Here is a 144179-nt window from a genome sequence, read left to right as displayed (position 1 = left end):
CCTGATGCTCGGGGACTTTCTAATTCTCTGCTTCTCCTCCTAGTCTCTGTCGCCCTGAATGTGGAAACTGGGCATCCGAAGCTTGAGGTGTCTGACGATAGGAAGAGTGTGAGATGGACTGGGATACGAAGGGATCTCGCTGACACCGAGAAGAGATTCACACCTGGCCTTGTATTCTGGGATCGGAGGGGTTCAGATCAGGCAGACATTACTGGGAGGTGGAGGTGGTGGGGAATGGGGACTGGAGTCTGGGAGTCGCCGCAGAGTCTGTGGACAGGAAGGGAGGTATCGGTCTGAGCCCCGAGACCGGATTCTGGGTCATCGAGCGGGTTTATGACGTGATCCAGTGGGTAGACGACGTAATGAAAGTTCGCACCTCCCCTGTGTCCCGTCTTCCTGCCAGTTACATCTCCGGTAGGGTGGGAATTTATCTCAATTACGAGTCCGGGACAGTTTCATTTTACAATGCGGAGACCAAGTCCTATCTCCACGCCTTCATTGGGAATAAATTCACGGAGAAACGTTATCCTTTCTTTTGGACTTGGGATGATAACTACTGGCTCAGAATCTGCTCCGGTTCCACTCCTGGTTTGTAAACGGATCGAGTTCCCCGTCCGACGTCAGGTCCAGAGTTTTTGCAAATATAAATGTGCGGAGAGTGAAATAAACACGACATTGGAATTATAGATCTATTGATTTAACTCGTTCACCGCGTCCGTCAACGGAACAGAAACATTGCGAATTCAGCACTGGGCCGCGGGGCGACGGGTCCTGAGCTTCCCCAGGTCCGAAAGTCCACACGCACTGAATCAGGTTATGTGGGACAATTTGGGGTGTTGCAGACGGAAAAGGGAGGTCAAGATGAATCTTGGAAGGACCGTAATTCATAAGAGCAGAATTAGACCATTCATCCCATCGTATCTGTTCCGCCATTCCATCATGGCTGATATCGGATACCACTGAACTCGATACATTTGTATTCTTGCCATATCCTTTGATGGCCGAATCGATCAGGAAACTATCAACTTCCTACTTAAATATACCCATGGGCTTCGCCTCCACCGCAGTGTGCGCCAGAGTATCCCACAGATTCACCGTTGTCTGTTTAAACATATTCCTCTTTGCCTCTGTGTTGAGGCTGTGCCCTCCCCACGTCGACGCTATCTCTGTACTTCTAATGTATGAATTTTCTCCCCACTTTGATAATAGTCCACGCTATTTTTCCTTTTACCAAAATGTATGTCATCTGCCCCGTTTTGTAGATTCTTCTAATTTCTCTAGTTCCTTTCAGTATCATATTCCAGTGGTCCAATATCAACCCTCATCTCCTTTTTACTCTTTATGTAACTGAAAAAAAAACTTTTAGTATTTTGCTTTATATTATTGTCTTTTTTTGCCCTGATACTTCATCTTTTCCATTATTATATCTTTCATTTGTCTTCTGTTGGATTTTGAAAGCTTTCAAATCATCCTAATTCCCACTCACTTTTGTTAAGTTATATGACCTTTCCTTCGCTTTTATGCAGAACTAAATTTTCCTCGGTTGTTACGGGTGCCTAGCCCTGCCATTTGTGAACTTCTTCTGTGGGACATGTCTATCTTGTGCCTTGTAAAGTATTCCCAGATACTTCAACAACCTCTGTTCAGACGTCATCCCCGCAGTATCTTCCTCCAATCAACCTGGGGAAGCTCCTCTCTCATGCCTCTGTAATTCCCTTTATTCCATTGCAATACTGATACATGAGAGTTAGTCTTCTCCCTCTGAAATTGCAGTACTAATTCAATTATATTATTATCTCTGCCTTCTGACGGTTGTCTTACTTTAAGCTCGCTCATAAGATCAGGGTATTTACACAACACCCAATCTAAGATAGCCTAGTAGGCCCAAGCACAAACTGCTAAAAAAGGCATTCAACAAATTCCAGTGCAATATTATGAATTAACTTAAAATCACTGCCATAACTTAATGAAGTATATTCATGAAAACTATCAACCCCCAAATATTGTAATAAAGCCTGCATTTGATTTCGTTCAGCCTTACATGCTTCACACTTAAGTTGTATGTGTTTAATTTTTTCAGAATGACAAAACATACAGGACACAGAATGTAATTAATCCACTTTATTAGTTACATCCTTCATATGCATGAGGGTTTAAAATGTTTACGTTACGTCCACGTCTTCAAAGTCCATTTGTAGTAATTTATAATAAATACCATGTAGAACAGGACAGTGAATATAAAATATAAATACAATTGTATCACTATGAATTAGTCAGCCTGATGGCTGGCAGAAGAAGCTGTCCCGGAGACCGTTAATCCTTGCTTTTATGCTGTTGTACCGTTACCCGGATGGTACCAGTTGGAACAGCTTGCGGTTGGGGTGACACGGATCCCCAATGAACCTTCGGGCCTTTTTACACACCTGCCTTTGTAAATATCCTGAATAGTGGGAAGTTCACATCGAGAGATTCGCTGGGCTGTCCATACCACTCTCTGTGGGGTGCTGCGGCTGAGGGAAGTACAGTTCCCTTACCAGCCAGTGATTCAGCCAGTCAGGATGATCTCAATTGTGCTCTTATGATATGGGGGCTCACAACAAACTTCCTCAACAGTCTGAGGTGAAAGAGGAGCGGTTGTGCCTTTTTCACCACACAGCTGATATGTACAGACCACGCAGATCCTCGGTGATATTTATGCCGAGGAACCTAAAGTTGTTCACCCTTTCAACCCCAGATCCATTGATGTCAATAGGCTTTAGCCTGACTCCATTCCTCCTGTAGTCCACAACCAGTTCCTTTGTTTTTGCGACATTGAGGGGTTTCTCAATAAATAAGCAGAGGTGGGTAATTCTAAATTGTGTCCATATAATTCCTTCCATTCTTGTTTTAATCCCTTCTTCCATAAACCCAACAGGTAGGTAGGGATCCGGCTGTTTTAGCTCAACTGGCCCGGGAAACGGCCAAATGCATACCGCAAAGACAGCTCCGACTACCGATAGCAAGGCTCCAAGAAGCGATGGCTCTCCAACGCGGCCCAAAGATGGCAGTTCTAGCCTTCCACCGGCAGGTTGCTCCCAGGGGATCTTGACAAGACATACCAGCAGCCCACACTCCACCCTAAGGCCACGTATATTCCAAGCCCCGAGATGGGAATCAGGTGCTTATGATTAACCCAACCAAAACAAAGGACAGCTGGAAGACCCGGAGTCCTGTGTCCCCGGACCGGACCGTGAACCGGAATGCGGACTTCACGGACCGGACCATGAGAACCTCAGGTTGTCCTCTTGGAAACTTATCCCTACATTGTTTAAATTCTTCACTGAAATTAACTTGATTATGAATCACAGCAAATGACCCAGGCAGTAACACAACCTTACCTGTTTCCGTAACAATCATTTTGCCCTCATTAATCAATATTGAAATATTATGATGCCAACAAATTACCAAATTTCCTTAATCATACCCCAAACATCTCCAAGTTTTATATCCCTTCAGATATTATCTCAATACGATCTCCAGTAAATCACGGCCTTCTTCACCACAGCTTGTGCCCTTTTACTCTAAATATTGTCGCTCGGAGACTGATATATCATCACATAAAACCTTAAATTCCTCCCAATTTGCTTTACCAAAAATTTCACCTCCTACAAGTGGTTTCCTGTCCGCGATATAAATGCAGATTCAAACTTATAAAAATAGGAAAATGATCACTCCCTCATGTTTTGTCACCAATAACATCTCACAGACTCACTCCAGCCAGTATGTTCGAAACTAAAGTTAAATCGAGAGCCGTTTCAGAATTATTATGAACGTTAAATCTCGTGGAGTCCTGTATCCATAAAATAGGGAGATTTATAGATAGACAGATGGATAGATAGATAGATAGATAGACATGCTTTATTGATCCCAAGGGAAATTGGGTTTCGTTGCAGATACACCAACCAGGAAGAGAGCATAAATATAGCAATACAAAAACCACAACCGATTTAACAACAATATGCAAACTATGTTGAGTATAAGAGCTGGAATGTTATGTTGAGGTTGTATAAGGCATTGGTGAGGCCGAATCTGGAGTATTGTGTTCAGTTTTGGTCACCAAATTACAGGAAGGATATAAATAAGGTTGAAAGAGTGCAGAGAAGGTTTACAAGGATGTTGCCGGGACTTGAGAAACTCAGTTACAGAGAAAGGTTGAATAGGTTAGGACTTTATTCCCTGGAGCGTAGAAGAATGAGGGGAGATTTGATAGAGGTATATAAAATTATGATGGGTATAGATAGAGTGAATGCAAGCAGGCTTTTTCCACTGAGGCAAGGGGAGAAAAAAAAACAGAGTACATGGGTTAAAGGTGAGGGGGGGAGTTTAAAGGGAACATTAGAGGGGGCTTCTTCACACAGAGAGTGGTGGGAGTATGGAATGAGCTGCCAGACGAGGTGGTAAATGCGGGTTCTCTTTTAATATTTAGGAATAAATTGGACAGATACATGGATGGGAGGTGTATGGAGGGATATGGTCCGTGTGCACGTCTGTGGGCCTAGGCAGAAAATGGTTCGGCACAGCCAAGAAGGGCCAAAGGGGCTGTTTCTGTGCTGTAGATTCTATGGTTCTATGGTTCTATGGTTCTACGCCAGATGGAAATAAGTCCAGGATAAATCTAAATAAATTTCAAATAAACTTTGAAAGTCTTGACCCTTAGAAATCAGGCCTTTTTGCAATCTACTGTAATATTTTAATCCCATTAGGTACCTTCACAAGTAGACTGGGATACAGATACCCCCACCCATTAGAGCTTCAATTAGTATTTCTACACAACGCCAGTTACACCAAGCCACCTTTCTGCAGGGGGAGATGCGTTTGAGAGCAAAGTTTATGGTAGAGGAATGAAGTCCCTTTCTTTAAAAAAGGAGGACATCTCCCTAGTCCTGGAATGAAAAGCCTCATCCTGAGAACAGATGCAGCGGAGACGGAGGAATTGCGAGAAGGGGATGGCATTTTTGCAAGAGACAGGGTGAGAAGAGGAATAGTTCAGGTAGCTATGAGAGTCCGTAGGATTATAGTAGACATTAGAAGATAAGCTGACTCCAGAGATCGAGACAGAAGGATCTAGAAAGTGGAGGGAGGTGTCGGAAATGGACCAGGTGAACTTGAGTGCTGGGTGAAGTTTGGAGGCAAAGTTAATAAAGTCAACGAGCTCGGCATGTGTGCAGGAAGCAGCGCCAATGCAGTCGTCGATGTAGTGAAGGAAAAGTGGGGGACAGATACCAGAATAGGTTCGGGACATAGATTGTTCCACAAACCCAACAAAAAGGCAGGCATAAGTCCGACCCATATGGGTGCCCATAGCTACACCTTTAGTTTGGAGTAAGTGGGAAGAGCCAAAGGAGAAATTATTAAGAATACGGACTAATTCCGCTAGACGGAGCAGAGTGGTGGTAGAGGGGAACTGGTTAGGTTTGGAATCCAAAAATAAGCGGAGAGCTTTGAAATCTCCTTGATGGGGGATGGAAGCATACAAAGACTGGACATCCATAGTGAAAATAAACCGGTGGGGGCCAGGGAACTTAAAATCATGGAAAAGTTTTAGAGCGTGAGAAGTGTCACGAACAAAGGTAGGAAGGGATTGAAAAAGGTGGGATAAAACTGTGTCGAGGTATGCAGACACGAGTTCGGTGGGGCAGGAGCAGGCTGAGACAATAGGTCTGCCAGGGCAGGCAGGTTTTGGGATCTTGGGTAGGAGGTAGAAACGGGAAGTGCGAGGTGTGGGAACTATAAAGTTGGTAGCAGCGGATAGGAAATCTCCTCAGCCGATAACGTCGGTGATGGTGTGGGAAAACCATCCCCCTTCTTTTTTAAAGAAAGGGGCTTCCCTTTCTCCACCATCAAATCTGCTCTCAAACGCATCTCCTCCATTTCACGCACTACTGCTCTCACTCCATCCTCCCGCCACCCCACTAGGAATAGGGTTACCCTGGTCCTCACCTACCACCCCACCAGCCTCCGGGTCCAACATGTTATTCTCCATAACTTCCGCCACCTCCAACGGGATCCCACCATTAAGCACATCTTTCCCTCCCCACCGCTCTGCTTTCCGCAGAGATCGCTCCCTACGCGACTCCCTTGTCCAATTGATACCCCCATTCCTCCCCACTGATCTCCCTCCTGGCACTTATCATTGCAAGCGTAACAAGTGCAACACCTGCCCTTACACTTCCTCCCATACCACCATTCAGGGCCCCAGGCAGTCCTTCCAGGTGAGGCGACACTTCAGCTGTGGGTCGGCTGGGGTGATATACTGCGTCCGGTGCTCCCGATGTGGTCTTCTATATATTGTCGAGACCCGACGCAGACTGGGAGTTCGTTTTGCCGAACATCTACGCTCTGTCCGCCAGAGAAAGCAAGATCTCCCAATGGTCACACATTTTAATTCCACATCCCATTCCCATTCTGAAATGTCTATCCACGGCTTCCGCTACTGTAAAGATGAAACCACACTCAGGTTGGAGGAACAACACCTTATATTCCGTCTGGGTATCCTCCAACCTGATGGCATGAACATTGACGTCTCTAACTTCCGCTAATGCCCCACCTCCCCCTCGTACCCCATCCGTTGTTTCTCTCACTCTCATTTTTCTCCCTCTGTCCCTCTGACTACACCGCTTGCCCATCCTCTGAGTTTCCCTCCCTCCCCCTTTTTCCTTCACCCTGGGCCTCCTGTCCCATATCTCTCATATCCTTTTGCTAATCACCTGTCCAGCTCTTGGCTCCATCCCTCCCCTTCCTGTCTTCTCCTATCATTTTTGGATATCCCCTCCCCCTCCCACTTTCAAATCTCTTACTAGCTCTTCCTTCAGTTAGTCCTGACGAAGGGTCTCGGCCTGAAACGTCGACTGTACCTCTTCCGAGAGATGTTGCTGACCTGCTGCGTTCACCAGCAACTTTGATCTGTGTTGCATATCCTTCTTGAAGTATGGAGACCAGAACTGCACACAGTACTCCAGGTGCGGCCTCACCAGTACCCTGTATAGTTGCGCAATGACCTCCCAGCTCTTGAATTTAATCCCTTTAACAATGAAGGCCAGCATTCTGTTTGCCTTCCTAATAATCTGCTGTTCCTGCAAGCCAACTTTTTGCGATTCATGCACAAGTATTTCCAAGTCGCTCTGCACAATAACATTCTGCAATCTTTCACAATTTAATTAATAATCTGCTCTTTTATTACTCCGTCCAAAGTGGATGATCTCAAATTTACCGACGTTGTATTCCATCTGCCAGACCTTATCCCACTCACTTAACCTATCTATATCACTCTGCAGACTCTCCCCATACGCTGGACAGTTTGCTTTTGCACTCAGTTTAACGTCATCAGACCTGCCCTTTCTGAATCCATGCTGCGAATGACTAATGGACCCACTCCTTTCTAAATGTTTCGCTGTTTCTTCCTTAATGACAGCTTCAAGCATTTTCCCGACTACAGACGTTAAGCTAACTGGCCTATAGTTGTCCGTCTTTTGCCTACATCCTTTTTTTAAAAAAAAGCGGCGTGACATTTGCTGTCTTCAAATCCGCCGGGACCTGCCTCAGAGAGTTTTGATAAATGATTACCAACGCGTCTACTATAGCCTCAGCCAATTCCTTCAGCACCCTGGGATTCATCCCATCAGGACCAGGGGACTTATCTACCGTCAGGCCCTCTAGTTTGCTCATCACTATCTCTTTAATGACATTGATTTTATCGACGTCCTCACCTCCCATTTCATCCAAAAGGTGAAACGGTTATCGAAATCCACACAACTTCAAAGTGGGTGCATATAATATCGCAAAATTAGCGGGAAGTTGGAGGATTGGGAAGCTAATAAAAAACAACAGAAGACAGCTAAGAACTCGCAAAGCAGGAAAAGATGTAATATGAAGCGCATGTTCATGCCCTTTGTTTGAAGAAATAAAGGGGATGATTATTTTCTAAATGCAGAGAAAATTAAAAATCTGAGGCGCAATGAGATTCCCGAAAGATTAGTTTCCAGGTTGAGTCTGGGGTAATAAAGGCAAATGATATTTTTGCATTGATTTCAACAAGACGATACTATAAACGTAAGGATATAAAGTTTATTCTTTATAAATCACTGGTGAGGCCCAACGGGGTGTATTGCGACCTATTTGGAGTCCTATTTCAGAAAGGATGTTGTGAAACTGGAGTGAGTTGAAAGGCAGTTCACGAAAATAATTTGAAGATTGTATGGCTTGTCATATAGAGAACGTTCGATGTCTTGTATTCACTGGAATTCTAAAGAATAAGGGGTGGATGCATTTCAAATGATTGTTTATTGAAAGGCATTGTGGAGTGGATGTTCTCTATGGGCTGTCTAGTACCAGAGCACACAACCTCAGAATAGAAGCTAGTCTTTTCAGAACGGATATGAGGATGACTTTCTTATCCACAGAACCGTAAATCTGTGGATTTTCTTTTAGTGACGGATCTTTCTTTGAAGCCTTTGTATATATTTATGACAGCTCTTGATAAATTCTTGACTGTTCAGGGAATGAAAGGATACTGAGAGAAGACAGGAATGTGAGTTAGGAGAAAAATAGATCAGCCATGGTGAAATGGCGGGCAGACCTGATGGGCAAAATGCCGTACTTCTGCTCCAGTATCTAATCGTTTTATGGTCTTACATATAGCAGACTGTTGCAAGAAAGATAAGGATGGTTAAAGTAGGTAATTTTAACTTTTCAGAAATTGATTGGGACACCCATAGAGTAAGCAAAAACTAGATGGCATGGAACACTCACAACACGCTGGAAGAACTCAGCAGGTAGGCAGCATCCGTGGAAACGATGAGTCGACGTTTCGGGTCGGAACTCTTCGTCATGACTGTAGAGGGAAGTGGCAGAGGCCCTATAAAGAAGGTTCGGGGAGGGTGGGAAGGAGAAGGCTGGTCGGTTCCAGGTGAAAAACCAGTAAGGGGAAAGATAAAGGAGTGGGGGAGGGGAAGCAGGGAGATGATAGGCAGGAAAGGTGAAGGAGGAATAGGGGAAAACACAATGGGTAGTAGAAGGGGGTGGAACCATGAGGGAAGTGACAGGCAGTTGGGGGTGGGGCAGAGAGTAATGGGGATAGAGGGAGGGAATTACTGGAAGTTGCAGAATTCTATGTTCATACCAAGGGGCTGGAGACTACCTAGACGGTTGAGGTGTTGCTCTCCAACCTGAGTTTAGCCTCATAATAGCAGTAGAGGAGGCCTTGTATGGACGTATCTGAATGGGAATAGGAAGCAGAGTTGAGTGCCTACTGAGAGATCCTGTCTGTTGTGGCGCGACGAAGCGGTCCCCAATCTGCGTTGGGTTTCACCGATGTAGAAGAGGCCGCACCGGGAGCACCGAATGCAATAGATGACCCCAACAGACTCACACGTGAAGTGTTGCCTCACCTGGAAGGACTGTTTGGGGCCCTGAATGGTGGCAAGAGAGGAGGTGTAGGGACTGGTGTAGCACTTACGCTTACAGGGATAAGTGCCGGGTTGGCGATCCGTCGGGCAGGCCCTGTGGATCAGGGAGTCGCGGAGGGACCGTTCCCAGTGGAAAGCAGAGAGTGGTGGAGAGGAAAAGATGTGCTTAGTGGTGGGGGTCCTGTTAAAGTTGGCGAAAGTTGCGGAGGATAATGTGCTGGATCAGAAGGCTGGTGGGGTGGGAGGTGAGGACAAGGGGAACTCTGTCCTTGTTGTAGTGGCGGGAGGATGGGGTGAGGGCCGAAGTGCGGGAAATAGTGGAGATGTAGGTGAGGGCATCATTGATGACGGCAGACGGGAACCGCGATCCTTAAAGAAAGAGGACATTTGAGATGTCCTGGAACGGAAAGCCTCATCCTGGGAGCAGATGCACCGGAGACGGAGGAACTGGGAATAGGGAATGGCAATTTTGCACGTGGCGGGGTGGGAAGAGGTATAGTCGAGGTAGTTATGTGAGTCAGTGCGCTTGTAGAAGATGTTAGCGGACAGTCTGTCTCCAGAAATGGAGACCGAGAGATCGAGTAAGGGGAAAGAAGTGTTCGAGATAGACAAAGTGAATCTGATGGCTGGGTGGAAGTTTGAAGTAAAGTCGATGAAATTGATGAGCTCAGCATGGCTGCCGGAAGCAGCCCCAATGTCGTCGTCAGTGTAGCGAAGGAAAAGTTGGGGAGCAGTACCAGGATAGGTTTGGAGCACAGATTGTTCCACATAACCACCGAAGAGGCAGGCATACCTGGGGCCCATGCGAGGTTCCCATTGCTACACCCTTAGTCTGAAGAAATTGGGAAGAGCCAAACAGAAGTTATTATGTGTGAGGACCAGTTCCGCCAACCGGAGGACGGTAGTGGTGGTGGGGAACTGGTGAGGTCTATTATCCAGAAAGTAGCGGAGGGCTTTGAGGCCTTCTTGATGGAGAATGGAAGTGTACAAGGATTGGACATCCATAGTGAAAATGAAGAGGTTGGGACCGGGGAATTAGAAGTTATTGAAGAGGTGGAGGGCATGGGATGTATCCCGGATGTAAGTGGGGAGGGACTGAACTATGGGTGGCAAAGTGGAGACCAGGTGGACAGATACAAGTTCGGTGGGACAGAAGCTGACAGAAACTATGGGTCTACCGGAACGGTCAGGCTTGTGGATCTTGGGGAGGAGGTAAAAGATAGCGGTAGGGAGTGTGGGAATTATGAGTTCAGCGGCTGAGGATGGAAGGTCTCCGGAGTTGATAAAGGCGGTGATGGTACGGGCGGCAATGGTTTGATGTTTTTTTTTGCGGGGTCCTGTTCCAGAAGTAAGTAAGAGGAGGTGTCAGGGAGCTGTTGTTTGGCCTAGGTGAGGTAGAGTTCCGTCCGCCAGACCTCTACGGCATCACCTTTGTCAGCGGGTTGGATGGTGAGGTTGGGATTAGTGCGGAGAGGGTGGAGGGGGTGCGTTCAGATGCAGTGAGGTTGGAACAGGAGAGAGGAGTAGTGAAGTTCAGTCTGTTGATGTCTCAGCGACAGTTGGAGATGAAAAGATCGAGTGCAGGTAGAAGGCCTGGGCGGAGTGTAGAATGAACATCACACTCCAACAGTGTACCAGAGACTAGGAGACACTGGAGAAACAGCACCATCCTGCAATCTATGCATCTGTTGTTGGCTGTCTTTCTGCCTGCTTGACTTATAATTTGTCCGTTTGCCAATCGGCTTCTCTCTCTCTCTCTCTCTCTCTCTCCCCCCCTCTTTCCCTCTCTCTCTTCCCCTCTCTCTATCCCTTCCTCTCTCTCTCTTCCCCCTCTCTCTTTCTCTTGCCCTCTCTCTCCTCTTCCCCCCTCTCTCCCTCTCTCTTTTCCCCTCTCTCTCTCCCTGTTCCTCTCTCCCCTGCTCTCCTAACAATTAACGTCACTCTTGTCTTTCTCTCGTTCATTTCCAGCCGGCATGGATCGATTCATGTGACGATTTCCAGTACGTTTTGTATAATTTAGTAGCCTGCTGTCATGGTCCCTTCTGGCAATGCCCCACCTTGCCATTTGCTTCAAGAGTTGGGTCTCAATCACCTCATTTTGATTCCAATCATTCCCAGGGTCCACTAACTCCACGCACCTGCTTTCCATCAGAAACGGCAGGATGAAAACCCTGTGACCACGGCAATAAGCTGCTAGTTCGTTGGTCGACTCTAGTGAGGGTAACCTTGTTTCCTGATTCCTGAGAACCGCTAGTTCTAAGCTCCGCATCGTCTCCTGGACACCGGCTCCCCGTTCACGGTGGTGCCTCTGCGACTCTAACGACTCTGCCCCAGCACTTCTGTCCTGCACTTGGGTTCGTCTCCAGCCACGTCCTTGCAACAGAAATAACTGATCAAGCATGAATCCAGCGGACACGGACCCTGTGCAACAGGCCCTGGCCAGCCTGGGCTACCTATTGGGTGCCACCGACCAACTACTTCGGGAGATCACGGAAAACCTTCGTATGCTGTCGACGAATGTGAGGAAGATCAGTGAACAAGTAGAGCGGTTATCCGCTTCCCTTACTCGGTCCCCTCCAAGAATCTCAACTGCCCAAGTTGCACCGCCAGGGATGACTACGCCCCTGGGATCGGCAACACAATCCCCTGGAGAGCAGTACGTACCTGAGGCGGAACCCTACGCTGGGGTCCTAGGGGGATGCCGGACGTTTTTATTACAATGCTCTTTGGTCTTTGAGCTACAGCTTCGATTCGATCAAAGATCGCGTACATCGTGGGGCTGTTACGTGAAGATGCCCTGGCATGGGCCACGGCGATATGGGATAACCGACCAGAGGTTTGTTCAACATATCCCTCCATCGTCTCTGAAATGAGAAAGGTCTTCAAACAGCCCAGTCGCGGTAAGGACGCCGCAGGGCGCTTGCTGACTCTTTGTTAGGGATTGCGGAGCATAAGGAAGTACCCCATCGAGTTTCCAACTTTAGCGGCCGACTCAGGTTGGAATGACGAGGCCCTACGGGACGTGTTCCGACAGGGGCTCTCAGAGAAGATAAAAGATGAACTTGCAGCGATTGATCTGTTTTGGATCGGGACTACAGAGCGTCGTGGGAGCTGAATTCTGAAGGAAGGTAGTTTTTCAAAAAACTTCTTCGACTGCTGATTACGCAGGCCCATGACGTCAACAGGACAGCGCGGAGAGTTTAAAAAGGAGACCACCCTATACAGCGGGCAGCGGAGTGAGTGGGAGCAGAGTGTAGGGCTTTGGTTTCAACGGCTTCGGCGGTAAACGGGAAGAGGCGAGAGCGAAGCACCAACTCTTTTTTTCTCCTCCCCCCCCCCGCCTTTCGCTAATCGGCCCGGACAGACAGGAACAGCAGGTCTCTCACAGCTAACGGTTTAAAAAGTTCGTACCTTTGGCGAGGTAATTGGCTGAGTAGACTTATTTTTCCTGTTTCAGAATTAGATAGCATGCCTGCAGAGTTAGTGCTTTGTTCAGGGTGTCAGATGTGGGGATCCTGGGGGACTTCCAGCCTCCCTGATGGCCACATCTGCGCCAGGTGCACCGAGATGGATCTGGAGCTGCAGCTTGATGACCAACTGCTTATCAGGGAAAGTGAAGAGGTGATAGACAGGAGCTACAGGGAGGTTGTCATCCCTAGGCTACAGGGGTCATAAAACTGTGTCACTGTCAAGAAAAGGAGGGGAAATGCCCGGATAGTGGAGAGCACGCCTGTGGCTGTCCCCTCAGCAACAAATATTTTGAGCTGGATGCTGTTGAGGGGGATAACCTGGCAGGGGACGCACACGCTGACCGGGTCTCTGGCACTGAGTCTGGCGCTGTTGTCCAGGAGAGAAGGAGAGAGAAGAAAAATACGCTAGTCGTAGGAGATTCTATAGTCAGGGGAACGGACATGAGATTCTGTGAGCCTGATAGAGATACCCGCATGGTGTGTTGGGTACGGGATGTCTCGGATTGTGTCCTGATATTCTGAAGGAGGAGGGTGAGCTTGTCATGTACCAGCTGTCTTGGTACATGTTGGTACCAATGACATAGATAGGACAAAGGAGGAGGTCCTGAAGGGAAATTTCCAGGAGCTAGGAAGGAAGCTGAGAAGCAGGACCTCCAGGGTAGTAATCTTGGGATTGCTACCTGTTCCACGTGCTAGCGAGGGCAAAATAGTAGGATCAGGCAGATGAATAAGTGGCTGAGAGACTGGTGTAGGGGACAGGGCTTCAGATTCTTGGATAATTGGGATGTCTTCTGGGGGAAGTATGACCTGTTCCAAAAGGATAGGCTACACCTGAACCCGAAGGGGAGGGTTTAAACTAATTTGGCAGGGGAATGGGAACCGGAATGAAAGAGCGGAGGAAGGGGAAAACAGAAATAAATCTAAGATAGTGAGCAATAAAGATGTCAGGAAAAGCAGGCAGGTGATGGGACAAATTTGGACCATTGGGATAAGTTGCAGTGCAATAAAGTTGCAGTGAAATCAAAGCGAAAAGTATCAAATACTGGTCTTAAGGAATAAGGTAGATGATCTTGCTGTACAGCTTCAGATTGGCAGGTATGATATTGTGGCCGTCACTGAGACCTGGCTAAAGAAAAGGGAGCATGAAGGCAGCTGAATTGTAATACCTTACGGCATTTATTTCGAACGTTTCATAAGTTACAAAATCCGAATCCGTAGTTATTTCACCGCATTCTTCAGTTCCTCTCGGAATTTGCTCTGGTGCAGGAACGAAGAAACTGCAACATTCCCGATAAATGTGTTCTGGGATGTAACGGGGATCCGTGACAGAGAAAAAAAAATCATTGAAATCGGCACACAGAAATAAAATAGCAGAAATGTTTCCCACAACAATATGAAACTACCGGTTATGCTGAAGAACAAAACGATGGATTTGCGTTGGTTCTCCATCTCCCGGTCCTTGTCATTCTCTCCACTGTTTTATCCCCGGAGCCCCCTGCGGGCTCGACTGGCCGCTAGAATCCGCCTGGCAGTCAGAATATGGATCAGTAAAATCAGAAGAATGGGGGATAAGGTGTTAAAATGAGGTCAGACATGTCAAATGCCGCTCATGAGGGAGATTTTGTGAAGTTCGGAGTAAGCAAACAATACCAGGGAATATCACCATTTATTCCTCTAGGCCCGAGTACAAAGCTCCAAGGGACGCTCTCCAAATAGGCCCGCACACTCACTGTCCCGACAACCACAGCCGCCGTTCTCTCGGTGCAATATTTTGTTTTCAACTTCTCACAGCAAATAGCCACAAATCGATCGATGGTGACAGCGACTGTCAGCCAGACTGAGGCCGCAGTGCTCGCAAAAATCAACCATTAATGGAGGCTGCACACAGGAGTGATGAACACAGAATGATCCGGGAACATACAGCTCCGCAGTCCCCCTCAGTAATGGATCCGAGAAAACGACCGGGAGATCAGTCCTTGCCGGTCGCACCAGGTAGGGAGTGATACATTTACAGAGACCACAATTTCCCCGGGATAGGATCACAATCGCTAGCAAGTTCGCCGGCAGAGACACAGGGAAGAGCAAGTTGAGAAAACACTAAGCAAAAAACAATGCAGCAGTTTGAAGGGATTCTGTAACACAAACATAGAAAACATAGACAAACCTACAGAACTATACAGGCCCATCGGCCTACAAAGTTGTTCCGAACATGTTCTTACCTTAGAACTACCTTCGCTTTACCCATAGCCCTCTATTTTTCTCAGCTTCATGTTCCTATCGAGGAGTGTGTTAAAACAGCCTATCGTTTCCGCCTCCACCGCTGTCGCCGGCAGTCCATTCCACACCCTCACCATTCTCTGTGAAAAAAAAACATACCCCTGACATCTCCTCTACATCTACTTTCAAGCACCTTAAAACTGTACCCACTTGTGCTAGCGATTTCAGCACTGCGGAAATGTGTCTAACTATCCACATAATCATGCCTCTTATCATCTTGTATACCACTATCGGGTCACCTCTCATCTTCCATTGCACCAGGAGAAAAGGCCGATTTCACTCAAATTATTCTCATAAGGCATGCTCTCCAATCCAGACAGTATCCTTGTAAATCTCCTCTGCACCCTTTCTACGGTTTCCACATCCTTCTTGTAGTGAGGTGACCAGAACTGAGCACAGTACTCCAAGTGGGGTCTAACCAGAGTCCTATGTAGCTGCAACATTACCTGCCGGATCTTAAACTCAATCCCGCGGTTGATGAACGCCAATTCACCATAGCCCTTCTTAACCACAGAGTCAAATTGAGCAGGAGCTTTGAGTGTCCTATGGATTCGGACCCAAATATCCCTCAGACCCTCTACACTGCCAAGAGTCTTACCATTAATACTATACTCTGTCATTATATTTGACCTACCAAAATGAAGCTCCTCACACTTATCTGATTTGAACACCATCGGCCACTTCTCAGCCCAGTCTTGCATTCTATCAATGTCCCGCTGTAACCCCTGACAGCCCTATGCATAACAACCCCAACCTTTGTTTTGTTTCATCAGCGAATATACTAACCCATCCCTGCATTCCTTCAACAAGTCACTTATGAAAATCAAAAGAAGTAGGGGTGGCAGAAGAGATGCTTAAGGCACACCTCTGGTCAGCGGCCTCCATGCAGATTATGACCCATCTACAACCACGATTTGCTTTCTGTGTGTCAGCCAGTTCTGAATCCACAAATCTATGAAGCCTTGGATCCCATGCCCCCCTTACTTTCTAATAAGCCTTGCATGACGTACCTTATCAAATGCCTTGCTGAAATTCTTATGCAGTACATCTATGGCTCTACCTTCATCAATATGTTTAGTCACATTCTCAAAACATTCAATCTGGCTCTTTAGGCACGACCTGCCTTTCACAAAACCATGCTGACTATTCCTAATCACATTATGCCTCTCCAAATGTTCATAAATCCCGCCTCCAATCCTTCGAAACCTCCCCCATCCTCAATGATGATGCAAAGATCATCGCCAGAGGCGCAGCAATCTCCTCCCTCGCGCCCGACGGTAGCCTGGGGTACATGCCGTACGGTCCCGGTGACTTATCCAACTTGATGCTTTCCAAAATTTCCAGCATATCCTCTTCCTTAATATTAACATGCTCAGTCATTTCAGTTCGCTGCGTCAACCCTAAAATCACCAAGGTCGTTTTCTGTAGTGAATACTAAAGCAAAGTATTCATTAAGTAACCTCTACTATCTCCTCCGGTTCCATACACACTTTTCCACTGTCACACTTGATTGGTCCTATTCTCTCACGTCTTACCCTCTTGCTGTTCACATATTTATAGAATGCCTTGGGGTTTTCCTTAATCCTGTCCGCCAAGTTCTTCTTATGGCCCCTTCAGGGTCTCCTAATTTCATTCTTAAGCTCCTTCTTGCTAGCATTATAGTCTTCTAGATCTCTATCATTTCCTAGCTTTTTGAAACTTCCGTAAGCTCTTCTTTTCTTCTTGACTAGCTTTACAACAGCTTTTGAACACCATTGTTCCTGCACCCTACCATCCTTCCCCTGTCTCACTGGCACGTACCTACGCAGAACTGCACACAAATATACCCTGAACATTTGCCACATTTCTTTCGTACGTTTCCCTGAGAACATCTGTTTCAAATTTATGCTTCCAAGTTCCTGCCTGATAGCCTCTTATTTTCCCTTACTTCAAATAAACTTTTCCCGAACTTGTCTGTTCCTATCCCTCTGCAATGCTATGGTAAATGAGATGGAATTGTGATCATTGCCTACAAAATGTTCTCCCTTCGAGAGACCTGACACCTGACCAGGTTCATTTCCCAATACCAGATCAAGTACAGCCTCTCCTCTTGTAGGCATATTTACATACTGTGTCAAGAAACCTTCCTAAACACACCTAACAAACTCCACCCCATCTAACACCGTCACCAATCAATATTTGGGAAATTAAAATCTCCCGCGACAATAACCCTGTTATTATTACTTCTTTCCAGACTCTGTCTCCTTATCTGCTCCTCGATGTCTCTGTTAATTTTGGGTAGTCTACAAAAACACCCAGTAGAGCTATTGATCCCGTCCTGTTAATAACTTCCACCTACAGAGACTCCGTAGACAACCCTTCCAAGGCTTCCTCCTTTTCTGCAGCCATGACACTATCTCTGATCAGCAGTGCCACGTCCCCAATATTTCCACTTTATTGTTGTATTTGGGGATGGAAGGGATGAGAGTGGGCGCAGAGCTGGTGGAGAGAGAGTTGAGACAGTAAAGTAAAGTCAATATGATCACAATGCGGATCCGATACTGATGGGTGAAATGTGAAGTGGCAGCGGAAAGATAATAGTGGGTAACTACCCCCTCAATCAATACTGAATGGAACATTTTTTACCGGCACTTTCCGGGACTCGTCTGAGTGAAATGACTAAACCCGGACGCTGATGGCGGGATAATTCTTCAGACAATCATTAACTTCCATGGCGACCACCGTCAGCAACAGAACATCCGAAAGACGGAACAAAAATAGGAACTACTGCAAACACTCATCCAGGCAAACAAGAAAATATGGAAAAACAATTGAAGTATCTCTTCTCAGAAGTGTTCTCAGAGAGACCCCTGACACGAGTGTTAACCGGTTTCTCTTTCCATACAAGCTGCTTGGGGCTCGGTGTTTCCAGCATTCCCCGAGTTTGTTTCCTATTCCAGCTTTTGCCAACTCACTGACTTCACATCAGAACATCGACTGATTCCCACAGATACAGCGCGGTCTGACACAACCTCACAGATAGACCTGAGGCCACCCACTGAATCCGTCACAGAGAAGCAGGGGAAAGGAATTCATCGTCCAGCAGCGAACCCATTCCCATTGTCAGATATCTGTCATGGTGGCAGATGCAGATATAATAGAATATATTTCATAGTATTGATAACCATGAATCACCACTTCCATTGTTTTAATTGGCTCAGAAGCGATTTCTTTCTTCACTCCATCAACTGCGTTGCATTCAGAAATATCGCGGACATTTATCAAAATCAACTACAGCTTCCTCTTACAACACAGAACTTTTCACAGTTGCTAAAGTGTTACTACCAGTCAATGATTTGATTGTTCCACTTAACGCAGAAAACCGCTGCATAAAAATGCAGACACTCAATTGGTATAATCCCCCGTATAAACACAATATTCGCAAATTCAGCGCAGTTGCAACAAGGTCAAAAGCACCCGAAGGAGACCCAAGGATCCTAGTATTGATCACAAACCGCTGGAAAGACGCTGCCTGACACACTCAGTGACACAGAAACTGGCCGATTCGCTGGATTCCTGCAGCAGTTTGTTTTCAGATCTAAATCCCAGCATCTATAGTCCCGGTGTTTCTGCTCCATTCCTGAAATGCGGAATACCGGGACTGGAATATGACGGCTTACACCAGCGGCAGAATCAATCACAAATTTAGAATTAAACTTCAGCATCCATTCAGGGCAGTTGACATTGGGTCCTACCGGGAATTGCAGGATTGTGATGCTTCTCCCGCATCTCCGACTCTCTGGTACAGTGTTAGAGTGTGAGGTTCAATCTGTACCTGTCCGTCTCCAGTACAGTGTGAGAGTGTGGGGTTCATTCTGTACCAGTCAGTCTCTGGTACAATGTGAGTGTGTGGGGTTCGTTCTGTACCTGTCAGTCTCTGGTACAGTGTGAGAGTGTGGATTTCATTCTGTACCCGTCAGTCTCTGGTACAGTGTGAGAGTATGGGGTTCATTCTGTACCTGTCAGTCTCTGGTACAGTGTGAGAGTGTGGGGTTCATTCTGTACCTGTCAGTCTCCGGTACAGTGTGAGAGTGTGGGGTTCATTCTGTACCTGTCAGTCTCTGGTACAGTGTGAGAGTGTGGGGTTCATTCTGTACCTGTCAATCTCTGGTACAGTGTGAGAGTGTGGGGTTCATTCTGTACCTGTCAGTCTCTGGTACAGTGTGAGCGTGTGGGGGCTCATTCTGTACCTGTCAGTCTCTGGTACAGTGTGAGAGTGTGGGATTCATTCTGCACCTGTCAGTCTCTGGTACAGTGTGAGAGTGTGGGGTTCATTCTGTACCTGTCAATCTCTGGTACAGTGTGAGAGTGTGGGGTTCATTCTGTACCCGTCAGTCCCCGGTACAGTGTGAGAGTGTGGGGTTCATTCTGTACCTGTCAGTCTCCGGTACATTGTGGGAGTGTGGGGTTCATTCTGTACCTGTCAGTCTCTGGTACAGTGTGAGAGTGTGGGGTTCATTCTGTACCTGTCAGTCTCTGGTACAGTGTGAGAGTGTGGGGTTCATTCTGTACCTGTCAGTCTCCGGTACAGTGTGGGAGTGTGGTGTTCATTCTGTACCTGTCAGTTTCTGGTACAGTGTGAGAGTGTGGGGTTCATTCTGTACCTGTCAGTCTCTGGTACAGTGTGAGCGTGTGGGGGCTCATTCTGTACCTGTCAGTCTCTGGTACAGTGTGAGAGTGTGGGGTTCATTCTGTACCTGTCAGTCTCTGGTACAGTGTGAGAGTGTGGGATTCATTCTGCACCTGTCAGTCTCTGGTACAGTGTGAGAGTGTGGGGTTCATTCTGTACCTGTCAATCTCTGGTACAGTGTGGGAGTGTGGGGTTCATTCTGTACCTGTCAGTCTCTGGTACAGTGTGAGAGTGTGGGGTTCATTCTGTACCTGTCAGTCTCTGGTACAGTGTGAGCGTGTGGGGGCTCATTCTGTACCTGTCAGTCTCTGGAACAGTGTGAGAGTGTGGGGGCTCATTGTGTACCTGTCAAATCATTCCGTAAAGAATTGCTTCCTGATGTTAGTCTGAAATCTCCCTTTAGCAAATCTCCACGTGTTGCTCCGTTTCCTTGTTATGTATAAATTTTGAAGTAGCTCTGGCATCTACCTTACCTCCACCCTTAATGAATCTCAGTCTATGTCAACGTAGGCGAAATAGATTTAATTCTCTTAATCTTTCCGCATAGCTCATACCCTGCAGTCCTGCAATGAGTCTAGTGGGCTTTCTGTGAACTCTTTGTAGTGCCTTCACATTCCTCACAATATATGGGATCAGAATTGTACAGAGTACTCAAGGAGCAGCCTATGCTTATGGAGAACACCTCTGGACATGAAGTACTCTGTGCGCCTTATTTTGCCAAACATTGTATTAACCATAAGACCATAAGACAAAAGACAAAGGAGCAGAAGTCGGCCATTCGGCTCATCGAGTATGCTCCGCCATTTTATCAGGAGCTGATCTATTCTACCATTTAGTCCCACTCTCCTGCCTTCTCACCCTAACCTTTGATTTCCTGGCTACTGAAATGCCTATCAATCTCTGACTTAATACACCCAATGACTTGACCTCCACTGCCGCCCATGGCAACACATTCCATAGATTCACCACCCTCTGGCTAAAAAAACGTTCATCGCATCTTTGTTAACCTTCTTAATTGCTTCAGTGCATTGTCTGTATGTTGATAGTGATGTCTACATCTATACCCAAATCTTTCTCACACAATGTACGTTCCTACTCAAGTCCCCACTGTTTAATTATGTCTAATATTTCTACTTGCCGGAAGTAATATTTTACCTTTACTTACATTGAATTTCAGCTGCCGTTTCTCTGTCCACATCAGTATTTTATTTAGACTCGCTGTATTGATTCTGCTGCCTGAATGTTATCAGCCCATCTCTCTAAATTTGTGTCATCTGCAAACTTAACTATTTTATTGGTTCTGCGTTTATCCAATTCGTTAACGTTAATTAAAAACAGCAGCGCCCCCAAAACTGATTCTTGTGGAATCCCACATTTAACATTTTCCATGTGTGAAAATGATTCTCTCACCATTACTCCTTGATTTTTTTTGTTTGTTTTTGAGCCAATTCTCCACACATTCGCACACCATACTCTTACTCCCCACATCCTGTAATATGATTATTAAGCTCTTGTGGGACAACTTGTCCAAAACCTTCTGAAATTCCAGGTAAATGACATAGACCACCCTATTTTGATCATAAATTTTAGTTGCATATTCATAGACCTGCAAAATATTAGTAAAATGTGATTTACCCTTTCTGAACCCATACTGCCTTTCTTTTAACAGAAGACCATAAAGCCATAAAGCCACAGGAGCAGAATTAGACCATTTGTCGCATTGGGTCTGCTCAATCATTTAATCAAGGCTGATCCTTTTTTTTACCTCCGCCTTAACACCTTTTCTCGGTCTTCCTCCCGTAACATTTGATGCCATGTCCATTCAACAACCGATTAATCTCTGCCAAAAATACACCTAACGACCTGTCCTCCACAGCTGCACGTGGCAAACATTTCCACAAATTCACCACCCTCTGGCTAAAGAAATTACTCCCTTCTCTGTTCGAATAGACACCCCTCGATCCTGAGGCTAGGTACAAGAGGGAAAACAACCAGAAGTCGTGATACATGTTGGCACCAACGACATAGGCAGAAAGAGGGATGAGGTCCTGAAGTGTGAGTTTCGGGAACTAGGCAGCAGGCTGAAGAAGAGGACCTCAAGGGTGACGTTTTCAGGATTGCTGCCAGTGCTACGTGACAGTGATGGTAAGAATTGGAGGAGATGGCAGTTGTATGCGTGGCTGAGGAGTTGGTGCAGCGGGGCAGGGTTTTAGACATTTGGATCACTGGGATCTCTTCTGGGGAAGGTGGGACCTGTGCAGATTGGATGGGTTGCAACTGAACTCAAGGAGGAGAAATATCCTTGCAGATTGGTTTGCTAGCATGGTTCGGGAGGGTTTAAACTAATTTGCAACGGGGATAAAACCAGGAGCGATCGAGCAGTGAAAGAAGAGCATGGAGTAAAGCCAGATATAACATATAGAGAGGCTTTGTGCAAAGAGAAGCAGAATAAACGGAGTAAAGGTAGTAGTAAGGTAGAAGGGCTAAAGTGCGTGTACCTCAATGCAAGAAGCAGCAGGAACAAAGGTGATGAACTGAGAGCTTGGTTACAAACATGGAATTATGATGCAGTGGCCATTACAGAGACTTGGCTGACACCAGGGCAGAAATGGATTCTCAATATTCCTGCATTTCAGTGCTTTAAAACGGATAGAGACGGGGGGAAAGGGGAGGGGGGTGAAGGGGAGGAGGGGTGGGATTCTGGTCAGGGATACTATTAGAGCTACAGTAAGGGTCGGTAATGTAGCAGGATCCTCTTTTGAGTCGGTATGGGTAGAAGTCAGGAACAGTAAGGGAGCAGTTACTCTTTTGGAGTATTCTATTGGCCCCCTGGTAGCAGCAGAGATACCGAGGAGCAGATTGGGAGGCAGATTTTGGAAAGGTGCAAAACTAATAGGGTTGTTATCATGGGTGACTTTAACTTCCCTAATATTGATTGACACCCGATTAGTTCCAAGGGTTTAGACGGGGCAGAGTTTGTTAAGTGCGTCTAGGACGGATTCCTGTCACAGTATGTTGGCAGGCCGACTGGGGGAATGCCATACTAGATCTAGTATTAGGTAACGAACCGAGGTAGGTCCCAGACCTCTGAGTGGGTGAGCATCTGGGGGAAAGTGACCACAGCTCCCTGGTCGTTAGCGTTATCATGGAAAAGGATAGAATTAGAGAGAAGAAGAACATTTTAAATTGGGGAATGGAAAATTATGAGGCTATAATGCTGGAATTTGCGTGTATTAATTGGGATTATGCTTTGTTGGGGAATGTACTATGGACATGTGGGCGTATTTATGGATATCTTGGAGGATGTTACGGATACATTTGTCCCGGTGAGGAAGATAAAGACTGGTAGGGTGAAGGAACCAAGTGAGACGGAAAACTGGTCTGGTGGAAGAACGCAGAATACATCAGGTTTAGGAAGCAAGGATCAGATGGGTCTATTGAGGAATATAGAGCAGCAAGAAATGAGCTTAAGAAGGGACTGAAAAGAGCAGGAAGGGGGCATGAGAAGGCCTTGGCGAGTAAGGTAATGGAAAACCCCAGAGCATTCTTCAATTATGTGAAGAAATAAAGGCTGACAGGGTTGAAGGTAGGACCGATATGAGATAAAGGTGGGAAGATATGCCTGGAAGCTGTGGAAGTGAGCGACGTCCTCAATCAATTCTTCTCTTCGGTTCTCACCAATGAGAGGGAACTTGATGTCCATGAAGAAAATATGAGTCAGTTTGATGTTTTGGAGCATGTTGATATTTAGGGGTTAGGAGTTGATGGAGTTGTTCAAATACATTGGGACGGGTAAGTCCCTGGGGCCTGACGGAATATTGCCCAGGATGCTCCACGAGGCGAGGGAAGAGATTGCTCAGCCTCTGGCTATGATCTTTATGTCCTCGTTGTCCACGGGTATGGTACCGGAGGATTAGACGGAGACGAATGCTGTCCCCTTCTTCAAAACAGGTAGTAGAGATAGTCCAGATAATAATAGACCAGTGAGCCTTACGTCTGTGGTGGGAAAGCTGTTGGAAAAGATTCTTACAGATAGGATCTATGGGCATTAAGAGAATCATGGTCCGTTCATGGACAGGCAGCATGGATTTGTGAAGGGCAGATCGTGTCTAACAAGCCTGATAGAGTTTTTTGGAGAGGTGACCAGGCATATAGATGAGGATGGTGCAGTGGATGTGATCTGCATGGATAATAGTAAGGCATCTGACAAGGTTCCACACTGGAGACTTATTCAAAAAGTCAGAAGGCATGGGATCCAGGGAAGTTTGTTCAAGTGGATTTAGAATTGGCTTGCCTGCAGAGGGCAGAGGGTCGTGGTGGAGGGAGAACATTCGGATTCGAAGGCTGTGACTAGTGGTGTCCCACAAGGATCGGATTTGGGACTTCTACTTTTCGTGATTTCTATTAACGATGTGGATATGGGGGTGGAAGGGTGGGATGGCAAGTTTGCAGACGACACAAAGGTTGGTGGTGTTGTGGATAGTGTAGGGGATTGTTGAAGACTACAGGGAGACATTGATAGAATGCAGAAGTGGGCTGAGAAGTGGCAGACCGAGTTCAACCCGGAGAAGTGTGAGGTGGTACACTTTGGAAGGACAAACTCCAAGGCAGAGTACAAAGTAAATGGCAGGATACTTGGTAGTGTGGAAGAGCAGAGGGATCTGGGGGTACATGTACAGAGATCCCTGAAAGTTGCCTCACACGTAGTTAGGGTAGTTAAGAAAGCTTATGGGGTGTTAGCTTTCATAAGTCGAGGGATAGAGTTTAAGAGTCGCATTAAATGATGCAGCTCTATAAAACTCTGGTTAGGCCACATTTGGAGTACTGTGTCCAGTTCTGGTCGCCTCAATATTGGAAGGATGTTGAAGCAATGGAAAGAGTAGGGACAAGATTTACCAGGATGCTGCCTGGTTTAGAGAACATGAATTTCGATCAGAGATTAAAGGAGCTAGGGTTTTACTTTTAGAGAGAAGGCGGATGAGAGGAGACATGATAGAGGTGAACAAGATATTAAGAGGAATAGATAGAGTGGATAGCCAGCGCCTCTTCCCCAGGGCACCACTGCTCAATACAAGAGGACATGGCTTTAAGGTAAGGGGTGGGAAGTTCAAGGGGGATATTAGTGGAAGGTTTTTTACTCAGAGAGTGGTTGGTGCGTGAAATGCACTTCCTGAGTCAGTGTTGGAGGTAGATACACTAGTGAAGTTTAAGAGAATGTTAGACAGGTATATGGAGGAATTTAAGGTGGGGTGTTATATGGGAAGCAGGTATTGAGTGTCGGCACAACATGGTTTGCTGAAGGGCCTGTACTGTGCTCTACTATTCTATGTCCTATGTTATCCTAGACTCTCCAACAATGGCACACATCCTTTCCACATCTACTCTGTCTTGGCCTTTCAATCTGCAAAAGGTTTCAATAAGATCGCCCCTCATCCTCCGAATTCCAGTGAGTATAGACCCAAAGCCATCATATGTTCTTCGTATGATAACCCTTTCATTCTTAGAATCATCCTTGTGAACCTCCTCTGGACCATTTCTAATGCCAGCACGTATCTTCTAAGATGAGAAGCACAATACTCAAGGTGAGGCCTCACCAGTGCCTTATAAACCCTCATCATCACATCCCTGCATTTGTATTCTAGACCTCTTGAAACAAATGCGAACATTGCATTTGCGTTCCCCACCGCAAACTCGGGAGCACTGTAGACCAATAGGTCTCACATCACTTGTACGGAAATTGTTGGAGAAACTCTTTCGGGATAGGATATATGAGCTTTTGGAAGCCAGGGCCAAATAACACAGAACTATCATGTCTTCCATGGCTATGTGCGAGGCAGATCCAGTCTTAACAACTTGATTGAGTTTTCTGACAAAGTGATGAATGGCATAGATGAAGGTATAGCAGAGGATATGGTCTACATGGATTTTAATAAAACATTTAACAAAGTTCCTCTGGCTAAAAGACATAGAGTAGTGTTTGAAGTGACTTATTCCAGCTAGAGGTCTGTAATTAGTAGTGTTCTGCAGGGATGTATGCTGGGACCACTGCTGGAACCTCTGCTAGTTTGTAAAATATTAAAATGACTGGGATGATAACGTAGATGGGTGGTTCTGTAAGTTTGTGAATGTGACTGAGAGTGGTGTAGTTGTGGATAGTGAAGACGATGAGCAAAGAAGACTCTAAGAATAGTATTGTTTAGCAGAGAGTTTTGAGGTCCGAGTTTACCGCTGCTTGAAAGTGACTACGCAGGTCCATCTATGGTTAAGAATTGTTAACAAATGCATGCTTCTATTAGCTGAGGTATTGAGATCAATGATCAAGAGGTGATGTTGCAGCTTTAAAAAGACTGCGGTTGGAGCCACGTGTGCAGATTTCCATATTATTCAGGTTGACCTAGTATAGGAAAAAATTTGAGACATTGGGGAAGGAGCAGAAGAAGCTTACCAGCATGTCGCATGGTGTACAGGGCATGCGCTAACATAAGTGGCCTGACAAACTTGGGCTGTTTTCTTTGGAGTAGCAGTGGTGCAGGTGAGATCAGATAGAGGTTTATAACATTATGCGAGTCACAGATGGAGTTGACATAGAGTGTCTTCATCGCAGGGTAGAGATATCTAATACATTGAAGATTAGATAGGGTACTTTGAAAGGAGACCTGAGGGGTATGTTTATTTTTACTCAGAGAGTACTGGATGCCGAATATGATGGCTAAGTGATATATATTCAGGGCTTTTACGGGACTTTGAGTTAGGCACATGAATATGAGGAAGTTGGAGTGAGATAGACTTTGTGCAGGTCACAAGGATTAGTTTTTAGAGGTTTACTGATATACTTTTCAGATTGTTTCGCACGATGTTACGGGCCAAACATTCCTGTTCTGTACTGTTCTGTGATGGGCTCCATATACTGGAAACCAACATGACAGCGCTGAACATAACCCAGCAAGTATACAAGTAGGTGATGTGTGTCTAAATAACTCGCCAACCATTGCTGTAGACACAAAAATCCAATCCAGGTACACAAAGTGACATTGCTCCCCAAACAGTGGACCTTATCCCCGGTCCCACGGGCACTACATAGGCCAACCTATCGGGGAGTTTCCTAATCCTCCATAAACCTCGTACCCCCTCACCTAGACCCTGAAGGCTTGGCACTACTGGGCATACCTCGGTTCTGCCTGCCAACTCCCCTCTCAATCTCTCAGTCATGCCTCCACTGCAACTCGTAGCCCCCTTCTTTTCCTTCCGGGTCCTGTCGTATCCCAGGCTGCCCACAGCTAGCCCTCTCCACTACACCTGACTTGATGAGGGAGGGGGCAACAGTCTTTTCCTCAATCAAGGGGAAGTTAGCGAAAGGCAGCATTACCACACATGCAGCACATCCTTCGAATCCGTATTCTACCTCGGTAGCTGCTGCTTCAGTTTCTCCAATCTGAAGCATTTAGCCTGGGCTGCCTTTGCAGCTTCTTCAGCCTCCTGCAGTCGAGACGTCAGCTTCTTCTCTGACTCCTTCAACTCTTGCCCCAGTCTCAGCGATTCTGACCAACGCTTCATGTCCATCTCCATCTTGGACGCAGGTACACCGCCAGCTTCTTCCAATCTGTTGTGGATCGATGCCTAGAGTTTCTGCTGATCCTTTCGAATGTTTGTCATGGTTTCGTCTCTCTGGATTAACTCATCAGTACATGATCGCAGTTTCGGATTGGAATTCCGTTTCTCCATCTCCACTTTGACGAGCGTGAACTCCAAGTCTTCAGTGGTTGTCCTGGGCTCGGCACTCGCCTCCATCATCGTCCCCTAAGGCGAATCCAAACCCTAGGCGCTCATCCACATACGGCAAAACTCCAAACGCCTCCACATCCCCCATGACCTTCCCCATACCCCGCTGGAAGCTTGCAGGGGCTCTGGATATGCTACACACGTCCTCACAAGCAGCTCGAAACGCTGGGTGCACAGACAATGCCCCCACTAACTGCAAGTTCACTAACCAGTCATCGTATTCTTGATGACCACTGGCACTGGTACCCCAAATCTCCAGTGTCCTTAATGTTGTCAAGGGTAAATTCTTCAGACACCAGTTGAAAAACGAACTGTCCAACAACTTGACCTGCTCCCTGGTGTTGAAGATGGCTTTCGCATAGCTACCATCTATCCACAACGACTCAAGGGGGCGTGGTCTTTCTAAGCCTTCAGGACTAGGGCCTTTTCCTTTCAGAAGTTCCTTGGTATATTGCTGGGAACGTGCTTCCCCAGAGACAGCAAGTCGTTCCCCCACTGGACCGATACTAAGTTTGCCGACACCTCTCTGATCAGCTGATCAACTTCCGGAGGGGCTGATCCCCTGAAATGATCACACTGGCACTGCCAGCAATTTAAGCTGCCCTCCTAGCCGGAGAAGATACACTTCCCCACTCTTTCAGATAACTGACAGCGGTCACTACGGGGTAATTCAACCTGACAGTTCAATCCCTCTCGCTCTCCCTGAACCGAGCACTGCCAGTCATCTAACAACTGAGAGTTCCGTTCCGCCCACCTCTCGTACGCCTCCGCCCCTTTTGGAGTGGCCAATAACCCAAAAGCAGGCGGAGCCTGCCCTGGCTGGAACATTTGTTTGCTGACACTATCTCCGAATCAGACCACTCTTTCCTCACCCTCCGACAGTATGGACAGCCCCTGGTCCCACCATCAACTCGTCAGCGCTAGTCTGAACTCGAACAAAGATTCCACCCAACAGGCATGCAGAATCCCACAGAGACACAGAAGCAGTTATTTAAGCAGGATAATCACGCAGCACATCACTGAATTCAGTGTCGGACAAAGCACCCAAATGTAGCGCCCCTGGTAAGCTTCCGGTTCGCTCAACTTGCTGTCGTCTAGGGAAAGCAGCCTTCTGCCCCGCCAATCTGGGTAATCAAGTTTGTGTGGATGCTGTGTGATGTACCCCACCCCGCCAAATAACAGACAATACACCAGAAACGATTAAATGATTACAATTTATAGATATTACTGGAACTATAATTAATAGAGATAAAACATAAAAGGAAAGTAAAAGGAGCCAAACTTATCAAAGTTCATCCTCTTCGTGCACAACAATTGGAACTCCAATAACGACCCTCTTTTCACCAGTAGATCACCTCCGACCACCTAGACCCGTCGCCTTGGACCAACCACGGTGGTCGATCAGACGCTCCACATGAGTCTGTCTTCGTCTCCTCTGCTCGCCTAAGACACTGGACCTCGGATTCCGGCTCGAGGTCCGCCCCGTCGGCCAGCTCACTGCATCGCGTCCACTCTCTCTGCCCCCATCGCGCTTTCTGCCCAAAAACCGGCGCATCACGATAGCTTACAGAAACACAAGAAAGAATAACATCTATCCAAATTGGTTAGCAACTGAATACACTCTCTCTATAACCCAAACAAGCTGCTAGCGAGAGAACTTTCTTAGCGGTTAACACAACAAAGAAGCCATTTCAATTAGCCTACGCAGTAACATAAAAGAAACCGTAGAAAACCATAGAAACCATAGAAACTACAGCACAGAAACAGGCCTTTTGGCCCTTCTTGGCTTTGCCGAGCCATTTTCTGCCTAGTCCCACTGACTTGCACATGGACCATATCCCTCCATACACCTCCCATCCATGTATCTGTCCAATTTATTCTTAAATGTTAAAAAAAAGAACCCGCATTTCCCACCTCATCTGGCAGCTCATTCCATACTCCCACCACTCTCTGTGTGAAGAAGCCCCCCTAATGTTCCCTTTAAACTTTCCCCCCCTCACCCTTAACCGATGTTCTCTGTTTTTTTTCTCCCCTTGCCTCAGTGCAAAAAGTCTGCTTTCATTCACTCTATCTATACCCATCATAATTTTATATACCTCTATCAAATCTCCCCTCATTCTTCTACGCTCCAGGGAATAAAGTCCTAACCTATTCAACCTTTCTCTGGAACTGAGTTTCTCAAGTCCTGGCAACAAGAAGAAACCCCTTACATGTGTGATGTGAATGGAAAGAAGAACAAACCAATGATTGGGTACAAATGTAAACAGAGCAAAGAGTTAAATTGTATCACAGAGGCAACATTTAAAAGGGTAAAGAATGCAGGACTGAAGGTGCCGTATTTAATTGCGCGTAGCATTTGGTATAGTGTGGACAAACACATGCTGAAGTTAGAGATTGGTCAGTATGCTGTTGTGAGCATCACTGAGTCGTGGCTGAAATAAGGCGAAAGTTGAGAGCGTAATATCAAACGATACCCTTTGTATCAAAATACAGACGCGCAGGCATAGGTGGTGACATTGTTCTGCTAGTCAGTGATAGAAATACATTTTTAGAAAGTGGTGACATAGAGTCACAGAATGTGGAATCTTTGTGGGTGGATTTAAGATATTGAAAATGTGAAAAAAAATTCTGGAAATCATATATAGGGCTCCAAATAGTAGCGAAGGTGTGGGGTTGAGATTGTAAAAGCGTGTACTGTACATTTCCACACCAAATGCAGTGGATGAACCAGGAGGTACGTCGTCTACTGAAGGCAGATCTGTGACATTCAACTCTGGCGACCTAGGTCTGTTCCAGAAAAATAAGTATGATTTGTGGAGGACAAATTTAAGGACGAAGTGTCAATTTTGAAGCAGGTTGGAGGCGGCACCGGATGTACGACAAGTCTGGCAGGATTTGCAGACATTACGTCCTACAATTCGAAACCCAACAACATTTTTGGCAGCGTTGCTTCACTACCAGATGAACTCAAGGCCTTCTACGCCGTTTTGAAAGGGAGAAGGTAACTGCAGTTATGAAGTTGCCTGCTGTACCTGATGATCTCTGTCTTAGAGGCCGATGTTGGGATGTATTTACAGATAGTGAACGCTCGCAAGGCGGAAGGTCCCGATGGAGTATCTGGTAAGTCTTTGGAAACCTGTGACAAACAAATAGCAATAGACAATAGACAATAGTTGCAGAGTCGGCCATTTGGCCAATCGAGCCAACACCACCATTCACTGTGATCATGGCTGATGATCCACAATCAGTATCCAGTTCCTGCCTTATCCCAATAACCTTTGATTTCGCTATCTTTTAGAGCTCTATACATCTCTTTCTTGAAAGCATCCAGAGACTTGGCCTCCACAGCCTTCTGAGGCAGAGTACTCCCTATATTTATCACTCTCTGGGTGAAAAAGCTATTCTTCAACTCCGTTCTAAATGGCCTAACCCTTATTCCTAAACTGTGGCCTCTGGTTCTGGACTCACCCATCAGCGGGAGCATGCTTCCTGCCTCCAGCATGTCCAATCCCTTAATAATCTTATATGTTTCAATAAGATCCCCTATCAGCCTTCTAAATTCCAGAGTATACAAGCCCAGACGCTGCAATATTTCAACATATGCACTTCCCCTTTTCCTAACTTGAATCCATTTAGATAATAATCTGCCTTCCCGTTCTTACCACCAAAGTGGATAACCTCACATTTATCCACATTAAACTGCATCTGCCATGCATCTGCCCACTCACCCAGCCTGTCCAGGTCACTCTGCATTCTCATAACATCCTCCTCACATTTCACACTGCCACCCAGCTTTGTGTCATCAGCAAATTTGGTAATGTTACTTTTAATTCCCTCATCTAAATAATTAATATATATTGTAAACAGCTGCGGTCCCAGTAATGAACCCTGCGGTACCCCGCTGGTCACCGCCTGCAATTCCGAAAGGGACCCGTTAATCGCTACTCTTTGTTTTCTGTCAGCCAGCCAATTTTCAATCCATGTCAGTACTCTGCCCCCAATACCATATGCCTTAATTTTTCGCACTAATCTCCCATGTGGGACATTATCAAAGGCTTTCTGAAAGTCCAGGTATACTACATCCACTGGTACTCCCTTGTCCATTTTCATAGTTACATCCTCAAAAAATTCCAGAGGAGTAGTCAGACACGATTTCCCCTTCGTAAATCCATGCTGACTCCGACCGATCCTGTTACTGCTATCCAGATTTCTCGTAATTTCATCTTTTATAATTGACTCCATCATCTTTCCCACCACCGACGTCAGGCTAACCGGTTTATAATTCCCTGTTTTCTCTCTTCCTCCCTTCTTGAAGAGAGGGAAAACATTAGCCACCCTCCAATCCACAGGAACTGATCGTGAATCTATAGAACATTGGAAAATGATTATCAATGCGTCCATGATTTCTAAAGCCACCTTCTTAAGTACCCTGGGATGCAGACCATCAGGTTCCGGGGACTTATCAGCCTTCAGACCCAACAGTCCATCCAAACACCATTTCCTGTCTAATATAAATTTCTTTCAGTTCATCCATTACCCTAGGTCCTTTGGCCACTGTTATATCTGGGAGATTGCTTGTGTCTTCCCTAGTGAAGACAGATCCAAAGTACCTGTTCAACTCGTCTGCCATATTCGTTGTTCGGAATAATAAATTCACCTGATTCTGTCTTTCTGGCAGGAGCATTCAAGGCAGAAGATCCCGCTTGTTTCAAAAACGCAACATTTATACTAGTGCCTAAGAAGAATAATGTGAGCTGCCTGAATGACTAACGCTCTGTCGCATTCCCATCGACAGTGATGAAATGCTTGAGATGTTGCTCATGACTAAATTGAAGTCTTGTCTCAACAAGGACCTGGACCCATTGCAATTTGCCTATCTGCACAACAGGTCAACGGCAGATGCAATCTCAATGGCTCTTTAGACCACATGGACAACACACACACCTATGTCAGGATGTTGTTCATCCACTATCGCTTAGCATTTCATTCCCATAATCCTGATTGAGCAGTTGCAGAATCTGGGCTCCGTTCCTCCTTCTGCAATTGATCCTTGACTTTGTAACCGAAACAACACAACCTGTGCGGATAACATCTCTTCCTCGCTAATAATCAACACTGGCGCACCTCAGCGGTGTGTGATTAGCCCACTGTTCTACTCTCTATATACCCATGACTGTGTGGTTTGGCTTAGCTCAAATACCATTTACAAATTTTCTGATGATACAACCGTTGTTGGTGGAATCTCAGGTGGTGACGAGGAGGCGTAGTGGTGTGAGATATGCTAACCAGAGGAGAGGTGTCGCAGTAACAACCTGGCACTGAACGTCAGTACGATGGAAGAACTGATTCTGGACTTCCGGAACTGTAATATGAAGGAACACATACCGATCCCCAGAGAGGGATCGGAGGTGGGTGTCAAGATCTCTGAGGACCTAGCCCGGTCCCATCACATCTATGCAGTTATAAAGAAGGCAATATAGCAGCTATACTTCATTAGGAATTTGAAAGATATGTCATGTCAACAAATAAACTCTAATACTTCCATAGATGTACCATTGGGTGCATTCCAGCAGGCTGCATTACTGTCTGGTATGAAGGCGGGGGTCTACTGCACAGGACCGAAAGCAGTTGCAGAGGGTTATAAATTTAGTCTGCTCCATCCTGGGTACCCAGGAAATCTTCAAGGAGCGGTGTCACAGAAAGGCCGCGTTCATTAATAATGACCTGCAGCGCCCAGGGCATGCCCTTTTTGACAGCTAACTTCACGTAGGAGGTACAGAATCCTGATGGCACACACTCTGCGATGCAAATACAGGTTACCCTCTGCCATCCGATTCCTCAATGGACATTGAATCCTTGGAAACTGCCTCAGTTTATATATATATATATATATACACGGCAGACAGGAAGCAAAGAGTGGGAATAAACGGGACCTTTTCAGAATGGCAGGCGGTGAATAGTGGGGTACCGCAAGGCTCAGTGCTGGGACCCCAGTTGTTTACAATATATATTAATGACTTGGATGAGGGAATTAAATGCAGCATCTCCAAGTTTGCGGATGACACGAAGCTGGGTGGCAGTGTTAGCAGTGAGGAGGATGCTAAGAGGATGCAGGGTGACTTGGATAGGTTGGGTGAGTGGGCAAACTCATGGCAGATGCAATTTAATGTGGATAAATGTGAAGTTATCCACTTTGGTGGCAAAAATAGGAAAACAGATTATTATCTGAATGGTGGCCGATTAGGAAAAGGGGAGGTGCAACGAGACCTGGGTGTCATTATACACCAGTCATTGAAAGTGGGCATGCAGGTACAGCAGGCGGTGAAAAAGGCGAACGGTATGCTGGCATTTATAGCGAGAGGATTCGAGTACAGGAGCAGGGAGGTACTACTGCAGTTGTACAAGGCCTTGGTGAGACCACACCTGGAGTATTGTGTGCAGTTTTGGTCCCCTAATCTGAGGAAAGACATCCTTGCCATAGAGGGAGTACAAAGAAGGTTCACCAGATTGATTCCTGGGATGGCAGGTCTTTCATATGAAGAAAGACTGGATGAACTGGGCTTGTACTCGTTGGAATTTAGAAGATTGAGGGGGGATCTGATTGAAACGTATAAGATCCTAAAGGGATTGGACAGGCTAGATGCGGGAAGATTGTTCCCGATGTTGGGGAGGTCTAGAACGAGGGGTCACAGTTTGAGGATAGAGGGGAAGCCTTTTAGGACCGAGGTTAGGAAAAACTTCTTCACACAGAGAGTGGTGAATCTGTGGAATTCTCTGCCACAGCAAACTGTTGAGGCCAGTTCATTAGCTATGTTTAAAAGGAAGTTAGATATGGCCCTTGTGGCTACAGGGGTCAGGGGGTATGGAGGGAAGGCTGGGTTCTGAGTTGGATGATCAGCCATGATCATAATAAATGGCGGTGAAGGCTCGAAGGGCCGAATGGCCTACTCCTGCACCTATTTTCTATGTTTCTATGTTTCTATATTATGTATTGCATTGAACTGCTGTTGCTAAGTTAACAAATTTTACGACTCATGCCGTTGATAATAAACCTGATTCTCATTCTGATAATAAGGGTAATGGCAGAAGTGTAATGGGGGACTACAATATGCAAGGGGATTGGGAAAATCAGGTTGGTGTTGAATCACAAGAGAGGAAATTTATTGAATGCCTATAAAATGGCTTTTTTGAACTGCTAGTGCAGCCTTCGCGAAGGAAGCCCCGATCACATAATGGACCTTAATTTTAATTAACCCTAAGGAGGCAGTGATCATAGTAGTTAAGAAAGCTTATGGGGTGTTAGATTTCAAAGGTCGAGGGATAGCGTTTAAGAGTCGCAATGTAATGTTCTGGTCGCCTGACTATAGGAAGGATGTGTAAGCATTGGAAGGGGTACAGAGGAGATTTACCAGGATGCTGCCTGGTTTAGAGAGTATGCATTATAGAAACATAGAAACATAGAAAATAGGTGCAGGAGTAGGCCATTCGGCCCTTCGAGCCTGCACCGCCATTTATTATGATCATGGCTGATCATCCAACTCAGAACCCAGCCTTCCCTCCATACCCCCTGACCCCTGTAGCCACAAGGGCCATATCTAACTTCCTTTTAAACATAGCTACTGAACTGGCCTCAACAGTTTGCTGTGGCAGAGAATTCCACAGATTCACCACTCTCTGTGTGAAGAAGTTTTTCCTAACCTCGGTCCTAAAAGGCTTCCCCTCTATCCTCAAACTGTGACCCCTCGTTCTAGACCTCCCCAACATCGGGAACAATCTTCCCGCATCTAGCCTGTCCAATCCCTTTAGGATCTTATACGTTTCAATCAGATCCCCCCTCAATCTTCTAAATTCCAACGAGTACAAGCCCAGTTCATCCAGTCTTTCTTCATATGAAAGACCTGCCATCCCAGGAATCAATCTGGTGAACCTTCTTTGTACTCCCTCTATGGCAAAGATGTCTTTCCTCAGATTAGGGGACCAAAACTGCACACAATACTCCAGGTGTGGTCTCACCAAGGCCTTGTACAACTGCAGTAGTACCTCCCTGCTCCTGTACTCGAATCCTCTCGCTATAAATGCCAGCATACCGTTCGCCTTTTTCACCGCCTGCTGTACCTGCATGCCCACTTTCAATGACTGGTGTATAATGACACCCAGGTCTCGTTGCACCTCCCCTTTTCCTAATCGGCCACCATTCAGATAATAATCTGTTTTCCTATTTTTGCCACCAAAGTGGATAACTTCACATTTATCCACATTAAATTGCATCTGCCATGAGTTTGCCCACTCACCCAACCTATCCAAGTCACCCTGCAACCTCGTATGATCAGAGATTAAGGGATCCAGGGCGTTACTCTTTGGAGAGAAGGAGGATGAGAGGAGACATGATAGAGGTGTGCAAGATAATAAGAGGAATAGATAGAGTGGATCGCCAGTGTCTCTTCCCCAGGGCACAACTGCTCAATACAAGAGGACAATGGCTTTAAAGTAGGGGGTGGGAAATTCAAGGGGGATATTAGAGGAAGGTTTTTTACTCAGATAGGTTGGTGCGTGGAATGCACTGCCTGAGCCAGTGGTGGAGGCAGATACACTGGTGAAGTTTAAGAGACTACTGGACAAGTATATGGAGGAATTTAAGTTGGGGACTCATATGGGAGGCAGGGTTTGAGGGTCGGCAGATCATTGTGGGCCGAAGGGCCTGTACTGTGCTGTACTATGTTCTATGTTTTATAATATGATTGAATTCATACTGCAATTTGAGAGGGTGAAGCATAACGCGCAAATACCAGTATCCCAATGGAATAAAAGAATTTACAGAGGCATGGGAGAGGTGGACTGTTGGGGGATACTGGCAGGGATTACGGCAGGACAGAGATGACTGAAGTATCTGGGAATCGTTCACAAGGCGCAGGATAGATATGTTGCACAGGGAAAGAAGTTCTCAAATTGACAGTCGTACACACGAAGCAGGATACCAAAAGTTGTTTTGGTTATATAAAGCATAACAGGGATGTAAGATTTGATATTCAACCACTGGCAAATGATGCTGGTGAGGTAGTAATGGAAGCTAAAAAATAGCACATAAATGTTATGGGTACTTTGCATCTGCCTTCACTGTAGAAGAAACTAGCTATTTCCCAGAAATCTGTGAGTGTCAAGGAGCATGAGTGAGTTCCATTGCTAATAAAAACGAAAGAAAAAGTGCTCGGCAAACTCAGAGATCTTAAGGTGGATAAGTCACCGAGACCAGAGGGACTACATCTCAGATTCCTGAGAGAGGTTGCGAAAAAGACAACGAATACATTGGTCATGATCTTTCAAGAAATTCTAGATTCTGGCATGTTACCAGGGGTCTGGAAGATTGCAAATGTCACTGCACGCTTTAAAAAGGGATAAAGGCAAAAGAAAGGAAATGAGAAGCTAGTTAGCCTAACCTCAGTGGTTGGGAAAGTGTTGGAGTCTTATGAAGGATGAGGTTTGGAGGTACTTGGAGACTCATGATAAATCAAAGTCAGCATGGATTCTGTCAAAATAACCTTCCTTGACACATCTGTTAGAATTCTTTGAGGAACTAACAAGCAGTGTGAATAAAATAGAGGCAGTGGATGTTACGTGCTTGGATTTTCAGAAGACATTTGATAAGGTGTCACATATTAGACTGCTTAACAAGATAAAATCCTATGGCGTTACGGGAAATATACTGGCATGGATAGCGGAATGGCTGACAGGCAGGAGGCAGTGTGTGAGAATTAAATGCGGCCTTTTCCGGTTAGCTGTCAGAGACTAGTGGTGCTCTTCAGGGGTCTGTATTGGGACCGTTATTTTTTATATTTTTAGCAACGATTTTGGTAATTGAATTAAAGGGTTCGTTGCAAAGTTTGCTTATAATATGTAGATAGGTGGAGGGGTATATAGCTCTGAGGAAGCAATGTGCTTGTAGCAGGGCTTAGAGAAATTGGAAGAATAGGCAAAAAGTGGCAGATGAAATATGGTATTCAGAAATGTATGATAATGCATTTAGTAAAGGAAACAATAGTAAGGACCATTATCTAAACGGGGAGAAGGTTCAAACATCAGAGGTGCAGAGGGAAATAGGACTCCTCATGCAAGACATCCAGAAGGTTATTTTATTAGCTGAGTCTGTGGTAAAGAAGGTAAATATGACTTTGGCATTCATTTCAAGGGGAATACTGTGAGGGGTAACTTTTTCACACTCAGAGTGGTAGGTGCATGGAATGCACTGCTGGTGGCAGTGGTGCAAGACGACACAACAGGGTCTTTTATGGAAATTCTAGGCAGTCTCTGGAGTAGGCTACAACATGGTGGTCGGCACAACATTGTGGGCCTAAGGGCTGTAAATTTCTATGTTCTTTGTTTTATGTTCTATTGGACTGCTCCGCCATTCCTGGCCTCCTTGTATGTGGCAAGTGTAACTGCTGTTGAGACAGTGTCCCGGCAAATGCTACACCATGAGGACAAAAGAACACTCCAAACAACTCCATGAACAAAGGTTATTGAAAAGCAAGAACATTGGGGAAAGACAAGGACAACAATTGTGCTCTGTGCAGTCTGGCTCATCTCCGCCACTGAAGCATGTAACTCTTCCACAGTTGTCATTTATCTCCTTGTGGCCTCCATCTCTACACCCTTCCTTTCACGATCTCTCACTTTTTGAGGACCGCCTGCTCTTGGCAGATTTGCAGCTGTATCATATTCGTTTCAGCATGTTTTGTCCTTGAACTGAACCCTGTAACACATCACAAAACATAACCGTACAGTCTGAAAAAATAAAGTATCAAGTTATTTCTCTTGGTGTTCATATCATATAATTCGCAATCAGGTGTACAGTAGCTTATCTACATAGAATCCAAACAACAATATTATCATCACGGCCAACGGTGGGCGTGGAGTAGTAACGGCGTCGGCATCTTGGTCTGCAGTGATATAATCATCTCAGTTCAGTGAGCTGAGATCCAGAGAAGCAATGACAACATCACAGTGGTCAGTAACGTGCATTGAAAGTACAGAACATTTTGCATATTGAATTCAACAGCCCGTAACTGTTCTGACGTTCCAGCATAGCAGTCAATGTGTCTGTTCGTGTCTGCTGTTATACAGTTCCAATCCAGGAACTGGCTCTCCAGGAGGTCAGGGAGAAGGGTCTGAATGTGACTAGTGAAAATGTTAGGCAGATTCATTAAGTCTGTGTTTCACATCCTTCCCCATCTGCAGAAATATCTTCATTGTAGCGTTTACTCGTACTGGAGCAACAATTATATTATTGTAACATGTTATACCAACATGTGGTGTATCTCATATTTCTGCATGTGCTAAATTACAACGGGTTAACTACATCTATTTCTGAAAGTAATTAATCTAATGTGTGATGCACAATAATTATCTTTGTTGTGTACAGCCTGTTTGGAACAACATAGACCATAACGTTGATTTACAGCATTCTTCACAATATTTTTGAGCGTTTAACTACGTTATACATATGTTTACCCCCAGGTGGGATAGTTTTAACAATTATATTCATTATGTTCTTGGCAGTATGCGAGAACCGTTAAAAAAAAAGCTGTGTAAATCTGTAAGTGACGGAGACTCGATTTTTTTTAATGTTCCCCGATGTGTTCCATTATCTGCATCACTGAATACAAGCTGCACCTCTTTTCACAGTTTAGGTGCTTTATCCACCACTCCACTGAACAATGTACAGAATTATTTTTGTGCAGATAACCAAATAAAGTAGATAAAAGGCGACTATTTCCACCGCTATCCTGCAGGCTACGCCTGAGAATGCTTTAGCCCCTGCTCAGTGATGTACACTGGATGTGGTCGAAGAACTTCCAGCATAGTCACAGACTGACTGTGTTGCTTGCCTATTCCGGGGTTCGGGGCAGATTATCTACCCTGTAGAGGAACTTGCATTGGGAGGGGAAAGGTCCAGTTGTGGTGGTCCATATGGGTACAGTCGAGATAGGAAGAATGTTAAAAAAGGATCTGCTAATGGAATTTGAGCATCAAGGGACAAAAGTAAAATGTAGAACATAGATGGGAATCTTTGCATTACCACCTGAGCCAAATGCAATTTGGCATAGGATCCAGACCATTAGAGAGTTAACTGCCAGTTCATGAATGTTATTATCGATTACAGGAAGACCCTGATCATTTGGGGAAGAGGGTCATGGCGGTAAATGGCTTACAGTACTCTTATATGGCTGTCTAACGAGGCAGATGAGAGCTGGACTATGCAAATCTATACTCACATCATTGTACAGGTACGCAGTCGGGTGCAGATCATTAACGAAACAAACTGCATTCACAATAAAAGTTACAAGAACAAACTATACAAAGCCTTTTCATTATTTCCATTGAAAGTCAATGCTTTCAGTAGTGTTCTATTACATTACTATACGTCAATCAGTAACACTGCTGCCACTCACGTCACACTCAGGGATGGTTTACAGCTGCAATCATTGAGGGCATTCCTCACCTAAGCCAGCCCCTCATTCTCCAGTAGCAGAACAAAACTAACCTGTGGTCGTTCAGCACCAAGCTCTTGCCATGGTTGCACCAAGCCTCACTGTGTCCCTCAGCATGCACTGTTCAGTCTGAAATGTGCCAGTAGGAGCCAGGGGGCAAATGGCTGGTTTGATGTTTCACTGGATATTAGAAAAGTGCACTTAAACGTACCAGCTCCACCTTTTCCTAGTCCTTTACCTTCTTTACCTCCAGTAAACATGATGCTGCTTAACTCAGATGGATGCTCAGTGACATATTGAGTGCTGCTGTCTCTTTTTATACACAGCACCTCGAACTACGCGAGGAAGATGCAGAGAGAAAGACTTGGGAAGAGGAAAAGACAGTCAGAGTGACGGACTGCAGAGAGCGGACCCTCATTTTCAAGCTCCACCTGCACTTTAACACATCTACCAATTTTCAATGCTATATGCAGAGAGAACTAAAAGACAGTAGTCAAACTCTGTCACACCCGGTCCATACTGAGGCACTCCCTGGTTTTACAATTCCCAGCTCCAGAACTATAAGGAATAATTTCCCACTCTACAAAGTCACACGTGAGGAGTCGGTAAAAGTGATGTCAGACCTTCCCCGGGACCAAAAATAGTGCAGTGCGCGCTTCTCATAAACAGCAGCTGGAGGGCGAGGTTACAGTTGATCTCAGTGTAAAACCAGATTTTGAGGAGAAAATGAAATATGGTCACAGGAAGAAGCTGCATATACAAACAGATCTGTGGTACAAGAGCCTTCTACAGCACAATTAAAGGGATCCAGGAAGCTAAATCGGACTGGAGCCTCGCTGAATACAAAGATAGCAGAAAAATGCTCAAACAGGTGATTAGAACAGGCAAAAAGGAGATGTAAAATGTCCTTGTTGAGCAGGATCAAAATAATCTCAAGGCATTTTAGACAATTGATAATAGACAATAGGTGCAGGAGTAGGCCATTCGGCCCTTCTAGCCAGCCCACTATTCACTCTGATCATGGCTGATCATCCACAATCAGTGCCCGTTCCTGTCTTCTCCACATATCCCTTGACTCTACTATCTATAAGAGCTTTATCTAACTCTTTCTTGAAAACATCTAGGGAATTGGCCTCCACTGCCTTCTGAGGCAGAACATTACACAGATCTACAACTATCTGGGTGAAAAAATTTTCCTCAACTCCGTTCTAAATGGCCTACCCTTTATTCTTAAACTGTGGCCTCTGGTTCTGGACTCCCCCAACATCGGGAACACCTTTCCTGCCTCTATCGTGTCCAATCCCTTAATAATCGTATATGTTTTAATCAGATTTCCTCCTATCCTTCTAAATTCCAGTGTATACACGCCCAGTCGCTCCAATTTGTCAACAAATGAATGTCCCGCCATCCCGGGAATTAAATTCGTGAACCTACGCTGCACTCCCTCAATAGCAAGAACGGCCTTCCTCAAATTTGGAGACCAAAACTGCAGACAATACTCCAAGTGTGATCTCACCTGGGCCCTGTACAACTGCAGAAAGACAACTTTGCTCCTATACTCAGCTCCTCTTGTTATGAAGGCCAACATGCCATTAGCATTCTTCACTTATTTTACCCTGATTCCCTGGAGCGTATGAGAATGAGGGGAGATTTGACAGAGGTATACAGAATTATGAATAGTGTAGATACGGGCAATGAATGCATTCTATTCTGAGAAATGTGTTTAATCCTACAGTTATTGCAGGGAGATGATTGCAGACTGACCGGGGAAGGGACCTCAGTATTCGAAAATATTCAATGTTCCAGCACTGTCCGAAACCCGGATACAAATGCAGTAGAGTTAGATATCCTAATGCCAGCAACTCAATCCCACAAAAAAAAACAGAGCTACAGAAGCTCCAAAGGCTTTATCCCTGAGAGACAGGAGACAGGCGCAGGCAATACTTATCTTGACAAGGAGCGTTGCTGGAGCTGAACGGCTAACGGTAAGGCAAACGGCAGGCAATACTTACCTTGACACAAAAAGTCAGGGTCACTCAGGTAAACCTCGGTGCTGAAGTAAAACATGGAATACACAATCTTAAGCGGCCGGGAACGTGAATTACCACACTGGCTAAAACAACGATACGGCGATGAGTGGATGCAAAACTGGGATATTTATGCTGCAGGTTTAGATGAGATTCAGGTGTGCCGCAATCAAAGGGAATTAGGAGAACCTGGGGAAATAACGGCCGGGACCGTGACAAACAGATCATAGGATTAGAGTGAAAGATGCAATGTTTATGATGCAGGATTTTTTTTTTTACCCAGAGGGCGGTATGATTGTGGAATGATGTTGCCAGGAGAAGTAGTAGATGCAGATTTACCTGCATTATTTCGGAGACGATTGGAAAGGTAGATAGATGGCAGGGGTATCAAAGGCTCTGGTCCTGTTGCAGATTGATGTCACTAGACCAGAAACCAGGTTGATACAACTTAGAAGTGTCAGAGGGCTGCTTCTGATAATCGTGCTGTGGGGTTCGAAAAATCTAAATTCTATCGCTAAGAATCCTTTGCAGTAGCTTCCCTACCCCAGACATGAGACTCATCAGTCACATAACCTAATTCCATCTGCCTGCGTTTGACCCAACTCCTATGGGAATGGAGTTAGCCTGAATGTACATCGCTGTTGCATGAACACATGAGCTGAAAGTGTCAATGACTAAATCTTTCCTATCCCGTTCTTATCCACAATGTCTTTTAAAATTGTATCAGTACAGGACCACAAAGGAGTTCGTGTTTGGTCATTCAATGAACAATTAGGGGGATATTTCCGCATAGCCTGGTGGGATGTAATTCAGACTTTAGGGAGCGCCAGGAGATGAAATTACATTGGACTTTACCAACAAGTTTGTGTTGTATCTAGCCACGATGAAGATCCCAGAAAAATGGCGATATATGTTATTCACTTTTTAAAGAAATGTTATAGATAATATTGGAAAAATGTAGACTGTGTTGGCTGGGTGGTCGTATCCCTGATTATCCTGGCAGCACCTTTCCGACAGTGTTCAGTGTAAAGTGAGTCCAAGGACGGAAGATTGGTTTGTGTGATGTGCTGCGCGTCTTCTGCAGCTTCTTTCGGTATTGGACAGGACAACTTCCATACCAGGTTGTCATGCGCCCAAGAAGAAAGCTTTCTACGGTGTATCCATAAAAAAATAGTGAGGGTTTTAGGGGACAGACCAAATTTCTTTAGTTTTCTCAGGAAGTAAAGATGCTAGTGGGCCTTCCTGGCAGTGAACTCTGCTTGGTTGGACCAAGTCAGGTCATTTGTGATATTGATCCCGAGGAACCTAAAGCTTTTGACCTGTTCCACTTGCGCGCCACCGATGTAAATTGGGTCGTGCGGTCCGCGACTCCTTCTGAAGTCAACAACCAATTCCTTCGTCGTGCTGACGTCGAGGGATAGGTTATTGTCTTCGCACCATGCCACCAGGTTCTTAATTTCCTCTCTGTACTCAAACTCATCATTACCCGAGATACGGCCTACAATTGTTGTGTCATCAGCAAACTTATATATAGAGTTTGATGGAAACTTGACTACACAATCATGGGTGTACAGTGAGTACAGCAGGGGGCAAACTACACAGCTTTGTGGGGCACCGGTGCTCAGAGTGATTGTAGAGGAGAGCTTGTCCCCTATTTTTACAGCCTGGGTCGTGTCTGTGAGGAAGCTGAAGTTCCAGCTGCAAATCCGAGAGCTAAGGACCAGGTTCCGGAGCTTAGGAATCAGTTTATTTGGAATGACGGTAATAAAGGCAGAGCTGTAGTGAATGAAAAGGAGCCTTACGGATGCGTCTTTATTCTCCAGGTGTTCTATGCAGGAATGTAGGGCCAGAGAGATGACATCTGCCCTTGACCTGCTGCTCCGGTAGGCGAATTGCAAAGCGTCGCGGTTGACCGGTAGGCTGCGGTTGATGTGTGCCATAACCAATCTCTCGAATCACTTCATAGCAATTGATATCAGAGCCACAGGTCGATAGTCATTCAGGCATGCCACTTTACTCTTCTTCGGCACTGGGATTATCGTTGCCTTCTTAAATCACGAGGGGAACTGAAGCAAGGAGCAGTTGAAGATGTCAGCAAACACTCCAGCTAGCTCGCTTGTACAGGTCCTGAGAACACGTCCTGGGACTCCATCTGGGCCCGTCGCCTTCCTTGGATTTATCTTCAGGAAGGCCCTTCTAACTTCCTCCTCGGTGACGATCATTCTCGATGCCACCAGGTCCGGTTCATCCGGAGGGAGCGGGGCGCTCCTCTTCCGTTCGAATCTTGAGGAAAATATGTTAAGTTCGTCAGGAAGAGAAGCGCCACAGTTATTGATATTCCCAGCCTTTTCTTTGCGCCCAGTGATCACATTTAGACCCTGCCATAGTCTACTCTAATCCCTCTGGTTAACCTGGGCTTCCAACTTGGCTCAATATTGCCTCTTGGCGCCCTTAATGGCTTTCCGGAAGTCACACCTGGATTCCGTGTAGCGACTGGTATCCCCGGACCTAAAAACCGCAGCACTTGCCTTTAAAAGGGACTTGACCTCATAATTCATCCAAGGTTTCCGGTTAGGGAATACCCGGATCGTCTTGCGAGACACACAGTCCTCCGTGCATTTCCAGATGAAGTCCGTGACAGCTGAGGCATACTCATCGAGTTTAGTTGCCGAGTCCTTGAATACAAACAGTCCACCGATTCAAAGCAGTCACTGAGGACCTCATCCGTCTCCTCCGTCCAACGAGATACTACTTTTGACACCGTTACCTCCCGCTTCCGTTTGTGTTTGTAAGCCGGCAGGAGGAGTACGGCCTGATGTTTCGATTTTCCGAAGTGAGGTCATGGGACGGAACGGTAGGCATCCTTGACTGCTGTGCAGCAGTGGTCAAGTATATTCGGGCCTCTAGTGGGGCAGGAGACATGTAGGTATAACTTTGGAAGCGCCTTTCTGAGGTTGGCCTGATTAAAATCCCCGGCTGTAATGAGCAAAGCCTCCGGATACCTGGTCTCAAGTGCACTGATATTGGTACACAGTATGTTCAGAGCACACTCCACGTCCGCCTGTGGGGGAGGGGGCGGAACGTGGACCGCTGAAAGCATGACCTTGGTGAATTCCCGTGGCAGATAGTAGGGACGGCACGTCACCAACAGGTGTTCTAGGTCCGGGCTGCAGGATCTTGTCAGTGCCACTGTGTCCGAGCACCACCTAGTGTTGATCAGTAGGCAGACACTACCTCCCCTCGTCTTGCCCGAAGACGCCGTGCAGTCTATCCGATGGATCGAAAATCCTTCCTGTCGGTTGGCACAGTGGGGGGTTGCAGGGGAGAGCCAGGTCTCGGTGAAACAGAAAACACAGCAGTTCTGCATCTCCCTGAAGTCTTTGAGTCTTCCTGCAAGGTCATCCACCTTGTTTTCTATGGCTTGCACATTAGGTATTTAGGGTGGTGGGCATAGGGACCCTGAAGCCTGAAATGACTCTCTCTAGTTTATATAATTTTATAATAGTTTTCCATATATTAAGATTACATTTCACCCACGGGTTGTCAATATTATTTATGTAACTTTGTAGGTTTTATCAGCCAAAATTACCTGTATGGGTATGGAAAGTATCCTCTCCTCAATGTGTTTCCATTAAGTGCTATACTGGTTACACCAGTATATCACGGCTCTTAACTGTGCTGAAAAATAATGATCTCGAAGAGAAGGTAGGCCCTATCCCCCTTTTTCCTTGGCTAATTGCAAAGTTTTGAGATGAGCTCTAGGCCTTTTACCTTGCCATATGTATCTTGATAGCCTCTTGTTTCATTCATTGAATTGATTTTGGTTAATCTCTATTCGTAGGGTCTGAAAGAGATATAGTTGTCTGGGCAGTATATTCATTTTAATAGATTCAATCCTTGAACTGAGAACCAGAAAAGGAATTCGGTTCTATCTTATTATACCTTCCTATATATATGTATATAGATAGGCTGATAATTGCAGTCTGATAATTTTGCCAAATCTTTAGGCATAATGATGCCCAAATATTTGACGGACTCTGTTTCCCATGCCCAAGGATATCTACTATCAACTTCTTTTCGTGGGCTATAGTTATATGAAAGTAGCTGGGTGTCATCTATGTTGATCTTGTATCCTGATAATTGGCCATATGATTGCACCAATTTAGGTAAAGAGTATGTTGGTTGTCCGAGATAGGTCAATACGCCATACGCGTAACAAGGCTACATATGCTCTGTCCCTTTAATAGTAATTCCCCTGGTATCTTCATTTTTTCTGCTGTATTCAGCTAATGGTTCCAGATATAATGCGAAGAGTAGTGGTGACCATGCACAACCCCGTCTCGTGCCCCTTTCTAGGGTAAAACTATTAGATAAATATCTATTGATTTTAATCCTGGCAGTAGGATTGCCTGCATTGTTTTAATAATTGAGTGATGTAGACCAAATCTATGTAAAACTCTATAGAAAATACCAATTAACCAAATCAAATGCGTTTTCAGCGTCCACGCTTATCACTATTGCCTCAATTTCATTGTTTATATGATCCATAATGTGAATGAATATTGTCCTGTGTTTGGAGTTGTTGTTTAAAACATGTCTGATCATTATGCATCATGTAGAAACTCTTCTAGTCGTTTGCAAATGATGGAGGTAAATATTCTTTAAACCACATTAAGAACAGATATTGGTCTAATTGACCCACATTCCATTTTATCCTTACCTTCTTTTGGTATATCTGAGATTATCGCCTCCTTCCAGATGGGTGACATTTGCGCCTTTCTTAGGGTCCAGTTCAGTGTGGGGAATAAAACATGAATTACCTCACTTCTAAACCCTTTATACCACTCAGCCGTATGCTCTGATCCTGGTGACTTGCTTACTTGAAGCCTACTAATTGCAGTTTTTTTATTTTTGATTCAGTTATGTCAGCAGTCATCGTTCTATTTTGTTCTTTGCTTACAGTGGATAACTCTAAATAATTCGGGGAAAGTGTCAGTTTGGGTTATGCTTCCCCCTGGAACTTTGGAATATAGAGTTTTGTAAAACATTTCAAAAGCTTCTTGAATTTCACTTAGCTTATTTTTTTTATCACTTTTGTTCTTGGATCCCTAATTCCATGAATTGGATTTTCTGCTACCTTTTTTTCTGTTTCCACGCCAGCATTTTCATAAATATAGATCTACTTTCATAGTGTCTCTATTTCAGAAACATTATTTTTTTTTCTAATTTCTTGTGTAGCCAGAATATTATTTTTTTCCTAATTAAAAAAAAAATCCTCCAGTGTATCCTGTGTTAAAATCAATTTGTGTTTTTTTTCTAGTTCATTCAGCTTATTTTGTAATTCCTCTAATGTTTTATTCCTTACTTTTTTCTTATATGAAGATATCGCTATAATATTCCCTCTTAAGACAGCCTTCAGAGTATACCATAAAATGTGAAGTGAAACCTCTCCATTATAATTGTATTCTAAGTAAAGACCAATTTCTTTTTTAAATTGTTCCTTAAAATAGGGATCATTGAGTAGCATTGAATCTAGTTTCCAAATAGTATTCTTTGGTTGTAGGTCAAAATCAACAGAAAAATATATAGGTGCAAGGTCACTTCCATCTATTGTCCCAATTCCACAGGTGATTATTTTGTCTCCATCTTTTCCAAATGTTATGTAATAGTCTATTTTTGTATATACGGAATGGGGAGGCAGAATAATGAGTGCTATCCCTTCTGTCGGGGAGAAGGTCTCTCTATATATCAATTAGACCAACATTCTCAAAAAGAATGTTAACTGTCTTATGTAAGGACTTCGTTGCATACGTTTTTCTATTGAAAGAGTCTAACTTTGGTTGTAATCTTAAATTTAACTCTCCTCCACACATTAAGATACCTTATGTTTTCGTTACCATAATATTCGTAATTTTCTGGAAGAAACTAATGTCACTTCCTCGGAGTGCGTATATATTCAACAAAGTAACTTCATGTCCATCTATATTCCCCCTACCAGAATATATCAGCTCTCCTTATCTCGCATTTCGAATACTTAGCTTGCTTGAGATGAGAATAGCAACTCCTCTTCTATGTCCTGTTTTATATGAGGAGAAAAACAAATTAATGAAGCCCATTCTCTTTGATTTTCCATGCTCATTATCACTTAAGTGAGTTTCCTGTAAATATACTACATGGGCTCGTTTTTTTTTCATTTTTGATAGAATTTTGCTGCGCTTCGCTGGAATCAACAGCCCATTGACATCAAAAGAAATAAATTTTACTTTGTCCATAGCCATGTGTATTTATCTGTTAGTATATCTTTGAAATTTACAGAATATAACTTAATTGATCTCTTCCCTGAACAAATAAGAGTCAAGAAACGCTAATAATAATAACAAAAAGGTAATGAAGGTGTGATTCCAAGCCTGGGGTCTCCAGATGAACCTGGGTTGGGCTAAAAGAAAAGTCTAGCCGTGGGGGAGAGCACCTCCACCTGTGGGTTGACGGACCCCGTTGCAGTACCTATAAAAGTAAGTTAAAAAAAATTCTAAGTCCATTACAGAGAAATAATTTCCCTGTGTATTCCTCCCATGTATATATTCTCATTTAGGTGGGGAGAAAGGAATGAATGAATGAATTTTTAAAAATTGAGTAATATAAAATTCACATTTTAATACGTATTTCTAGATATAGGTATATCACCGTATATTTTTGCTTCCGTTTCGTTTATCAACACTTTTAATGGTATTCTTCTCTCGTCCTGTTCCCGTATCCTGCTTTCACGGTTCTCGTAGTATTTCCCAAGCAGATCGGGATAACTGCTCAACCACAGTTTCCTTTCATTTGACCACGCTAATTGCAGTCCTCTGTTCTTCATGTCTGTAGTCGCCTCTTCCACCGTCTGATATAGTCGTATCCCTTCTTGGTAAAATACCCTCATTTTAGCAAAATACGGGGTTTGGAATTTAACCTTTTCTTGCTTTAATATTCGTTTTGCTTCCGAATATTCCTTCCGTTTCTGTAGACCGCCGGGGGTGGTAATCATAATCGGAATATATTAACCTCCCTTTCCAAAATCCCCTCTTCTTACCGCAGGCCCTTCATAGAATCTCCGCCTTGCTCTTGAATCGAAGGAATCTAAGTATTATTGAGCGCGGTTTACTTTCTCTGTCTCCTGGAGGCCTCGGGACGAGCGAACGATGCGTCCTCTCAATTTCAGTCTCCATAGTCGGGGGTATCTCAGCTCTTCCCGCAGCAGCTTGTCTAGAAATTCTATCATTGACAATCCCTCCCCTCCTCCGGGAAAATTGATATTTTCCCGTCGCGATCTTCCCTCCTGGTCAAGCAATTTAATACTTTTATCGTCTTACTTAGTATCCGTTCCACGTTTTGCACGCCATCTTCCACCTTCTCAATTCGAGTCTCTGCCACCGCTATTTTCTGATCGACGTTGGCGAGCTCTGACTTTATATCATTAAGTTGCTGTTTTATATCTTTTTGGACTTCCCTTAGCTCTTCCAGAATCCTGATCATATTTGCCGCTTCGCCTGCACGAGACCTCGCGTCAGCCTCGCCGCCACGCGCACGCGCGCTGTACCTCCCTCCTCCATATGCTCCGCAGTGGTGCTTTTTAAAAAATCTCTATTCTCTTTCCTCATTCTTGCCCCCCTTATCAATTCACATATTTTCGAACGATCTTATATTTGACAGATTAACGGGGCAAAATATGCGTTTTTTCCAGAGGAGCTATTGATTTAAGCTGCCATTCTGAACGACCATGTTCCTGGAACCCTCTATCTCCAGGATGAGTTTTCAAGGTATTTGGAGACAAATGCTGAAATAAGTCAATGTAAGCATTGTTTCTGCAAAAGGAAATCGTGTCTGACAAATTTGTTATTTTGTTAGAGATTTTGAGGAAGTGAAAAGGAGGGTGGACAAATTAGAGGCAGTGGATATCATTTACTTGAATTTTCAGAAGGCCTCTGATAAGTTATCCCACACGAGGCTGCCAAAGAAGATAAAGTTCTAAGGCGTTACAAGAAACATACTGGCATGGACAGAGCAGTGGCTGACAGGCACGTGACAGTGAGTGGGAATAAAGGGGACCTTTTCAGGTTAGTTGCCAGTGACTCGTGATGTTCCGCAGTGGTCCGTATTGGGGCTGCAACTTTTAACATTATTTGTCAACAATTTAAATAATGAGATTCTGGCAAAATTTGAGGTGATGGAAAGAAAGTTGGAGGGGTAAGTTGCGCTGAGGAAGCAATGTGATTGCAGCAGGGTTTAGACAAATTGAAAGAATTGTAAAGAAACAGTGGCAGATTGAATACAGTGTTGGTAAATATGATAATTCATCTTGGTCTAAGGGATGATAGTGCGGACTATAAATGGGGATAAAATTCAAACCTCAGAGGTGCAGGTGACTTTGATGTTCTCGTGCAAGAATCTAGGAAGTTATTTCGCAGGTTGGAGTCTGTGGTAAAGAAGGGAAATGCGATGTTGTCTTTTATTTTTGAAGGGGAATGGAATATTTAAGCAAGGAAATAATGCTGAGCCTTTATAAGACACAGGTTAGGCCGTAGTTGGAGTTTTGTCAACGTTTTGGTTCCCATATCTCAGAAAGGAAGGGGGATCCCATTGAAACAGAGTATTGAAAGGACTTGATAGTGTGCATGTGGAGAGGTTGTTTCATGTGGTGGGGCATCCAGACTAGAGGGCGCAGCCTCAACATTGAGGGAAGATATTTTTGAACAAAGGTAAGGAGGAATATTTTTAGCCAGAGAGTAGTGAACCTGTGGAATACTCTATCACAGAATGCGGTGGAAGCTGTCGGTGGGTATATTAAAGGCGGAAGTTGCTCATTTCCTGATCGATCAGTCTATCAAAGGATATGGCGAAAAGGCAGGTATGTAGGGTGGAGTGGGATTCGGGATCGGCCATGATGGAATGGCAGAGCGGAGTCGATGGACTGAATGGCCTAAATCTGCCCCTATGAGTAATGGTTACCAAGATTCGCCCTGACCTCCTTTTACCAGTCAGCATCGCCCCAACCTGTCCCATTTACCCTCGGACTTTAGGACCCCGGGGAGCTCAGGACCCGCCGCCACGCGGCTGCAACTGAATCCGCGGTGTTTCCGTTCCCGCTGTCGGATGCAGTGAACTAGTTAAAATTAACATATCTATAATTCTCATCTCGTGTTTATTTCACTCTCCGCACATTTATACTTACAGGACTTTACTCATGACGCCGGTCCCGGGACCCGACCAGTTTACAGACCCGGAGCGGAACCGGAACCGGAGGATATTTTCAGCCACCGGTTTACATCCCAAGTCCAGAAGAAAGGATAGAGTTTCTCCGTGAATTTATTCCCAGTGAAGGTGTAGAGATGGGACTTGGTCTCCGCGTTGTAAAATGAAACTGTCCCGGACTCGTAACTGAGATAAACTCCCACCCTCCCGGGGATGGGACCGGCAGGGAGACGGAAATCAGGGGAGGTGTGCACACCGAAAACGTCACAATCCCAGTGGATCACCTCATAATCCCGACGTAATACGTCACAATTCCGCCTGATGACCCAGAATCCGCTCTCCGGTCTCGGTCTGTACCCTCCTTTCCTCTCGACAGACTCTGCGGCCACTCCTAGACCCCAGACCCGATTCCCTGCCACCTCCACCTCCCAGTAATGTCTCCCCGATGTGAAACCCTCCGATCCCAGTATACATTCCCAGTCTGTGAATCTCTTCCCGGTCTCAGGGAGATCCCTCCGTTGCCGGGTCCATCTCACACCCTTTCTATCCTCAGACACCTCGAGCCGTGGACTCGCCGTTTCCACATCCAGAGTGACAGAGACTAGGGGAAGAAGAAGAGAATTAGAGAGCCCGCGGGAATCGGGGTGGGACGGGGGTGGGGGGTGGTGTTGGTGGGCGGGGGTGGGGAGGCTCGGCAGCGCGTCCTCGTGGAGCGGAGGGAGTCTCAATCAGTACGTCCCCGGGGACCGGGGGAAGACTCCGGCAGCGCGGCCCGGGACCGGTGGAAAGGCTGCTGGGCCTCAGGCGCTGTCAGGTGGCCGACACGAACTTGTCCCGTGGTTTGACCCAACCGAAACGGATGGACAACTAATACCTCCTCAAGATTTGTACGCTGGACGAAGAGCAGAGATTTCCCGATCAAACAGATACGAAAATCTAGAGGAACCTATCGGGTCAGGCACGGTGTGTGGACAGAGATAAACAGTCTACGTTTCAGGTCTACAACTTCCCTCAAAAATAGAAATAAATAGGGGAGATAGACCGCAGAAACGAGTTTGGGAAGGGGGTGGATTAAGATGGGAAGGAGGTGAGTGAAGAGATTTAAACAGGAGGTCACATAATTTCTTTGGCCCAACTTGTTCATGCCGACTAACTTGCTTTAATGAGCTAGTCCCATTTTCCCATTGTTCCTTCCCACCTTTCTTATCTACGTTCCTGCCAAGATGTATTTTTAAAAAAATTGTCACTGTACCCATCTCTACAGTTGATCAAGGGGCCGCTGTAAACAGAGATACCTCTCTTCCAGACCACTATATCATAATTTTTAGTGTGACCCACAAACCTACTAACTATGTCACCTACATTATCATCCAAATCATTAATATGAATGACAAACAACCGTGGTCCCAGCACCGACCTCTGCAGGTTACAGGCCTCCAGTCCCGTGTTTAAGAGACGATTGGACAGACACTTCAATAGGCAAGGTTGTTTAAAAAAGGCTCCAAACGTAATCCGGGAAATTATAAATCAGTAAATTTGACCTCAGTAGTAGGTAAATAATTGGAAGAGGTACTAAGAGATAGGATCTACCAGTATTTGGATAGATAGGAACTTATTAGGGAGAGTCAGCATGGCTTTGTGCGTAGTAGGTCATGTTTATCAAATCTATTAGAGTTTGTCGAGGAGGTTACCAGGAAAGTGGATGCAGGGAAGGCAGTGGATGTTGACTACATGGAATTCAGTATGGTCTTTGCCAAGGTCCCTCATGGGAAGTTAGTTAGGAAGATTCAGTTGCTTGGTAAACACGGAGAGGTAGTAAATTGGATTAGACATTGGCTCAATGGAAGAAACCAGAGAGCGGTAGTGGAGGATTGCTTCTTTGAGTGGTGGCCTGTGGCTAGTGATGTGACACAGGGATCAGTGCTGGGTCCATTGCTATTTGTCATCTATATCAATGATCTGGATGATAATGTGGAAAATTGGATCAGCAAATTTGCTGATGGTATAAAGACTGGAGATGTAGTGGACAGTGAGGAAGGTTTTCAATGCTTGCAGAGGGGTTTGGACCAGCTGGAAAAATGGGTTGAAAATGGCAGATGGAGTTTAATACAGACAAGTGTGAGGTATTGCACTTTGGAAGGATAAACCAAGGTAGAACATGCCAGGTAAATGGTAGGGCACTGAGGAGTGCAGTAGAGCAGAAGGATATAGAAATACAGATACAAAATTCCCTAGAAGTAGCGTCATAGGTAGATGGGGTCGTAAAGAGAGCTTTTGGTACATTGGCCTTTATAAATCAAAGTATTAAGTTTAAGAGTTGGAATGTTATGGTGAGGTTGTCTAAGACATCGGTGAGGACGAATTTGGAGTATTGTGTGCCGTTTTGTTCACCAAATTACAGGAAGGATACTAATAACGTTGAACGAGTGCAGAGAAGGTTTACAAGGATGTTGCCAGGACTTGAGAAACTGAGTTGCAGAGAAAGGTTGAATAGGTTAGGACTTTGTTCCCTGGAGCATAGAAGAATAACGGGAGATATGACAGAGGTGTATAAAATTATGATGGGTACAGATAGAGTGAATGCAAGCAAGCTGAAGCTGGTGGAGAAAACAGAACAGAAAACATGGCTTCAGGGTGAAGAGGGGAAAAGTTTAAAGGGAACATCACTGGGGGCTCTTCATTCAGAGAGAGGTGGGAGTGTGGAATGAGCTGCCAGATGAAGTTGTAAATGTGGGTTCACTTTTAACATTTAAGAAAAACTTGGACAGGTACATGGATGAGAGGTGCGTGGACGGATATGTTTCAGGTGCAAATCAGTGGTTCTAGGCAGAAAAATGGTTCGGCACAGCCAAGAACGGCCAAAAAGCCTGTTTCTGTGCTGTAATGTTCTATGGTTCTAAGGCATAGAAGAAGACTGACTTAATGCCGGACAATGGGATGAATGTAGATGGGCAAATAAGTCAGCACAGAGGTGATGTGTCGAAGGGCACATTTCTATGCTGTACGCCGATGGAACTGAATGGCTAAGAATCCCCAAAACGCACCCCCCCGCCACGGGTGCTGACAATTCCAAGCAGACAGTGACGCCTGACACTTGACTCCTCAGAGAGGGAAAATGTCCTAGCTGTTGACCCCTGCAAAAAAATGTGTTTCCCTGAGATCTCCTCTCATTCTTCTAAACAGAGAACATAGAACAGTACAGCGCAGGAACAGGCCCTGCAATCAAGGTTAACATTCATGTGTGAGTGTGAAATGTGAAATTGGGGGAGGGTGAATTTTCAGACAGTACTGGAGGTGATAATGGGGACTAGTAGGAGAGAGAAGAATGGCAGATTGAACTAGATGGGGGAGGGGTGGAAAGCCTGTGGGTGAACTGTCTGTGCAGATGTAAAGAGAATGTGGAGGGGGATAAGGATGGAGATGAGGATCCCTTTGTCCCCTTTTGCACAACCCCATCGCCCACCGCCCGTCATTAGGAAAGGGAAGAAATTTGCAGCGAAAGTGAAGCAATTTCCAGTCGCTTTGAATAATCCTGAATCAATTGATTCTTGGAAGATCATTAATAATGCCTCCACATTCTCTTCAGCGACCTCTTTCCGAACACTGTGCTGTAGTCCGTTTGTCCAGGTGATTTATCTACATTCAGACCTTTCATCTTCCCAGGCACTTTCTCCTTAGTAATAGCATTTCTATCTCCTAGTATTGTCACATTTCTGGCAAACAACGATTATCTTTCACAGTGAAGATTGAGACAAAATGCTTGATAAGTGCCCCTGCCATGTCTTTGGCTCCCATTTCTACCTCTCCACCGTTGTGTTCTACAGGTAAGTCTCCACGCTCGTCTCTCTTTTACTCTTGAAATATTTTAAAGAAAAACTCTTTGTACAGTCCTGTGTAATGTTGGCAAGCTTTCCCTCATATCTCCTGTTTTTCGCTTCTTAATGCTTTTATTTGTTTTCTGTTCATATCAATCCCTTCTCTATCCTCCAACTTCCTACTTTTTTGCTACATTGTATGCCCTCCCTTTTGCTTTAGTGCTTTGACTTCCCTTGTCAAACACGGTTACCCGATCCTCCGTGTAAAATACTTTTCATATTTGGGAGAGAGCTATCGTCTGCCATCCAAATTGTATTGTGACCCTGTGCTGGTGTGTTCAGGGGTCTGACATCTCCACCTGACCATGTGACACTGATGCCTCCCAGTCGGTGGGGTTGATGTGGAATAAACTTCAGATCCTCTTCAGCCCAGTATTACAGGCAACTTTTGCTTCATATTGAAACTTAATTGAACAAGGAGAAGTTTTACCTCGATTAATGGCATCAAGTGCTTCTCTCAGCACTGTGTTCAATAAATAGGGTTGATCGAATTTTTCAACCGGTAGGACCTCATTTGTCACTGTCAATCCCTGGATATCGTCATTAATACTGTAAGTATCAAACTGTTGGTTATGAACTGGTATTATGAACTATTTTACAAATTCATACAATTTTTCAGTAAAGACCATGTCCTACCTCCTGTTCCGATCAGCTTCCTCCTGAAATAAGTAAAAACACAAATCTGATTAGACTTGGACTTACTCTCCACATCCGGAATTTCATCCAAGTCATTACAAGTTGTTGAAAATTCCCACTCCCGCAATCACTCAGACACCGAAAAACTATAGTAGAATTCGGAATACTACAGGGAAGATTTCTGAAAGTTAGACCATGACTTAGAGGATGAAAGTTACACGAAAGAGAGGACAGGTTGTGTATTTTCATCTGTATATGACGTCACGGTTATAAAATAGATGAATGTAAGATTAGTGTCCAGGTTGAGAAAATAACTCTATTCATGGGGAGACATATGACAAGATAAAATTCCAGATGGAATTTCGTAATTCCCACTAGAAAATTAGTGAAGAGGATGTGGTACTCACTACCATCGGAATGGTTGAAGCCGAACAGCAGAGATTGTATGTAATGGGGAAGCTGGATAAACACACGAGAGACCATGGAGTTTGGGGTACTGTTGCTGGGTGTGATGAGTAGGTGGAGGTGGCTTGTGATGCAGGGAAATTGATGGGAGAAAATGGACCGAATACCCTGATTATGATAGAGAATGGGATATAATCCCATTTGAACGTCATCTGTAAATTTAAAGAGGCAGTGAAAGTTTCCGTAATCTGACGGAAACCGGATATGGATGATACGTCTGATGTGTGGGTCACATTCTTTGCTGTCAGTGATTGACAGAGAGGCCCTCACACCCACCGCACCAGACACACTCGCAGCCTATGACTGGAACTTGGTGTTAATAGGAGTTTTAGAGGACATTTAACGTGGTAATTAAGGACAAATTCAGTAACTCTGTGTTATGATACGAGTAAATCATATCAGAGAAGATTTCATTCTGTCCTGGGATGTAGAGAAGTTGTGGAAATCCATATTTTGCACAAAAACAACGCTGAATAGTTGCATCAATTATTGGGTGAAAATCAGTCTACTGTCATTTGTAAACAATGTGTGTCGGAGCACCGCATCTGTTTTCAATGTGCATTGTATTCTGTGTTGCGTGTTTATTATGGTAACTAGTCACGTGAGTGGGCGCGTGGTAAAAGCGAAAGGAAAAAGTTAAGTATTCGTGCTTTGTTCTGGACAGTTTTGAGCTGGAGACGGACAGATGTAATATCTTTTCTTGAACGCTGCGTTGCAGCTTACATTACAATCAATTACCCCGAAGTTTCATTGCTTGAAGATTGTATTTTGCTAATGAAGGATCGAAAGCATGTCTTGGACATTTTGAAATGTCATTATTGGAGTGATTAGAGGGCGCTTCATGCAAGTATGACAACTTCTGTGAGGTCACCAGCAACGACAATGGATTTGTTAGAATTGGCCTCTGTGCTGTGTTTATTTCAAATATACCACTGTTCATTTAGTGCCCTTTGACAGAAACCAATTGAAATGTAATCCCTCACCTTGAGAAGTATCACACTGTCTTTTTCATCCATCTGTTCCTTTAACTTCGTGATTTCCTCCTGAATATACCTGATATTCTCTTGAATCTCTCGAAGATTTTTCTCCATTGGATTTAGAATCCTCTCCTCTTCTTCCCTGAGATCCCTGAGTAAGCTCTGCTCTTTCTCAGTGATAATCTGGCGCAGTTCAGCAAACTGGGATGTGATGTGGGTCTGAACGCAATGTGACTGTTCCTGTCGAATTCAAGGTGAAGATTAATTTACTGTATTGCTGTGTTCTGTTTCCATTTGTCGTTAAGATGGCCATTCGGTCCATTACAGTCCATGCTACTTCTGATTCCCGTCGTCACCATTCCCTCACGTTTTCCTGAAACCTATTCTCAATTATTGATCTATAATCTCCCATCTGATTTACGCACACCCTCTCCCGCCTTTACAGGGTTAATTGTAATTGGCCATTCATCCAGCATGTCCTTGGAGTGTTTCGGAATCTTTCGTGGTCACAGGGAGAACATGCAAACTCCACACAGACAGCATTAGAGGACAGGGCCGAACCCGGGTCACGGGAGCTCGATACTCTCCTATTCTGCATTAAAGGGAGCAAAATTATACCGTAATATCAGAAATTCCGCTCAGGAAGCCTCACCAGAACTCCGGAAATCCTCACTTTCTGTTGCTGCTCCTTTTTCTGGACGTCTGATTTCTTTTTTGAAAGAGAGTCTAAGGAAAATTTTAGCTGATCCTGGAAGTCAGAGAGCGAAGGAAATAAAAACAAAGATGCATCAAAAGAAACAGGTGATCAAACCCGATTAACGCACACAAAATGCTGGAGGAACTCAGTGAGTCAGGCAGCATCATGCAGGGGAAATAAACAGTCAGTGTTTAGGGATGAGACCCTTCATTAGCACTAGGGAGGAATGGGACAGAAGCGCGAATAAAAGGGTTGGGGATGAGAACCAGCTGACAGGTGACAGGTGAGACAACGTAAGAGGGAGCGTCGGGGAGGAAGTAAGAAGCTGAGAGGGGACTGGTAGAAGAGGTAAAGGGCAGGAGATGGAGCAATCCAGTGCGAGAGGGGAATCGACGAAGGAAGAAACGAGAGGAATCGCAACTGCTTGGGGATCTGAATGGTTACGAGGGAGGAAGTGGTGGAGTCAGGTGTAACAATTGCCCCGCTTGGAGGTATCAGTGTCTGTAGGGAGTTCAATGGGGAGGAGCGAGTGGATAAAGGAGTTTCGTAGTGAGTGATCCCTGCAGATAGATGGGGAGTCGTGGGGTATGTGGTGCGGCTGGACTGTGGGAGAGAAGTATGTGCATGATGGCAGAATCCTGCTGGACGTAGCGAAAGTTGCAAAGAATGATATGTCCATCTTTAGTATATTTATTTTTTTTTTCCCTTTCATGGTTCTTTTGAAGACCCTGACCTGGAGTTGTATGCTGACTTTGGTTGTTTGCGGGAATGGCAGCGGGTCTCGGGATTTCAGGACCGGCCATTGTTCGGTACGCCATGGGGTCAGCGTGAGAGTTCGGCTCGTGTTGGAAGCCTAAGTCCTCGGGGCTCTGGAGACAGGCGGATCGAGGGTCACCGTCACGGCAGAAGACCGGTGTGTAGTCAGGGCAGCGGGGACATCTTCTGCTGTGGGCCCGATGACCGGAGATCTTTGCGGTCTTCAGGCACAGAGCTCGAAAAAAGCGACGTAACGGACTTTAAACATCCTAAACCAGCGAATTGGTTGATATATCTCCCGCTCGCTGCGAAAATGCAGGCACAATTTATTATGGAGAGAGAACCTGTGGTATGTCGAATGCCGGGTGAAACGCGAAGTTTTTGGGGCAACTGCAAGTCTGTGTCTTTGCTATTGATTAGCTCACGCTAGATTGCGAAGCGTTATTTCTTTTTGCGCTCGGGGGGTGGGGGTATGTAGCTCGCTGCCGCTAACGCGCGGGAGGGGGAACTTGGGGGTGGGGGGCGGTGTTACTTTGTGGTTTCACCTTTAACTGTCGTTCATTCTTTGGGGCACTCCCTTGTTTTCGTGGATGTTTGTGAAGAAAAGCATTCCCGGGTGTATATGGTATACATTTCTCAGACATTAAATTGGACTTCTGAACCTTTGAGACTTTGAGAGCTCGTGTGTTTGTAGGACAGCACAAGGGAGGAAGGAGTGAGTCTCAAATTCGTGTTATTTTTACCTTGTAGATTTTAACAGCTTCTTTAATCGGCTTGAAGCGGTGCTCTCTGTGTTCCTGCGCATCTCTACAGATCAGGCAGATCAGTGTCTTATCCGTTTCACAAAATATCTTCAGTTCTTCCTCATGCTCCTCGCAGTAAAGTTTACTTTCCTTCCCATTCGGATTCAGCTTTGGATTTCGAGCTTGTACAGCAGGATTTGCTAAGGCCCAACTAACCCCAAGGGTGCGGTCAGCAATCTTCTGTCTACATTCCGGGCAGGAATTTTTCTCCTTCCTGTCCCAACACCGTGTGATACAAGAACGACAGAAGTTGTGCCCGCACTCCAGTGACACCGGATCGGTGAAGAAATCCAGGCAGATGGGACAAATTACCTCCTCGATCCAACTCTCAGCCTGTCCTTTCGAAGCCATGTTAACTGTCGGCACTTCCTGATTCAGAAACCTTTCACTTTCGGAGAGCTGCTGATCCCCTGCAGTACTGCGATTGTCCACTACACGCTCTGCACTCTTAGGGAACGAATATTATGTTACTGCATGCGTCAATGGGAAGGGATCGTACTAATTTCCATATCAGAAACACAATAAACAGGTCGGAACAGAAATGTAAACTCTGTCATTAACTACACAAGCCCGGCAGAGCATGGAAGGGCACTGAGCTAGCAACCCCATCCCGTAAAAATCCAGAGCAACAGAGACATCAACTGAATCTCCAAAAGCCTCATCCCTGGGATCGGAAGGACCTTCTCCTGGAAGAGTATTGAAGTCCTGTGGTGAACGGAGAAGCCACAGGGCCGATAAACCCTCGGCAGGGGACTCAGTCGAGCTGCTGGTGTCCCGGTAGGCGTGATGGCTAAAGAAGAAGTAGAACAGAAATGAAGCCGGAGGGAAGAGCCGGGTTCAGTCTAAGGCAGGACTGAAAGGGGCATGTTCTGAAAAGAGGGGCACAAGAGACTGCAATGCTGGAATCTCGGGTAAGAAACATGATGCTGAAGGAACTGAGTGGGTCGAGCAGCATCTGTGCAGAGAAATGTACAATCGACGTTCCCTGTCGAGATCCTTCATCTGGACTGTCTCAACCCGAAATGTCGATTGTCCATTCCCTCCACAAATGCTGCCTGACCCGTTGAGATCCTTTAGCAACTCGTTTTCATTTTTCTCTAAAGACTGTCAGACTGGGGTTTAAAACCGCGGTTAATTTAATATTTAAAACAACTATTAAATTAGTTCATGCCATGAAACTGGGGGTGTGGAGAGAATATTGTGCTGTGAAGAGACAGATGGCTGCAGGAAAATGCACAGTACTGGACATTCTACATCACAGGATGGAAAACATTATTGTTTTTCGGTGAAATCCTGATTTCAACGGCCCATCAAGAAGAAACTTCGTGACCTAACCCATGTCCGTCCCGGTTCCAATGGAATTGCCGGTTCCCTCACTCTGGACACCGCACAGACGTTGCTATTTTTATCAAAATAAATTTTATTCAGCATAAAAATATTCACAATTATAAAACGTGTAATGTACTTACAAATGATTTGTATTCGTTGTCAGTAAGGTATTTAGAGCTCTTTTACATTCGTTAAAACCGATAGGACTGTTGTCGCTCTTGTGGCCCCCTTGAGCTGGTTCAGTACGACAATAATTGAGAGGATTCCTCAGCCAACCAGGGCCCTCCCTGTCCAGTAGGAGAGGAAACCGATAGTTTAGTGTCCTTGCAGCCTGGAATATGCCAGTTGGCAGCATTCCTGTACGACAGGGGTTCCCAACCTTTTTTTTACGTCATGGATCAACGCCATTAACCGTGGACCCTAGAGTGGGAACATCTGCTCTCCGGAAATCTCTATGTGATGGAAGACCAACAAGTTTCGGGGGTCTTCCACCGAGTTGATGATCTTCCAGCAGCATTCACTGTCGGTCTTCCTGTGCATCCTGGGAATAACCCGAAAATCAATGAGTCTTCTGTCACGCAGCTGCTGTGGCACAGGCCCTTGCATCTTTCTCCACGTATATTCGCCAGCTCATAGTCCACAAAGAGCTGAGTGACCGTCTCGTCTCCATTGCAGTAATCCCGGGGCAGCGCGCTGTGGGGGTGATCTCCGGGCATATAACAAAGATCAGACTGAGAGGACTCATCTCGCCGCCAGCCAGATAAGCGCTTGCTGCCTGTTGGTGAATCTGGTGATGAGGCATTCTGCCAGATGGTCTGGACTGTCTGCTCAGGGAACCACTCCATTGTGTCCATTCAGTCCTTCTCCTGCAGTAACTGCAGGGCACTCCGTGCTGACTACCGCTTGGTGTTCTTGTAGTCAAAACTGCTGGTCTGAAAGAACTGTAACCAACTTCCTTAAAACTAGATTCTCATCGAGAGCGTGATGAACAAAGTAGTTCATCGCCCTCTTAACCAACCTTCATAAGGTATTGGATTTGGCCCAGTACATCATGGGTGCAGCCCTTTCAACCACTGAGCATATCTACAGGAAATGCTGTCGTGCCAAATCAGCATTCATCATCGGAGATGCTCACCCACCCGTCTAGCTATTTTATGGAATCATATACAAAGTACAATAACCTCAGGACTCGCACAACCAGTTTCAGGAACAGTTACTACCCTTCAATGATCAGGCTCTTGAACAACAGAGGATAACTACGCTGACTTGCCCATCCATTGAGATGTTCCCACAATTAATGTTCGCATTGGGCCTATCTCTGATTTACAGAAATAACAGACAGATACAATCTCACAGGATATCGACGGGGTTAAGGCAGGAATGACGTTTTCTCCGGCTGGGTTGTGGAACGGGGTGTCAAAGACACAAACTCCGAGATCTCCTCAGCTGGACTGACATGAGGAGAAATTTCTTCATCCAGACTGCAGTGAATCTTCGGAATTTTCTGCACAAGGATCTAAATTCAAAATACATTTTTTTAGGGGCTCAGTGATGCTGCGAACGTTGCAGGAAAGTGGCGTTCAGGTAAAAGATCAGTGAAGGGCAGAATCAGCGTGAGGGACCGAATGGCCATGCCTGCTACTGTTTCTTATTTTCTGAAGCACGAGTTTATCTATGCCCCCTTGTTCTCCTTTGGCCTTCAGCCCATCAGATTGCACAGGTGAGCGGTGAGATGTCCAGAGATCCATCGGCAGCCGCTGCGGTTCTTTCATATTTTCGTTATTTATTGCTATTTATATATATATTTGAATTTGCACAGTTTGTTGTCTTCATCACTTTGGCTGATCTTTCACTGATCCTGTTATAGTTGCTACTGTACAGATTTTCTGAGTATGTCAGCAGGAAAATGATTCTTGCGGTTGTACGTGGTGACTTATCTGTACTCTGATAATAAAATTTACTTTGAACTTTGAGCATCGGGAAACTTCCTTTGATTCTGAGAACAAACTGAGACTCACATCTCCAGCTTCCGGTAGCAGCCCGTCCTCAGACACACTCACAACCAATCAACGAACACCACTGGGGGAAGCATGTTCTCATTGGCTGACCAGAGTCAGTGGGCGGGACACTGAGTTTCAGAGTGGACCGGACTTTGGAACCGGGAGCGAGTGGTCTCAGGGAGAGGCTGGAGATCTGGAGCGGCACTTCGGCTAAAGGCTGCAACACCTGCCGGGGTGCTGAATGCTTCCGATGTTAGAGGTCAAAAGTGTGACGGAGATTCCGTGAATGCTTCAGCTACACGGCGGGTGCCTGGCCTTCTCCCGCCGTGGATCCGTACTTCTTGAACGGAGCTTCCTCCTAGACCCATCCCCTGCTGCTGGGAGACGGAAAATGCCCGCCGCGGCTGCCGGTGGAACTCCGGAGATGTCAGCGCTCCCTTTTGAAATCCAGCAAGCGGAAGGCCAAGGGAGAACCAGGCGCAAAGGTAAACTTTTTCTTTCCAAAATCAGGAACAGAAAAATGCGTGGCCGTTCGGCCCCTCGCGCCTGTTCTACCTTTCGGTCAGAACATGACTGATCTTTGACCTGAGCGCCAATTTCCTGTAACGTTCGCATCATCGCTGAGCCTCTAGATTTGCCATTTGAATTAAAAAATAAATCTCCTCATCTCCATCCTGCTGAGATGACCTTGGATTTTGAGTTTGTGATACGTGGTTCCTCAACCCAGCCAGGGGAAACATCATTCAACCCATACCCTGTGAGAATGTGTCTGCCTCAGTCATACTACTGGTTATTTCACTAATTTTGAGACAGTCTCAGTCAGTGTAATCTCATCGAAGATACTACCTTAGCCCCCAGATAAATCTGGAAAACCTCTCTTCATTCCCATCATCCCACAGGCTGACTCTGGGAGGGGGACCACACCTGTGCACAGTGTTCCATGTACGCTGTCACCAGGATCCCAGACACCTTCAGGGGAGATCTTTATTCTTGTATTCAGATAGTTCCATCTATCTCCTTTACAGTATTGGACTCCCAGTCAATATGTAGAAAGTTAAAATAACAACCTGATGTTTATTGCAACAGTCTGCCATCTCTACAAATTTACTGCATGCTGAGCCAAGCTGCCTGTAGGTTCACCATTCATTCTCATGAACTTCCTGGACTCTAATGCCAGCACAAAGTACAATAGGGTGGAAAGTTGAGCCCCCTCAAGTCTCAAGTCTCCAGCCTGCTGCCAAGCCTAGCCTAAAGCCTGAAGTCTCCAGCCTCTCGACTAGCCTCAGGCCTGAAGTCTCCAGCCTCCTGCCTAGCCTCAGGCCTCAAGACTCCAGCCTCCTGCATAGCCTCAGGCCTGAAGACTCCAGCCTCCTGCATAGCCTCAGGTCTGAAGACTCCAGCCTCCTGCCTAGCCTCAGGCCTGAAGACTGCAACCTCCTGCCTAGCCTCTTGCCTGAGGACTCCAGTATCCTGTATAGCATCAACCCTGAAGACTCCAGCCTCCTGCCTAGCCTCAAGCCTGAAGACTCAAGCCTCTAGCCTCCAGCCTCTTGCCAAGCCAAGCCAAGTCTCTAGGCTCTCGCCTCTTGCCAAGTCAAGCCAAGTCTCTAGCCTCTAGCCTCAAGCCTGTAGATTCCAGCCTCGCCCTGCCTGCCTGCCAAGCCTTGTCCTTGCCCAGTTTCGTGTTGCGAGTCAGAGGCAAGACCCAGGTCCTTGTCCATCTCTGACTCGGAGTCCAAATCCGGGCTCATTGCTCTCTTATCTAGTCCTGTTCCAGGTTCCTGGTTTTCCTGTCCATGTCCTGTCCCTAGTACTTCAGTGTCTGTGTCTTGCACTTGGGTCCGTTCCCAGTCACCGCCTTATCACAATGTTATGGAAGGAAGGAATTTTGATTAAATTTTGGAAATTAGGATGAGAGGAGATTGTATAATTTTCTTGAGTTTTTTTATTTGGACGCACTGTACAGGAATGGGAGGGCATGTTAAGTTTGTGTTGCTATGAGATAGAAAATGGGACCCCACAATGCAGTATTTGTAGTCCTTCATTATTTAAAATTATGATGAGTATTATTTTCTCTGAGATGGGTACTCTGGTGAGGAAATCACTTTATGCAGATGATGTAGCTTTGTAGATCAGAGGCAGTATTTCAATGTCACTGTAAATAGGAGGCAATTTCCAATTAATAGGACAAACAGTGGGCAAATAGATGAAGATTTTATGTTTAGAGTCGCTAAAGCACGTTATGCGGTTTACAAACAGGATGTATAGACCTGCACCTGATTTGAAATTATATGGTCAAGCTCCTGAAAATATGTCAGTGGTAAGATTTCTAGGCATGTGGATGGATAATAAGTTGACATGGAAACACCATATCAGTAAAATAATTGATAAATCTAAAGGTGCATTAAATATCTTCAGTCCTTTGTGTGGGTTTCCTTGGAGTGCAACATAAAAATCTTTATTTTCGAATGTTCGGAGATTGATGAACATTATATATTCATCATTATCCAAGTTACGCTAATGTGTTATTTCTCTTGACGCAAAAAAGGGATTTGATAGGGTTGAATGGACATATCTGTTTAACGTATTAGAAAAAAAAACATGACATTGGTAGTAATTTTAATAAGTGGATTAAAATGATCTCTAAGAATCCTATTGCTAAAGTTATTATTAATAGGTTCACGTCCCCATTTTTCACTCTCACGATGTACTAGACGGGGATATCCATTAAGTCCTTTATTATTTAATGTTGTACTGGAGCCTTTGGCAATAATGCTCCGTGAAGCTAAAATTATTCATGGTATCTCTATAAATGGGACGATGCATAAGATTTCTCCTCACGCAGATGATCTTTTGCTTTATATTTCGAACCCGAAAGAGTTTACTCCTCATATTTTGAAAATATTAAATGACTTTTGAATTTTTTTAGGATATAATCTTGAATTAGATAAATGTGAATTGTTTCCATTAAAGGTTCCTGTTTTATATATAAAGATATTCCATTAAGAACAGTGAATTCTATTAAATATTTAGGTATTGTGATTACTAAAAAAATAAAGATCTTTATAAAGCTAATGTAGTTCCTTAAATGGACTCTATGAAACAATTATTTTCTAGATGGAACCCACTTAGACTTTCTTTAATAAGTCGTATTCATGTCGTGAAAATGATGAATTTACCTAGATTTTTATATATTTTTCAAAATATACCTGTCTTTTTAACTAAAAGATTTTTGACCAAATTGAATCTATTATTTCGTCCTTTATTTGGAATAATTAAAAAAGAAGAATTAATAAGTATCATTTATAAAATCTAAAAAGGATGGTGGGCTTGCACTACCTAATTTAAGATTGTATTACTGGGCTGTTAATATTCGACAATTATGTTTTTAGCTATATTAGCTCGGCAAGAAACAAAAAAACAACTTGGATTGATTTGGAATTAAAAGCTGTCAAACAATTCCACTTAACCTCATTATTAGGAGCTCCGTTATCTTTATAGCTTGCTAAAATTGCTAATTTATATCTCTACCCGTTTATTAAACAGTCCTTATGGATTTGGTTACAGTTTCGCAACTCTTTAAAGTTTAATCAATTTAAATTGTTTAGCTCTTTGTTTGGAAATTTTCTATTTAAACCTTCAATAACCGATCCCATTTTTCTCTTATGGAGTAATAAGGGGATTTGTTTTTTGCAGATTTATTTTGTGATGGTCGATTGATGACTTTTGAAGAGTTAATTAGCAAATATTCTCTCTCTCATGCACACTTTCTGCAATATCTTCATGTTAGACAATTATTACTAAAGTACTTATCGATGTATCCATATATGCAAGAATCTGATTTGTTGGATACTATTTTGAATATGAACTCTTTAGTTATTGAAGTTTTGTTGCGAGTTCTGAAAATTGTCAGTTCTTCTTCGATATGTGACAATCACTGTTTAATTCAACTTAAAATTGTTCACCGTTATTATTTAACAAAGGAGAGACTATGCAAAATATTTCCTAACATAGCCAACTATTGTGATTGGTGTAAAACTGAAGTAGCCATTTTGTCACACATGTTCTGGTCATGTTCTTCATTAAAATCTTTTTGGATTTTTATTTTTTATTTTCTACAATTTCTTGAGCTCGGAAAGTTAATTTACAACCTAATACATTGACATCATATTCAAGGTATTTCATTTTCAGACCAACATATAATTGCATTTGTTACATTGCTGGCAAGAAGGGCTATATTATTGAAATGGAAAGATACCTCTGCCCCTAGATTAATTCAATGCTGTTTCCAAGTAATGTTATGTCTTAGTTTGGAAAAAAAAATAGAATTAGAACTTTTGATCCTCAATTCGATTTTGAGAGAAGATGGGGCTCTTTTACCAAACATTATCATTTAATTTGAATTAATTTATAAGGTTTCCTTCCAATCTTATTCTATTTTGTATAACGTGAATTGGTGTTTGATGATTTTTCGTCTTTATATATATAGTTGATTGTAAGACGTATTGCTCCGGGAATTTGTTTTTTTTTTCTTTTATTTTTTTTTCTTTTTCCTTCTCTTGTAATTAGTGTTTTTTTTTCTTTTAGTTAGTTGGGGTTCTCTTTTTTCCTTCTTTTCTTTATAAAAATATTTTGTTTTCATTATCATACATTATTCTTTTTGATAAGTTTACTTTCAGCTTCATAACTATGTATATCTGTTGAAGTTTTGTATCATTTTATAGCTGTAGAAGATTATACGTTAATAAAAAGATTTTAAAAATGAAAATGAAAATCTTTGTTGACCATTTAAATTTGTTTAATTCAATCTGTTCTTGATTCTGGCTGTGTGGCTTATGGATCAGTTCCATGTTCAAATTTAAAATGTTCGGGTGTGATACAAGCACAGCCCTTAAGATTGTGTTGTGGTGCAGTAAGGTCGTCCCCTTTTTAGACTTTACTGGTTGAAATGGCACATTGCCCTTACAGGGACAGAGGTTGCAGTTGATGTTAACAAATTGGATTAATGAGGGAGCAAATAATTTATCATCCTGTGCTAGAGGACAGTTGGGAACATCAGAAGAAGATTGTTTTAATTTTAGGTGGCAGGGTTCATATCACGCTGGGAACATGCAAGACGCAGACACTGAAGTACTAGGAACTAGACTAGAGTACAGACGGGACTGGATGCAGACTAGGAGCTGGGACAAGAACACAGACTTGGGCTAGGACTTGACTAGGAAAGCGGGACCTGGACGAGAAACTAGGAATTCGGAACCTGGACAAGGACTCCGAGCCAGAGACTGGATAAGGGCCAAAACCTGGTTCTTGACTCGGGCTCGGGCCCTGGATCTAGGGGAGGACATGACGTGGCTACAGGACTGGACTAGGCACATGGTAAGGACGAGAACACAAAGCCTTAACGTGGACAGGTATTACACTAGACGAGGTTCTTAAATGTGGCTTGGACTAGACCAGGTTCTTGGACGTGGCTTGAACTAGATGAAGTTGTTGGACGTGGCTTGGACTAGACGAGGTTCTTCAACAGGACGAGACACTCCATCACAGGACGAGGGAACTGCAGCACCGGGCTGGGCTAGAACACGTAACCTTGATTTGGTCGAGGGAGAGAGAGGAACGTAGAGCCCAGTACCTTGGTAATCTTGGGAGACAGGAAGGCAGGACACAGAGCCTTGGTCTTGAGAGACAGGAACATGGAACACAGAGCCGGGACCCCTCCTTGGGAGCAGGATGTAAGTCCAGGACTCAGACACAGAACACAGAGCCGGGACCCCTCCTTGGGAACAGGACGTCGGGCCGGAACTCATTCGCAGAATGCTGAACACGACGAGACGGTTCCCAACACTTGGTAGCGGCAAACGTTCGGACCTACCAAGCGAAGGCGTGGGCACAGAGACGGTTCCCAACACTTGGTAGCGGCAAACGGCCGGATCCACGTAGCGAAGGCGTGGACACACAGACAGTTCAAAACAACGATAGACAGTTCCTTATCTTGCTCCAGTGGTTGAACTTGACAGCTGTGCAGACAAAGGGTGGAGGCGAGGCAAGGCGAGGCAAGGCTTCAGGCGAAGCAATGCGAGAAAAGGGTTCAGGCAAAGCAAGGCGAGGCACGGCTTTGGACTCGGGTTGCAGGGCAAGGCTTCAGGAGGAAGGGGCAGAAAGGGGATTCAGATAGGGAGTTGGGCTGGAACAATCCAGCAGCCAAGCCCTGGTCTCGGGAGGTATTTATGTGTCTGCCCAAACAAGAATCATGTGCCTCAATTAGATCACCCGACGGAACAAGGGAGAACCAGAAAACCTGGAATACGGATCGATGGACCGGACCTTAAAGCGGAATGCGGACTTCACGGACCGGTCCATGACACATGGATATATTCGTTGATACAATATGTCCCACTGCAGCTTTCTCGGTAACCCCATTTTGTTTTTTTTTCCCAATGACTTTAGTTAATTTCAGGTTACACAACTGGATTCTGTTCTGCCTGAGATTCTGTTGTTTCATTAGTATTTTAATGAAAGTTATTATCATACGGTACCATTTTTACAGATGGATTAAAACATAATTTAACTGGGAATGTTGGTGTGGCTGTTTTCTTTTAGTGTGTGCCTGAATTGTAATTAATGATAAAGAAATCACTTACCAGCCATTTATGGGCATATGAAGCAGAATTCTTTCCTATGATTTTAGGTTTACAGTGTGTGGAGGAAACTGGTCCTTGCAAAATTGTAATTTGTGCAGAATCCTTTTCGGTTTTGATGAATCTTAAAACAGTTCATTCAAGCAGTAGGTCATATTGACTGTTGGAAACTCATTAAACAATATTTCTATGCAAAGTTCGGTTTATATGTCTGAACCTTATGGGTCCTACACAGAGCAGGGTTGAGGGAAATGATGGGGTTAACTGTTTAGCAACAAAACCTGTTAAAAGTTCAACTGTGGATATAGACTTTCCACTTCGCAATTTAGAAGGGAAGGGGTTGGTAGGGTTAAGAATTAGGGACTTATAGCAAGACTTGTAGGAAAATAGATATAATGACAGACATCTTTTAAGAATGGAAAAACTAGTTGGGTTTACAGAAATAGGGCTTAAAACCAGAAGGGAAGGAATGATATTGACACGACTTAGAAATGCCCAGACTATGCTGAATTGTGCCTTGTATCTAATTAGAAAACTTCATTCTGTGTCATGTACATTTTGTCATTATGAAACTGCTAAACAAATGCTATTTCTGTGTGAAGCAGATATGGCTGGAAAAAAAAAATCAAATGCAGTCTTTTGTACAATCTTTGGGGGGCTGATGCTTTTCAGATAAAAAAAAGTTTATTAAGTTATGGGTCTGACTTTAAATTAATTCACAGTGTTGAACAGGCATATAATAATGGTAACGTCGCAATTGTATCGGGGGATATCAATATGCAAAGGGTTCGGAAAATCAGGTTGCTGTTAGATCACGATAGGGCATTTGTTGAATGCCTACGAGATGGCTTTTTAAAGCAGTTTTTGTTTGGGCATACTTGTAGCAAAGGCCACTTTGGATTGGGTGTTGTGCAATAACCTTGATATTATTCGGGAGCTTAAAGTAAAGGAACCCTTAGGAGGCAGTGATCATAATATAATTGAATTCATACGGCATTTTGAGATCGAAATGCCTAAATCACATGCATCGGTCTCGCAATGGAATAAAGGGAATTACAGAGGCATGAGAGAGGAACTTGCCCAGGTGAATTGGAGGAAGATACTGTGGGGATGATAGCTGAACAGAGGAGGTTGAGGTATCTGGGAATAGTTTATAAGGCGCAGGAGAGACATGTCCCACCAAAGAATTTCTCAAATAGCAGAGGTAGGCATCCATGTCTGAGAAGGAAGTTAAGTACTGTGTATTACCTAAGGAAATGGCATATAAGGTAGCAAAGGTCAGAAAGATGTTGGATTATTGGGATGTTCTGAAAATCCAACAAAAGGCAACGAAGAAAGCCACAAGAATAGGAAAGAAGAAAAAAGAGGACACACTAACCAATAATATAAATCAGGATACAAAACATTAGTTTTCAGTTACATTGAGAGTGAAAGGGATATGAGAGTTGATATTGAACCACTGGAAAATGACGTTGGTGAAGTGGTAATGGGGGACAAAAAAATGGCAGATGAACTTAATGAACACTTTGCATCAAACTTCACTATTTTTAAATAGTCCGCACCGCACCCACTTGTCCCATTTAAACTGTCTCATTACGGGTGGACTATAGGACCCGGGGGAGCTCAGGACCCACCGCCCGCGTTTGCTGCTGAATCCGCAGTTGTTTTTTTTTCTGTTCTGTTGTCGGATGCAGTGAACGGGTTAAAATTAATGGATTGATAAATCTCATCTCGTTTTTATTTCACTCTCCGCACATTTATATTTACAGGGACTTTACTCCTGATGCCGGTCCCGGGACCCCACTCGTTTACAGACCGGGAGCGGAACCGGATCACATACTCAGCCACTGGTTTTCATCCCCAGTCGCGAAGAAAGGATAAAGTTTCTCGCTGAATTTATTCCCGGTGAAGGTGTAGAGATGGGACTTGGTCTCCGCGTTGTAAAATGAAACTGTCCCGGACTCGTAACTGAGATAAACTCCCACCCTCCCTGGGATGGGACCGACAGGCAGACGGGACTCAGGGGAGGTGCGAACCTTCATCATGTCATAATTCCTATGTAAGAAGTCATAGTACCGCCTGATCACCCAGAATCCGGTCTCCGGACACAGACTGACCCCTCTCTTCCTCTCCACAGATTCTGCGGCGACTCCTAGATACCAGTCCCGATTCCTCGTCATCTTTACTTCCCAGTAATGTCTCCCCGATGTGAATCCCTCCCATCCCAGTACACAAGCCCGGTTTGTGAATCTCTTCCCGGTGTCAGGGAGATCCCTCCGGGTCCGGGTACATCTCACTTTCTTCCGATCTTCAGACACCTCGAGCCACGGACTCGCCGTTTCCACATCCAAGGTGACAGAGACTGCGGGGAGAAATATAGAATTAGAGAGTCCATAGGGCTCGGGAGAAGACTCGGGCAGAGCGACCCGGGGACCGGAGGAAACTCGGGCAGAGCTGCCCCGAGGACCGGGGGGAGTCTCAGGCAGCGCGGCCCTAGGACCGGTGGAATGGCCCCTGGGCTTAAGGCGCATTAGGGTGGCCAACAAGGCACCCTTTCCCGGTAAAGCGGGTGGACAACTACTAACTCCCCAAGATTTTTCTGCTGGACGGACACAAAATGCTGGAGTAACCGAGCTGGTCAGGCAGCATGTATGGAGAGAGAATAACAGTCTACGTTTCAGTTCCACATCTTCCCTCAAGAATAGAAACAAAGAGGGGAGATATGCAGCATAAACGAGTGCGAGAAAATGGTGGATTAAGATGGGAAGGAGGTGAGTGCATGGATTTAAACTGAAGGTTACAGAGTTTCTTCACCCCAGCTTGTTCGTCCTGACCAACTTGCTTTACCGAGCTAGTCCCATTTGCTCATTATTCCTTTCCACATTTCTTATGCACATACCTGCCAAGATGTATTTTAAAACATTGTCACTGTACCCATCTCGACAGTTGATCAAGTGCCCAGTGCAAACAGAGAAAACTCCCTTCACTGTCCACTATAACATGAGCTTTAGTGCCACCCAGAAACCTACCAACTGGGCCACCTACATTCTCATCCAAATCATTTTGATTAATAACAAACAACCCCGACACCAGCACCGACCTCTGCAGGTCACAAGCCTCCAGTCCTCTGTGTTGAAGAGACACTTGGACAAACACTTCAATAGGCAAGTCACAGAAGGAGACTGACCTAATGCCGGCCAATGGGATGAATGTAGATGGCTAAATAGGTCAGCACGGAGGTGATGGGTGAAAGGGCACATTTCTAAGCTGTGCAGCGACTCTGTGAACTGGCTGGCTAAGAACCCCCAAACCCCCTCCCTCCGTGCTGAGAATTCCAAATAGACAGTGACCCCTGACCCTCGACACCTCAGAGAGGGAAAACATCCTCCCTGTATCCTGCCTGTTAACACCTGAAAGAATTTTGTGTTTCCCTGAGATCTCGTCTCATTCTTCTGAACAGGGAACAGAGAACATAGAACAGTACAGCAAAGGAACAAACCCTTTATTCAGTGTTAACATTCAGTTGTGAGTGTGAAATGTGAAGCGGGGAGGTTGAAGGCTCAAGACAGTGAAGAAAGTAATAATGCTAACCAGTCGGGGAGAGGTGAACGGTAGATTGAACCAGAACCTGCTGAGGGAGGGTGGAAAGCCTATGGGTGAGCTGTGTGTGTAGATGTAACAAGAATAAGATGGGACAAAATGAGTATCCCTTTGTTTCCTTTTCCACAACCCAATTGCCTACAGCCCCTCATTAGGACAGGGGATGAACATGCAGAGGCCCTTAAGCAAAACAGCTCCTGATGATTTGTTTCAGCCCGAGCCGTCGACTGTTTACTCTTTTCCATACATGCTTCCTGACCTGCTGAGTTTCTCCAGCATTTTGTGTGTGTTGGTCTGCTTTAAATATATTTAGTTATTTGTCTTCCAGAGCTGCCGGTGACAGATTCACTATCCTGGGTCTAAAGGAATTTCTCCTCATCCCTGTTTTAAATGAACATTCTCCAGGCGGAGGCTGTGCCATCTGGTCCTCGACCCACTGGCCAAAGGAAACATCCTCCCGACATCAACTCTCTCCAGATAGGTGCCAGGGAGATCAGGCGAGACCTTTCATCGGGACCCGTGTTGCTTGGATTGCCAGCATCTGCAGATTTTGTGTGATTTTTAAAGCAGAAGTTGACAGGTAAACTTCTTGATTAGTCAGGGCGTCAAAGGTGAAAGGGAGGAGGCAGGAGAATAGGGATGACGGGGAGAATAAATCAGCCATTCTTCTAAACTCCTGTGAGTACAGGTCCAGAACCATCAAACACTCCTCGCATGTTAACTCTTTCGTTCCCGGAATCATTCTTGTGAACCACCTGGACCCTTCCCAATGCCAGCACATCTTTTCCGATGTAAGGGACCCAAAACTGCTCACAATACTCCAAGTGTGGTCTGACCAACCCCTTAGAAAACCTCATAATTACATCCTTGCTCTTGTATTCTAATCCTTTCAAATTTGAAGAATTTGAAGAAATGAGAAAGGATCTAAAAAGCGTGGATTGGGACAGGTTGTTCTCTGGCAATGATGTGATTGGTAGGTGGGAAGACTTCAAAGGAGAACTATTGAAAGTGCAGAGTTTCTATGTTCCTGTCAGAATTAAAGGCAAATTGAATAGGAATAAGGAACCTTGGTTCTCAAGGGATATTGCAACTCTGATAAAGAAGAAGAGGGAGCTGTATGAAATGTATAGGAAACAGGGAGTTTAATCAGGTGCTTGAGGAGTATAAGAAGTGCAAGAAAATACTTAAGAAAGTAATCAGGAGGGCTAAAAGTAGACATGAGGTTGCCTTGGCAGTCAAAGTGAAGGATAATCCAAAGAGCTTTTAAAGGTATATTAAGAGCAAAAGGATTGTAAGAGATAAAATTGGTCCTCCAGAAGATCAGAGTGGTCGGCTACGTGTGGAACCAAAGGAAATGTGGGAGATCTTAAATAAGTTTTTTGGTCTGCATTTACTAAGGTAACTGGCATGAAGTCTATGGAATTGAGGGAATCAAGCAGTGAGATCATGGAAACTGTACAGATTGAAAAGAAGGAGGTGCTTGCTTTCTTGAGGAAAATTAAAGTGGATAAATCCCCGGGACCTGACAGAGTGTTCCCTCGGACCTTGAGGGAGACTAGTGTTGAAATTGCGGGGGCCCTGGCAGAAATATTTAAAATGTCGCTCTCTACGGGTGAGGTGCCGGAGGATTGGAGAGTGGCTCATGTTGTTCCTTTGTTTAAAAAAGGATCGAAAAGTAATCCGGGAAATTATAGGCCGGTGAGTTTAACGTCGGTAGTGGGTAAGGTATTGGAGGGAGTACTAAGAGACAGAATCTACAAGCATTTGGATAGACAGGGGCTTATTAGGGAGAGTCAACATGGCTTTGTGCGTGGTAGGTCATGTTTTACCAATCTATTGGAGTTTTTCGAGAAGGTTACCAGGAAAGTGGATGAAGGGAAGGCAGTGGATATTGTCTACATGGATTTCAGTGAGGCCTTTGACAAGGTCCCGCATGGGAGGTTAGTTAGGAAAATTCAGTCGCTGGGTATACATGGAGAGGTGGTAAATTGGATTAGACATTGGCTCGATGGAAGAAGCCAAAGAGTGGTGGTAGAAAATTGCTTCTCCGAGTGGAGGCCTGTGACTAGTGGTGTGCCACAGGGATCAGTGCTGGGTCCATTGTTATTTGTCATCTATATCAATGATCTGGATGATAATGTGGTAAACTGGATCAGCAAATTTGCTGATGATGCGAAGATTGGAGGTGTAGTAGACAGTGAGGAGGGTTTTCAGAGCCTGCAGAGGGACTTGGACCAGCTGGACAAATGGGCTGAAAAATGGCAGATGGAGATTAATACAGACAAGTGTGAGGTATTGCACGTTGGAAGGACAAACCAAGGTAGAACATACAGGGTTAATGGTAAGGCACTGAGGAGTGCAGTAGAACAGAGGGATCCGGGAATACAAATACAAAATTCCCTAAAAGTGGCGTCACAAGTAGATAGGGTCGTAAAGAGAGCTTTTGGTACACTGGCCTTTATTAATCAAAGTATTGAGTATAAGAGCTGGAATGTTATGATGAGGTTGTATAAGGCATTGGTGAGGCCGAATCGGGAGTATTGTGTTCAGTCTTGGTCACCAAATTACAGGAAAGGTATAAATAAGGTTGAAAGAGTGCAGAGAAGGTTTACAAGGATGTTGCCAGGACTTGAGAAACTCAGTTACAGAGAAAGGTTGAATAGGTTAGGACTTTATTCCCTGGAGCGTAGAAGAATGAGGGGAGATTTCATAGAGGTATATAAAATTATGATGGGTATAGATAGAGAGAATGCAAAGCAGGCTTTTTACACTGAGGCAAGGGGAGAAAAAAAACGGAGGACATGGGTTAAGGGTGAGGAGGGAAAAGTTTAAAGGGAACATTAGGGGGGACTTCTTCACACAGAGAGTGGTGGGAGTATGGAATGAGCTGCCAGATGAGGTGGTAAATGTGGGTTATTTTTAACATTTAAGAATATATTGGACAGATACATGGATGGGAGGTGTATGGAGGGATATGGTCCATGTGCAGGTCAGTGGGACTAGGCAGAAAATGGTTTCGGCAAAGGCAAGAAGGGCCAAACGGCCTGTTTCTGTGCTGTAGTTTCTATGGTTTCTGGTTTCTATGAATGCTAACTTTGAGTTTGCCTTTCTAAGCACCGACTCAAACTGCAAGTTAAACTTTAGAGAATACTGTACAAGGACACCCAAGTCCCTTTGCTCCTCTGATTTTTGCAGTTTTTCGCTGTTTGTTTCATATATCGTCTGTGCCTTAATTCCTTCTACCAAAGTGCATGCACGCTTTCCCTGATCCATAATCCATCTATCACATATTTGCCCCTTTTCCTAATCTATCTATGTCCTTCCCCAGACTCTGAGATCCTGCAGCACTACTTGCCCCTTCACCTATCTTCATAACATTGCAAGCTTGGCCACAAAGACAACAATCCTGAGACCCTATTCATCCTTTGTCTATCTGAGCTTTGTGCTCCTCAAAGAATTCCAACAGATTTGTCAGACAAGATTTCTCCTTCAGGGAAGGAATGTTGTTTTTGCCCTATTTTTATGCGCCTCCATGTACCTAAAAGCTCGTCTTTAATACTTGACTCCAGTATTTTCCCAAGCACACCGCATCCAGATTAACTCATGTATAATTATCTTTCCCCAGCTGCTCTGCCTTCTTAAAGACCGAAGTGACCTTTTTCGGTCGTCTTGAATGACCCAGTGATTCTAGAAAGATCATTACTAATGCCCCCATATTCTCTTCAACTAACTATTTCCGAAGAATGGGGTGTAGGCCATCTGCTCTAGATACCGTCAGACCTTCGATCGTCCCACTTTCTCCTTTGTAATAGCAACAACACTCATTTCTGTCCCGTGTCACTCTCACATTTCAGACATACTGCTAGTATTATTCACAATGAGGAGTGACACAAAATATTAAATAAGTACTTCTGCCATGTCTTTATCTCACATTTATCCTCTCCAATGTCATTCTCTAGTGTCATCCTCCCTGTATAATACATGATTTTACCAATCTACCTGCATGTTGAACTCCCCCATTCCGATCGTCACCTTGTCCTTTTCTTTCTATCTCATGGCGTAATTTGCATCCTCTTTCTATCCTGGCTACTATTTGGAGGCCTATATATACTGGAACTTCCATTACGGTATTTTTAGCCTTGCAGTTTCTTAACTCTACCCAAAATGAAACTTCCAATCCTATATCACATCTCCCTAACGATTTGATTTCATTTTTTAACCAACATATCCTCTCCAGCTCCTCTGCCTACCTGCCTGTCCTTTGAATTCAATGTGAATCCTTGACTGTTGAGCTGCAATCCATGATCTCATTTCAGCCACAGCTCAGTGACATCAACAGTACTGTAGCTGCCAATCTCTACCTGCGCTACAACATCATTTACCTCATTCTATATACTGGTGCATTCAAATAAAACGCCTTTAGTCTTGTATTCATCAGCCTGTTCGACACTTTCTACATGGACATAAGTAAGGTCTTTGATCTCGATGATAGACCACACTTGGGGTATTGTCTACACTTACGTTTCGTCGAATATGAAGAGGATGTCGTTACACTGTAATGGAAGCTTCAGGAGGATATTAACAGGACTTGGGAGCTTGTGTTAAAAGGAGAGAGTTGATAAGCTGGGGCTATTTCCCTGGAGTGTAGGATGTTGAGGGATGACCTTTACTTAGAGGTAAGTCAATCCATAAAGTGCTCAGATAAAATGAAAGTCTTTTTACTTGAAAAACGAGTACAGAACAAGAGGGCTCAGATTGAAAGTGAGATGGAATTTTTTAATGACGGAGATATGGGGTAACATTCTCACAGAGAGTTAGGTGGGCAGATGGAATTTGCTGTCAGATACTTCAGAAACAGGTGTAATTAAAATATTTTAAAACAACATTTAGACAGGTACAATGACAGGAAATGGTGAGTCGGAAACGGGACGAGATACACAAATGGAACTTGTCCAGGAAGACGTCTTAGTCTTGCAGATATATGAAGTGGGCTGTGGGTCCAACATCTGCCAAAACCCTCCAGAGATCATCCTTCTGAAGAATCTCACCCCGGAGTCTGTCTGTGAACAGTGGATGTGATAACACATCAGAGAGAAGCTCAGTGAAACAGAACAGACAGACTGGGTAATAACGGCAGATTTCATTCCTCATGACCGTGTGTCACAATCTGATAGTACGTCTGGGTTGTGTTACTCCGTATGTGTGTGTGTGTGTGTGTGTGTGTGTGTGTGTGTGTGTTGGTTATGGTAAATATCAGAGGGTGTGTGTAGACATTCAAGTATATGTATGTTACAATGTGTCATCATATATCTGGTATCTGCTGACAATGTGTGACACGTGAGTGAGTTGTATAAATAAATAAATTAATGTGTCTAAAGAGAATGATTTCAGGTTACTGAGAGAAATAACAGCGTATATCGCCAAGGCTCTCATCACCACCTGTCATTCCTTCTTGTGTATGTGTGTGAGGAACTTAGACAGGCCGATTATGCTTTGTGTGCTTCTCTTGAGATGAAATATTGACTGGTATCAATGCTGATTAGTATGTCCGGGCTCAATCTCACATTGATTCAATGTGGTGATTTGATAACCATAAGACCAGAACGCAGGGGTGGCCAAAATGTTACATTCCATGCGTCAAATTGTTCACACACGAGTTCTATAGTAACAGATTTTTAAAAGAATTGAATAGGTTACAAGTGTTGTATATCGCATCTGAACTCGTGAGTGAAAAAAATGATGCATGGAATGTAAAAGTTTGGCCACCCCTGTCATGAGGCATAGGAGCAGAATTAGTACATTTGGCCCATCTGGTCTGCTCTACCATTGAATAACGGCTGTTCCTTTTATCCCCTCCTCATCTCACTACCCGGCTTCTCCCCATAACCTTTGATTCCATGGTGATTAAGATCCAATCAAGCTCTGCCTTAATTACACCCAACGACAGCTACCACAGTTACCTGTGGTACCAAATTCCACATATTCACTACCCTCTGGCTTAAGAATTTTTTCCGCTTCTGTTTTCTCTATCTTGAGGCTGTGCCTTCTTGTCCTAGAATCTCACACGATGGGAAACATCCTTTCCGCATCTACTCTGTTTTGGCCTTTCAACATTCAAAATATTTCAATGAGATCGCCCCTCCCCCCAACTCCTCATCTTTCCAAATTCCAGCGAGTACACATCCGGAGCCATGAAACATTCCTTATATGATAACCCTTTAATTACTGGAATCATCCTTCTGAACCTTTTCTGAACCCGCTCCAATCCCAGCACATATTTTCTAAGATGAGGAGCCGGAAACTGTTCACAATACTCAAGATGAGGTCTGACCAATGCCTTATGAAGCCTCAGCATCACATTCCTGCTCTGCAATTCTAAACCTCTTGAAATGAATAGTAACATTGCATTTTCCTTCCTCACTACTGAATCTACCTGCAAGTTACCCTTTAGGATTTCCACAGAAGGACTCCCAAGTCCACTTGCATCTGAGAGTTTTGGATTTTCTCTACAATTAAAAGATAATCTGCACATTATTTCTCCTACCAAATTGCATGAACTGGCAATGTCCAACATTGGATTTCATTTGCCACTTTCTTGCCCATTCTCATCATCAAAGTCCTTGTGTAACCTACCTCTTTCCTCAACACTACCTTCCCCTCCACCAATCTTCGTATCATCTGCAAACTCGGCAACAAAGCCATCTATCACATTATCTAAGTGTTCCCAACACTGACCCCTGTGGAACACGACTAGTCACTGGTATCGAACTAGAAAGGATCCTTTTATTCCTGCTCGCTGCTTCCTACGAATCAGCCAAGGTTCTGACCATGCCAATCACTTTTCTGTAAATCCATGAGCTCTTTACTTAGTAAGTGGTCTCATAGGTCGCACCTGTCAAAGGCCTTCTGAAAGTCCAAATATATAACCTAGAACATAGAACATAGAATAGTACAGCACAGTACAGGCCCTTCGGCCCACAATGTGGTGCCGACCCTCAAACCCTGCCTCCCATATAAGCCCCCACCTTAGATTCCTCCATATACCTGTCTAGTAGTCTCTTAAACTTCAATAGTGTATCTGCCTCCATCACTGACTCAGGCAGTGCATTCCACGCACCAACCACTCTCTGAGTAAAAAACCTTCATCTAATATCCCCCTTGAACTTCCACCCCTTACCTTAAAGCCATGTCCTCTTTTATTGAGCAGTGGTGCCCTGGGGAAGAGGCGCTGGCTGTCCACTCTATCTATTCCTCTTATTATCTTGTACACCTCTATCATGTCTCGTCTCATCCTCCTTCTCTCCAAAGAGTAAAGCCCTAGCTCCCTTAATCTCTGATCATAATGCATACTTTCTAAACCAGGCAGCATCCTGGTAAATCTCCTCTGTACCCTTTCTAATGCTTCCACATCCTTCCTATAGTGAGGTGACCAGAACTGGACACAATACTCCAAGTGTGGCCTAACCAGAGTTTTATAGAGCTGCATCATTACATCGCGACTCTTAAACTCTATCCCTCGACTTATGAAAGCTAACACCTCATAAGCTTTCTTAACTACCCTATCCACCTGTCCATCTAATGAATCCCCTTTACCTATCCTACTTGTAACTCCTCAAAGAACTCTAACAGGTTTATCAGGGAAGATTTTCCTTTGAGGAATCCATACTAACTTTATTCTATCTTGTCCTGTATCACCAAGTATTCCATAACTTCAAACTTAACAATTGACTCCAACATCTTCCCAACCGCAGAGGTGAGACTAATTGGTCTATAATTTCCTTTCTGATGCCTTCCTCCTTACTACAAGAGTGCAGTGACATTTGCAACTTTCGCGTCCTCTGTCACCATGCCAGAGTCAAATGATCTTTTGAAAGATCATTTCAAATGCTCCACCATGTTTACCGCTACCTCTCTCAGAACACTAATGTGCAGTTCATCTGGTTCCGGTGACTTATGTACCTTTAGGTCTTTCACCTTTTTGAGCACCTTCTCCCTTGTAAGAGCAACTGCACTCACTTCTGTTCCCTCGCACATTTCAACATGTTCCACGCTGAAGGTCAATGCAAAATGTTGACTTATTTCATCTGCCATCTCTTTGTCCCCCGTTATTATAAATCCAGTCTCATATTCTAGCTCCACTCTCATCTCCTTTATTTTCTTTACATAATTGAAAATAAACTTTTACTATCCACTTTGAAATTGTTTGCCAGCTTGCTTTCAAATTTCATTGTATTCCTCCCAATGATTATTTTAGTTGCTCTCTGTAGGTACTTAAAGCTCCCCATATTCTGTCTTCCTTTTAATTTTTGCTTTGTTGTATCTCCTCTCTTTTGTTTTTACAGTAGCTTGTCTTCCCTTGTTTGCCACAGTTGTACTATTTTGCCATTTGAGTATTTAGTTATTTTTGGAATACATGTATCCTGTACCTTCCTGATTTTCCCAGAAACTGACACCATTTCTGCTCTGCTGTCATCCCTGCCAGCATCTTCTTCCAATTTGCTTTGGCCAACTCCTCTCTCATACTACTGTAATTTCTTTTACCCCACTGAAATGCTACAATATCTGATTTAACTTTCTCCTTATCAGATTTAAAGTTGAACGCAATGATATTGTGATCTCTGCCTCCTAAGGGTTGTTTCCTCTTACGTTTCCTAAGCACCTCCAGCTCAATACGTAACACCTAACCAAGTCGAGCTGATCCCCTGGTAGGCTCAACAACTACCCGCTCTAAAAAGCCAACACATAACATTCAACAAATTCACTCTCTTGAGATCCATTACCAACCTAATTTTTCCAGTTGACCTGCATGTTGAAATCTCCCATGACTATCATAACATTGTCCTTTTGATCGGCCTTTTCTATTTCTATTTGCAATCTATGGTCCATATCTAAGCTACTGTTGGGATGCCTGTATATGACTATCATTAGGGTCATTTTTATCTTTGCAGTTTCTTAACTCAAACCAGAAAGTTTCAACATCTTCCAATGCTATGTCACAGCTTTCGACTGAATTACCAGCAGAGCCAGGCCATCCCCTCTGCCTACTTTCCTATACCACCGATAAATTGTAAAATCCTGGATATTCAGCTTCCAACTAAAACCGTCCTTCAGCCATTATTCAGTGATGGACAAAACATCATACCCTGCAATCTGTAATTGCGCAACAAGATCATGCACCTTACTTTTTATCCCCTGTGCGTTGAGGTATAACACTTTGAATGCTGTATTTGCTAACCGTTTAGATTCTACATCCCTAATGCTCTGATACTCTCCCTGCTGGTTGCAATTTTGTCTTCACATCTACCTACCCTTCTTAACAGTCTGTTTGCACCCTATCTTTGTTTTTTTTTACCATCAGTCCTATCCAAAGTCCCTTCACTCGGTTACACCGCACTGCCAAGTCAGTTTAAACCCTCCCTAACAGCTCTAACAAACCCTTCTGCAAGAATATTGGTCCCCCTCAGGTTCAGGTGCCACCCATCACCTTTGAACAGTTCATACCTCCCCCAGAAGAGATCCCAATGATCCAAGAACCTGAAGCCCTTCCCGCTCTACCTGCTTCTTAGGCACACATTAATCTGCCAAATCATTCTGCTTCTACCCTCCCTGGCGTGGTGCAGGCAACAATGCAGAAATTACAATCCTGGAGGTACTGCTTCTCAGCTTTCTATCTATCTCACTAAACTCTATTTGCCTAACCTCTTTGCTTTTACTTTTATGTCATTGGTATCGAAAAGTACCAAGATATCTGGCTGTTTCTGCTCCCTCTCTAAAATGATGCGGACACGACCTGACCCTGGCACCTAGGAGGCAACACACCATTCGGGTGTCCGCTTCATGCCCATAGATTCTCCTGTCTGTTCCCCTGCCGATGGAGTCCCCTATCATTATTGCTCCCCTCCTCTGCCTTTAATAACAGAGAGAGCTGGGGAACCAGAAGGGGAGGGCCAATTACATTCTGCACTCACAGCGCAAGTAGGGCTTCTGTATTTTTCTGGCAATCCTGGTAACCACAATTATACCCGAATTATTCCCCACAATATCATCAAGTCAGTTATAATTTCCGAGCTTCTGAGGAAAGATTCGAAATCATGTCGGCGCGTTGGTACAACGTGCCTGGGATCGTTAGTGCAGATTGTTGGCGTGTTCAAAGGCCTGAAATCTGCAGCTGACCGTGTGAGGGTGACGCCGCCCAGTCGGTGGGGTTGATGTGGAATAAATTTCAGTTCCCCTTCAGCCATTATATAGACAACCTTTGCTTCAAACTAGAACTTATTTGAACAAGGAGAAATGTGTCTTTGTAAGTTTTACCTCGATTAATGGCATCAAGTATTTCTCTCAGCACTGTGTTCAACAAATAGAGATGATCGAATTTTTCAACAGGTAGGGCCTCATCTGTCACTGACAATTCCTGGACATCGTCATTAATCCTATAAATATTATACTGTTGGTTATAATCTGAAATTCTGAACTATTTTACAAATCCATACAGGGTTTCAGTAAAGAGAATGTCCTACCTCCTGTTCCGAACAGCTTCCTCCTGCAATAAATATAAACGCAAATCTGATTAGATTTGAGCTTACTGTCCACATCCTGAATTTCAACCAAATCATTACAAGGTGCTGAAAATTCCCAGTCCCACAGTCACGTCAGTCACACATAGGCAATACAGAACCACGAGGTAAATTTAAAAAAAAAAACAGTTTCTGAAAGTTAGAACATCACTGTGAGGAAAGTCAGGACAGGTTGTGAATTTTCATCTGAATATGACGTCAGGGTGATACGATGGAGGGATTTAAGATCAGTGATGGATTTGATTGTGTGCAGGTGTGCAGGAAGACTTGTGGGGAGATGAAATTCCAGATAGATTTTAATAAATCCCATAGGAAATTTACTGAAGGGTATGTGGAACTCACTGCCGCAGGAGTGGTTGAAGCGGAGCAACAGAGATTGATTATCATGGGGAAACTGGATGGACACACGAGGGACCATGGTGTTCGGGACACTATTGCTGGGTGTGATAAGTAGGTGGGAGGAAGCTTGTGAAGCAGGAAAATTGATAGGAGAAAATGGAACGAATAGCGTCCTTATGATGGAGAATGGGATATAATCCCATATGAAATTTATCTGAAAACGGAAAGAGACAGTGAAAGTTTCCTTCATCTGATGGAAAATGGATACAGAGGATAGGTCTGCTGTTCGCGTCACATTATGTGTTCTCACTGATTGACAGAGAGACCTTCCCACTCACCACACCAGACACACTCGCGACCTATGATTGGAACTGGGTGTTAATGTGACTTCCAGAGGATATTTAATGCGGTAAGCAGCAGCTCTGTGTTGTGATTAGAGTAAATTATTTCAAAAAAAAATTGCGTTCTTGCCTGAGATGTATAGAAGCTGTGGAAGTCCAGTTTTGGGACAACAACAACCCTGAATAGTTGCATGAATTGTCTGGTCAGAAGCAATTTACAGCCACTTGTAAATGTTGTGTGTAGGAACAACGCATCTGTCTTCTGTCTGCATTGTATTCTGTGATGCGTAATCGGTCACCTGAGTGGGGCGTGGCAATAGCGAAAGGAAAAAGAGAAAAAAGCATTCGTGCTTTGTTCTGGGCAGTTTTAAGCTGGGGACGGGCTGATATCAAATCTTCTGGTAACCGCTTATTGCAGCTTGAATTACGATTGATTACGTTGAAGTTTCATCGATTCAAGATTGTATGTTGCTAACAAAGGATCGAATATATACCTTCGACATTTTGCAACGTCATTATTAAAGTGATTGAAACGAGTAGAACAATGCGTGGGTAATTGATAGTTTAGAATTAGGCGCTGTGCTGTTCTTATTACAAATATACCTCTCTTCATTTAGTGCCCATTGATAGAAACAAATTGAAGTACAATCACTCACCTTGAGAAATATCACACTGTCTTTTTGATCCAGCTGTTCCTTTAACATTGAGATCTCTTCCATAATAAACCTTATATTCTTTTGAATCTGCTGAAGATTTTTCTCCATTGGATTTAGAATCCTCTCCTCTTCCTTCCTGACCTCCCTGAGTAAGCTCTGCTCTTTATCAGTGATGATCCGGCGCAGTTCAGCAAACTGGGATGTGATGTGGGTCTGAACGCTGTGTGACTGTTCCTGTTGAATGAAAGGTGAATATTAATTTACTGTATTGTTGTGTTGTATTTCCTTAAGATATTAAGGTGACCATTCGATCCATTTAAGTCCATTTATTTCTCAGAGTATTCCCATCAAGCCCATTCTCTCACGTTTTCCTGAAACCCATTCTCCCTTACTGACCCATTAACATCCACCTGACAGCACCAGGGATCAGGACCGAACCCAGAACACTGGAGCCGCGATACTCTGTTATTCTGCATTAAAGGGAGCAAAACCACACAGTAATATAAGAAACTCCGCTCAGGAAGCCTCACCCGAACTTCGGAAATTTTCTCTGTCTGTCGTTGCTCCTTTTCCTGGAAGTCAGATTTCTTTCTTGTGACAGAGTCTAAGGAAGATTTCAGCTGATCCTGAAAGTCAGAGGGCGGTAGAAATATAAAAAAAAACGGATCAAAATAAACAATCGATCAAACCCAATTATTGTGCACAAAATGTTGGAGGAACTCAGTGAGTTAGGTAGCATCTATTCAGGGGAAATAAACAGTTGACGTTTCGGGATGAGACCCTTCACTAGGATTGGGAAGGAAAGGGACAGAAGTGAGCATAAAAAAGTTGTGGTAGCGAAACAGCTGATAGGTGACGGGTTAGGCAACGTGGAAGGGAGGAACGTGGGGGAATTTAATGAATTAAGAAGCTGAGAGTGGACAGGTGGAAGAGGTAAAGAGCTGGAGAAGAAGGAATCTATTGCGAGAGGTCACTCGACCATGGGAGAAACCGGATGAATTGGGGCTGTTTGGTGCCTTGAATGGTGACGTGGCCGAAGGTGTAGGAGTCAGGTCTAGCAGTTGCCCCGCTTGAAAGTATAAGTGCCAGGCGGGAGATCAGTGGAGAGGAGCAAGTGGTTAGGGAAGTTACATAGAGAGCAATTCCCATAGAGAGCGGAGAGTTTTCGGAGTGAGGTGGCGGTGGGATGTGGTAGGGAGAGATGTGTTTGGAAGTAGAATCCTGTTGCAGATGGCGAATGATGCGGAAAATGATACATTGGTTCTGGAGGCTCATGCTGTGGTAGTAAGGAATTTGGAGATTCAGTTGACGACGGAGTCAGGATCAAATTAACGTTAGTTTTACCTTGTAGATTTTAACAGCTTCTTTAATCGGCATGAAGCGGTGCTCTCTGTGTTCCTGCGCAACTGCACAGATCAGACACATCAGTGTCTTGTCCGTTTCACAAAACAGCTTCAGTTCTTCCTCATGTTCCTCGCAGTGAAGTTTACTTTCATTCTCTTTCGGAGTCAGGTTTGGATTTCGAGCTTTTTCTGCAAGATTTGCTAAGGCCCAACTGACTCTAAGGGTGGGGTCAGCAAACACCGCTCTACATTCCGGGCAGGTCTTTCTCTCCTCCCTTTCCCAACACCGTGTGATACAGGAGCGACAGAAGTTGTGCCCACATTCCAGTATCACAGGATTGGTGAAGAAATCCAGGCAGACGGAACAAATTACCTCCTCGTCCCAATTGTCTACCAATCCTTTCGAAGCCATGTTAACTTCCAGCACTTCCTGATTCAAAATGCTTTCGCTTTTGGGGAGCTGCTGATCCCCTGCAGTACCGCGATTGTCCACTACACGCGCTGAGTAAATAGATGCAGTTATTTCCATATCAGAGTTGGATCAGAAACATGTTAAACAGGTGGGAGTAGTAATGACAACTTGGCCATGGACTGCCCAGGCCCGGCTGCGAAACGAGGGGTGTTGGGCATGGCGCTAGCAACAGCAAACCGTGAAAAAGAAACGTCAACTGAATTTCCTAAGACCTCATCCCTGGGATCGGAAGGACCATCCTTAGGAAGACGATTGATGTCGTGTAGCGAATGAAGAAGCGACAGGGCCGATCAACTGTCGGCCCTGGACAAGGTACTCTGGCGAGCTGCTGTTTGCTTCATGGGCTAAAGAAGAAGCAGAACAGAATGAAGCCGTATAGAAGAGCCTGTTAAGTCGAAGGCAGTACTGAAAGGGACAAGTTCTGTAAAGATAGGGACAAAAGACTGCCGATGCTGGAATCTGGAATAAGAAACATAATGTTGGAAGAATTGTCGTGAGAAATGTACAATCGCCCTTCTGGGTGAAGTTCCTACATCTGGAAGTTCTCAACCCAAAATGACAATTGTCCATTTCCCTCCACAGATCGTTGCAGATGCTGCCTGGCCCGTTGAGTTCCTCCAGCAGCTTTTTAATTTTTTTTTTCTCGAGGAATAAATAACGAGAACATGAAATAACTGCAGCGGCTGCTGATGGATCTCTGGTGCTCTCACCGCAAAGGCAAACTCGTGCTTTAGAAAATAAGAAACAGGACTATGCGTAGCCATTCTGGACATGCCTGACGTTTCACCTCAGCGCCGCTTTCATGCAAAGTTCCCAACATCGCAGAGACCCTAAATTTGTTTTTTTTTTTTCAATTCTGAAACCCTGTGGAGAAAATTCCAAATATTTACTGCACTCTGCGTGAGAAGTTTTCTCCTCATCTCTGTCCTGCTGAGGTGATCTCAGATTTTGAGTCTGTGATCTCTGGTTCTACACAACAGCCGGGAAATATCATTCCTATCGCTACCCTGTCAGTATCCTGTGACTCTGTGTCTGTCTCAGTAAGATCACTTCCAATTCTGAGACAGGTTTAGTCCGTGTAATCTCTCCAAGGACACATCCTTATCCCCCACCCCCCGCAAAAAAAAAGTCGCACTGGGAAACCTCTTCTTCCCCTTCATTCCACAGGCTGACTCTGGGAGGGAGACCAGACCTGTGCACAGTGTTCCATGTACGCGCTCACCAGGACCCCATATACCTTTAGGTGGGATCTTTATGCTTGCATTTAAACCTTCATTCCCATTAAATGCTCTTCATTTAATATAGAAGTCAAACAATGAACAGATACAACATACCCTCGCCATGTATTTAAAGGGTAGGTGTTGCAACAGTTTGAGCTTCATACCGGGGTCTCGGAGCAAGCAGTGAGTCCCAAAGGGAGGAATGTGGGAGCGTTGTATGTGTGAGCACAGCTGTGTGTGTTTGCGTATTAGAATCAGGTTTAATATCACCGGCATATGTGGTGAAATTTGTTGTTTTGTGACAGCAGCACACAGTAATAAAAACTGTACATTACAACAGGTATGCATAAAATTATATTATAAAAGGCAGTGTAAAAAGATAATGATGTAACTTGCCTCGTACGCGGTTCCCCGTTACATCAGGGAAGCGTGGAGAGAAATCGTCCGCCAACCGTCGAAATTTCGGATGCGACATACCTTTCCTTTCAGTGTAAAAAGAGAGGGAAAATACTCAGGAAGCGCTCATGGGCTCATTGTCCATTCAGAAATCTGATGGCGGAGGGGAAAAGGATTTTCCTGAAACGTTGATTGTGTCTTTAGGGTCCTGCACGACTTCCTTGATGGTAGCAATAAGAAGGAGGCATGTCCTGGGTGCTGGGGTGCTTAATGATGGGTGCCACCTTTTAGTGGCAACATCTTTTGAATTTGTGCTGGATGCTGTGGAGTCCAATGTCCAACAAAAAGCTGCCTGAGTTTACAACTTTCTGCAGATTTTTCCGATCCTACGCATTGGCCACTACATACCGATATAACATCTAAACTATCACCTTTCTCACTTTTCCTTGGTTAGGGATTGGCACAATTTACTAAAATTGGGTAGTGTATTAATTAAAAATAAAGGATCTCGCGCTTTCCCGGGGTTGTTTAAATGACATTTAAAATCTTCTCGGACTTCTAACCGGGAACAACAGGAATTCTGCAGATGCTGGAAATTCAAGCAACACACATAAAAGTTGCTGGTGAACGCAGCAGGCCAGGCAGCATCTCTAGGAAGAGGTGCAGTCGACGTTTCAGGCCTAGACCCTTCGTCAGAACTAACTGAAGGAAGAGTGAGAAAGGGATTTGAACGTTGGGGGGGGGGAGGGGGAATACAAAATGATAGGAGAAGACAGGAGGGAGAGGGATGGAGCCAACAGCTGGACAGACAAAAGGGATACGAGAGGATCATGGGACAGGCGGTCAGGGAAGAAAGACAAGGGGGTGGACCCAGAGGATGGGCAAGGGGCATATTCAGAGGGACAGAGGGAGAAAAAGGAGAGTGAGAGAAAGAATGTGTGCATAAAAATAAGTAACAGATGGGGTACGAGGGGGAGGTGGGGCATTAGCGGAAGTTAGAGAAGTCGATGTTCATGCCATCAGGTTGGAGGCTACCCAGACGGAATATAAGGTGTTGTTCCTCCAACCTGAGTGTGGCTTCATCTTTACAGTAGAGGAGGCCGTGGATAGACATGTCAGACTGGGAATGGGATGTGGAATTAAAATGTGTGGCCACTGGGAGATCCTGCTTTCTCTGGCGGACAGAGCGTAGGTGTTCAGCAAAGTGGTCTCCCAGTCTGCGTCGGGTCTCACCAATATATAAAAGGCCACATCGGGAGCACCGGACGCAGTATATCACCCCAGCCGACTCACAGATGAAGTGTTGCCTCACCTGGAAGGACTGATTGGGACCCTGAATGGTGGTAAGGGAGGAAGTGTAAGAGCTGGTGGGGTGGTAGGTGAGGGCCAGGGGAATCCTATTCCTAGTGGGTTGGCGGGAGGATGGAGTGAGAGCAGATGTACGTGAAATGAGGGAGATGCGTTTAAGAGCAGAGTTGAAAGTGGAGGAACGGAAGCCCCTTTAAAAAAGGAAGACATCTCCCTTGTCCTAGAATGAATAGCCTCATCCTGAGAGCACATGCGGCGGAGACGGAAGAATTGCGAGAAGGAGATGGCGTTTTTGCAAGAGACAGGGTGAGAAGAGGAATAGTGCAGATAGCTGTGAGAGTCAGTAGGCATATAGTAGACATCAGTGGATGAGCTGTCTCCAGAGACAGAGACAGAAAGATCTAGAAAGAAGAGGGAGGTGTCGGAAATGGACCAGGTAAACTTGAGGGCAGGGTGAAAGTTGGAGGCAAAGTTAATAAAGTCAACGAGCTCTGCATGCGTGCAGGAAGCAGCGCCAATGCAGTCGTCGATGTAGTGAAGGAAAAGTGGGGGACAGATACCAGAATAGGCACGGAACATAGATTGTTGCACAAAATCAACAAAAAGGCAGGCGTAGCTAGGACCCATACGGGTGCCCATAGCTACACCTTTAGTTCGGAGGAAGTGGGAGGAGCCAAAGGCGAAATTATTAAGAGTAAGGACTAATTCCGCTAGACGGAGCAGAGTGGTGGTAGAGGGGAACTGATTAGGTCTGGAATCCAAAAAGAAGCGTAGAGCTTTGAGACCTTCCTGATGGGGGATGGAAGTATATAGGGACTGGACATCCATGGTGAAAATAAAGCGGTGGGGGCCAGGGAACTTAAAATCATCGAAAAGTTTAAGAGCGTGAGAAGTGTCACGAACATAGGTAGGAAGGGATTGAACAAGGGGGGATAAAACCGTGTCGAGGTATACAGAAACGAGTTCGGTGGGGCAGGAGCAAGCTGAGACAATAGGTCGGCCAGGACAGGCAGGTTTGTGGATCTTGGGTAGGAGGTAGAAACAGGAAGTGCGAGGTGTGGGAAATATAAGGTTGGTAGCAGAGGATGGGAGATCCCCTGAGCGGATAAAGTCGATGATGGTGTGGGAGACAATCGAGGGGTAAATAAGAGGAGGTATCCGCGAGCTGTACTTCCATCCTCCATCAGGAAGGTTATGTTCGTGAGACTTCTCACGCTCTTAAACTTTTCGATGACTTTAAGTTCCCTGGCCCCCACCGCTTTATTTTCACCCTGGATGTCCAGTCTCTATATACTTCCATCCCCCATCAGGAACGTTACCAACCTTATAGTTCCCACACCTCGCACTTCCCGTTTCTACCTCCTAGCCAAGATCCACAAACCTGCCTGCCCTGGCCGACCTATTGTCTCAGTTTGCTTCTGCCCCACCGAACTCGTTTCCGCATACCTCGACACGGTTTTATCCCCCTTGTTCAATCCCTTCCTACCTATGTTCGTGACACTTCTCACGCTCTTAAACTTTTCGATGATTTTAAGTTCCCTGGCCCTCACCGCTTTATTTTCACCATGGATGTCCAGTCCCTATATACTTCCATCCACCATCAGGAAGGTACCGCACCTTGTCCCCATTCCAACCTCACTCCTTCGGAACGCTCTGCTCTCCACTCCCTCCGCACTAATCCTACCCTTATTATTAAACCCACCGATAACTGGGGTGCTGTTGTCGTCTGGCGTACTGACCTCTACCTAGCCGAGGCACAGCGACAACTCGCGGATACCTCCTGTTATTTACCCCTCGATCGTGACCCCACTGAGGAGCACCAGGCCATTGTCTCCCACACCATCACCGATTTTATCCGCTCAGGGGATCTCCCATCCACTGCTACCAACTCTGCTCTTAAACGCATCTCCCCCATTTCACGTACATCTGCTCTCACTCCATCCTCCGGCCACCCTACTAGGAATGGGTTCCCCTGGTCCTCACCAACCACTCCACCAGCCTCCGTGTCCAACATATTATTCTCCGTAACTTCCGCCACCTCCAACGGGATCCCACCACTAAGCACATCTTTCCCTCCCCCCCCCCGCATTCCGCAGGGTTCGCTCCCTACGCAACTCCCTTGCCCATTCGTCCCCCCCCATCCGTCCCCACTGATCTCCCTCCTGGCACTTATCCGTGTAAGCGGAACAAGTGCTATACATGCCCTTACACTTCCGCCCTTACCACCATTCAGTGCCCCAAACAGTCCTTCCAGGTGAGGCAACACTTCACCTGTGAGGCGGCTGGGGTGATATACTGCGTCCGGTGCTCCCGATGTGGCATTTTATATATTGACGAGACCCGACGCAGACTGGGAGACCGCTTTGCTGAACACCTAAGCTCTGTCCGCCAGAGAAAGCAGGATCTCCCAGTGGCCACACATTTTAATTCCATATCCCATTCTCATTCTGACATGTCTGTCCACGGCCTCCTCTACTGTAAAGATGAAACCACACTCAGGTTGGTGGAACAACACCTTATATTCCGTTTGGGTAGCCTCCAACCTGATTGCATGAACATCGACTTCTCTAACTTCCTCTAATGCCCCACCTCCCCCTCGTACCCCATCTGTTACTTATTTTTATACACACATTCTTTCTATCACTCTCCTTTTTCTCCCTCTGTCCCTCTGAATATACCCCTTGCCCATCCTCTGGGTCCCCCCCCCCTGTCTTTCTTCCCAGACCTTCTGTCCCATGATCCTCTCGTATCCCTTTTGCCTATCACCTGTCCAGCTCTTGGCTCCATCCCTCCCCCTCCTGTCTTCTCCTATCATTTTGGATCTCCCCCTCCCCCTCCAACTTTCAAATCCCTTTCTCACTGTTCCTTCAGTTAGTCCTGACGAAGGGTCTTGGCCTGAAACGTCGACTGCACCTCTTCCTAGAGATGCTGCCTGGCCTTCTAACCGGGTATAGGTATCGATTTTAATTAACATATCAATACCAAAAACTGCATCTTCGTCAGGGTTGATGCCGGTGCATGTCTAATCGGGACGGTTGACGGGGATATATATATATACCACTGGACTAGACATGCCCAGGCATCATCCGCAATGAAGATGGCAGAGTTTGTAATGGAAACATCGATTGCAATTGTTACCTGTACCCAGCTGTGGAAGGAAAAGAATTTATTCGCCTGTTAATTAATTCATCATCACCTAAGTAAATTCCTTCATCTTACTGTAGAAGTGCTTGATTTTTTAAGAAGCGCCAACTTTTTTGCCTTACACTTCTTGCTATCGGTTTTCAGCTGTTTGATTAGTTTTCTGAGTATTTGTATATTTCTTTGTACTTAAAGATAAACTGAAATTTTGAAATTAAAGTCACCAGTTATTTTTGACTCCCGGAAGAACCCTAAAGATTAGAAATTAAACATAGTTTCCACAGGAGCAGAAATCAGTCATGATGGGATGGGTCTAATGTTCTAATTATGCTCCTTATCTCATGGCCCTTCGCTCTATGAACGTGTGCAGCCTCATTGACCATAGGAAACCAGAAGAGACAGGAGCAGGATTCGGTCATTCTGTTTATGACGGAGAGCGCTCGGTTAACACACACTTACAACGCAAACACTGTCTTGTCGTTCTGTTGTCATTCGGCTGAATGTATACCCTTCAATGTCTTCCCTGTTATATTTTGTAAAGTGTTTTAAATCGAGTAGATACGCTCGAATTGGCTTTGTGGTGCCTTTCCGAACATACACGGGGGAATATCCAATGTCTCTGGTGATGGGGCTGTATAAATGTGTCTATGTTGTTTGCATACTGGATACAGATACATTATTCTGTTTATTTTGTAACATGATTGTAACTACATTGCGGGGTGCTCCATGGTCTGATTTAGGTGCAGTCTTCAATAAAGTGTGTGGGTAATTAAAGATGGTGTTTCCTGGTGCCCACTAAATGGTGCTGATCTCTCTTGCAAAAATGTGAGGAGGGATTTCAGTCATTTTTTGAATGATGTGCCAAAATTGAAGGTGAGATGGAGAACATTCACTCAGGTAGTGAGAGTGTGGAACGAGCTGCCAACGCAAATGGATGCGGCTTCGATTTCAACATTTAAGTGTAATTGCACTTATGAGGGGCAGGATTTGGGAAGCGACGCATTAGGTCGATGGGGCGAGACAGCATGGTAGTTTGGCGTCCGATAGGTGGGATGAATGGCCTGTTTTTGGTTCTATAATTCTATGTTCATGGTCTATAGCGACTCTTTAACAGGGTGTCCCATATTTCTCTCCTCTGACGCTGATTTGCCCAACGAAAAGTGGATATGATTCAGTGATCAACGATTCGGTGCGATTCAGCTATTTTAAATTGCCTTTTAAAATTTGCCTTCCTGTCATTTAAATATGACGCGTGGCTCGTACATCACGATGGTAGGATGTCTGCTGATGATCAGTCCTCCGTCCTAAGTGTGGCCAGTCTCATAGGGAACAACAATCGAGCTCATTATCAAAGAAGATGTTGACCACAGCATTATTGTACGGACATGGCCCCGGAATAAACCCTAAGGATCAAAAAACAAACAGAGTTTGCACAGGAGAAGAAATCAGTCATGATGGGATGGCAGACAGACGCGATGGGTTGAATGTTCCCATTATGCTGCTTTATGTCATGGCCTTTCGATCTATCCACTTGTGCAGCTGTTTTCAGGGAATCGTCTAATGTCTTCACATTCAGAAGTGTAGGAATGTGCCGAGGGCGAAGAAGGGTTAATGTAGAACTGGCTCGTCTACGATGAGGTATGTTTACATTCCAGCAGGCTTATCCGACCGTATCAAGTTCAAATTCCAGTTTACCGTGATTCAGCCGTACACCAGCACATGCTAAATCAAAACTGCCCTGGGTAAATTTCCTATTCACCCTCTCCAAAACTTCCACGACTGTCCTATGAGAAGGAGACCAGGACTGATACAAAATTCTCAATGTCGTCTAACTAGACTTTTAGAGAGCAATATGGCGCTTGAGATAAATGACCCGACCAATGAAGGTGAACACACCATACGCATTCTTAAAATCCCTACCAGCTTCATTGTAAGGATGCGATGATGCGGGCAGCAGGGAAGCTATCCCTCTATGTTTATCGACCTCCTAGTGGATATAACGTATCGTGCCAATTTAAATTGTCCCAAGAATTCATTATCCAGGTCCCACACGTGTCCTTATTGGGAGCTTCCTCCTTGTTAAACCCATTTTTAAGATTGATTTTACCTATATGTTCATGCGGTGGGGTTATAACTGTTAGAATGGGAAAAACAATTCAGTTTCATCCTGTCCTATGGCTTTCTCAGGGGAATGAGCTCTTAGGCGTTCACAAACGTGTCTGAATGCTTCGGCTGCAGGTCCTTACTGTTGCTAGGATACAGACCTGCTGTGTTTGCCTAGTTTGCTTGAGGTATTGTAACGGGAAACGAGAGAATCTGCAGATTCTGGGAGTCGAAGCAACACAAATAAAATGCTGGAGAAACTCAGCCGGCCAGGCAGCATCTATGGGAAAGAGTACAGTCGATAGTTTTGGGTCTTCATTGGTGGATCGACTCCCAGTAACACATTCAGAAACACAAAGAGAAACGAGGAATAGCCAGATATTGTCTGAAGTCTATGAAATCACCATGCAAGGATGGCCAGCTCATAGGTAACCCTGTGCTTCCAGAGCTCTCACTCAGATGAGACCAACTGTCGGTATGTCAAGCAACGCTGATGTGTTGATCTCGTGCTGTGGTTCCCTCTAAACTGTGCATCGGAGAGTTGGGAAATTTACATGAAAGACACCTGGGTACAGCGAAGGTGAAGAGTCTTGCTCGGAGTTACGTGTGCTGGCCGGTAATGGATAGACAGAATGAAAACTTTGACAAAAGCTGATTGGAATGCCACACAGCTCAGAAAACACCTCCACAGGCACCGTTGCACCTGTGGGAATGGCCGTCTCATCATGGAATAACGTGTATATTACCTTGGCCTGTCCATTCATGAGCTCCATGTTTCTGATTGCTGTAGGTGCTCGTTCGAACTGGCCAGATGTCATATCAATGAAGTCGACCACATCAGCAAAGACTGTATCCGTTCTGAGGATTACCTTCTCCAGAAGTAGTTTACGGTGAACAACTTACGAACGAACACTTCCGAAGAGTTTCGACTATTCATGCAGGAAAATATTATATATATTGCAAATGAGGTCCCCATGACACAGAAACGAACCTTCAAGCATTCGAATAAAACTATGGACAAGGAGGACATTTTTCTAAAGCGCAAGGTGGACTGCTTTCTTTTTAGTGCATTGCAACTCTGTTTTGCGACGACAAATCAAACACCTGCAGTGATGTTCATGAACAGGAATCTGAGATCTTGCATAGACATCCTGAAACCAGACCTGTGGAGGGAAGTGCGGACACAGTACAGGTGGACACAGTACAGCCACTGGAGTTACATCTCAATGTGATGATGTCAGCAAAAGCAACGTGACTCTGGCAGCCGAGAACATTGTTGGTTACAGGAAGACTTAATGAAGTAACAGACTAGGTCCTAATAACTGAATGAAATGATAATGCACAAGTCTAACAGCAAAGCCAATTCTCTATGACAACAACCGAGAAACAGTATAATATCATCAATGAAGGTCCTGGCATTGGGTTCGTCACTGGTGCATCCATGTCTCTACAGCTCTGCAGGTTCCTTTCACATTACCATCTTTTATTTAAACACCTCAGCACACAATAGGCCAGTTAGCCCGTCAAATCCTTGCCGAGCTGTACTGGACCCTCCCACACATGCAGTCATCCAAAACTCTCATCAATGTTGAACTTCTGTGGGAACTCATTCCACACACACACCTCTCTCTCAGTGAAGATGTTCGCTGAAAATTTTCACCTTTCGCCCTTAACCTATCATCTGCGCATGTAGCTCACCCATGCTCACAGAAGAACTTAGTCAACCTATCTATACACCTCGTAAACTATACACATCTATGAAATCATCCCTATTCTTCGACGGGAAATTAATCCATTAAATCTTTCCCTATAACCAAGGCTTCACGTATCAGTAAGATCTTGTAAATATCGGGATTGAATTCTTTGAGGATGTGACAAAGTGTATTAATGAAGTTAGAGCAGAGGATGGGTTGTATATAGACATTAGCAAGACATTTGATAAGGCTCCTCATGGTGAGCTCATTCAGACAGTCAGGAGGCATGGGATGCAGGGAGACATGGCTGTTTGGATAAAGAATTGTCTTGTTCATAGAAGGCAGCGGCTGATTGTAGATGGAAGGCATTCTGACTGGAGAACAGTGACATGCAGAAAACTGCTCTGGGACCATCGATCTCTGCGATTTTTATAACAGCGTAATACATACCAACTACTGGAGGGACTCAGCAGATCAGGCAGCATCTATGGAGTTGAATGATGAGTCGACGAATCAAGTCGACACCCCTCTTGCGGACTGGAAAGGAAGGAGGCAGAAGGAAGAATAAGAATGACGTGCGAGGGGAAAGAGTACAAGCAACAAGTGAAAGGTGAGGGGAAAGTTGATTGGGAGGGGGAAGGGAGATGAAGTAAGAAGCTGGGAGGTGATAGCTGAAGAAGGTATCTGATAGGAGCAGAGTGTGGACCTGGGAGAGCGGGAAGGAGTAGGGGTACATAAGAAATGGATGTGTGCAGAAAACAGGAGGTGAGAGGGGAGCCAGAATGGATAATGAGAGAAGGAGGAGGGGGAGAAATTCCCAAAACGTGCGGCAAAGAGTGTTCATGTTGTTAGGTTACAGGCTAGGCCACCGGACTATGACGTGTTACTCCTCCAACCGGGGAGTAGTGTCATGGTGGCGGTAGGGGAGGCCATGCACGGGCATGTTGGAATGAGAATGGGAAGTGTAATTACAATGTGTAGCGAGCAAAATATCCTATCCGAAAGACCATAAGACATAGGGGAAGAATTAGGCCATTCAGCCCATCGATTGTGCTCCATTTCACTGTCCTGGTTTCCACTCAAACCCATGCACCTACTTTCTCGACATACCCTTTGATGTCTTAACCAATCAGGAAACTCTCAATTTCCGCTTTAAAAACAAGCACAGACTTGGCCCCTACCGCACTCCACAGATTAACTACTCTCTGGCTAAAATATTCCTCCTTAACGCTATTCTAGGTGGTCGCCCCTCAATCAGGTGGCTATGTCCTCCAGTTCCGGATACCTCCTTCATTGGAAATATCCTTTCCACATTCAGTGTATCTAATTCTCTCAACATGTTGTGGGTTTCAATGAGATTACCCTAGCGTTCTTCTAAATTCCAGTGAGTTTAGTCCAAAACCTGCCAAACTCTTCTCATATATTAACCTCGTCATTTCTGGAATCATTCCTGTGAAACGAGAATCATCCGTTGTTTTCAACAGAGCAAAATTACTGAAGAAAACACATCCCCATAGGTGTCAGTTTTCGCGACTGCAGAACAGACTGGACGCCATCGGTGACCCCAACAAACTCACAGGCGAAGTGTCATATCATCTGGTGGGGACTGTATGGATTCTTGAATATTGATGAGGTGAATGGGAAAGTGTAACATCCGGGTCATTGCTCAGAGCCAGCAGAGACTGGAAGTAGCAATTGGCCAAATTTGTCTTGTGTTCTCTGGAGCTGCAGAGGCTGAAGGAGAATTAACCGATGTTTGTAAGCTTGCAGAGTCATAGATAGAAAAGACAATTGGTTTTGTTGTCACAGGATTGAAATGTCACAGACCAGGTGGCGTGCATTTACACTCAGAGGGTGAAGTTGAAGGAAGATATGCAGGGCACGTTTTGTTGAACATTATTTTGGATGCATGAAATGCCTTTGCAAGTGCGAAACTCGAGACAAATAGAACAGAGGGGATCAAGAGGCTCTTAAATAGGTACATGGATGTGCAGTGAATAGACAAGTGGGGACATTATATTGTCAGATGGCATTAGTTTAGTGGGGCATTAAATGATATACTAATAATATGTTTCTGGTCTGTATTGTTCAGTCTTCGATGATCATCGGATTGTTGTTCCGCCCTTAGAATGGATACAGCAAATCTGGCTGATTATATCAGTTCTTGTGAAGTCTTCATCACCATCCACACCCTTATAGCAATAAATGAAACCTACAATTTGTTTTTATAGTTCCAGGTACATTTATTATCAAAACACGAACAGGTTACCACATACTTCGCGGAGATTCAAAATCCTTCAGCCGTTCGGAAGAAAAAAAAAGAACACAACAGGATGTATTAAAATATGCAAGAGGAGATAAAGACAAGAAGTAACTTGAGCTCAGTGTTAATGTTGGAGTCGATTAGTAAGGATGAGGTTTCAGTGTACTTGGAGGCGCATGAGAAAATAGGCCAATGCCTGGACTGTTTCCATGAGGGAAAATCATGCTTGACAAAGTAGTATTGGTAGATGTTATGTACTTGGATTTTCAGAAGGCCTTTGAGGATGGTCAACAAGATAAGCATGCAGGGTATGACAGGAATGATAGTTGCATGAATAAAACATTGCCTGGTGAGTAACAAACAAACAGTGAGATTAATCGGAGCTTTTCCTGGTTAGCTGATAGTGATTGTCGTGTTTCACAAGTTGATATCGTTTCCTTTCGTGTTATCTGTACATTAATTGAATGATAGATTTAATGCATTGATGACCAAGTTTTCAGAAAATATGAAGGTAAATGGAGGAGCAGGTAGTGTGAGGGAAGTAGAAATATTTGGGGAATGCGCAAAGCAGTGGAAAGTAGACTACGGTGTCGACAGGTGTATGATCATGCATTTTGGTAGAAGGAAAGATAGTGCAGACTACTTTTCTAATCAGATACAAAATCCAAAAATCTGTTGTGCAACACGGCACCTGTCCTCGTGCAGGTTCTCTAAAGGTGATGTTGCGGGTTCAGTCAGTGGTGAGGAAGGCCAATGTATTCTTAATATTCATTTCGGTAGTCTCACCCAAGGTAAATGGAAACTTTTATTCACCTTATCTGGATCCCTGACAAGCTATGCACACCTATCGAATCTTCACTTCCCCCTACCCCTCATTCGGCGACCTCAAATTAGCCCATTCCGTGTTTCCCTAAAAACCCGGTTCTTTGTAAACATTTGGATTGAGTTATTTGATGATGTGATGAAGTGTTTTGATGAAGTTAGAGCAGTGGGTGGGGTGTATATGGACATTAGCAAGGCATTTGATAAGGTTCCTCATGGTAAGCTCATTCAGAGAGTCAAGAGGCATGGGATGACGGGAGACAAGACAGTGTGGATACAGAATTGGCTTGTTCATAAAAGCAGCAGGTGGTTGCATGCAAAGGGTATTCTGCCTAGTGTCAGTGACACGTGGTATTCTGCAGTGATCTGAGCTGGGACCATTGCAGTCTGTTTAATAAACATAAAATGCTGTAGGAACTCATCAACATGGTTCTTCAGATAAATACCCCGACTAAAGAAGGCCAAAACATCATACGCCCTCTTAAACACCCTACCAGCTTCATTGTAAGAATGTGATGATACAGACAGCGGGAAAAGTATCACTCTAGGTTTGTCGACCTCCTATTTGATATACCGCCTCCCTTCACCTTGCCACTTTGACCTGCCCTGGCTTCATTATCCAGATCCCCTACTGGTCCTTATTGGATCTTCCTCCTCGTTAAACACATTTTAAAGTTTAAGATGACCTGTATGTTCTGGTGGTGGGGTTATTACTCATGGACTGGGAGAGACTATACAGTTTCGACCTTTCCTCTTAATTGCTCAAGGGAATCTGCTGTTCGCCCCTCATACGGTTGGGCTTCTGTGTCTCCCCTCCCTGAGTGTCCTGGCCAACCCCCAACAGTTCTTGGCATTGTTTAAACCTGTTTGTCTGCTTTGGCTGCAAATCCTTACTATTGCTAGGTTATCGGTTTGCTGTGTTTGTTTATTCCGCTCGAGGTATGTAAGGGGTTCGGGTTTCTAAATGCAATTCGACGGGGTGCTGGTGAGGCCTAATTTTAATATTGATAATCGTTCAGGACCCCCAGTGTAAGAAAGTGTACAGTAGATTAACATTGAAAGCGGTCCAATAGATTCATTGTTCACAAGCAAAAACAACTAAAACAATTAGCTCCATATTTGCAACACACGCAAAATGCTTGTGGAACGCAGCAGATCAGGCAGCATCTATCGGAAGAGGTAAAGTCGACGTTTCGGACCGAGACTCTTCGTCAGAACTAACTGAAAGAAGAGATAGTAAGGTATTTGAAAGTGGGAGGGCAAGAGGGAGATCCAAAATGATAGGAGACATAAGGGTGAGGGATGAGCTGGCTTCATTACGTTGACTTCATTAACTTTGCCTGCAACTTTCAGCCTGCCCTCAGGTTTACCTGGTCCATTTCCGACACCTCCCTCCCCTTTCTTGATCTTTCGGTCTTTATCTCTGGAGACAGCTTATCTACTGATGTCTACTATAAGCGGACGGTCTCTCACAGCTAGCTGCACTATTCCTCTTCCCACACTGTCTCTTGCAAAAATGCCGTCCCCTTCTCGCAATTCATCCATCTCCATCGCATCTGCTCTGAGGATGAGGCTTTTCATTCCAGGACGAAGGAGATGTCTTCATTTTTTAAAGAAAGAGGCTTCCCTTCCTCCACCATCAACTCTGCTCTGAAACGCATTCTCTCATTTCACACACATCTGCTTTCACCTCATCCTCCCGCCACCCCACGAAGAATAGTGTTCCCCTTGTCCTCACCTAACACCCCACTAGCCTCCGGGTCCAACATATAATTCTCCGTAATTTCCGCCACCTCCAACGGGATCCCACCACTAAACCCATCTTTCCCTCCCCACCTCTTTCTGCCTTCCGCAGGGATCGTTCTCTACGCGAGTCCCTTGTCCATCCATTCGTCCCCCGGATCCCTTCCAACCGATCTACCTCTCGGCACTTATCCTTGTAAGTACCCTTACACTTCCTCCCTCTCCACTATTCAGGGCGCCAGACAGTCCATCCAGGTGAGGCGACACTTCACCTGTGAGTCGGCTGGGGTGATATACTGCGTCCGGTGCTCCCGATGTGGCCTTTTATATATTGGCGAGACCCGACGCAGACTGGGAGACCGTTTCGCTGAACATCTACGCTCTGTCCGCCAGAGAAAGCAGGATCTCCCAGTGGCCACACATTTTAATTCCATATCCCATTCCCATTCTGATGTGTCTATCCATCGCCTCTTCTACTGTCAAGTTAAGGCCACACTCAGGTTGGAGGAAAAACAACTTATATTCCGTCTGGGTAGCCTCCAACTTGATGGCATGAACATCGACTTCTCTAACTTCCGCTAGGCCCCACCTCCCCTTCTTACCCTATCCTTTATCTATCTATCTATCTATCTATCTATCCGTCTATCTATCTCCCTACTTATCTATTTATATATATATATATATATATATATATATATGTATGTATGTATATATATATATATGTATGTATGTGTGTGTATATATATATATACACATACATATATATATATGTACTATATGAATCACTGTACTGTAATGCGTCGTGCTAAACACTATGTTACCTTGTCTGCTCCTTGTCTCTTGTCTCCTTGTCTGCTCTCCAGATTCCTCTGGTGCTCTCCTCCCCTCCTTCTTTCTCCCTAGGCCTCCTTTCCTATGATCCTCTCCCTTCTCCAGGAATTGTATCCCTTTTGCCAATCAACTTTGCAGTTTTTAGCTCCATCCCTCCCCCTCTCACTTTCAAATCTCTTACTATCTCTCCTTTCAGTTAGTCCTGACGAAGGGTCTCGGCCCGAAACGTCGACTGTACCTATTCCTCTCGCTGCTGCCTGGCCTGCTGCGTTCACCAGCATTTTGTGTGTATTGCTTGAATTTCCTGCATTTGCAATTTCCTCGTGTTTGAGCCCCATATCCTAGTGTCGTTTAGATTGGTTGTCGATTTTACCGAGCCGTACAAAATCCCACTGGGACATGAGAGTGAGTAGACGGAGTGATTCCGGTTGCAGAAATAGAAAATGTGGAAAGACCCACTCCCCTGTCCGAGTGATGCCGGGTACTGTCAATAATCCTCAGGGTCATTTGGAAGATTGTCATTCGACCATACTCCTGTATACGAGACGGCACGGTAACATAGTGGTTAGCACGACGCATTACAGTACAGTGTTTCATATAGTACGCGGCCAGTAAAAGGGTTTCTACTTCCTCCCCGAGGCCGTGTGGGTTTCCTCCGGTTGCTCCGTTTTCATCCCACAGTGCAAAAATGTACTGGTTGTTCGAGGGAATTGCGTGACGTTCCCTAAGATATTTCTTAATCCCACAATCTCTGGGTTGCTTGGTCTGCCGAACCAGGGAACTAGCCCGTTCGGCTATTTATAGACTCCAGTCTATATTTATAGACTTTAGGTCTGCGGTTGGCCCGACCCCAAGGAGTAACAAACTCGAAGTTAGACCAACACCTGAGTACCAGCGCTCTTGACGGGAGACCAATTCTACCAGGAAATGTCTGAGTCGTTGTGCCTCCCAATAAATTTCACCTTATCTATTCCCCTGTCCGCCGAGAGCTTGGTTTTCATAACAAGTTCCCGTTATGGTCCTGTGAAACCTCTTGTGATTATCATAGGTCCAAAACTTGGAAATGGCAGTACCCTGGGCTGACTTCCAGAAGCTCAGGGAGTTCAGGAGACTGTAATCCGTGTTTCCGTTCCTGCCTCTGACAATCCCAAGTTTGCGATCTATGATGATCCAAAGAAGTTTCCCAGGAGGATTTCTACCTGCTTGAGGTTTTCAGTAAACGCATTACAAACGCACACATCGCCCCATTGGCGCTATGTTTGTGTCATAAAGTCATTATCGGGACCTGCTCACGACATGGAAGACTAATTTTCCCTCTCAGGAACCGAAATATATTTGGTCATGCTATTCAAAAGTCTCTTGCCTCTGGGTTTATCAGATCCTGCACCTCTCCAACGGAAGCACGGTTCTTTTTGTAACCAAAAAGATGTGCGTCTCAGACTTTGTATAGATTATTGGGGCACTAACAAAATAACAGTGTGAATCACTCCCCTTTGCCCATAAATAACACAAAGTCTGATTTGCTACAAGAGGTAACTATTCTCACAAAACTCAACATGAGGAACGCTTCTAACTTAATTCGTATTCATGAAGAGGACTAGCGGAAGACAGATTTTAATATCCCTATAAGTCATAATGAATACTTATTCACAATATCCAATTATGCTTCACACATTTATTGATGATAGTCTGGGGGTAATGCTCGACGAGTTCGTGTTTGCGCACGTTGATGACATTCTGATTATTTTAAAAACTCTTGCGGGGAGCATGTAACACATGTAAGTCCAATTCTCCAGTGCCTCTGAGGAATCGCCTGTTTGTGAAGTTAGAGAAGATTGTGTTTCACGTCTCCAGTTGGGATGTATCATGTCCCAAGGAAATCTTGTTATGGACCCTGAACAAATGCGTGCCGTGCGGGACATCCCTCCACAACCTACAGCCATAACACTGAAATGCAATATTTGAATTGGTAAGAAATGAATAAAAGCGATGCTTCATGTGTGCGGGCGGGGTAACTCTGTAGGACACTAAATATCGCAGATATGATGTGCCCGACGGACACGTGGAGATTGGAAACGGGATGGCGAGGAACATGCGTCCAACAGCAGAAACTCCTTTTCCACTGGTATTATATTTTATGTTCTTTGACTCTTCATAGGTCAGGAAAGCTTAGTTGGCGGACTGAAAGTCGCCACTTGTCCATTGTCTGCACAATCATGTGCTTCCTAATCCTCTCTGTTGTACTTGCCTCGATTATTACCCCTGGAAGCGCATTGCATGCACCCAGCACAATATGCCAATAAAAACTTGCCTGGCACCACTCCTTTCTAATTAACCACTTTCTTAGTTTATGATATTTCACTCCTGGGACAACAAAACCAATTGTCTATTTTATCTGTGGCTCTGTAATCTTACAAACATTTGCTGGTGGGAGTTGTGTACAGGCCACCTAACAGTAGTAGTGAGGTCGGAGATGGCATTAAACAGGAAATTAGAAATGTGTGCAATAAAGGAACAGCAGTTATAATGGGTGATTTCAATCTACATGTAGATTGGGTGAACCAAATTGGTAAATGTGCTGAGGAAGAGGATTTCTTGGAATGTATGCGGGATGGTTTTTTGAACCAACATGTCGAGGAACCAACTAGAGAGCAGGCTATTCTAGACTGGGTTTTGAGCAATGAGGAAGGGTTAATTTGCAATCTTGTCGTGAGAGGCCCCTTGGGTAAGAGTGACCATAATATGGTGGAATTTTTCATTAAGATGGAGAGTGACATAGTTAATTCAGAAACAAAGATTCTGAACTTAAAGAGGGGTAACTTTGAAGGTATGAGAAGTGAATTAGTTAAGATAGACTGGCAAATGACACTTAAAAGATTGACGGTGGATATGCAATGGCAAGCATTTAAAGATTGCATGGATGAACTACAACAATTGTTCATCCCAGTTTGGCAAAAGAATACATCAAGGAAGGTAGTGCACCCGTGGCTGACAAGAGAAATTCGGGATAGTATCAATTCCAAAGAAGAAGCATACAAATTAGCCAGAAAAAAGTGGCTCACCTGAGGACTGGGAGAAAATCAGAGTTCAGCAGAAGAGGACAAAGGACTTAATTAGGAATGGGAAAAAAGATTATGAGAGAAAACTGGCAGGGAACATAAAAACTGACTGTAAAAGCTTTTATAGATAAGTAAAAAGGAAAAGACTGGTAAAGACAAATGTAGGTCTCCTACAGACAGAAACAGGTGAATTGATTATGGGGAGCAAGGACATGGCAGACCAATTGAATAATTACTTTGGTTCTGTCTTCACTAAGGAGGACATAAATAATCTTCCAGAAATAGTAGGGACAGAGGGTCCAGTGAGATGGAGGAACTGAGCGAAATACATGTTAGTAGGGAAGTGGTGTTAGATAAATTGAAGGGATTAAAGGCAGATAAATCCCCAGGGCCAGATAGTCTGCATCCCAGAGTGCTTAAGGAAGTAGCCCAAGAAATAGTGGATGCATTAGTGATAATTTTTCAAAACTCGTTAGATTCTGGACTAGTTTCTGAGGATTGGAGGGAAGCTAATGTAACCCCACTTTTTAAAAAAGAAGGGAGAGAGAAACCGGGGAATTATAGACCGGTTAGCCTAACGTCGGTGGTGGGGAAACTGCTGGAGTCAGTTATCAAAGATGTGATAACAGCACATTTGGTGTATTAGTGCCTTTTATGGTTTACCCTTAGTATACTTATTCAATAAAAATATTTAAAAAGAAAGAAAGAATAACCTAGTCCTGTTCCTTGTACTTCAGTGTCTGTGCCTCGCATTTGGTCCACCTTCCAGCACCCCACATCTGACATCGTCATTGGGTAAATGTGTGAAGAAGGATTGGAGAGGGCAGTGGACCATGTGAGAACAGGAAGTAGAAGGGGAAATAGGGGAAGCTGATGGTGTGAAAACAAGACAGTAGGTCTTCTAAATGGTGATTATTATATTTGATTGTAGGATGTTGTCGGCCTTTCAGGCTCTTTGAGCTTCAACACCCAGCAAACCCCATATTTAATCCTGGCCTAATCATGGGATAATTTGCAGTGTCTAATTAACCAACCAACACGTACGTTTTTGGAATATTAAAGGAAAGCGATGTGTCCGGTCAAAACCTGTGCAGTCACAGGGAATCGGTGGATATTGTGTACTTGCATTTTCGGAAGGCATTTGACAAGGTTCTGTATATGAGGCTGCGAGGAAATATGATTGCCCATGGCCTTACAGGAAAGATACAGGCATGGATAGATCATTGGCTGATCAGCAAGAGGCAAAGAATCGGTATGAAAGGAGCCTTTGCTGATTGACTGCCAGTGACTAATGGTGTGCCCCAGGGATCAATGTTGGGACTAATCGTTTTTTTTATGCTATGTGCATTAGGATGAAGGAATTGATGCCTTTGTGGCCAAGATTGCAGATGATATGAAGATGGAGAGCAGGGCAGGCAGTACTGCGGAAGCAGCTGTTACAAGCTTCACCCCCTGTAATAATGATTAGGGAGGCCCAGAGTGAATCGGTAATTACCGACAAGTAGCTTTTTTGGCTCAATGGAAGAACTCGTGAACTTACACAATCAAATAGTTTTTAGCTCACCAACTAAGTATTCCTGACCTTCCAGAAGAGTAAAAGAACAGAAAATATAATACCATTTAAAAAGGGTTTCCTGCTGTTGGCCGGCATGTTCCTCCTAGACCCGTTTCCACTCTCCGTGTGTCAGTGTCGGGCACCTCACATGTGCAATGGTTAGTCATAAATATTCATACTGACCTCCCGGGGAATTAAAAGCTGTCTTACACTCGTCACCTTTATGAATACCAATTAAGTTAGAAGGGCTCCTCAGGTTCAGTTTTGTGACAATAGTTCGAATACTCTTGGGACATTTCTTGGGATCATCATAGGTCAAAAACTTGGGAATTTCAGAGGCAGTCTTGGAAACAGGGAGCACAGTCTCGGAACTCGGTAATCCTCTGGGAGTCATCACACGATACTGCCATTGGACCGTAATGGGGCCATGCTATGAAAACCACGGATACCATCAGATAAGATTGTCCGCAGGGGAAGAGATAAGGTGAAATCTATCAGGAACCTCAGGGTTCATCAAACATGACACATTTTCCCTGCTCAAGTGGTCTCTTGTCAAGAGCAGAGGCTCTCAAAGGATAGCCGAACTTAAAGATTGGTATTCCTACTGGTCGGGTCACCAGCAGATCTAAATAAAACTTCTGGAGACGAAGTCTATAAATGGCCGGAAGGGTCAGTTTCTTGGTTCTCAAGGCCAGGTACCCCAAAAATTTTGGGATTAGGAGGTATCTTCGAACCTGTCACGGAACTCTCTTTACTAACCAGTACACCTTTGGACTGTGTGAGAGACCTCGTCACCGGAAGAACCCACAGGGACACAGGGAGAGAATACAAACTCATTACATGCAGCGTCCTATCTGAACCCCTGTACTGCATGGACCCTGTTCTGTCAAGCGTTGTACTAACCACTACGCTACCGTGCTGTCTCGTATACAGGAGAATGACAATAATACTTTAAAATGAACTTGAGGATCATTGACAGTCCCCGCCATCACTAGGACAGTAGGGTGATTCCACGGTATCTAATTATGCACCTGAATCTCCGTCTACTCACACTCACGTCCCTGTGGGATTTTGTACGGCTCGGTAAAATTGGAAAACATCGTTCAAAATGACACAGAAATATGGTGCTAATTGTTTCAGTTGTTTTAGTTTGTAAAGAATGAATCTCTGTTGGACGGTTTTCAATGTTAATATACTGTGCACATCTTTAAATAGAGGGTCCTGAATCATAATCACTATTAAGATTTAGCCTCACAAAGGTCGTATTTCTAAACCCGAACCCCTTACATACCTTAGGCGGACTAAACAAACACAGCAGGCCGGTATCCTAGTAACTATGAGGACTTGCAGCCGAAGCAGACAAACAGGTTTGGTAAAATAATGCCGAGGACTGTTGGGGGTTGGGCAGAACACTCCAGGCGGGGGAGGCACAGAATTCCATCCTTAAACAGAACCCGGCTGAGGGCCGAACAGCAGAATCCACAGAGAAGGCCACAGGACAGGGTGAAACTGTGGAGGCTCTCCCCGTCCATAAGTATTAACCCTATATTCCTCCTGATAGGAAAAACGTGGATGTCTTTCCACAGGTTTCATAGGGAATTTCCTAGGGCATGTTTAATTTTAGCTGTATGCTGGTGTACGGCTGAATTACGATAAGCTGGAACTTGAATTTGAAGCGGGTAAGGCTGCTGGAATGTAAACATCCCTCACCGTAGAATTGCCAGTTTTACATTAACTCTCCTTCTCCATCGGCAGATTGCTACACTTCTGAATGTCAAAACATTTGAGGATTCTGTACAAAACCGGTCGCCCATGGATACGCTGTGGACAAAAGCGTCTGGAATGATGAGCTCCATTGCTGTTACCTGTGACACTGGCCACACTCAGGGTGCGGGACTGATCATCAGCAAATATCCCACCATCGTGATGTAGGAGCCACACGACATGGTTAAATGGCAAAAGCACAAAGTAAACAACTAATTAAAAAAAAAATCTGAATCGCTGCTGCGGGTTGGTTACTGGTTCATATCCACTTTACCTGGGGAAAATCACCGTAAGAGGGCAGAAATGCGGGATCCACTGCTAGAAGGCCGCTGCTGATCGCTGTGAACATAGAATCATAGAAACGAACCAGACCATTCGGCCCATCTAACTGGTGCAGTACTACCATGCTGCCTCGACGCATCAACCTGTTACGTAACTCTCCAAACCTCTCTCATCCATGTACCTATCCAAATTAATCTTAAATGTTGCAATCAAATCCGTTTCCACCACTTGCGCTGGCAGCTCGTTCCACATTCTCGCTACCTGAGTGAAGTTTCCCCATCTCACCTTCCAGTTAAGCATTTAAACGAAAAAAAAATGGCTGAAATCGCTTCTCACCTTTATGCAAGAGCTCTTGTATAAACAAAATTATCTACCTGTATCCAGTACATATTTCCACATCCTTATCAACAGAGACGTTGAGTATTCCACCGTGTATGTTGGGAAACGCACCACAAAGCAAACCTGAGCATATCCAATTTGTTCAAAACCCTTTTATGAAGACATTGAATTGTGTACATTTAGCCGAACGACAGCAGAACTGCAAGTGTGTAAGGGATGTGTTTACCGAATGCTCTTTGTCACAAGCCGAATGGCCGAATTCTGTTCCTATATATTACGGGAGGTTGTGCTTTAGCACTGCTGGCCCACCACCTCGACGGAGTCTTGGTTATTAGCGGGCCTAAACTCCTGAAGACATGTGGCAGATCAACTGATGATCCCACTGGTGATAGCACAGGACAATTAACATCTTAGTCCACGTGTGTTTTCAATTCAATTCTAGTCTATGATCAGAGATCCCTTAAAGTAGCTGGTCAAGCTGCTCGAACAAAAGACCATATTACATAGGATTAGGCTATTCGGTTCATCGAATCTGCTCTGCTGTTCCATCATGATTGATTTCTTCTCCTGCTGGATCTCTCTTTGATTTCTGATTCTTACTGTTCTACCGGGAGTCAAATTTAATCTGTAACCTTAATTCCAAGATTTTATCTAATTTTAGTGTGGGCAGATGGCCAAGTGGTTAAGGCGTTCGACTAGCGATCTGAAGGTACTGAGTTCGAACCCCAGCCGAGGCAGCCTGCTGTGTCTTTGAGCAACGCAGTTAATCACACAGTGTTCTGCAATGACACTGGTGCAAAGCTGTATGGATCCTAATACCCTTCCCTTGGACAACATCGCTGTCATGGAAAGGGGAGACTTGCAGCACAGGCAACTGTCAGTCTTCCATACAACCTTGCCCAGGCCTGCGCCCTTGAGAGTGAATACTTTCCAGGCGCAAATCAGTGGTCTCGCAAGACTAATGAATGCCTTAAAATGCTTATCTTAAAGGACATGCACGGAAATACTAAGGAAACCAAACACAGAACTGAGAAAGGATGCTAATGCTTAGAACTGTAAGGCAAGGAAATAAAAGATGGTGCTTCCTAACTCTATTAATTTGATAATAAGATAGAAATACTGTTCACAAGGTAGTAATAAACTTAATCAATAGGCTAATAAACTCTTCCCGGGCTTCCAGCCGGGTACAGGTATCAATTTTAATCGATATTGGATGACAACCTCTGCCATCTTCTTCAGGGATGATGCACGGACACATTTAGTCCGGTGGACATGCCCAGGCACCATCATCCGGAGTCAGTTTAGCTCGCTTGCAGTGGGGACAGTTTGAGGCAAAGAGGAGGAACGAGCAAATTTTGAGAAACGGGGTGAAGGGCAATGGGAATATGAAGGGAATGTGTCTATCTGTGTACGTGTGTGTGTGTGTGTGTGTGTGTGTGTGTGTGTGTGTGTGTGTGTGTGTGAAAATGATCTTTAACAACTTTAAAATCCATGGCCCTGATCGCCTCATCTTGGCCATGAACCTATTCACTTCTCTCACTCATCAGAAGTCCCTAAAGCAGACAGCTTCCTTCCCAGCTAAATTATACTTTGATCTTTCTGTAAAAATGATTAACAAATCACAATATTACTTCCTTAATATATACTGAACCAACAGATTCTGAGGCATAACAGAATCCTTAGACTTCATTAAATCCTGTATCCTAAAATCATCTAAAAGTACTGAAAGAAACAAGGTGGGGTTACCGAGAACAGCACTATGGGACACTTTGCATAATTCAACGAACCCATATTCCAAACTTGATAAGAACCCAGCCACTCAAAACCAGAAACATTTCTTCCCACTCAAATTAAACCAGTATGTTAACATTAAATCCAACCGCCACAAATTCAACCAGTAAAGCTGAAGCAGGAGACGACCGTACTGCACCACAAAACAATCTTAAAGCCTGTGAGTGATTGTATCACATCCAAACATTTTAAAGTTGAAGGTGAAGCTGGTCTATAAGCCACACAAACATAATCAAGGACAGATACAATTAAGCAAATAAAAATGGGCACCCGAATTTCGTGTAGCAGCCCCCAATATCCACAGAGACACCTGTGAATATTTAACGTCCCTTTATATTTATCAATTAGTTTACTGATATGGTGTTTCCGAGTCAGCTTATCAACAATTCACGTGCTTGGAAATCTTACCAGTGACACCTGTTCAGGAGTTTGACCATATAATATCAAATCAAGTGCAGATCTATGAGTCTTGTTTGTAAAACACATAACTTGTCTTTTAACTACTGAAAGCTTAAATCCCATCTATTTGCTTAATACTTGTTAATTGGGAGGGAGGACGAGAGATGGCAGCACGACGCAGCGCGCGCGGCCGTTCCGAATGGATATCGATATGTGTAACTAGGGGTGCCGTGCACAATCCGGATTTGATGGGGACAGCCGTGAGAAGCGCAGAGGAACATATCGAGCAACTTCTGAAATGCTTGCTTCGTTGCCGCTGCTACTGTGCGATCGAGAATGACCGGAGACGAAGTCCCAAATCCTCGCCTTTGTATATCGGCTGTTGCTGGGGCCGGGGTCGAAGCGTTTTGCAGAGATGGTGTTCGGTGCTCAGTGTCGAATAGGTGGTCGAAGGCTCGGAGTTTTTCGGACGGACTCGGAGTCGGACTGTGGGCAGATGCTTCCGGGATGCTGCATCAGCAAGTTGGCGGCGCTGGAGGTTTACCGTCTGCGTGAGATGATGGGACTTCCCACAGACTCTGAGACTTTTACTGTGCCATGGTCTGTTCTAATCAAATTACGGTATTACTTTGCACTATTGTAACTATATGTTATAATTATGTGATTTAGGTCGGTTTGTCATGTGTTCTCGTGATATAATTCTGAAAAAAAAAACTTTTTATCATTTCTTAATGCATGCATTGCTAAATGACAATAAAAGGGGACTGTGTGTCCTCATAACCATATCATAATTGCATCCTCTACACAGCAAAACTGAAATTTCTACCTCTAATCCAATAAACTTCTATCGTCTATATATAGTGATTTACACACCCCAGAAACTATCTCAGAGAAAATATCATTTACCATAATAGGAAATAATAAGTGCCTTGTGGGGTACCAATTTTTATCTCATTGAAACCAAAAAAAATAACTTGCCCACCCGTACCTGACACAAGACGTCCAAATAAAAAACCCAGAAAGAGTTGGACAATCGCCCCTTCCATTCTCGTTTCCATAATTTCATTAAAAGTCTTTCCTTGCTGTCTGCTCACTAGCCTGGACACCCATCAATTTGCCTATCGCACCAACAGGTCAACAGAGGACGCCATCTCCACGGTACTTCACTCTGCCCTTACCGACCTGGACAGCCTCAACTCTTACTTCGGAATGCTGCTCATAGACTTTAGTTCGGCATTCAATACTGTGATCCCTTCCAAGCTGATCGCCAAACTTGGCCAGCTTGGTATCAGCTCATCCCTTTGTTATTGGACCTTGGACTTACTGACTAATAGACCTCAATCCGTTAAGTTAGACTACCTCTTCTCCTCCACTCTCACCCTGAACACCGGCGTGCATCAAGGCTGTGATGCTGTGCATCAAGCCCTCTTCTGTACACCCTTTTCACATCTGACGGTACTCCTGTAGCTGGTTCTAACTCCATAATCAAGTTCGCAGACGACACCACGGTGGTTGGCCTGATCAGAGCGGTTGACGAGACGGCCTACAGGGACGAGGTCTAACCCCTGGCTACGTGGTGTGCAGCCAAAAATCTGAACCTTAATACCCAGACCAAGGAGATCATTGTGGACTTCAGGCATGCCAGGAGCCACACTCACGTCCCCATTTACATCCACAGAGTTCTAGTGGCAAAAGCGCCTTTATTTCCTGCAGAGCATCAAGAAAGCTTACCTGTCTCCCAGGACACCGACGGACTTTTACCGCTGTACTATTGAGAGCGTACCCACCAATTGAATCTCAGTGTGGTATGGCAATTGTACTGTATCGGGTCACAAAGCAATCCAGCGTGTGGTGAAATCTGCCCAGTGGATTATCGGCACCCAGCTGCCCACCATTGAGACCATCGACGAAAAACGCTGCCTGGGAAGGGCGGAAAGCATTATCAAGGATGCATGTCACCCTAACCATGGACTTTTTACTCTCCTCGCACCAGCGGGCACAGGAAGAGCTTCTTCCCTGAGGCTGTGACACTGCTGAACCTCACATCACGATGCTAAGCAGTATTGCACCCATTTTATACTTTCCCAGTACTCTTATATTTGTGTGCTGTAGCAGTTACTTTTTATTCGCAATTATTTTGTAAATAACAGCACTCTTTGCATTTCTGGTTACATGCTAACCGCATTTAGAAACATAGAAACCATAGAAAAACTACAGCACAGAAACAGGCCTATTGGCCCTTCTTGGCTGTGCCGAACCATTTTCTGACTAGTCCCACTGACCTGCACACGGACCATATCCCACCATACACCTCCCATCCATGTATCTGTCCAATTTATTCTTAAATGTTAAAAAAAAGAACCTGCATTTACCTCCTTGTCTGGCAGCTCATTCCATACTCCCACCACTCTCTGTGTGAAAAAGCCCCCCACTAATGTTCCCTTTAAACACCCCCCCCCCACCCTTAACCTATGTCCTCTGTTTTTTTTTTCTCTCTGCTTGCCTCAGTGGAAAAAGCCTGCTTGCATTCACTCTATCTATACCCATCATAATTCTATATACCTCTATCAAATCTCCCCTCATTCTTCTACGATCCAGGGAATAAAGTCCTAACCTATTCAACCTTTCTCTGTAACTGAGTTTCTCAAGTCCTGGCAACATCCTTGTAAACCTTCTCTGCACTCTTTTAACATTACTTATATCCTTCCTGTAATTTGGTGTCCAAAACTTACCACAATACTCCAGATTCGGCCTCACCAATGCCTTATACTACCTCATCATAACATTCCAGCTCTTATATTCAATACTTTGATTAATAAAGGCCAATGTACCAAAAGCTCGCGCTACGACCCTATCTACCTGTGAAAACCACTTTTAGGGAATTTTGTATCCGTATCCCAGATTCCTCTGTTCTACTGCACTCCTCAGTGCCTTACCATTAATCCTGTATATTCTACCTTGGTTTGTTCTTCCAACGTGCAATACCTCACACTTGTCTGTATTAAACTCCATCTGCCATTTTTCAGCCCATTTTTCCAGCTGCTCCAAGTCCCTCTGCAGGCTCTGAAAACCTTCCTCACATATACTGGACCTCCAATCTTTGTATCATCAGCAAATTCGTTGATCCAATTTACCACATTATCATCCAGTTCATTGATATAGATGACAAATAACAATGGACCCAGCACTGATCCCTGTGGCACACCACTGGTCACAGGCCTCCAGTCGATGAGCAATTCTCTACTACCGCTCTTTGGCTTCTTCCATTGATCCAATGTCTAATCCAATTTACCACCTCTCCATGTATACCTAGCGACTGAATTTTCCTAACTAACCTCTCATGCGGGACCTTGTCAAAGGCCTTACTGAAGTCCATGTGGGCAATATCCACTGCCTTCCCTTCATCCACTTTCCTGGTAACCTCCTCGAAAAACTCCAGTAGATTGGTCAAACATGACCTACCACGCACAAAGCCATGTTGACTCTCCCTAATAAGTCCCTGTCTACCCAAATGCTTGTAGATTCTGTCTCTTAGTACTCCCTCCAATAACTTACCTACTACAGTCGTAAAACTTACCGTCCTATAATTTTCCGGATTACTTTTCGATCCTCTTTTAAACAACGGAACAACATGAGCCACTCTCCAATCCTCCGGCACCTCACCTGTAGACAGCAACATTTTAAATATTTCTGCCAGGGCCCCTGCAATTTCAACACTAGTCTCCTTCAAGGTCCGAGGGAACACTCTGTCAGGTCCCGGGGATTTATCCACTTTAATTTTCCTCAAGACAGCAAGCAGCTCCTCCTTTTCAATCTGAACAGTTTCCATGATCTCAATACTTGTTTCCCTTAATTCTATAGACTTCATGCCAGTTTCCTTAGTAAATACAGACGCAAAAAAAAAAAACAAACAAACAAGATAAGATCTCCCCCATTTCCTTTGGTTCCACACATAGCCGACCACTCGGATTTTCAAGAGGACCAATTTTATCCCCTACACTCCTTTTGCTCTTAGTATACATGAAAAGCTCTTTGGATTATCCTTCACTTTGACTGCCAAGACAACCTCATGTCTTATTCTAGCCCTCCTGATTTCTTTCTTAAGTATTTTCTTGCACTTCTTATACTCATCAAGCACCTGATTCACTCCCTGTTTCCTATACATGTTATACAACTCCACCTTGTTCTTTATCAGAGTTGCAATATTGCAATATCCCTTGAGAACCAATGTTCCTTATTTCTATTGACTTTGCCTGTAATCCTGACAGGAGCATACAAAGTCTGCACTCTCAAAATTTCTCCTTTGAAGGCTTCCCACCTACCGATCACACCTTTGTCAGAGAACAACCGGTCCCAATCCACGCTTTTTAGATCTTTTCTTATTTCTTCAAATTTCGCCTTCTTCCAGTTCAGAACCTCAACCCTAGGAGTAGATCTATCCTTGTCCATGATCAAGTTGAAACTAATGGTGTTATGATCACTGGAAACAAAGTGCTCCCCTACACTGACTTCCGTCACTTGTCCTAACTCGTTTCCTAACAGGATATCCAATATTGCATCCCCTCTAGATGGTCCCTCTATATATTGATTTAGAAAACTTTCCTGAACACATTTTACAAACTCTAAACCATCTAGACCCCTAACAGTATGGGAGTCCCAATCAATATATGGAAAATTAAAATCCCCTACCACCACAACTTTATGTTTCCTGCAGTTGCTTGCTATCTCACTGCAGATTTGCTCTTCCAATTCTCGTTGACTATTGGATGGTCTGTAATACAATCCCACTAATGTGAACATACCTTTCCTGTTTCTCAGCTCCATCCATAAGGACTCAGTAGACAAGCCTTCTAATCTGTTCTGCCTGAGCACTGCTGTAATATTTTCCCTAACAAGCATTGCTACTCCCCCACCTTTCATCCTCTGCCTCGATCACATCTGAAACATCGGAAACCTGGAATATTAAGCTGCCAGTCATTGGCTTTGTATCTGTACTCGGCAAAATGACAATAAAGTTGAATCTAATCTAAATGCTATCTGCCTTTTCAATAGTAGAAATACTGATGTTACAACATCTTCATTTAATTGTGCTTTCCTATTATCTTGCAAACATAAAACTGAATCCAACTCTTCCTTCAGTTAGTCCTGACGAAGGGTCTCGGCCTGAAACGTCGACTGCACGTCTGCCTGGCCTGCTGCGTTCACCAGCAACTTTCATGTGTGTTGCTTGAATTTCCAGCATCTTCAGAATTCCTGTTGTTTCCAATATCATTCTTGCCCGTCCGTACCTGCACAAGACGTCCATTTTTTAATGTACAATAGCCCCCTCAATTGCATTTCCAAAATATAATCAATGGCCGTCATTCCATAAGTATCATCTGCCTTTTCAATATCTAAAAATATTGCTATGACAACACTTCTATTTAACTGTGTTTCCTAATATCATCTTCCAAAACTAAAATAGATTCCAATGTCATTCTGCCCATCTGAAATCCACTCTGAAAAAACGCAAAATCATCTCTTTCTTCCAAAATGTAACTCAAATGTTCATTTACCATACGTTCATAACTTTACATAAATGAGACGCTAACAATATTGGTCTATAAGCAGAAGGATCAGATGGGGAACTCCCAAGTTTTAGAATAGGCACCACTACAGCCATTTTATATGAGGACAGAAGATGTACAAACCTCCAAATACAATTTAGAAAATGTAATATTATCTCAAGAGAATTGTCAGTCATATCTCTGAACATAAAATGACATATGCCATTCTTTCCTGGAGATGTCTGACCTGCAAATCCCTTCCAATATTAATCCCAATATGATCCTAATAATCCCAATAAGCAATCTTCACCGCAGCCTGTGCCATTTTATGAGTAATCAGGTCACTCAGGGACTGGTACTTCTTCACTTTCCTGAACTCCTTATTTCTCTCCCTAATTGCCTCTGCAAACTCCTCAGTCCACCATGGTACAGGCGTTTTCCTATTAATTCCGTTTGTAATGGGAATCACTTCCAACACAGTTTGCCGAATAACGTGACATAACATTTGATGGAAAAAATGCACATCTTTGTCAACATTCTGCAGCAGTCCAGAACTAGTATGAACAGTAAATCTCGTATCCATTGAGGCACACAAGTTCAAAAACTCTTTTTCAATCAAACTATTACAATCATTCCGCAAACAACTCCACAGTGAACTATGTGCGTTAAAATCCCCACACCACACAAAACTTAGTGAGCGAGAACTACATATACTTTCTCAGAAATCAATAGAAAGTCTTCCACAAGGATTTCAAATATTAACCACTTTTATACACCTTTCTGTTGAATCGAATACTTCGACAAGTTCCTCATTAGTTTCATTCACAATCACAACTCTAGAGCCTGCCACCTTCTTTATAAAACTGCAACACCATCCCTCTACTAACTAACCTGTCAAGCCTAACAACAATGTGATCCTGCACAGGAAAACTTAAAATGTGTAAATAACCAGGTTTCCTGAATGCATATCACATCAGGAGAATCCGACAAATCAGATATAAAGTTCTTAAAGCCCTGACCACGAGAAAGCAGTTTTCTTGCATTCCACTATAATATTTTAATCCCATTATGTATCTTCATAAGGTAGACTGGGATACAGATACCCCACCTATCAAAGCTTCATTTACATCTTTCAACATAACACCAGATACAACAAGATACCTTTCTGCAGCTTTCACGATCATTTGAATTTCCTCAGTACGACGAGATGTCTGATCAGGACAATTTACCACATACGTTATAAACATCACAAAATTCATTTTATCCAGCATCAAAGTGTCTCTGTTGACACCAGTCTGCTCTCTTTATCAAGTTTACCTGCTCTACTTTCTTAACTAGTCCTTGAACAGGCCCTTCTGTTCACTGTGTGGTCCTGAAACAATTGAATTGGTCATTCCATGCCTTACTAACCAGTCCCTTCTGCATACACAAGGTTCACATCCGTCCCTTTTCCTCACGTTCAAGTGGTATCTAATAGCCTCTATCGCATCTGCCTCCATCACCTGCCTTGGCTTTCATTCCAGACACCCATCACTATGGGTATGATAAACAAAACTTGCAATGCAAATCTCCTTTAAACATTCTGAGTCAATTTTTTAACAACATTGTTAAGTTGTTTTTAAAGGTAGCTGTGCAGAGAAAATATACAAAACTACATTAAATTACAAAAATGCTTAAATGGTGCAAAGAGGACCAATTAGGTAAAGTTACCCCTTTCTCCTGAAGTGCAAGCCCGCTAGTATCAGACATTTCATCCTTAGAGAGAAAAAAAAAAATACTGGCTATCCACTCTGTTAGTGGCTCTCATTTTCCTAAAACTTCTGTCAGACCTCCCTCAGCCTCTGCCGGTCTAGTGAAAATTCCCCGAGATTGTCCAGTCTCACAGCATCCTCTTAAGCCTCTTCCACTCACCATCCAAAACCTCCGCATTATTCCTGCATTAGAATGCAATTCTCCACATGTGGTTAAACTAGAGATTTATACAATTGCAACATAACTGCCTGACATTGGAACCACTATCGGGAAGTTATGAACTCGGATTCCAAGATCCCTCTGTAGATCAACACAGTCCAATCTTGTCCCTTGAATGTAACAGTAAGGGGATAACGCTGAGCCTTTATAAGACACTAGTCAGGCCGCACTTGGAGTATTGTCAACAGTGTTTGGCCCTATATCTCAGACAGGAAGTGTTGTCATTGGAGCGAGTGCAGAGGAGATTCACAAGGACGATATCAGGAATGAAGGGGTAAGATATAAGGAACATTTTGTAGCTTTAGTCCTGTCTTCACTAGAATTCAGAAGAATGTCGGGGGAGGGGATCTCAGAAAACCCTACCTAATATTTGAAAAAAAAACAGATTAGGTGGATGTAAAGAGGATTTTTCCGATGGTGGTGATAGGGCACATCAACAAAGATGAGTGGTCACCTTTTCAAACAGAGGTAAGGCGGTTTTTTTTTTTATTAGCCAGAGAGTATTGGATCTGTGGAATGTTATGCCACAGACTGCAGTAGAGGCCAAGTGTGTGGGCATATTTAAGGCGGAAATTGGTCGTATCCTGATCAGGCAGGGTATCAAAGGATACGGTGAGAAGGCAGGTGTATGGGGTTGAGTGGGCTCCGGGATCAGCCATGATGGAAAGGCGGAAAATTCGATGGGCTGAATGGCCATCCTGCTACGATTTGAGGTGTCATGGACACAAGCCCCTGCAATCATGTTGAATCGCCTCTGCCGTCTTCCAGCAGAAAACATCCTGTGTATAAAATGCTAAGAAATACTTTTCAAGAAGTTTGGCATGTCAGGAAGCATCTACTGAGGGGAATAGGGTCGATGTTTGGGACAGAACCCCTTCCTTACAGCATTGACACAGGCCCTTCGGCCGAACCTTTCCATGTCGTCCAGGTATCCATTTAAACTAATCCCATCTGCCCACCTTTGACATAGAACATACAGCACATTACAGGCCCTTCAGCCACAATGTTGTATCAATCATGTAAACTACTCCAGAAACTGCCAAAGATTTCCCTACCGTATAGACCTCTAAATTTCTAAGCTCCATGTACCTATCAAAGATTCCCTTAAAATATCCTATTGTATCTGCCTCCACCACATCTGCCGGCAGTACAGCGCATGCATCCACCACTCTCTGTGTGAAAAACGTACCCCTGATATCCCCTCCATATCAATATCCACCCACCTTAAAATTATGCCCCTTCGTGTTCATTTCAATCCTGGCTATCCACATGGTCAAAGCCTCTCATCCTCTTATACATCTCCATCAGGTCACCTCGCATTCACCATCGCTCCAAGGAGAAAATACCAAGTTCACTCAAACTACTCTCGAAAGGTATGCTTTCCACCCAGGCAAGATCTTTGTAAATCTCGTCTGCACTCTCTCTATGGTATCCATATCCTTCCTGTAGTGATGTGACCAGAATTCAGCACAGTATTCCAAACGGGGCCTAGCTAAGGTCTTATATAGCTTCAACATTACCTCGCAGCTCTTGAACTCTGTCCCACGGTTGACGAAGGCCATCCTAACAGACGCCTTCTTCACAATACTGCCAATCTGCGCAACAGCTTTGAATGGTGTGTGGACACGGACCCCAAGAACTCTCGGACCCTCCACATTGCCAAAGGTCTTACCATTAATGTTATATTCTGTGTTCAAATTTGACCTGCCGAACTGAACCATATTACACGTACCTGGGTTAAACTCCATCTGCCAAGTTCTCAGTCCAGTTCTGCATCCTATCTATTTCCAGCTGTAATCTCTGTCAACCCTCCAGACTCTCCACAGCACCCCCAACTTTTGTGTCATCAGCAACGCCTTCCGGGAGTTGTAGTCATGTGGCCTCATCGCTCGCTTCCTCCAAAAACATTTCTCCTCAGTGTTGTGTTCTTTATATTTATACTTACCATGGGTTACTATAGACCATAGACCATAGACAATAGGAGCAGGAGTAGGTCATTCAGCCCTTTGAGCCAGCACCACCAACCACTGTGATCTTGGCTGATCATCCACAATCTGTACCCTTTTCCTGCCTTCTCCCCATGTCCATTCACTCCGCTATCTTTAAGAGCTCTACCTAACTCTTTTTTGAAATAATCCTGGAGAATTGGCCTGCACTGCCTTCTGAGGCAGACCATTCCACAGAACCACAACCCTCTGTGTGAAAGAGTTTTTCCTCAACACCGTTCTAAATTGTTTACCCTTTTTTTTTAAACTCTGGCCTATGGTTCTGGAATATGTTTTCTTCCTCTAGCGTGTCCAATCCCTTAGTAGTCTTATTTTGTTTCAATCAGATCCCCTCTCATTCTTCTAAATTCCACTGCATACAACACCATTCGCTGCAATCTTTCAACATATGACAATCCCTCCTTCCTGGGAATTAACCTCGTGAACTTATGCGGCACTCCCTCAATAGCTAGAATGTCCTTCCTCAAATTTGGAGACCAAAACTGTACACAATATTCCGGGTGTGGTCTCACCAGGTCCCTGTCCAACTGCAGAAGGGCTTCTTCGCTCCTATACTCAATTCCCCTTGTAATGAAGGCCAGCATGTGATTAGCTTTCTTCACTGCCTGCTGTACCTGCTTGCTTACTTTCAGTGACTGATGAACATGGACACCTAGATCTCGTTGTACTTCCCCTTTTCCTAACTTGACACCATTCAGATAGTAATCTGTCTTCCTGTTCTTGCTACCAAAATGGATAACCCACATTTATCCACATTGATCTGCATCTGCCATGCATCTGCCCACTCACCCAACCTGTCCAAGTCACACTGCATTCTCATAACATCCTCCTCACATTTCACACTGCCACCCAGTTTTGTGTCATTTGCAAATTTACTAATGTTACTTTTAATCCCTTCATCTACATCATTAATGTATATTGTAAATAGCTGCGGTTCCAACACCGAGCCTTGGGGAACCCCACTAGTGACCGCCTGCCATTCTGAAAAGGACCCATTAATCCCTATTCTTTGTTTCCTGTCTGTCAACCAATTTTCTATCCATGTCAGTACCCTACCCCCAATACCATTTGCTCTAATTTTACACACTAACCTCCTATGTAGGATCATATCAAAAGTTTTCTGATAGTCCAGATACACTACATCCACTGGCTTTCCCATGTCCATTTTCATAGTTACATTCTCAAAAAAATTCCAGATTAGTCAAGCATGATTTCCCCTTCGTAAATCCATGCTGACTCGGACCTATCCTGCCACTGCTATCCAAATATGCCGCTATTACATCTTTTATAATTGATTCCGGCATCTTCCCCAGATATCAGACTAACTGGTCTATAATTGCCTGTTTTCTCTCTCCCTCCTTTCTTAAAAAGTGGGATAACATTAGCTGCCCTCCAATACGCAGGAACTGATCCTGAATCAATAGAGCATTGGAAAATGATTACGAATGCGTCCATGATTTCTAGAGCCACCTCCTTAAGTACCCTGGGATGTAGACCATCAGGCCCTGGAGATTTATCAACCTTCAGTCCCATCAGTTTACCCAACTCCATTTTGTGCCTGATGCGAATTTCCTTCAGTTCCTCTGTTACCCTAGGTCCTCTGGCCACTATTACATTTGGGAGATTGTTTGTGTCTTCCCTACTGAAGACATATCCAAAGTATGTGTTCAGCTCATCTGCCATTTCCTTGTTCCCCATACTAATTTCACACGTTTCTGTCTTCAACGGCCCAACTTTGGCCTTAACTATTTTTCTTTCCTCTTCATACTTCCTCTCTTTTATTTTCATACTGTCCTTGACTTTCCTTATCATCCACGGTCGTCCCTTACTCCCCTTGGAACTTTTCTTCTTCTTTGGAAAGAACTGATCCTGCATCTTCTGTATTATGTCCAGAAACACTTGCCATTGCTGTTTCTTTTGTCATCCCTGCTAAGATATCTTTCCATTCAACTTTTGCCAGCTCCTCCTTCATGTGTCCATAGTCCCCTTTGTTCAACTCTAACACTGACACTTCCTATCTTCCCTTCTCCCTCTCAAATTGTAGATTAAAACTTATCATATTATGGTCACTACCTCCTAATGGCTCCTTTGCCTCGAGTTCCGTTATCAAATCTGGCTCATTACACAACACTAATAAAGAAACATCTTCTGGAAGAAATAAAACTTTTATTTACAGCAACAATTAATTCACGGTTCTTACAGTACCATGTTCAAGATCATTCTATCATTTCTGCGCATGCTCAGAACTCTTTCCAAACAGGTTTTGAAACGTCATATCACCACATCTTCCTTTCCTTAAAAAGAAAAAAAAAAATAATTAGCAACATTAACCAAAGCAAATGCATAATTTAACATCTCGCCATCAGTCTCACGAGTATATCTTCTAACTGGTTCACACCGTTCCTGTGTTTCATTATTTCCGTGTTTTGTCTGGTCTGCATCAGTTAAATGAAACTCTGAAGCTGGCTCTTTCTTGATGTCTTTGCGATTTCTTCTTAACACTGCTCCTTCTTCTGTTTGGACCATGTAAGATCTGGGGTTGTACTTCTTCAAGTGCTGTAGCTTTCTGTGTCCATGTGTTCATTTTGTCTTGTATCCTTACTTTATCTCTTTGATGCAGTTCAGGTAATGGACGCGAACACCTGTCAAACTATATTCTCTGCCTTGCTTTGTGTTCATCTTTCAATCTTTTCACTTGTTCACCTTCTTCTGTTCTCAGAAGCCTCTCATCTATTGGCAGATGGGAATTCAAACGGCGTTCCATTAAGAGCTGAGCCGGTGAAAATACGCATTGAAGTGGACTACTGCAATAGGCTAACAAAGCTTTATAAAAATCACCTCCACTATCTTTGGCTTTGTGCATCAGTTTCTTAATAACTCCTACCGACTTCTCAACTAATCCATTGGACTGAAAGAAAAATTGACTAGATTTTGTATGAACAAAACCCATTCATGAGCAAAATATCTCATGCATTCACCATTGAATTGGGGACCATTGTCTGTGAAAACTTCATCAGGTATACCATGTCTGGGAAAACAAAAAACGATGTTATGCATGTAATTACATTCTCTGCAGTTGTTCTGCTCAGACCACAAACTTCAGGATACAATGAGTAGTAATCTGTTATTAATAGATAATCTTTGTTGTCATTTGCGAAAGGATCAAAGCCTACCTTCTGATAAGGTCTCTGAGGACTAGGACGTGGATGCAGTGGCTCCTTAGGGTTACTAGGTTGGTATTTAAGGCATACTTGACAAGTAGACACCAATTCTGAAATTTCTTGACTCGTCCTGGGCCAAAACATCACTTCCCGGAACCTTCTCTTGCACTTTTCAATACCTAGGTGGCCTTTATGAACTTTCGCAAGCATTTCTTTTCGGAGACTTATAGGAATCACAATTCTGCTACCTTTGTACAATATCCCATCCGCAATGGAAAGTTCTGATCCGCGGTTACAATATTACTTTACTACTTATTATCTGGCCATTCATCCACCGCCACTTGTATTATCTGACTGAAAGTTTTGTCCTTCTCTGTCTCAAGATGCAGCAGTCTCAACTTTTCTGCAGAAACAGGTACAATCTCTATTAACAAATGCCTGAACATCAACAGCGTCTCTGTGAATGTATTTTGTTTTTGAATCCACAGCTCTGGAAAGTGTGTCAGCCATGTACATGGATTATCCAGGTGTGTATGTTACATTGAATGCATATCTTTGCAATTCGATCATCATTCAAGTTAAGTCAAGTCAAGTCAAGCCGCTTTTTATTGTCATTTCGACCATAACTGCTGGTACAGTACACACTAAAAACAAGACAACATTTTTCAGGACCATGGTGCGACATGAAAAATACATAAAACTACACTGAACTACGTAAACAACAACACAAAGCTACACTAGACTACAGACCTACACAGAACTGCATAAGGTGCAAAAAAACAGTGCAGGCATTACAATAACTAATAAACAAGACAATGTGCACCGTAGAGGGCAGTAGGTTTATAATAATAAATAAATAGAAGTGTCAGTCCAGGCTGTGGGTATGAAGGTATCTGATGACTTTCTGGTCGTGAGAGCCCAAATAATTGGTGCCTTTTACCAGATAGCCGGAGGGATAAGAATTTGTATGAGGGGTGCGTGGGGTCCTGCACAATGCTGATTGTTTTATAGATGCAACGTGTGGTGTAAATCTCTGTAATGGTGGGAAGAGACACCCCGATGATCTTCTCAGCTGACCTCACTATCTGCTGCAGGGAATTACGATGCGAGATGGTGCAATTTCCGAACCATGCTTAGACGTTTGTGAAACAATGCAATCAGAGGCTTATGATCAGTTTCAACATCAATAAATTGCTCTGACACAAACTGATGAAATCGCTCACAAGCAAACATAATGCTGAGTATTTTGTTTTCAATTTGGGCGTACCTGGTTTCTGGATCAGATAATGAACGAGACGCGTATGCCAGTGGTAGCCATTCCTGACCATGTTTCTGGAGTAATACTGTCCTTAAGCCTGCTTGAGATGCATCACATCAGATTTTGATGGGTCTCTCATCATCACAGAATTACAACACAGGTTCTTTAGTGAGCACTTTCTTGAGATTTTGCCATGCCTTCTCCTGTTCCTGATTCCAGTTCCATTCGTTTTTTTTTGTTTGTTTTTCGTTAGCTGCTTCAATGGAGCAAACAGTTCCAAAAGATCAGTAATGAATTTTCCCATTTTGTTGATCATTCCCGTGAAAATTAGAAATTCCTTTTTACATTGCGGTCTTGGCATGTTCTCAATAGCAGAAACCTTCAATGGATCAGGACGCGCACCCTCCTTGCTGATGAGTTCACCCACAAAGGTATGTTCAGTCGCTCCTAGCTGATATTTGTCGTTATTCAGCTTCAGGTTTGTCTTGCGTGTTCCCTCAAAGACTTGTCTGAGTCTGGCGTCATGCTCTTGTTTAGTTGATCCCCAAACAGTAATATCGTCCATGGATGGATCCACGTTCTCAATAGCTCATATAACAAGTGAATGGTTTCATGGTACACTTCGCAGCTGAGGCAATTCCAAACGGAAGCCGAAGAAAACAGTATCTGGCAAAAGGATTGTTAATGGTACACAACTTTGAACTCGGGTCATCTAGTTTCAGTTGCCAGAATCCAGAGCATGCATCTAATCTATTAAAGTACTTTGCATTAGCAAACTGTGACATAATTTCTTCACGAATAGGCAATTTGAAATGCTCTCTTTTAACGGCTCGATTCAAGTCTCTGGGATCTAACTAATACTTCAATTTTCCATTTTTCTTATCAATAACGACAAGCGAATTGACCCATTCAGTTGGTTCATCATTTTTTTTTATGGCTCCTATCCGTTCTATTCTGTCTGGCTCTGTTTTTAGTTGATGTTGTAAAGCGAAAGATACTCTTCTACATCGATGCACTACGGGTTGCACTTTGTTGTCAATTTTAATCGTGTGGACTCCTGTTCTGAACCAAACCCTTTGAACAGGTCTTCATATTCTTTCATCAAGTCACTTTAATCTGACTCTGTGTCACTGTCCAGGACTAACACGCTTTTCTCCAAATTCAGGCTCTCACAGGCAGATAAACCCAGTATTGACTGTACATATATTAGCACCACCACAAACGAAAGCGTGTGCGCAATTTGTGTCATACTTTTGCCACACACGTTCCTTTAACTGGAATGTCTTCACCTGAATACCCAGTTACTTTTATATTTTGTCTTATGTAACTTTGGTCTTGATCTTAATGTATTTAATTCAGGATCTGTAAGTGAATTTACTTGTGCTCCAGTATCAAGTTTAAACAGAATATTGCTTTGCTTCACTGGTAATGGAATAGTCCAGTCATTCTTACTTTGTTTGTTTTCATAAAGCACATCGATATAAAACTCAAGTTCTACTTCTGCAAATGGGTGAAAAATCATTACTCTTACCACATCGTTGCACATTTTCCCATACGCTGGACAACGTTTTGGCCGATGCTGCCGCCAACAGCGATCACGTAGCTTTTTTGCTATCAGATGACGTCTTGCCCTCTGCTGGTTTTGTTGTTGTATTTTTTTTTCTAATATCTTTGCGCTTTTTTAAAGTGTCTACGTTTAAAAGATCTTTAGGCCGCGACGTTATGGTTTCCGAAGCTTTTCAGAGCATCAAATCTTTTACCAAATCTATGTCTTGTTCTCTTAGCAGCCTTTCTCTCAGCTCATTATTCCGAATGCAACAACAATACTGTCTTTAATTTGAGAGTCTGTTAGTTCTCCAAACTCGTATGTTTTACTCCTGTGTTTTAACTCCGTAATATAATGGTCAATTGTTTCAGCAGCTCTCTGCGCACATGTTAAAAAAAAAAAATGCCTTTCTTAAGTAATGCTACGCTTCGGTATACAAAATGCTTCAAATTTCTTAATTATCGATTCCAATAAGTTATCTTCATTCTCAAAAATAAAATGATTATATACCTCATTTGCGTCGCCATCTATGAGGTGGAGTAGAAGATCAGCGTCTGTTTTTTTCAGGTTTTCGGTCAGCTTATATTGCCGATAAATACATTTCAAAACGTTGCTTAAATCTTCTCCAGCTCTCAGCTACGTTCCCAGACAACTGAAGTGTCGGTGGAGGTTGAAAACCTTCCATTTGTAAAACTGTTAGCGAACACCAAAACAGTTCGAACACTTTTTTTCTTATGTTCCTTTATATCGTGTTAGGAAACGCATTATTCTTCCAGACCGACTTCTGACACCACGTTGTGTTCTCTATATTTCTACGTACCTTGGGTTACTAATAAAGAAACATCTTCTGGAAAAAAAATAGAACTTTTATTTACAGCAGCAATCAGACAACGATTCTTACAGTACCATGTCCTACATTATTCTATCATTTCTACGCATGCTCAGAACTCGTTCAAATCAGGTTCTGACACGTCATATCACCACATTCACCCACCACAAACATTGCCGAAGTAGACTCACCAAGGCATCGAAGGAGAATTGCGCCCGTCCTTGTTGGCGCCGAGGGGCGCCGGCGACCAGCGACAGCTGCGACTCGCTAAACTCCGCCATGGCGATGGAATGGAAGAGGAGGGGCTGAATATGTCCAGATTTTCACCAGTCTATCGTAGCTCAGACCCAACGCTATCCCCTTCTGCCATAGGCTGAGGTGCCTGTTCGTCAAATGAGAACTCATATGGTGATTAGTTAGTATGAACGTCAGTCAGCTTTCCTGACTTTATGAGCTTGAGTTTGGATTTATATCGGGCACAGAAAGCCACTTGTACGAGGTAGGATGTTTGATAAAGCAAATTGGGAGAAGTGTAAGGTTTTATGTGATGATGCATCAGACTCCAAGTGACATTATTAAGAATAAAATTGCACAGGACGTGGTGAGGAAGACGGTGATTTACTGGAGGCCATATCAACGTAATATTTGAAAGGATATTTCAATTAGCGGTATGATTTAGAAAATGCGGAGATCTTAAATTATCTTAATATTTCAGTATTGATTAATGAGGGCAAAATTATTGTTACTGAAACAGGGAAGGTTGTGTTACTGGCTGGGTCATTTGCTGAGATTTATAATTACGATAATGTAAGTGAAAAGGTTAAACAATGAAGGGATATTTTTCTGAGTGAATAACCTGATGTGTTGGAAGTGTTGATAGTATCACCGATGTAAAGTTTCATTTGTAGAAATTTAAGAACGCCATTATTAATGCAGCTCGGGCTTATATATGTAATTGTAACTTTATGTAATTCTCTCTTGAGAAAATATTGAGTTTTTGAATCGTGTTTGAACGTCAGACCATCTACTTTCCTCATGGTAAATGGCCGCAGTAGTGCCTATTCTAAAACCTGGGAGATCGCTGTCTGATTCTTCTAGTTATGGGCCTATATCGTTAGTATCTGATTTATGTAACCTGATGGGATGTATGGTAATCGAGCGCTTGAATTATATTTCGGAAAGAGTGGTGATAAAGCGTTTTATTGGAGTGGATTTTGGAAGAATAGAATGACATGTCTGTGCAGGTACCGGTGGGCATTCTATTTTTGTGTTTCTATGAGACAGAGACTGGAAAACCAGAGGCAGTATTTCTAACCCTTTATTATTTAATATTATGATTAATGATATTTTCTTTGAGATGGGTACTCCAGTGGATAAATCACTGTATGAAGATCATGCAGCTTTATTATGAAAGACCTCCAGCACCCAGAGCAAGTCCTTTTCTAACTGTTACCATCAGGTGGGAGATACAGAATCCTGAAGGCACACATTCAGCGATTCAGGAACAGCTTCTTCCTCTCTGCCATCCGAATCCTTAATGGACTTTGAAGCTTTGGACACTATCTCGCTCTTTTAATAGACAGTATTTCTATTTTAAAACATTTTCTTAACATAATCTAATTGATTTATTTGTTTATTTTTTTATTATTATGTTTTACTTTATGTATTATCATTTTTTCTCCCCCTGCAAGATTATGTATTGCATTGAACTGCTGCTGCTAAGTTAACAAACTTCACGTCACATGCTGGTGATAATGAACCTGATTCTGATTCTGTGTTTATAGATTAGAGTTAATAATTTCAATTTTACGGTAAATAGGATGCATTTTCAATTAATGCGATTGAACAGTGGGCAAATAGTTAAAGATTTGAGCTTTCAGTCGCTGAAACATGTTAGGTGTTTTACAAGCAGGATTAATAGACTTGTTCTTGATTCGAAATTATACGTTTGAGCTCTTGAGGAAGTGTCAGTGGTAAGATTTCCAGGGATGTGGATGTATAATACGCTGACACAGAAGCACCATATCAGTAAAATAATTGACAAATACAAAGGAGCATTAAATCTCCTCAGACATCATTGTGGGTATTCTTGGGTGGAGCACGAAAATCTTTGTTGACCATTTATATTTGTTGAAAGTCAACCTATCCTTGATTATGCCTGTGTGGCTTCTGGATCAGCTTCATCTTCAACTTTAAAATGGTTGAGTGTGATAAAACCACAGGCTGAAGGATGTGGTGCGGTAAGGCCGTCCCCTGTTTCTTCTTTACTGGTTGAAATGGGACAATTGCCCTCACAATGACAGAGGTTGACTTGATGTTAACATGCTGGATTAATATTGGGGGGGGGGGGGCAAAGAAATGATCATCCAGTTAACTGTGTGCTATAGGCCTGCTGGGAACATCACAAGAAGTCTGTTTTTTTTGTTCGGTGTGGCTGTGTTCTTATCACGCTGGAATATGGATGTATTGGATGATACAATATGTCCCACTGTAGCTTTCTCGGTAAGCCCACCTTGTTTCTGACAATGACTTTAGTTAATTTCAGATTACACGATTGGATTCGGTTCTGCCTGAGAGTCTGTTGTTTCATGAGTATATTAATGAAAGTTATTATCATACAGTAACCATTTTTACAGATGGATTAAAATATAATTTAACTGGGAATGTTGGTGTGGCTGTTTTATTTTTGTGTGCGCCCGAATTTCAGGTAATGATAAAGAAATCACTTACCAGCCATTTATGGCTATATGAAGCAGAATTGTGTGTCGTCATTACAGTGAGTGGAGGACATTGGTCCTTGCAAATTTTTTCAGATTTCTTTTCAGTTTTGCTGAGTCATAAAACAGGTAGGTCAAGCAGTAGGTCAGATTGACTGTTGGAAATTCATCAAACAATATTTCATATACAAACTTCGGTTTATAAGTCTGCACCATATGGGCCCTGCACATCACACTGTTAGGGTGATAGGATTAACTGTTTAGCAACAAAAGCTGTTGAAAGTTCATCTGTGGGTATAGACTTCCCACTTCGCAAATCCGAAGCTAAGGGGTTGGTAGGGTTCAGAATTAGGGCCTTATGGCAAGACATGCTGGCTTCTGTGGCATGAAGCGACTGAGAGTACGGGACTTCCTCCCCCTCCCCCGCCCCACCATAGGTCGCCAGTCTATTGCGAGGCTAACCCGCAGCATTTGCCAGTACCCATTTTCAGCTGGGTGGACTGGAGCAGTGTGTGGTTCAGTGCCTCGCTCAAAGACACAATACGCTGCCTGGCCGAGACTCGAACCCACGACCTACAGATCGGGAGCCCAACGCCCTAACCACTTGACAATGTGCCACACTTGTATCTAATTGGAAAACTTAATTCTGTGTCGTGGACATTATGTACATTTTGTTCATATTATTACAGTGTGAAGCGTATAAGGCTGAACAAAATCAAATACAGTCCTCAGTACAATATTTGTGGGGGGGGGGGCAGATAGTTTTCAGATAAAAACTTCATTAAGTTATGGGAGTGACTTTAAGTAAATTCAGCTGCGGCTTGAAAAAGCATGTAATAATGGTAATGTCACAATTTTTTGGGGGGAAATCAATATGCAAGGGGATTGTGTAAATCAAGTTGGTATCAGATCTCAAGAGAGGGATTTTGTTGAATGCCCACTAGACGGCTTTTTAGAGCAGCGTGTGTTGGGATCTACTTGAGGAAAAGCCATCTTAGATTGGGTGATGTGTAATTATTCTGATCTTATTAGGGAAATTAAAGTAAAAGAACACCTAGGAGGTAGTGATCATAATGCATTAAATTCATACTGCAATTTGAGACAGAAAGCCCAAGTCACATGTATCAGTCTCACAAGGGAATAAAGGAAATTACAGAGTCATGAGAGAGGAGCTTGCCCAGGTGAATTGAAGGAGGATATTCTGGGGATGACAGCTGAGCAGAGGTGGCTGAAGCATCTGGGAATAGTTTACAAGGCGCAGGATAGACATGTCCCACAGGTGAAGTTCTCAAATGGCAGGGGTAGGCATACGTATCAAACAAGTGAAGTAAAGGGCAGCATTAAATCTGTGGAAATGGCATATAAGGTAGCAAAATGAGTGGGGTTGGATTATTGGGATGCTTTTAAAATTCAACAAAAGGCAAATTAAAAACCATTTTAATGAGGGATATTTTCAGGCAGCGTAGTAAACCTGTAGGATGCTCTGCACAGGCTGCATTGCAGGTCAAGTCTGTGGCTATATTCAAGGCGGAAGTTGATCATTTCCTGATCGATCAGGCCATCAAAGGATATGGCGAGAAGGCAGGTGTATGGGGTTGAGTGGGATCCGGGATCAGCCATGATGGAATGACGGAATGGAGTCAATGGGCTGAATGGCCTAATTCTGCTCCCGTGTCTTATGGTCTTACCAAGATTCACCCTGACCACGCTTTTCCAGTCAGCGCCGCCCCAACTGGTCCGATTAAAACTGTGCATTTACGAGTGGACTTTAGGACCCGGGGGAGCTCAGGACCCACCGCCCACGGCTGCTGCTGAATCCGCGGTGCTTCTGTTTGGTAGACGGATGCCGTAAAGGAGTTAAAATAATTGAACGATAATTCTTATATCGTGTTTATTTCACTCTCAGTACATTTGTATTTACAGGGACTTCACTCCTGACGCGGGTCCCGGGACCTGACCCGTTTACAGACCCGGAGCGGAACCGGAGCAGATTCTCACCCACTCCTTTTCATCCCAGGTCGCAAAGAAAGGATAAAGTTTCGCAGTGAATTTATTCCCAGTGAAGGAGTGGAGATGGGACTTGGTCTCGGCATTGTAAAATAAAACTGTTCCGGACTCGTAACTGAGATAAACTCCCACTCTCTCGGGGATGGGACCAGCAGGGAGACGGGACTCAGGGGAGGGGAGAACACCGAACATGTCACAATCCCGATGTAACACGTTATCATCCCGCCCAATAACCCAGAATCCGGTCTGCGGACTCAGAATGAACAATCTCTTCCTCTCCACAGACTCTGCGGCGACTCCGAGACACCAGTCGCTATTCCCCGCCACCTCCACCTCCCAGTAATGTCTCCCCGATGTGAATCCCTCTGATCCCAGCACACATTCCCAGAAGGTAAATTTCTTCCTGGTGTCAGGGAGATTCCTCCGGATCCTGGTTCGTCTCACACTCTTCCGATCCTGAGACACCTCAAGACACGGATTCGCAGTTTCCACGTCCAGGGTGACAGCGACTGGGGGGAGAAGCAGAGAATTAGGGAGTCCCCGAGGATCGGGGGGAAGCTCGGGCAGCGCGGCCCCGGGGATCGGGGGGAAGAGACCGACACGAACCTTTCCCGAGATTTGACCCGACAAAAGCAGATGGACAACTGATGTCTCTCCAAGAGTTTTCCGCTGGACTCAGAGCAGAGATTACCCGATCAAATAGACACAAAATGCTGGAGGAACTGAGTGGGTCAGGCAGCATGTGTGGAGAGAGATGGACAGTCTACGGTTGAGGTCGACATCTTCCCTCAAGAGCAGAAATTAATAGGGGAGATAAACATCAGAAACGAGTGCAGGAAAGCGGGGAGGGGATTAAGTTGGGAAGCGGGTGGTTCAGTGGATTTAAACAGGAGGTCGCAGAGGCTCTTCGGCCCAACTTGTTCGTGCCGACCAACTTGCTTTAAAGAGCTAGTCCTATTTGCCCATTGTTCCTTTCCACCTTTCTTATCCAAGTACCTGTCAATATGTATTTTAAAACATTGTCTCTGCACCCAACACTACAGTTGCTCAAAGTCCCGTTGTAAACTTAGATAATCTTCTTCGCTGTCCACTATATCATGAATTTCAGTGCACGCACAAACCTACTAACTAGGTCACCTATATTCTCATACAATTCATTAATATGAAAGACAAACAACCCCGGCCGCAGAACCGACCTCTGCAGGTCACAGGCCTCCAGTCCTCTGCGTTTAAGAAACACTGGGACAGACACTTCAACGGGCAAGGCACAGACTAAGACTGACCTAATGCTGGCCAAAGGGATGAATGTGGATGGGTAAATAGGTGAGCACAGAGGTGATGGGTTGAAGGGCACATTTCTATGCTGTCCGACCTTGGATCAGTAAACTGAATGGCTAAGAACCCCCAGACCTCCTCCGTTCTCCACGGCTGCTGAAAATCCCAACGACAGTGACCCCTAACCCTTGACATTTCTCCTTGGTGCGACGGAGGATGAGAGGTGACCTGATCGAGGTGTATAAAATGATGAGAAAATGATGTGGATAGTCAGATGTTTTTCCCCAGGGCTGAAATGGTTGCCACAAGACGACACAGGTTTAAGGTGCTGGGGAGTAGGTACAGAGGAGATGTCAGGGGTAACTGTTTTTACTCAGAGAGTGGTGAGTGCGTGGAATGGGCTGCTGGCAACGGTGTTGGAGGCGTATACGATAGGGTCTTTTAAGAAACTTTTGGTTAGGTATATGGAGCTTAGAAAAAATAGAGGGCTATGGGGAAGTCTAGTAATTTTTAAGGTATGGATATGTTCAGCACAACTTTGCCGGCCGAATGGCCTGTATTGTGCTGTAGGTTTTCCATGTTTCCTCAGACAGGTGAAACATCCTCCCTATATTCTGCTTGTTGACCCGTGAAAAAAGTTGTGTTTCCCTGAGATCTCCTCTCATTCTTCTAAACATGAACCAGAGAACATAGAACAGTAAAGCAAATGACCAGGCGCTTCATTCAATCTGAACATTAATTTGTGAGCGTGAAGTGTGAGGTGTGAAGAGTCAAGATAGTAAAGGAGTTGATAATGGGAATCAGTAGGGGAGAGATGAATGGAAGATTGAACCAGAACCAGATGGGGGAGGGGTGGAAAGCCTGTGTGTGTAGATGTAACGAGAACACGTGGAGGGGGACAAAGATGGGAGATGAGGATCCCTCTGTCCCCTTTCTCACAGCCCCATCACCAACAGCCCCTCATGAGGAAAGGGGATGAATTTGCAGGGACCCTCAAGCAACACAGGTTCTGATGAAGTGTTTCAGCCTGAAACGTAGATTGTTCACTCTTTTCCATAGATGCTTCCTGGCCTGCTGAGTTCCTCCTGCATTTTGTGTCTGTTGCTCCGTTTTAAACATCGTCAGTATCTGGCCTTCACAGGGACCTGTGGCAGATTCACTATCCTCATCATCTCTGTTCTAAATGGACATCCGTATAGTCAGAGACAGTGGCATCTGGTCCCAGCCTCATCCACTGTAGGAAACATCCTCCCAACATCCACTCTCTCCAGATAGATTTTAGAGAGATGATGTGAGACCTTCATCAGGACCTGCGTAGTTTGGAATACCAGCATGTGCAGATTTTCTCGCTTTGATTTTTAAAACAGAAGTTGATCAGCAAACTTCTTGATTAGTCAGGGCGTCAACAGTTATTGGGAGGAGGGAGGAGAATAGGGTTGAGACTGATAATACATCAGTCATTCTTATAAACTCCCATGTGTACAGGACCAGAACCCTCAACACTCCTCATATGTTAACTCCTTCATTCCCAGAATCATTCTTGTGAACATCCTGGACCCTTTCCAATGCCAGCACATATTTTCCGATATAAGGGACTCAGAACTGCTCACAATGCTCCAAATGTGGTCTGACTGATGCCATATAAAACCTCAGAATTACTTCCTTGCTCTTGTATACTAATCTTCTCAAAATGAATGCTCACATTAGGTTTGCCTATCTTACCACCGACTCAAACTGCAAGTTCACCTTTAGTGAATCCTGCAGAAGGACACCCAATTCCCTTTCCACCTCGGGCAGCGCAGCACTGGGACCGGGCAGGGGCGGGGGAGGGAAGCGGTGGAGTTGGAGATTCTCCAATTCCAGCATATATTTTCTTAGATGAGGAGCCCACACAGGTGAGACCTAACCAGTGCCTTATAAAGCGTCAGCATCACATCTCTGCTAACACTGCATTTTCCTTCCTCACAACCGACTGTACCTACAGGTTAACTTTTCAGGTGTTCTACAGAAGAACTTCCAAGCCCATTTGCGTCTCAGACTTTTCGATTTACTACCCGTCAAAGTGAAAAAAAAAAAATGTGTATTATCTCTACTACTGGAGTGCATTACCATGAATTTTCCAGCATTTTATATCATTTTCCACTTTGTTGCCCATTCCAGTCATCCTTGTGCAGCCTTCCTTGATATACAGAATAAAATGGTGGTGTCCTAACACTGTCCCCTGTGGAACACTAGTCACTGACAGCCAACCAGAAAAGGATCCCTTTACTCTCATTCACTGTTCCCTTCCAGTCAGCCAATGTTCTAACCACGTCAATGACTTTTCAGTAATAACATGAGCTTTTAACTTGGTAAGCACCTTCATGTGTGACACCTTGTCAAAGGCCTTCTGAGATTCCGAATATACAATATCCACTTCATCCCGTTTATCTATCCTACTTGTAATCTACTCAAAAAATTCCAACAGGTTTGTCAGGCAAGATATTCCCTTAAGGAAGCCATGCTGACTTGTCCTATTTTGTCCAGCGTTACCAGGTATTCCAGAACCTCATACATAATAATTGACACTAACTTCTTCCCAACCACAGAGCTGAGGCTAACTGGTCCATAATTTCCTTTCTGCTGCCTTCCTCCTTTGCTTAAAGGGTGGAGTGACATTTGCAATTTTCCAGTCCTCTGACACCATGCCAGGTTCAATGATTTTTGAAACATTATTGCAAGTGCCTTCACAATGTCTATTGCTACCTCTTTTAGAACTCTAGAGTGCAGTTTACCTGTCCGAGTGATTTATGAACCTCTAGGTATTTCAGCTGTTTGAACACCTTCTACCTTAAAATAGTAACTGCACTCACTTCTCTTCCCTCGAACCCTTCAGCATCTGGCAGAGTGCTTGTGTCTTCTACCGTGAAGTCTGATGAAAAATACTCATTTAGTTAATCTGTCATCTCTTTGTCCCCCTTTATTATAAATCCAGCCTCATTTTCTAGCTGGCCTATTACCACTCTAATCTCCGTTTTATTTTTTTACAATAGTTGGAAAACATGTTGATATTGTTTGCTAGCTTGTTTTACAAAGACAGACGTGTAAAAAGGCCCGAGTTACCCCAACAACAAACTGTAGCAGTTGTTACCATCTGGGAAAGGGTACCACAACATGAAAGCCAGGACCAACAGACTGTGTGGACAGCTTCTTCAACCAGGCCATCGAACTGCTTAACTCATGCTCACTCAGCTGTATTTCTATGTTACATAGGCTACCATGCTGTACATATTATTTATAATAAATTACTATAAATTTCACATTGCACATTTTGAGGGAGATGTAACGTAAAAATTTTTACCCCTCGTGTATATGAAGGATCTGAGTAATAAAGTCAATTCAACTCAATTCAATTTCATATTTACTTTTCCCCCTCCCAATGATTCGTTTAGTCGCTCTCTGTAAGTATTTAAAAACTTCCGAATCCTCTGTCTTCCTTCTATTTCTTGCTTTGTTTAATGCCCTCTCTTTTGCATTTACATTAGCTTGTCTTCCCTTGTAATGGAGTGAAGGGATAGGTGAATAGGGGTATAGACTAAGAACAATGATTAACTAATGATCAATCATCTTCTGGGCGCCTTAGTTACTGTATTGGACAGTCAAAAAGACGCTTTACCCAGCAACCGGTGACGTACTAATCGTTGTTCTCTAAAGATAGGCAGAGTTTCAAATAAGAAACTATTTGATCTTGCAGAAGCAGCTCAAGGTATAGCTAAATATGGGAAGTATAGTGTAAGGGCTAGAATGTTCTGGAGAAAAAGGGACGGGTCGGCATGAGGAACTGACGGGCTAGCTTTGGCTTAAAATAATTATAACTAACTAACTAATGATTATTTTACATATAATTGTATCTTAGCATATTATTGAAATGATTCTAATATTATCTAAACTTGTAATCGTAAGGTTTCCTGCTACCTGATCAATGTTATAAGTTGTGCAGAACTGTGTAATTCGGGGGCACTGTCTGGACTGGCTCTTGTGGGAGATCAGTCTGTAACTTCCCCCATAGCATGCTATGGGTAAAGAATAAAGGTTTGAAAAGAATCACGTGTGTTAGTGTTTTGTGGTACTTTTGTTGTTGCATCAGTCGGTCCACTACGGCACTTGTACTATTTTGCTATTTGAGGATTTATTTATATCGGGAATTAATCTATTCTTCACCTTCCTCATTTTCCTAGAAACTCACACCATTTCTGCTCTGCTGTCATCCCTACCACCATCTGCTTCTAATTTACTTTGGCCAACTCCTTTATCAGACCACTGTAATTTCCTTTACTTCACTGAAATGCTACAACGGCAGACTTTACTTTCTTCTTATCAAATTTCAAGCTGAATTCAGTCATATTGTGAGGGTTCTTCTACATAACCACTTCTGGTTCAATACATGGCACCAAATCCAGTAGACCTGTTCTCCGAGTAGGGTCAACGACAAACTCCTTTAAAAAGCCATCATGTAGTATTCAGCAAATTCACTGTCTTGAATCTACTTCCAACCTGATTTTCCCAATTAACCTGCATGTTCAAATCTCCCATGACTATCATGACATTGTCCTTTTGATCGGCGTTTTCTACTTTCATTTGTAATCTGTGATCCACATCCCAGCTACTGTTGGGATGCCTGTATATATCTGCCATTAGGGTCCTTTTGTCTTTGCAGTTTCTTAACTCAATCCAAGAGGATTCAACATCTTCCTATCCTATGTCACATCTTTCTACTGATTTACCAGCAGAACCACACCGCCGCATCTGCCTACCTTCTTGTACCACCGATGTATTGTGTAACCTTGGACATTCAGCTCCCAACTCCAACCATCCTTCAGCCACGATTCAGTGATGGCCACAACCTCATACCCAACAATCTGTAATCGAGCAAAAAGTTCATCCACCTTATTTCGTAGACTCCGTGCACTGAGATCTTTGTGCTTTATGTACTGTATTTTCTACCGTTTTAGATTCTCCATCCCTTCTGCACTGATACTTACCCTGTTTGGCTGCAATTTTGTCCTCGCATCTGTCCGCCCTATCTGACTGTCTGACTGCACCCTACCTCTGTTTATAAAATCAGCCCTATCGAGAGTCCCTTCACTCTAGTTCCCACTCCCCTGCCAAATTAGTTAAACACCCCCCCCAACATCTGTATTGAACCTCACTGCGAGAATATTGTTCCCCCTAGGGTTCAGTCAGAATCCATCACTTTTGAACAGGTCGTACCTCCCCCAGAAGAGATTTACAAGATCCAAAAACATGAAGGCCTACCCCCTGCACCTGCTTCTCAGCCACACATTAATCTGCCAAATCATCATGTTTCTACCCTCACCAGCATGTGGCACAGGCAGCAATCCAGAAACTGCAAACCTGGAGGTATGCCTTCTTGGCTTTCTACTGAGCTCTCTAAATTCTATTTTCAGGACCTATTTGCTTTTACCTTCTGTGTCATTGGTACCAATATGTACCAAGATATCTGACTCTTTTCCCTCCCGCTCTAAAATGTTGCGGACACGATCCGAGACACCCTGACCTTGGCACCTAGGACGCAACATGCCAGTCGGGAGTCCCGTTCACATCCACAGATTCTCCTGTCGGCTCCCCTGACGATTGAGTCCCCTATCACTACCACACCCCTCTTCTGCCTCTAACAACAGTGAGAATTGCCGATCCAGAAGGAGGAAGACCGGTGTCAATCAGAGTCTGCACTCACAGTGCACGAAGGACTTGTGTATTTTTCTGACAATCCTGGTCACCACACTGAGGCAAGCTTTTACTCCCTACAACATCATCAAGTCAGTGTTAATTTCCCAGCTCCTGCGGTAAGATTCAAACTCATGTCTTGGCGTGTTCATGCTGAGTGCCTGGGATTAGCACACAGTGGTTCATCTGTCAGTCCCGTGTACTGGTTGTATTATGGTCTTGTACTGGTGTGTTTAGTCGTCAGACATCTCCTGCTGAATCATGTGACAGTGATGCCTCCCAGTTGGTGGCGTTGATGTGGAACAAAGTTTAGTTCCCTTTCAGCCCATTATTACACACAATCTTTGCTTCAAATTACAACTTAATTGAAAAATGGGAAATTAATTTTCGTAAGTTTTACCTCGATTATTGGCAGTAATTATTTCTCTCAGCACTGTGTTCAACAAATAGGGGTTATCGAATTTTTCAAACAGTTGGGCCTCATCCGTCACTAACAATTCCTGGACATCGTCAGTGATCCTGTAAATATTTAACTGCTTCTTATAAACTGCAATTTTGAACCATTGTACAAATCTATACAGGTTTTTAATAAAGAGTATGTCCTACCTCCTGTTCCAACGAGCTTCTTCCTGAAATAAATGAAACACAAATCTGATTAGACTTAGACTTACTGTCCACATCCCGAATCTCAACGAAATCATTACAAACTGTTGAAAATTCCCTCTCCCTCAGTCACTCACACACACAAACAATACAGAACTAGGGGTTTAATTAGAAGGAGTGTTTTTGGAAAGTTAGACCATAAGTGAGAGGATGAAACTTACGGGAAAGTCAGGACAGGTTGTGCATTTTCATCTGGATACAACGTCAAGGTAATAAGATGGAGAAATTTAAGATCAGTGATGGATTTGATTGTTTGCAGGTGAAGAAAGTGCAACTATTTATAGGAAGACTTGTGGGGAGATGAAATTCCAGATGGAGTTTAGTGAATCCGATAAGACATTTAGTGAACAGGATGTGGAACTCACTGTCACAAGAGTGTTTGAAGCCGAACAGAAGAGATTAAATGTCGAGGGGAACTGGATAAACACAAGAGGGTCCATGGAGTTCAGAGCACTGTTGCTAGTTGTGGTGAGTAGGTGGATAGAGGTTTGTGAAGCAGGAAAATTGACAGCAGAAGACGGAACCAATGGCTTGTTCATAATGGACAATGGGAAACATCTGAAAAAGGTAACGAGGCAGTGAAAGTTTCTGAAATCTGGTGTAAACCGGATATAGAAGATAAGTCTGATGTGTGGGTCACATTCTTTGGTCCCACTAAGTGCCGGAGAGACCCTCACACCCACCGCTCCAGACACACTCACAGCCTGTGACTGGAACTGGCTGTTAATGGGACTTTTAGAGGATATTTAATGTGGTAATTAACGACACAATCAGCAACTCTGTGTTATGATCAGAATCAATCATTTCAGAGACGTTTGCATTCTGTCCTGGGATGTACAGAATGAATGGAAATCTAGTTTTAGGACTACAACTACCCTGAATAATTGCATCATTTGTCTGGTGAAAAGCAGTTCACTGCCATTGGTAAATGACATGTGTAGCAGCAACACATCTGTTTTCTGTCTGTATTGCATTTTGTGTTGGGTGCTTATTGTGGTGACTAGTCAAGTCAGTGGCGTTGTAGTAATAGCGAAGGGAATAAGTTACGTATTTGTGCTTTGTTTTGGGTAGTTTTGAAATGGGGATAGACGGATGTCATATCATTTCTTGATCGCTGAGTTGCAGTTTATTTACCATTAAAATGCTGAAGTTTCATAGTTTTAAGATTTTGTGCTGCTAATGAAGGATCAAATACAAGTCTTCAACATTTTAGAACGTCATTATTGGAGTGATTGGAAGGCTCGTCATGCAAGTATAACAATGTGTGCGAGATCGACAGCAGCGGCAATTGATTCGTTAGAACTGGCCGTTGTGCTGTATTTCTTTCAAATATACCACTGTTCATTTAGTGCCGTTTGACAGTAACAAATTGAAATATTTTACCTTATCTTGAGAAATAGCACACTGTCTTTTTGATCGATCTGTTCCTTTAACTTTGAGATTTCCTCCTGAGTAAACCTTATATTCTCATGAATCGCCAGTAGATTTTTCTCCATTAGATTTAGAATCCTCGCCTCTTCCTTCCTGAGATCCCTGAGTAAACTCTGCTCTTTCTCAGTGATAATCTGGCGCAGTTCCTCAAACTGGGATGTGATATTGCACTGAATGCTGTGTGACTGTTTCTGTCGAATGAAAGATGAAGATTAGTTTTCTGTACTACAGTGTGTATTCCCTGATGATATTAAGATTCAGTCCAATCTTCCTATCAACTCCATTCCCTCACGTTTTCCTGAAGCCTATTCTTCAGCACTGACCACATACCTACCACCTGATTCACATACACCCTCCCCGACCTTGACAGGGTTAATTGTTATTAACCATTCAGTCAGCATGTCCTTGGCATGTGCCTGAAACTGTCGAGGTCACAGAGATAATATTCAAAATCCACCGAGACGGCATCGAATCCAGGTCACTGGAGCTGCGATACTCTACTGTTCCACATTAAAGAGAGCAAAGATATATAGTAATATCCGAAACTCCTCCCCGGAATCCTCACCCGAACTCTGGAAATCTTCTCTTTCTGTTGCTGCTCCATTTCCAGGAAGTCTGATGTCTTTCTTGTGAGAGAGTCTAAGGAAGATTTTAGCTGCTCCTGCAAGTTCGAGCGCGAAGGACAGAGAAAAAAAAATGCAACAAAAGAAACAGGTGATCAAACCCGATTATCGCACACAAAATGCTGCAGGAACTCAGTGAGTCAGGCAGCATCTATGGAGGGAGAATAAACAGTGGACGTTTCGGGATGAGACCCTTCATTAGGACTGGGAAGGAATGCGGCAGAAGCCAGAATTTAAGGTTGGGAATGACAACCACTGGCAGGTGACATTTGAGAAGACGTGAGCGGGAATGTGGGGGAGGGAGATGAAGTAAGACGCTGAGAGGGGGATTCTGGAAGAGGTAAAGAGCTGAAAAAGAAGGAATATAATACCAGAGGACAATCGGCCATGGAAGAAACGGGAGGAATTGGGTCTGTTCCGGGCCCTTCAGGTTGACGAGGGAGGAGGTATAGGAGTCAGGTGCAGTACTTGTCCTGCCTGCAGGTATCAGTGTCAGGAGTGAGATCCGTGGGGCGGAGCGACTGGATATGGGAGTACAGTACGTAGAGAGCGATCCCTACAGAGAGCGGAGCGTTGTGGGGAGGGATGGGAGTGGTCTGTGGCTGGGAAAGATGTGCTTGATGGTAGAATTCCGTTGGAGACGGCGTAAGATTTGGAGAATGAAATGGTAGTTATGGCGGCTCTTGTGGTGATAGGTAGAACAATAGAGGAATGCTGAGTATCAAATTCGGATTAGTTTTACCTTGTAGAGTGTAACAGCTTCTTTAATCAGCATGAAGCGGTGCTCCCTGTGTTCCCGCGCATCTCTACAGATCAGACACATTAGTGTCTTGTCCGTTGCACAAAACAGTTTCAGTTCATCCTCATGTTCCTCACAGTGAAGTTTACTTTCCTTCGCTTTCCGATTCAGGTTTAGATTTCGAGCTTTTTCAGCAAGGTTTGCTAAGGCCCGATTGACTCTGAGGGTGCGGTTAGGAAATGCCTCTCTACATTCCGGGCAGGAGTTTCTCTCATCCCTTTCCCAACACTGTGTGATGCAACAGCGACAGAAGTTGTGCCCGCACTCTAGTATAACCGGATCGGTGAAGAATTCCAGGCAGATGGAACAAATTACCTCCTCGGTCCAGCTCTCGGCCGGTCTTTTGGAAGCCATGTTAACTCGCGGCACTTCCTGATTCAGAATGCTTTCACTTTCGGGGATAATAATCCTCTGCAGTACCGCGATTGTCCACTACACGCGCTGCAGTCTCAGGGAAAGAACATTGTGTCGCTGCGCATGTTCAGAATCAGAATCAGAATCATGTTTATTATCAACGGCATGTGATGTGAAATTTGTTAACTTAGCAGCAGCAGTTCAATGTAATAAGTAATCTAGCAGAGGTAGAGCATAATAATAATAATAAAAATAATAATATATAATAATAAATATACAGGTGAAGCAATTACGTGTATTGAATAGATTTTTATTAATGTACAAAAACAGAAATACTGTATATCAAAAAAGTGAGTTAGTGTCCAAAGCTTCAAAGTCCATTTAGGAATCGGATGGTAGAGGGTAAAAAGCTGTTCCTGCATCGTTGAAGTGTGTGCCTTCATGCTCCTGTTTCTTCCACCTAATGGTAACAGTGAGAAAAGGGCATGCCCTGGGTGCTGGACGTCCTTAATAACCTTTCTGAGACACCGCCCCTAAAAGATGTCCTAGGTACTTTGTAGGCCAGTGCTCAAGATTGAGCTGACTAGATTTACAAACTTCTGCAGCTTCTTTCGGTCCTGCGCAGTAGCCCCTCCATACTAAACAATGATTCAGCCTGTCAGAATGCTCTCCAC

At 44.1% G+C, this 144179-nt stretch overlaps 2 protein-coding genes and 1 long non-coding RNA gene across 3 annotated transcripts; all 3 read right to left on the bottom strand.

Moving 5' to 3' along the window:
• Nucleotides 1–51330: 51330 nt before the first annotated feature.
• On the bottom strand, nucleotides 51331–59969 carry LOC134339817 (zinc-binding protein A33-like). The gene is made up of 6 exons (XM_063036639.1): nucleotides 59531–59969; nucleotides 57987–58082; nucleotides 57341–57574; nucleotides 55893–55915; nucleotides 55687–55805; nucleotides 51331–51982 (listed from the first exon to the last, which is right to left on the bottom strand). The coding sequence occupies exons 1-6, from the start codon at nucleotides 59939–59941 to the stop codon at nucleotides 51402–51404; spliced, it is 1464 nt and encodes a 487-aa protein (XP_062892709.1). The 5' UTR covers nucleotides 59942–59969; the 3' UTR covers nucleotides 51331–51401.
• Nucleotides 59970–71288: 11319 nt separating this feature from the next.
• LOC134339559 (uncharacterized) lies at nucleotides 71289–143511 on the bottom strand. Its single transcript, XM_063036185.1, has 14 exons — nucleotides 143095–143511; nucleotides 142295–142390; nucleotides 141682–141920; nucleotides 140242–140264; nucleotides 132597–133142; nucleotides 132360–132454; nucleotides 128101–128214; nucleotides 107201–107447; nucleotides 86412–86911; nucleotides 85598–85693; nucleotides 85068–85301; nucleotides 83675–83697; nucleotides 83469–83587; nucleotides 71289–71919 (listed from the first exon to the last, which is right to left on the bottom strand). Exons 1-14 carry the CDS (start codon nucleotides 143503–143505, stop codon nucleotides 71390–71392), a joined length of 3273 nt encoding a protein of 1090 aa, XP_062892255.1. The 5' UTR covers nucleotides 143506–143511; the 3' UTR covers nucleotides 71289–71389.
• On the bottom strand, nucleotides 123292–130694 carry LOC134339536 (uncharacterized). The gene is made up of 4 exons (XR_010016424.1): nucleotides 130640–130694; nucleotides 128101–128291; nucleotides 127591–127927; nucleotides 123292–123409 (listed from the first exon to the last, which is right to left on the bottom strand). It is a non-coding gene; the product is annotated as an uncharacterized LOC134339536 (long non-coding RNA).
• Nucleotides 143512–144179: the final 668 nt, after the last annotated feature.

The sequence above is a fragment of the Mobula hypostoma genome, chromosome 30, assembly GCF_963921235.1.
Source record: "Mobula hypostoma chromosome 30, sMobHyp1.1, whole genome shotgun sequence".
In the NCBI taxonomy this organism is placed as follows: domain Eukaryota; kingdom Metazoa; phylum Chordata; class Chondrichthyes; order Myliobatiformes; family Myliobatidae; genus Mobula; species Mobula hypostoma.
The sequence above is the reverse complement of the archived record's forward strand: the minus strand, read 5'-3'. Positions and strand labels throughout refer to the sequence as shown.

What these genes read in the sequence shown, in the direction of transcription:
- LOC134339817 (XM_063036639.1), bottom strand. Translation starts at nt 59,941, where the DNA reads ATGGCTTCGAAAGGACAGGCTGAGAGTTGGATCGAGGAGGTAATTTGT. An exon ending in TGAGGATTTCCGGAGTTCTG is followed by an intron (nt 57,575 to 57,986) that starts GTGAGGCTTCCT and finishes TGAATTCGACAG; the next exon opens with GAACAGTCACATTGCGTTCA. An exon ending in GAAGCTGATCGGAACAGGAG is followed by an intron (nt 55,806 to 55,892) that starts GTAGGACATGGT and finishes TGATACTTACAG; the next exon opens with TATTAATGACGATATCCAGG.
- LOC134339559 (XM_063036185.1), bottom strand. Translation starts at nt 143,505, where the DNA reads ATGGCTTCCAAAAGACCGGCCGAGAGCTGGACCGAGGAGGTAATTTGT. An exon ending in AATTCTCCTTCGATGCCTTG is followed by an intron (nt 107,448 to 128,100) that starts GTGAGTCTACTT and finishes TGGTTTTCATAG; the next exon opens with CATGGCCCCATTACGGTCCA. An exon ending in GAAGCTGTTCGGAACAGGAG is followed by an intron (nt 83,588 to 83,674) that starts GTAGGACATTCT and finishes TAATATTTATAG; the next exon opens with GATTAATGACGATGTCCAGG.